At 42.4% G+C, this 142770-nt stretch overlaps 7 protein-coding genes and 1 long non-coding RNA gene across 10 annotated transcripts; 5 read left to right on the top strand and 3 right to left on the bottom strand.

Annotated features, from left to right (window-relative positions):
* Positions 1-34748: 34748 nt before the first annotated feature.
* On the bottom strand, positions 34749-43304 carry hic1 (hypermethylated in cancer 1). The gene is made up of 2 exons (XM_041941135.1): positions 43239-43304; positions 34749-38660 (listed from the first exon to the last, which is right to left on the bottom strand). The coding sequence occupies exons 1-2, from the start codon at positions 43288-43290 to the stop codon at positions 36433-36435; spliced, it is 2280 nt and encodes a 759-aa protein (XP_041797069.1). The 5' UTR covers positions 43291-43304; the 3' UTR covers positions 34749-36432.
* Positions 43305-56406: 13102 nt separating this feature from the next.
* Positions 56407-66462, bottom strand: tsr1 (TSR1 ribosome maturation factor). The gene is made up of 15 exons (XM_041941134.1): positions 66336-66462; positions 64974-65077; positions 64660-64888; positions 63927-64061; positions 63327-63778; positions 62556-62700; positions 62013-62194; positions 59184-59398; positions 58877-59036; positions 58685-58795; positions 58449-58581; positions 57270-57386; positions 56944-57084; positions 56766-56840; positions 56407-56677 (listed from the first exon to the last, which is right to left on the bottom strand). Exons 1-15 carry the CDS (start codon positions 66460-66462, stop codon positions 56499-56501), a joined length of 2505 nt encoding a protein of 834 aa, XP_041797068.1. The 3' UTR covers positions 56407-56498.
* Positions 66463-69408: 2946 nt separating this feature from the next.
* On the top strand, positions 69409-82999 carry taok1a (TAO kinase 1a). 2 transcript variants are annotated; one of them, XM_041940211.1, is made up of 20 exons: positions 69409-69678; positions 72647-72896; positions 73012-73083; positions 73194-73295; positions 73410-73455; positions 73576-73672; positions 73781-73894; positions 74001-74092; positions 74323-74416; positions 74545-74626; positions 74736-74903; positions 75061-75261; positions 75588-75716; positions 76058-76294; positions 76393-76521; positions 76662-76865; positions 77051-77290; positions 77664-77876; positions 78030-78212; positions 79009-82999. In XM_041940211.1, exons 2-20 carry the CDS (start codon positions 72765-72767, stop codon positions 79534-79536), a joined length of 3063 nt encoding a protein of 1020 aa, XP_041796145.1. In that variant the 5' UTR covers positions 69409-69678; positions 72647-72764; the 3' UTR covers positions 79537-82999. The 2 variants fall into 2 exon arrangements, with proteins under 2 accessions (XP_041796145.1, XP_041796144.1); XM_041940210.1 differs by having other exon boundaries at positions 69409-69870.
* A 225-nt stretch (positions 83000-83224) lies between these two features.
* Positions 83225-86925, top strand: LOC121608903. Its single transcript, XR_006006979.1, has 4 exons — positions 83225-83302; positions 84672-84808; positions 85404-85448; positions 85546-86925. It is a non-coding gene; the product is annotated as an uncharacterized LOC121608903 (long non-coding RNA).
* Positions 86926-87038: 113 nt separating this feature from the next.
* On the top strand, positions 87039-92409 carry paf1 (PAF1 homolog, Paf1/RNA polymerase II complex component). 2 transcript variants are annotated; one of them, XM_041940323.1, is made up of 14 exons: positions 87039-87276; positions 88293-88322; positions 88464-88556; positions 88653-88774; positions 88867-88933; positions 89020-89121; positions 89220-89325; positions 89664-89732; positions 89969-90072; positions 90166-90282; positions 90406-90534; positions 90748-90853; positions 91278-91362; positions 91513-92409. In XM_041940323.1, exons 1-14 carry the CDS (start codon positions 87230-87232, stop codon positions 91938-91940), a joined length of 1605 nt encoding a protein of 534 aa, XP_041796257.1. In that variant the 5' UTR covers positions 87039-87229; the 3' UTR covers positions 91941-92409. The 2 variants fall into 2 exon arrangements, with proteins under 2 accessions (XP_041796257.1, XP_041796256.1); XM_041940322.1 differs by having other exon boundaries at positions 88290-88322; positions 91513-92408.
* Positions 92410-92538: 129 nt separating this feature from the next.
* Positions 92539-94806, bottom strand: gmfg (glia maturation factor, gamma). Its single transcript, XM_041940325.1, has 7 exons — positions 94656-94806; positions 94143-94239; positions 94013-94062; positions 93876-93925; positions 93698-93780; positions 93441-93514; positions 92539-92715 (listed from the first exon to the last, which is right to left on the bottom strand). Exons 1-7 carry the CDS (start codon positions 94656-94658, stop codon positions 92644-92646), a joined length of 429 nt encoding a protein of 142 aa, XP_041796259.1. The 5' UTR covers positions 94659-94806; the 3' UTR covers positions 92539-92643.
* A 1418-nt stretch (positions 94807-96224) lies between these two features.
* Positions 96225-109621, top strand: LOC121609521 (protein Smaug homolog 2). The gene is made up of 13 exons (XM_041941172.1): positions 96225-96537; positions 98196-98717; positions 98877-99347; positions 99541-99783; positions 99923-100032; positions 100351-100437; positions 100786-101077; positions 101368-101453; positions 101709-101824; positions 102101-102299; positions 102789-102915; positions 105770-105853; positions 106665-109621. The coding sequence occupies exons 2-13, from the start codon at positions 98522-98524 to the stop codon at positions 106691-106693; spliced, it is 2040 nt and encodes a 679-aa protein (XP_041797106.1). The 5' UTR covers positions 96225-96537; positions 98196-98521; the 3' UTR covers positions 106694-109621.
* Positions 109622-109778: 157 nt separating this feature from the next.
* On the top strand, positions 109779-113678 carry socs9 (suppressor of cytokine signaling 9). The gene is made up of 2 exons (XM_041940524.1): positions 109779-109912; positions 111601-113678. The coding sequence occupies exon 2, from the start codon at positions 111766-111768 to the stop codon at positions 113191-113193; it is 1428 nt and encodes a 475-aa protein (XP_041796458.1). The 5' UTR covers positions 109779-109912; positions 111601-111765; the 3' UTR covers positions 113194-113678.
* The last annotated feature ends 29092 nt before the right edge of the window (positions 113679-142770 follow it).

Here is a 142770-nt window from a genome sequence, read left to right as displayed (position 1 = left end):
GTTGATCATTTCATCAGTTCCTCACTCTTTTTATCTCTTACAGTCCAGTGAGTGGTTAGTGATGCTGTGCTTATAAAATTTTCTAAAATGAATGTTTGATTTATCTGAGCTCAGTTTCATAATCTTTGGTCTCATATCCTGAAAGGTTCGCAGAAATACCCGAATCCTACAGTAACAAGTCCACAGTCACGTGGGAGGCTCTGATATTCAGACTAAACAAAACAGACTGATGACTGTTAGGTAGACAAAACTGAAAATCTGACCTGATGATTGTGCGAGAGAAAAAGTCAGGGGCTCACCAGTGTCATTAGGAGCCATCATCTGGGGACCATGATCTGTCTGTGTCAAATTTTGTGCCACCCATTTGGTAGCTGAGATGCTGAGATACTGGAAAGTAGGAAAATGTCACAGGTGGTGCTAGATGATCACCACAGTCATCAGTAGTCATCCTCCGCAGTTATCTGTGCTGAATGTCATGGCAAATCATGCAATCGCTGTTGAGACATTTTACTAAATAACTAAAACATCAACCTGTGAATTAGAGGAAAAACCAGGGAATCACTGATCACATCAGCAGGCTTCATTCTCTGAGGACCATGAACGTCTTTCATGTTAATCCATCCAGTAGTTTTTGAGATGTTTCAATCTGGATGAAAAGTGGTTTTACCGACTGACCGACAGACCCTCCGTCCATCAAACCACGCCGTTAACATGGCTTATGGTAATGTTGATCTCCACATTGTTTAGCAGCTACAGGCTCATCAGCAAAGAAAAGATACCCTCTGAAACACAAGTTGTGGATGTCCTGCCAGGCTACAGTTGGGTCACAGAGGGACTCCTGCAGCCCTCGTCTGGCCTCTCTGTGGCTACAGGTGCTTCACATTAAGGCTCGTAAAACTCAGCGAGAGGGAAAAATTACTGCCACAATTTGTTAGAGAGGGAGGGGGAGGCACTGGGGGTGGGAGGGTGGTGGAACAGCGCTGTATATGGATACAGTATTGACATACGTGACTGTGTTGTGTCTGCTGAACGCTTCAGCATTCCACCCCTGTGCCAGGAAAGGCCATATTGTTTTTGAGTTGAACTCAAGTGTCATTTTCTGAGGAATGATTTAGTGGCGTGTTTGTGCGTGCGTGCGCGTTGCACTCCAGCTGGCACACTCCTCAGCTGATGGTGTGTATGCCATACGTGCTGGGAGGAAGGCTACAGGGTCACAGGGCCACGGGGTCGCTGGGAGTGCACTGCGGAGAGAGGAAACAGGCCTAATCTCAGAAAGGCTGGCAGCTTCCTGTTCGGAGCGGAGGGTACAGAGAGGACACTGTCTTAGCTCTGGATACCCGGTTAGTGAGTTTACTATGTAATTCAATCAGGATTAGTCCACTCACTCACGCCCTCTAATAATAGTGAAAGGGAGGAGGGCAGACTGAGCTTTTAAATCTTTATCTCCTCAAACTGATTTTACATTCAGACGTGGCTCTTTTTTGGCTTCGCCACATGTTGTTATAACTGTGTGTTATAGCTGGGAATAAATTCACTTTCATTACGACACTTCAAAATGCTTTAACACGGTTTTACTGTGTAAGAAATGCACTGCAGCACAGAAAAGATGAAACTGCCAACACCGACCGAACGTTCAATCTTCCCGCTTTCAGGAAAAAGTTTTGAGACAGCCGATTTAAACAAACTTTAAAAAATGATGCATGTTTTTATATAGATCGAACTTACCCATCACAGCTGTGTGTGTGAGAAGACGCTGTTATTACAGTAAACTAGGAACCCTTGTGGTGAGCACGGCTCAGAAAGTACTTCCAGGAATAGAAAGTGAAAGAACAGAAAAGGCAAATGAGCTGCTGATTATTCAGATCAGACTGAGTCCCTCAAAAAACACTGAAGAGGATGAAGAAACAATTAAGATACACAGATTATTGTAATATGTTATCTGGAATCTGGCATCCTTTATATTTCTAAAGGTTTAATATTATTACCGAACCGAAATCAAGAAAAGAAAATGTTTTCTATCTGTGAACAGGCCACTAGCACAATCACAACAACAATCACCTGACCTGTGTGTTCATTTTGTGTGTGTTTGTGGACACACAGGATACGAGGATAAGGGGTCAGGGTTGGGTTGGAGGGGCGGAGGTCAGGGTCAGAGGTGTAGTCCGCTTCTTATCTGCATCAGGACGTGGAGAAAGAGAGAGTCTGCAGCTCTGACTAAACTGGGAGGAGGAAGATTCGACAAGTGAGGGGCAGGAGTCCTGACGATCAGACTGTCACAGGAAGTGGTAGCATGTAAAGTTCGGGCCAGAGAGCATGTTTAAATCTCAGCCTGGAGGTATGTGGGGTTATGTCCTTGGTCGCTCTGGGTAATCCAGTGCTGGATAATGGTTGGGGTACGCAGTGTCATTTAGAGAGGTGAGGGCCAGACAAAACTAGATGGGCTGCAGCACTTTGGACGAGTGTCAAAGACTGAGTGCAACAATGGGTTGCATTCACATGGGACAATTCTGCAAAGCCCTGGATTATGTTCAGTGATGACATCGTTAAATGTTTTTTCATTCATTGTTTTTGAATATCAATGCATGCTGGCAGCATGGTTCGGCATGAAAAACACATTTTATGTCATCATAGTTTTTTTCAAATTAACCTGATGGCACGCAGTTAGTTTTTGTAGGTAGAAAAACGTTCCCAGTGTAAAATGGTGCAGTCTATGAGATGCTTTAAATCCGTTCAGCTCAAGGTCTCCAGGTCTCCAGATCTGATTGGTGGTAGGAGGTCAGGTCATTGCATTGACACCAAACCAGCAGTATACAGATAGTATCAGTGCTTGTTTCAGTGGATCAATACCAAAAACATGGATCCATCACAAATCAAACAACATTCTGAATGCAATTTATACTACTTTGTACTTTTACTCCACCACATTTCAGACGGAAATTATGCACTTTTTATTCCACAACATTTATTCGGCAGCAAAAGTTACTTTTTTTTTTTCTTTTACCTACAAAATATCACTTATAGAATATGATGCATTGCTATTATTTAAAGTTCCTGCACACCACCCCAAGAAAAAATATCTAAATGCAGGACTTTTATTTGTAACATTTTGAACATATTTGCATTGTATTGTATTGTTTTACTTAAATAATCTGAATATGTTTTCCAGCAGTGTGTGCATGCAGCCTCAGTAGTTTATAGAATTTACACAATAAATATTTGCTGTTTACCATTAAAACTGCATGTCATTAATAGAGAACGGTGAAAAGAAATGTTTTTAGGATGCATTCATCACACGGCTGTCCCCTACATCATATTACTGGAGCTACCTTTAAAGATGAGAGGTAGTGGTGATGCCAGCATAACTACAGGTGAAACAGAATTTAGAGGTATTTCCCATCCATAGTAACAGCCTCCTGTGAGGCCGTGAGTTTCACTTGTTGGTTTTACTTCAGCTTTCGGTAGTTTTTGTTGAATTTTCCCAAGGTTTCTTTACATCACTTCGCTTGCATTATGACGTTAATAAAAATCCTCCTTTTCCGTGCAGACTCCAGGCGTCATCTGTTGCGTTGCTCATTGAGATATCTAGATCCAAACTACCACCACCCCCCTGTCGGTGTCGGTGTAAATCCAGTCAATCCAATGACTCAAATACCTGAAATATTGAGGTCGAAAAACCTCAATCATCTTATGATATGTATGTCATCATACCACCCAACCCACTGAGCACGTCGACTCTGCGGGCATGATTGGTATCAGTAAGGAAGCCACTCAGAGCGGACGTGTCGCAGCTTTTGATCTGCTGCACCTCTGCCATTCCTCTATCAGCACTGCTATGTCATGTGATGAGTAGAGTCTTATCTTGCTAACCATAATTGCCGTTTATCAGATCACACAGTCATAACCCTATGACAATCATTTTTCCTCTCACCGTCAAATTCATATGTGGTTTGCATTTATCTGCAGTTAATCACCCAGTTGCAAAGAAAATAAAGTGGCAGTTTCCAGGAGCTTTCGTAGTTGATTTGCTACTCAGAATTTCAGTTCCAGCGCCAAAGGATATCATTCAGCGCTGAAGTGTGTTATTACTGACCCATGTTTTACAAAAGCCACTTCTGTTTTTAAGCAGTGTCTGCAAGAAACAGTAAGTGTCTGCGTTTCCTCCAAGCTCACCACTAAAAACAGATCCGAGTTCTGAGGCGAACCGGCAGTCAGATTTTGGAGAAATCTGTAGTGCATGTACCCAGTGCATGGTAGAGAACTCCTAATGTCTAATAACACATCCTTACTTCTCTTTTTATTGGCCTGTGCAGCTGGTTTTGAGCTTTAGTGGTATAACGTACAGTTCAAGTTCTCTGCAGATGATTACTGGGCTGCATAAAAGCTTGTTGAACGAGGAAATGGGTACCAAATTACCATTATGCGATCTGGGTGGATTACCGTAGCACTCAGTTCATATAAAACAGAGCTAATCTAACACGAGAGCCTCGCAGTCATTGTTTGGGTTCACCTCGATGGCTGACAACATCAAACGCTCAGCAGTGACAGAATGGCTCAGGCCCAAGTAGAGACAAAAAATAAACTCCAGCATGAATAAGCCCAGAGGCAAACAACCGAGGGGAAAATTATCTCTTTACAAATGAGTAACAAGTTTCACAAACTGGCGGGTGTGCGAGCGCTGTCACTTACAGTGATTGAAGTTGCAGTGCACTACAGCGGGGCAGCACTTTGGGTCACGTAATTACAGCATTACCACATAATGAGAGTCATTTGTACTAATCACAGAGGCCACGCTGACTCTGAGAGGAGCCTGTGTAGAACCAGGAGGTCCCACTGGGAAAAGGTGGAGAACAGAGACCTGCAGGTGCACCATTAAAGCAGCAGATTTAAAAAAAAAAAAAAAAAAAATCGCTTTACTCCAGCACACCTATGTCAAAAGTGTCTCAATGTCCTGTCTTTCCTCTCTGCTGCTCTTGCTTTAGCCGATTCATTCCTCTGTTTCTCACTAGCTGTTTGAACTTCTCTGGCCTGCTGAATCTCTCAGACTCTACATTAATTACTAACATCTGATGAGGAGCTGGGTATTTCGCTGGGTCGTCCTTATCAAGAATCAAAAATCCTTTATTGTCATTGAGCATGTCAATGAAATTTGCATTGCAACCCCTGTGTGGTAATAAGAAAGACAAGAAAGATAATAAAATAAAGTAAAGATAAGGGTATAAAATAAAGATGCTGTAAAAATATGCGTAAATGCAATAAAAAAGAAAATATACAAAAAAGAAAATATACTAAAACAATAAAATATACTAAAACAATAAAACAATAAAATATACCAACAGCAGCTGAAAATATACTAAAATGTGTATACTGAGATTCAGCTGCCAATTAGATAAGCGTGTGTGTGCCTAAATGTTAAGTACACAGAAGGTGCAGGTGGAGGTGTAGGTGTAAAAGTGCAGTGTGCAGTGGTTCACAGTTCTCACAGTCTCTCACTCCAGTGGGGGGCTGCTGGGGGTAATAGCTCTGACAGCTCTGGGGAAGAAGCTGTCCCTCAGTGTGTTGGTGGGGGTGCGGATGTTCCTGTACCGCTTTCCTGATAGAAGCGGTACAAACAGTCTGTGGCCCGGATGGCTGGGGTCTGTGGTGATGGATCTTGCCCTCTTCCTGACCCGGCCTGCATATATAGAGTCTAAGTCAGGAAGGGGGCAGCCCACGATGCCCTGTGCAGTTTTAACCACCCGTGCCAGTTGTTTCCTCTCCTGTGCCGTGCAGCTGCCATACCACTATTTCACACTAAGGCAGAGGATGCTTTCAATTGTGGCCCTGTAGAAATTGACGAGCAACCGAGAGGAGAGTCCAGTCTGTTTCAGTTTCCTGAGGAAGAAGAGCCTTTGTTGTGCCTTCTTCACCAGGCGGGAGGTGTTCATGGACCAGGAAAGATCAGATGTGATGTGGAGGCCCAGGAACATGATGTTGTCCACACGCTCCACCACTTCTCCGTCCATAAGGAGGGGGGCGTGATCCGTCTTTCTGGACCTCCTGAAGTCCACAATGACCTCCTTGGTTTTCCCTGTGTTCAGCACCAGGTTGTTGGCTGAACACCACTGGGTTAGCTGGTGTATCTCCTCTCTGTAGTGGGTCTCTGAGATGAGACCCAGTACTGTAGTGTCGTCTGCAAACTTCACGACTGTGTTAGTGGGGTGTATGGCAGCACAGTCATAAATAAACAGGGTAAAGAGGGCCGGGCTGAGCACACAACCCTGTGGCGTGCCCATGCTGAGGACCAGAGGGGATGATGTTGTGTTCCCTATTCTCACCACCTGAGGCCTGTTGGTGAGAAAGTCTCTGATCCAGTGGCACAGGCACGCAGGCAGACCCACTGCGTGTAGCTTCAGCGCCAGCTTGTCTGGGATGATGGTGTTGAAAGCTGAGCTAAAGTCTACAAATAGCATCCTGACGTAGGTGTTGGGCTGCTGCAGGTGGGACAGGGCTGTGTGCAGGGTGATGGAGACAGCATCCTCTGTGGACCGATTCCCTCTGTAGGCGAACTGAAGGCTGTCTAGGTCCGAGGGGATGAAGCCTCTGATGTACCTGAGAATAATCCGCTCAAAGCACTTCATGATTACCGGGGTCAGAGCAACAGGCTGGTTCATCATTCAGGCAGGTGATGGATGTCTTCTCAGGTACCGGGATGATGGTGGAGGACTTGAGGCACTCAGGAACCATGGGGGGGACAGCAGGGACAGATTGAAGACGTCCAGGAACACTCCTGCTAGCTGGTTAGTGCATGTCCTCAAAATCTCAAAGTCTTGCCTGACACCTTATCCGGTCCTGTAGCTCTTTCAGCAGAGAACGCACTGTGCTGTTCAGCCATGGTTTCTGGTTGGAAAACACTGCGATTAGTGCAGAACTGAACAGGACAGATGATGTATATTCCTCTAGGTCTGCCTCTTCTCTGAACACAGTCCAGTCTGTAAGCTCAAAGCAGTCCTGAAGTGATAAGAGGCCTCCTCAGTCCATATCTGTACTGTCCTGGTGGTCGGCTTTGTTCTGCAGGCCAGAGGCTTGTAGGCAGGAATGAGTTTCACTGAGATGTGGTCTGATATGCCCAGGTGTGGAGCTGCTGCAGCCTTGTAAGCAGCAGGGATGTTGCAGTAAACCTGATCCAAAATGTTACTGTCTCTGGTGGGAAACTTTATGTATTTGTGAAATTTGGGAAACACCGCCTTCAGTTCAACATGATTAAAGTCCCCCGCCACAATCACAGCGTGTGTCGTTCATCTGCCCGCTGATTAGGCAGTACAGCTCCTCTAATGCTAACTTAGCATTAGCCTGCGTTTGGATGTAGGCAGCCACATTAACAACGGACGAGAGTTCTCTAACCAGCTTGAACGCTTTTGGTTCTTATGGAAATGCCTCAACAGCTATTGGTTTGATTGCCATGATATTTGGTCCAGATCTGCATGGTGATAAGAGGATAAATCCTAATGATTTGGTCATCCTCCAACTATTTCTTTAGCGCCACCAGCAGGTCAAAGCTTTCCCTTCACCCGACGTACCTCCACATCTACTGGATGGCATAAATTTCTTTAAGGACATTCATGGTTTCTAGACGATGAATCCTATATGATTACCATTTATATGCACATTCATGTCCCCCTCAGGATGAATTACAGTAAATTTGGTGATCCCACCATCATCTGCTCAAAATCTTGCTTTATGATCAAATATTAGCAGAGCTAATGACATTTCCACCAACCACAGTGGCTAAGTAGTGTAAGTTCCTCATTCGTCTCTGAACTAATCATTAGCTAATCACTAGCTAATCACAAGCTACGCTGTAAGACTTGATAAAGAGTTACTCATTAATTGATGGATAACTAGCAAAATGTTGTGTAAAGTGTTAACACTAGCACTAAACTACGGAAATGTCCACGGTAAACATCAAACCTGCTAAACATTAGCATGTATGCAAAGTCACTAGTGTGGCTGTAGACTGATACAGGCTCATGGCAACACCTGCACTATGTGACTGGCTATATTGACATTTAAAATGAGTGATTACAGAGTATGTTCGTGGTGCAACTTTGCAGGCTTGTGATGATTTTCCCATCCACACAAAAGTGCAAGGCCGGCATTTTTAAATCTTTCCACTCTCGAAAACGTTCACAAATCTTGTTGAGTGTGAAAACAGAAAAGAGAGAAAAAGATGTTTTTTTCAGATTTTGCTAGCTTACATTGGACATATTCTCATTCTGCATCCTCACACTCCTCACCCTTACGCACTTCTCTCATCCATTTCTCATGCACTCATCCCATCTCTTCCCTCCTTCGGCCCGAGGCCTGATCCAGAAGAGTAGTTCGGAGCTGGTGGGCAGCAGCAGAGCTTAAGTGTTTCCTGTAGGGCCTGTGGACAGGAGGAACCGCCGCTGGCCCTCAGCCTTCAGGGGTGGAAAGTATGTGTCGTAGGCTGCGCTCCCACCTCCCACCTCCCAGCCTGGGAACGGAAGCTGGGAGCCGCCAGGGAAAACAAGCAGACAATCAGGTAGGGCCTGAGCCGGGAGGGAGAAAGGGAGGATAGGAGAGGGGCGGAGCTGCGAGATTCGTCAGGTCCTCATAGACTCAACTGAAGCTCTAGGAAAAGCATACAGATGTAGTGGGGTTTGGGATGGAGGTTTTGTTTATGTGTTTGTGTGAGCATTTCCTCATCCATCAAAGAAAGTGAAAGGATGTGTGTGTTTTCAGAAGAGCCGGCGCACAGAGTGTGTGTGTGTGTGTGTGTGTGTGTGTGTGTGTGTGTGTGTGTGTGCGTGTGTGTGTGTGTGTCTGCATGCGCATGAAACATAATCCGATATTAAAGTTCACAGGGTGTTTGTACAGTGTGTGTGGGTTAGTGTGGGTGTGTGAGAAAGTCGAGTACTATGCGTGTGTGTGTGTGTGTGAGTGAGTCTGTGGGTGCGTGTGTCCATGCATGCGTTTGTGTGTTGTGTGTTTGGTTAAGGACAGTGGCCAGCAGGGGACAGGGTGGGTTCAGGGCAGGGGAGAGGGGATGCCTAAAGGGAGGAAGACTGTGGTGTTCAGTTTCCACAAGGGGGGTCCTGTCGGCCTGCACGTAACACAGTGCGTGTGCGTGTGTGTGGGTGTGGGTGGGTGGGGGGCATGGAGCTCTCTCTCTCTCTCTCTCTGAGTTGTGTTTCACTGGAAATAAGCAGAGAATGGTATTTTTGAAAGGCTTTCGAGGGGAATTAGAGGCAGGAATTGACGAGGCTGAAAATGTTCTATTGTGTCTGTGCACATTAAAGTTCTGGTCAATCATTTACAGCATATTAAAAATGCCAGAAGAAATGATTCAGTCAACAAATCCAGTCATGACTTTGACCTGCATTCACTTTTGGTTTTACATCACATGGTGATTGTTTTTTTGTTTATTTTTTTTAATAAGCATTCATCATAACAGTCATTTAGTCTGACGCTGAATTTTAAAATATAATTTAATCTGTGACCAAGAGAAAAGACTTTTTTATGAATAAAAAGACCTTTAAACCAGTGGACAGTGAGCAGCCTTTATTCAAAGTAATATTTTATGATGTGTCTGATTGATTTTGTATGTGGAAGTGTTGTCTGTTGCACTTCACTGAGTGATTTAATGTCCTGCTAATGTCTCCATATCAAAGCTGTTCAATAAAGTTTTTTTTACTGGGGCTCAATTTTCCTTCTTGACCTTGGAAACAATGGTTGACGAAGCAGCTTTCGATCATCTCACAGTCTTCCTCAGCAGATGGAGCTTGTCCAGCTGGTGTCTCGTAGATGATGAAATTGAAATTTTTACGAGCAGTTGAAGGACTTAATTTCCATCTCAGTTAGGACTGGAAGGTCGTTCTTGACCTCGGGGAAAAAAAAGCGTTTCTTTTCTTTTCTCCTCTTTCGATTAATTGTGACAGAACTTCTGATGGTTTAAGGCTGAACTTTGACGTCTGTCAGGTAAGAAATTAGTTAATTAGCAAGGAAATGACGCATAGGCCATTTAGCGATCCTGCCAACTTTAATTTATTTGATCCGATCTTTACAAATCGAAATCAAGATTTTGGCGTTATAGTCCCAGTTTCGTACTCAGCTTCACCTTCAAGGACACTCCAAAGTTCTTTCAAGGGCATGCACAGACCTTTTTTTTAAAGGGTGTGTTGCATAAGTAAGTGTCTACAGGTCAAACACTGCCACTCCACACTAATGAGTTTAAAAAACATGTCAGCTCTAGTAACCTTCCACTCTGAGTGCAGACGCTAGGCAGAATACACACTATGGACATGATATCAGGTCACAACAAACACTCCAGCTGTGCAGAATGTGGCAGATGCAGTCCTCCCTTTCTTTTTCTCTGTAACAGAAACTCGCTGCCATTACATTAGTGTGAGGTGGCCCAAAGAGGTTGAGCACGCTTGGGGGCCCTTTATGGCCATAAATCTGTCACCTACTTCCTCCCAGCAGTGATGCTGCTCATAATAAAGCTCTTGTTATCTGGACAGAAATCTGCATTTTTAACTAAAGGCTTGTAAGTGAATCAGTGGTTTATGAGCCAAAACGGAGCGATACGTGGCGATAACTGATACGGGCAGACACAGCTTCACTGTCCCACCTCGGCTCACTTGTTCTACACCTGTTATTGGGAGCGATGATAATCAAGTGAGAAAGTCATGACTGGTTTCGATTATTTGTTCTCTTTGAGCTGTTTTCAGAGCAGAAGTTGGCGAGGTCACTGGATCCGGTGCAACGCTTCGAGTCATGTTACACTGTTTGCTAGCTGCTCTCCTTTTCTTCTTTCGTATAAACTGTGCGGGAACAGATGAATTACATGAAACAATAAACCAATTATACGCTGTTACGGGATCACACAGTTGGTTATGTTGTATTTATTAGCATTTCATTGACTTGTTCTGCCTATATTACATAATTGAGATGATTTACGTTTGCGGCACAACAGACTTGCATGGTTGCCTCTCTGTCTGTGTTTGGTACGTGCTCCATTGACTGTCCCGGGTCACAGTGGGACGCCAGTGATTGAAGCCGAGTTGAGAGAGGGGAGAGATGGAGGGGACGGGGGGGTGTGGACGTGACATCCCCAGCTGGACTGTGACATCACTCCAGCGGGGACAGGAAGTAAGGGAGCTGGGAGTTGGGTAGGGTACAGTAGGTGACATCAGGGCTCTGTCTGGGTCTCTTGGTCTTCCAGCTGGGTAAACTAGACAGAGAGAGACCCCCCGATCCCACCCACTCATCCGGAGACCCTCCATCTCCAGCCTTTGTCTCCAGCCCACCACCCTTTCTTCAACCCTCTACGTTTATGTGCACAGACACTACCTGCCCTCTCTGACTCACATACTTGTAATGCCATGTGTTTCCTCGTGCAGTCTCCCCCTTATCTAACACTCTCTTTTATGTGTGTGTATTTATGTTTGTGTGCGTGTCTGCGCCTCATCCGCTCAATCTGGCCACGCATCTCTGTTGATCAAACAGCCCCCCGCTGGCTCACTCACAGACACACACATAAGCACATGCATTTCTTTCTAAGGACAGCGCTGACCCCCAAAGTGAGGTAAGCACCTGGTATGGGTCTTATAGCCACCAGGAGCCCCCCAAACAAACTGGTTTGGGTTTATCTTTGGTTGCTACAGCAAAATCTAAGTTTATGACAAATAATGGATTTTGGAGACAGTGTTCCAAATCAAATAGATTTCGCTAAGAAAGATGCCAATCAGATGCAGATTTAGAGTAGTTTAATGCATATAATGGATGGAGCAGAGCCCAGATGATGAAGTATGGGATGTGTAAGGGTCTGGAGGGAGAAAGGGTAAGGGTAAAAAGGGTGAGACATGAAAGGATGAAGGGTGAGATCCTGGTCATGGACGGATGGCTGGAGGAGCACAATGATGGACCAGTGTCAGCAGTGGGGGAGCCGTCTCTCAAGGTGGTAACAACATGTTTTCGGGGGTGCTATGTTAAAACAAGTCATGTTAAAATGACAACAAATGAATTAGGTTTGTGCTATAGGAGACAACAACAGTGATAGATGCATTGTTCAATTCTCCTTGAAGTCCCAGGGAGGCTTGGTCCAGCTCTATCTGAGCAGATGTGACACAAAAAATAGCAATTCATTGGCAGCACAGTTAAAGTTTCAAAGCAACAAAAAATATGCAAAAAAAACCTTTTCATTCATATTCATATACAAAAGAACAACAGTGTAAAAAAGGGCATGACACTCGAAATAAAAACCACAAGAAAGAGGGTGACACGATGGTTATGGTTTGTGTTTTGCCCGATTTTATCCTAAATGTCTGTTTGCATTAGAAGGGTTCAGTAGTTGACCAAAGAAATCTTTTTATGTCGAAACCTCAAGCTGAGCTGAATGCACTGAATCATCACTGTCACTGACTGAATGTGCAGTTCTTTGCAGTGGAGCTGTGATGTGCAGTGTGTTGCGTCCTGGTTAAAAGCTACCAAACAGGCCATGAAAGCCAAAGAAACAGTCATGATGTAAAACAATGGCTGCTGTCTATAATCAGTTCTTAGTTCTGAAATGAACAAAACAATTCAAATCAGCAGAACTGACTATTAAAGTGAAAAGTCTTTCTGTCGCAGCGATATGAACACTGATGTGATTGCTTAGTGGTGCTTACACTGGTGTGTGTGTGTGTGTGTGTCAATCAGTGAAATGAATTGAAAAAAACAATATCAACAAACCTCTTTTTCTCATTTTGGAACAGAATCAGCTTGATGTCATTTTTATTCAAACACTTTCATAGAACTCAAAAAGCACACGCGCATGCACACACACACACACACACACACACACTGCTGTTCTGTAAGTTCATTTACGACTACAGAGCGAGAGGGTGAGTGTGAGTGAGCGGGCTGCCAGTCACACTGAGTGGTTGGCCGTTGGTCTGCACATCTCCGCTTTGAATGTGAAACACATGTTAATGTGTGGGTGGGAGTCAAGAGAATAGAGGAGAGGGTATCCATGTCTCAATATGAAAACGCCCTGTCTGTCCATCTGTAGGAACATTTAATAAGACTTGCACACCAGCAGACATTTTTTCCACCCTCGCTCTCTCCATCTCCGCAGCCTCTTGCTCTCATTACCTTTGATCTCCGAGCGCTGATTCTTTTCTATGCAAATTAGGTTCGCTTGAAACTGAGAAAAAAAAAAACAGCGCGTTTCAGTGCAGTTGTGAATGTTTGTGCCTGTGTAGTGTTTTGCTTTTCACCGTACTTTCTGTGTTTGTTTAGGTGCGTAAATGTTTGCGCAATGAGCTCCACTATCTGTCATATGGTGTAAGATCTCTCCAGTGTGCGTACTACGTATGTTCCACCACATGTGTTTGTTTGAGAGACGTGTTTTTCTGGGCTTGAATGTGCAGGAGGGGGCTGAGTGCGTGGCAGCCCCTGGCCTGCCCCCCTCAGTGCTCTGGTGTGTGTCTCAGGGCTCTAAAGTGGGTTTATGATGTCTGGCAGAGTGTAGAGAGTGCAGATGGCAGGAGCGAGAAAGAAAAGGAGGGAGGGAGGGAGGGAGGGAGAGGTGTGTGGTTGCATTAATATGGTCTGCAATTCTCGTTAGCACTAATCAGGGGCTTCCTGTACCAGGAGGAGCATGAGTTCACCTTCCCAAGTACCCCAGCACCACACACACATGCGCACACACAGACACATGCATGCACGCTTTCAGAAAACATAACACACAGCAGTGGAGGCTCACATGCACACACACCTGCGCACTCACCTTCAATCCCGCTGGCTCTCTCCCATCCCTCTCTTCCTACATACTGTAGGTCTATCTCCATGTCTCTGGTTCTGCCCCCACACACTGACCATGCATCCCTCTCTGTTTGTTTGGCTCCTCGTGCTATGAAACTGGCCATAAAATAAGCTGGAAGGAACTGCTAACAACTGAAAGTGGAGCTTTTTCCACTTTCGCGGGGTAACTTACCATATGCTCAGAGTCACGTGAGACCACGGCGAAGAGCTCGCGTTCCCTCAGAAGGGCCGTCGTCCCAACATGAACTCTGAGGGGTCGTGAACTTCAGCTGGATTGCAGAGGAACTGGCACTCAGGGTGGAGATCAACAAAGACGGGCTAGTTGGCATAAAGGTATCGCAGATCACATCCTGGAATGTGGAACACAATGACGCACGCCTGAACGGTAAATCATTTGCTGACATTGGCATATTGCAGAAAAAAAGCACCTAAGCCTGACAGGAACCAAGTCATCTGCATCTGCAGAGTGTGTAATACCATCTGTGACCGTTTAGCAGCTCAGAGCCTGTGTGGCCATGATGGCATGTGGAATCTTTGGGCAATATGTTGACCACAGAAACAATAGAAACAAGATTCCACAATGAAAATGTCATAAGTACCCTCGCCCCTTTTCCTCTGCCTCCTCCCACCCCTTCCTCTCCTTTCTCCCGAGTTTAAAAGAGCCCCGGGGTAAGATAAATTAATGTATTTAAGATGTGGAAATCAGATATTGAAATCTTTGCCCTCGCCATCCTCCCCCCTCTTCCCCTGCTTCTCCGTGAACCCCCAGCCTCCCTTACCCCCCTCCTCTCTGCACTGCTGCTCTCTTTAATAGAGTTTAATAGTGCACAGGGAGACAGTGTGATAGATAGACTGAGAGAAACTGAAGAGATTTGGTTCAAACTCTCTTTTTTTCTTTTAACAGTGTGCATTTTGTGTCAAATCTTTTTTTTTCTTTTACTGTGCCCTGGGCTTTGCAATTGATAGCCTCCTCAAAACTCAACCACCACCACCCTCCTCCTTCTCCTCTTCTTCCCTCCACACCTTCCCACCCCACTGAACCCTGGCCAGCCACAGCTGCCTGACCAGATGTGAAAGAGAAAGAAAGGGAGGAGAAGGAGAGATGGAGGACAGGGAGAGGCCACCTCCTGCGGGGAAAGAGGACTGAAACAGAGCGAGCGGAGCAGGAGGGGATGGAGAAAAGGAGGGAGAGGGAAAGTGCTGGACAGAAAAGAGGAGATATAGAGAATGGGAAAGATGGAATAACATAGCTGTGACCAAGCAGCATATAACATAAATTATTCTTCTTTAGACAGTACCTGGCCTTGTCATTAAAGACCACCTACCCAGACCACACCAAGCCCCAGTGTGGTCATCAAATACACCCAAATCCATTATTTCTGAGGCTTTAACACCTTCAATCATTACTGAAGTCCAAAATAATAACAAGAAAAAGTGACCAGAACAAAACGATCAACAACATTTCGTTGCTCAGGTCAGTGGAGTGCGCATGTATCCAGGCTTCTCCACAGGCAGATCTGATTTATGTAGCAGCTCAGCGCTCTAAGCCCCGAGTCCGCACTCACACCGTACTCCTGGGGGCTGTCTGATTAGAGATGGGGGAGAGAAACCATGCGCTCACACACCCCGCCATTTGGTTCTCATTACACACATGTACGTGCACACACCCAGAACACACTCACACCCTCGCACATGCACACGCACACTCACACACACAGAGGTGCAGATGCGGACTTGTGCAATCTCAAGCATGTAGTGCCATTCCTAATTTACCTGTGCATTGCGAAATTTGGCATCGGCTGTTATAGCATCGGATAAATGGAGGAACAGTAAAATGAAGAAGTGGTAAGGCGAAAAAAATAGAGCAATACTATTTCGAAAGAATGCAACGCACGACTAAAACAATATTTATGATGCATATTTGACTCGATTCCTGATATAAAAGCATAAACAGAGTTCTCCTCCACCTCTGAAGTCTAAAGTTCAAATCCACTTTGAACTTTGAAATCACTCTTTTCTTCATCGCCTTCTTTTCTTTTTCTTTTGCAGCGCTGAGCTCGGTCCAATAAAAGAAACAAAATATGGTAGGCTGAACCGGATTCTCTTCCCCGTTCGTTTGCTTTTGCTGCCTCAGATGGGCAGAAGGTTTGGAAGGCGCCATCGAGCCAGTGGTGTCAACCCGAAACCCGATTTTGTGCATTTAAAAAAAAAAAAAAAAAAAAAAAACCCTGGTACGAGCCGGTACCCCATGCTGTTTAACACAAGTGTTAATATGAGAGGACTGTAAACACTCGGCTGTAATCACAGACCGCGGCATGTGGTCGCTTTGACCGCAATGAGCTGTGGAGATGCATGTGTTAAAGGTAGAAATGAGAGAGCCTGAGGGGCGGAAAGGCTAATTTACAACACAGAATGTTGATTTTAACTGCTGACCAATGTATGGGCGTGTGTGATCCACTAAAGTCTCTGTTGTATTTTGGATCATGCGCCATTTGCAGCATGTCTTTAAAACCTTGTTAAAAATCAGTTCGCCGAGCACCCCTACCGTTATACACACACCGTCTCTCTGCAGGATGACCTGTGGATGCACTCTGCGGATAACCGTGATGTGTCCCTCTCGGAGCTCTCACCTTGCTGCCACAGTCTCAGACGGCACCCAGCTCTGCACTCTTCCGGTCCTCGCTCCCACTCCGACACCTCACCCCGAGTGACATCAGAGTCCAGCAATGGGCGGAAACGCATTACACACATAGCTTCGCCGAGCTGTGCCCCTCACCAGGTCAGGGACGTGACGCCAGAGCCCTGATGGGTAAACCAGATGCACACATAGACAAAAACACACATACATACCAGACTCATGCACATACAATACAAGACAATACATCACAGCTACAGTCTTGCTGAACATGGAGGAAGAAGAGGGAGGACAGATTTTAATCAAATCAATCAAATAAAGAGAATATATGAGAACAGACTCTTTAAAGATGCATCTTCTTCCATATAACATGCACATTATGTATGTTATAGAATTCAGGGTAGTGTACGATCATCTTTAGTGTGATTGCAGACATATTTATAATATTTTTGTATATATGCTGTATTTATTCATTAATTTATTTATTTTATCTTTGGTCATATCTCTTTTTTCAGTCTATCTGTGTAGTTGTGAACATTTTAAAATAAATATTTAACTTGCTTAATTGAGTGTATGTATTGTTAGTACTATCATTAATAGTAATATCAATTTATATGGGGGAGGGGGGATTGGGAGGGAGGAGAGGTGAAGCTGGGAGGGCTGATTGGTGACAAACATTAATTATAATATATAATATTTATCTTGCAGTCATAATGTTTTATTAATATTTTCAATGAAGTACTGTGAAATATTTAAAGTTTTCAAGAAGCAGGTCTTGAGATTTTAGTTTATTAATAGCTTTTTCACTGCCAGCACTGATGAAACACACATCCTCAGGGATTCTGTCAGTACATCTTGCATTGATACGAGAACATCCACGTCTGTTGCTGCTGCTGGTGCCTCCACGACAAAGAATGTGTGTCGTTTATCTAAAGAAACACCTGTTCGGGCGGCCGCCGTCTGCTCGTGGTCCCTGGCGATCAGACTCAAGTGTGAAAAGAACAATGAGGCGGGACGAAGTGGATGAGAGGATTCTGCGGGGGACGTGCTGGAGACAGATCGCGCTCTCTCTCCGAGGGGGTGTCGCTGTCTGACAGGAAGTGTTGGTCCCCGCTGGACGTGTGTGTGTGTCTGTCTGTCTGTGTGGTCAGCACGCACCGGCAGGTCAGGGCTATACAGCCAGCAGGAAATGACCCAAAACATGCACATGAAGATTTAACCCCATGTGTGTCCCTTTCTCATCTGAGGTTCCTCTCTAAACGATAGCTATCATCACTTCTACTGTCAGCCGCAATTTACGTTTAGCGTGCTTGTATGTATAAAATGATCAAATATAAGCACTGAAGCACCTTGAAGCATGAGGAAGGAAAAAGTAGTGTACAGTGGTTTTGTCGGTCTGCGGCTAAATTACGGATTCAGTGAAAGAAAATGATTCAAATCGACGCTAATCGAGTCGTAGCTGCATAATGACGTAACTCTTGGAAATGGATGAAGTAACTAACTGTATACGTGAGCATCCAAATACATGTAAGAATATTTGGAATACTTGAGCGGAGGTGCTCTAAATTTAGCTTCCCCTTGACTTTCCCTCGCCCCCTCCCAGCACTTCTGCCTTCCAATCTGAAACAATGGACCCCCTATGTCACACCCCCACCCCCCCACCCAACACACACACACACGCACACGCACACACGCACACATGCACACACACTCCCCTTGTGCCATTATTGGATGTGCTACCTCTCCCTATTTAGGTGTGTGCATGTGTGTGTGTGCTTGGAGTCCATCTGGCCTCTGGAGTCCCATAAGGAAGAGCAGAATGTTTAGCGGCTCCTGTGCTCACTTTGCAATGTCCCTTCCGTGGCGATAGGGACACTCTGCCTCGGTGGACAGGAAGTGACTCTTGGGGGTGCAGGAATTCTCAGACGGCGGGCCCTGGCTGACGTTATGGGGGCAAAAATATGACACTAGAACCGAGCGTACGGCATTTCTGGACAGGATATCACCGCCTGTCAGCAGACACGTTTACATCAATCTTGTCCAACTGACCTATTAACTCATCGGGTTACATAAGCAGCACTCTGAATGTCCAATGGCACAACTTGTCGCCTTTTGCGTACCTATCTGCGTCTTCATCCTGCTGCCACTCTGTATGGCAGCTTGTCTACAAGTAGCACACAAACAGGAGTTGATGGGGTGATCTAAGGTTCATCCTGTTTTGGTCTGCGGCTGCAACCTTGAAACATGTCATTTTCCTGGAGTGTCTCAGTAAAAACAGATGGTTGTTATCATCAGGGTTTGTGAGGAAGCCTCGCTGGCAGCTCATTAGTTCATCCTCACTTTCCTGCCTTCTCCGCGTCTCGCGACCGATCTCGCAACCAGTTAACATGCATACAACGTTTCTCCTTTAAAGGACTCGTTTTGAATTGTGCTAATTTGAGGTCTTGCAGAGAGTTAGATGAGAAGATTGATACCACTCTCATTGACAAGTGTACTTCCAGCAGCCAGTTAGCTTAGCTTAACACAAACATTGTTAACAGGGCTGACAGCTAGCCTAGATCTGTCCAAAGGTAACATAATCTATGTACAAGCACCTCTAAAGCTTACCAATTAACACAACATATGTTGAGTCAGTACAAAAATCAAGTGTAAAAGTTAAAATTCCCTGTTTTCCAGTCCAACCCGGAGTCTCCGTTGCTTGCCTGGCGTCAGCTCCTGGCCAGCATGTACTGCACATCAGCCCCTCCCCCCAAAAAAAAAAAAAGAAATTGTTGAGCTTCACGTGTGTTGGTAGACAGATTTTGTCAGCTTTGGACAGAGCCAGGCTGTTTCCCCATGTTTCCTGTCTTTATGCTAAGCTAAGCTAAGCAGCTGTTGGCACCAGTGTGATTTTTACTGTGCAGACATGAGGATGGTATCAATCCCCTAACTAACTCTTGACAAAGCGAATCTGTGTATTTCCTGAAATGTTGAACAGTTGCTTTAGGTTCCAGCAAACAGTATCACAAATGCTATTTTGGCTTGTTCCATCTGTTTGATGATGTTTAAACAGAGTGAAATATTCAAACCCAATACTCCATGTTTCTCATGGCTGCACCATCCCATCAAATGTGAACATTTTAGATGTGTACTTGTGCATCATTATATATACATTCTTCCAAAATCCCCCAATATATTTGGTATCTTTGGAAACTTTGGGAGTTCTGTATGTTTGCACCACATGAGTTTGTACAAACTGTCTCCACAGCAAGCCGCTGAATATGAAGTTTTTTTGTAAGAAGGATGCCCTCCTCTGTAACCATCCTCTTCTGTCCCTCTTTCCCACTCATTTTATACTCTCCAGTCACTTCCTCTTTCTCCATGTTCTGCACTCGCTGTACAAATGCGTGTATGTGTGTCTAACGCATGTGTGTCGGTGTCCATCTCGCCGTGGCAGCATTCCAGAAGAACCGAGCCAGCGAGGGGTCTCTGTCTCACATCCCTCTTCAATCAAACACAAACACACACGTCCGGCCAGCCTGGCCCACGCTATCTTTCCCTGCCTCCTAGTGCCAGATGCACACACCCTGCACTCTCCCTCTTCTGCTCTCTCCTCCTCCTCTTCCAGCATTCCTCCTCTGCCTCCTCACTCTCCTCTGCTTGCTCCCCCCGCTCCCCAGCCTCCCCCGCTCCTCCCCTCCGGTTCAGCACCCCTGTGCATCACATTGTCTCCCAGCTCTTCATCTTTCTCCACTTCCTGTGTCCTGCTCCTTGTGCCCCCTACACCCCCTCCTCCTTCCTACCCCGCTTCTCTGGGCTTCTCTCTCTCCTCGCGACGTGACTTTTAGCACAGGCGGTGGGGCCGCTGCCAGTAAACTGGGGCAGAACTGGCCGAAGATGCGCACTCGCTCGCCGTGGTGTCTATGTATAAACTCGACTGTGACATGCACTAGCAGACACCTCGAGACAGACAGAGATGCGGTTCACACCGATTCAGATTTGGTGTCTTCGCTTCTGCAATTAAAGAGAAATTAGTTAACATTGTAAGGAATATTCACTTTCTTACTGAGATACCAAAACCACTCGGGGTGGACACAACTAGCCTGGGTCTGTCTGGAGATCACAAAATCCACCTAACAGCATCTTTAAGTTATTTAATTAAACACGTTACATTCTGTTTGTTTAGCTGAAGTATAAAAATGAGGTGCTGGAAGGTGGATGGACTCTTTTACCTGTAAACAGAGCCAGGCTAGCTGTTTCCCCCTGTTTCCAGTCTTCATGAGAAGCTAAGCTAACCAATCGCTGGCTTTAACTTCATATTTGAAGTACAGACATGAGAGTGGCACAGATCTTCTCATCTTACTCTCAGAACAAGCAGATAAGTGCACTCAGTAGAGTGCAGATCTCTACCAGGCTTACGTTCAAGATGGCTGCAAAGATAACAAGAAAAGGCATTTATTCATCTCAGATTGTGCCTAACTTTAGTGGATGACACATATCAGGTGTGGAATTAATCTGCAGATGCATCCGCTCAAGATGAGACCAGACTTTTCCGTGGTTGTCAGTTTTTGAGCAATGACAAAATCCAAAATGTGACCTGCAACAGACCAGGCAGCCTTGTTTTTAGCCCAGCTGATTGCCTAAATGGCTTTTTCCGACATGAATGAAGCAGTTGCTGATCAGACAGCCAATGAAATAGGTTTTTCAAAAAAATTATGAATCACTGGAGCAGTGAGACACCCTTGAGCATGCAGTCATAAATTTGTTTCATAGATTTGTGTGCCAGATTAGCTGCAGACAGATGCACACATGACTAATATGCCTGGCAGAGATAATGGGTGAAGAGACATAGTAAATGCAGACACGTCTATACTATAGAAGATACTGAGGAGTCACTGAATGGCTCGATGCAAATGAAAATTATGTGAATCATGTGCTGTGGCTTTTAGATCTCAACCCAACTGAACACCTATGGGAGATTTTTTAAGCAATATATTAGCCACCACTCTCAACTACTATCATTAAAACATCAAACAAGGGAATATTATTTGGGGAAATGGTGTTTAATTGCTCCTGTAGTGCTCCAGATACTCTATAAATATAGAAATCTATGCAAGCAATGAAGCTCATGGTGACTCAACACCTTACTTAGACAATTTAAACTGGTTTTTCCTTTCATTTGTCAACTATTTTTAAGCTTAAAGGTTTTTAGTTTCCTTTATTTTGTGTTATTATGAGTCTAATTTGCTTTATATCCATTATGCGACAATGCACGCACCAACTTGCACCAACTCCAGTTGCATTTAGTTTTACTAAATGACCGAAGTTTCTCCACTTCATACCACTAACAATATTTATAGCTGATAGGGGCATTGTGCTCATGACTGAGCTGAGAGATTTTTTTTTTTTTTAATGCGATCGTGGGAATGAAAGAAGAACCAGATTTGCCTTAAGAGAGCAAACGAGAGAAATAAAGAAGGAGGAGGGGAGACAAGCTGCAGCTGGTACAGGAAGTGAGGACGATGCCATTGGAGGGCATGACAGCAATCAGCAGAGTGTTCTCACAGGAGACACCGCAGCTCAGTCCACACACACACATATGCAAACGTGGCACAGTGAAGCCTGGTTGTCCGGACATGTTGTTGTGCTCCTTAAGTGTGCATGTGTGTGTGTGTGTGTGTGTGTGTTTTCGCAAGTGTTATCAGGAGGTTGAAGATGGAGACAGAAGACGTCAGACCATCCCTCTCTGTGTGTTTACGCTCAGTCTAAACAGCAGACCAGCCACTGAGGCTAATGGGGTCCTAATCTACAGCTGGATGACACACACATGTCGTCTTCTGAGCTTCCCAAACAGACCAGTAACCTCTCCGTGCCACATGTGCATTTACAAAACACCCTCACTCTTCCTATAATGTACACTACTTTCTGCTGTTTTCTATTTTATTTACATTACATTCATTTTTCCAAAGCAACTTTTTTCACCCAGCATGGGAACCAACATGGGGTTCAGTGTCTTGCTCAAGGATATTACTGACATGCCGACAGGAGAAGCAAGGATTAAACCAGCGGAGCTTACCGCTTCCTCCTATGTCTTGCTTGTTTTGAGTGTTAAGTAAAAAATAAGACATTTGGGAGGTTTCATGTTTACACATAAATGAACAGATTCACACAGGCAGACAGAGAGATGCACATACAGAAACCACACCCTTGCTTTCTTCTCACCTTTTTAGAGTTTGAGTATCTGCACCCATCTACTGTGCACACACACACACACATATACACAAAGTGAAAGTGATGAAGTGCTTGGTAATTTATTAGCCTTGTCAAACTGAACAGAATATTAATGGGCTGCTTTTAAGTGTGTAACTCCATGCTGGGGTGGTAATGGACACCCTGTTCTTTACAGCTCAGTGACTTTTTCTGCTGCTGTGACACACACACACACACACACACACATTTGTGCCCAGGCTCAGCCTTTGCCTGAGAGCGCGTCGAAACACAAAAGCGTCAAAGCATCAGATCCGGCTGTCTCACCCTCACACTTTGTGTCATACACAGAACACATCTCACTGCCAAAGCTTTCACATGAAGTCACTCTCATTAAATTAAAGGTCACACAACGTCTATAGGCCTGACACACAGCGCCTATGTGTCTCCTTGGGTAACACACACTTTGTGGATCACCTTCTGAACTGCAGTTGTTTTCATGCCAGCTCATTAGTTTTTGAAACATTTTCCCCTCTAGGCCTGAAGCATAAAGGCCGCCTCTACCTTTCCACTAATAGATAAAGATCTCATTATTACCTCTAATGTTTGGGCTGCCTGTATTCATATGTGTGTGTGTGTGTCACCCAGCCAGGCTGGCCGTCAGCCCCTCTCCCCCAAGGCCAGGCAGCTCTGTCCAGGCTTGTCTGGCCGCTGCACTCGTCTGTGCTGAATGTGCAAAACGTATGATGTAAAGTCCCTGTTTGGTTTACCGTGTGTGCTTCTCCCAGTCGCCTCCAGCCACGGCGAATGGCAAATTCATGAACCTCTTATATCACTTTCTGTTATCACCATGTGGGCTGGTATGAAACACCATTTCCAGGAAAGTCTAACTCATACTTGTGGTCAGCTTGTAGGTGTTTTGGGGATCCCGATGCACAGAAGGCTGGGCTGTTTTTGCACTTTTATGCATGGTTCTTCGATATTTTATTTGCATGCGTCTTGCCTGCTGAAGTACAGTATGTGCAGCGACTCAAAGAGTATTTGCATTGTTTGAGCTGAGAGAAACAGGATGGGTGGATTTGTCAGGGCAGGTGCCTACATGTTAGTCAATCTGCAGGAAGGATATTACACTGGCATAGACACACAAACACACACATTGCCCACAATATACACCCTATTTGTCACCCGGGCCCCTTCAGCAGCTGAAGCAATACTTCCGCCTCGTACTTCTCTTGACCCTGCTCTGCTTCTTGCGCTGTCTTCGGAAATTTGAGTTCATCTTTGTGACACAGTCAAACCGCTCAGCACCGTCCTAATTCTCCTGATCACCCATAACAACACATTAAGTCAGCATGTTTAAGCTCCACTTCTGCTCAACTGTTTACTATCATATAAAAAATTGTATAAACCAATAATATATATGATTTAGCTACTCTTTTACAGTTCTGGCTGCCAGTAAAAAGGTGGGGCGACGCTCCCTGCAGTCAGAAGCCCTGACACATTGCATTCATATGAACTTTTATCAGGTATTACAAAGTTCAAGTTTCTACTTTAGCTCAAGTGTTAACACATGAATGATGACATTTGTGCTGTAATTTCCCTTAATTTCACAAGAGTCTTTTGAGTCATTTGCTTTAAAGACATCATTATCTGTGATGATGCAAAAGCGTTGTTTTACAGCGACAAAAATAGAGACGATCCACAAAATCTGCAAACAGCAGCATCTCTCTGAACGTTAGCTAACATTAGCCACCATAAGCTAATGGTTAGACCGGAACATGTGAGGCCGTAGCAGCAAAACTCCTCAGTAATAGAGCCCAAATTTAACTCTGCAGGTTGTTTTGGTTTCCGTCTTGCAAGTAGGGCATCGGCCTCCAAATAAATGTTTATGTTGCTCCCCATCTGCTGGATGTGAAATTGGGCAACTGCTTCCCAGTATATTCAATATAATTTTATACGGTGATAATGTTAATATTGTGTTTTCGGTTTGTTACACTGTCCATAAGTGACCAAAAAAATCAAATTATCAGCTTTAAACTCTTAATAAAAGGAAGGCTATTATTATGCTTTTGAATATGCTGCCAAGTGTATTGCACCTTAGTGCATCTCTTGAAAAGAAAACCTGTAAAACACTTTATTCTGAGTAAAGACCTCGTAAAATCTCATTGTTCTGAAGAAATCCACGGGCAAGTTTTGAGGCTGTTTTTGTCTTCACACCCGCCTCCATCTACAACAGCAGGTGAACTACATGGTATCAGGGCAAAGTAATAACTCTGACACATTACTTAACTATATGCATACTTGGCCGCACAGCTCAGCTGCATTATATCTTCACGTTTTTCAGCTTGTCAAAAAGCAGAACTAGCCATAACACCAGAGTATCACCAGGGAGCAAGGTTGGGAAACGAATTCACAGAAAGGAGGAGAGGGAGAGAGTACCATATGTGGGTGAGAAACATGTTCTCATACAGGCTGTTTTTCTTTTGTTTCAGCTGCACAGCCCCACCTTAAATGAGGACAGGGAGCAAGGGAGCGCACTGGACAGAGGAGGAGAAGGGAGAGGTAAATGGGAATTCATTGAAGAATTGGGCATAATGTGCTCTGGGCAGTCCCCGACCCAGCTGTTTTCCATTCAGTGGGAGTCCAAGCAGTGAAATGTAGCAGGGGTGGGATAGACAGGCAGAGGAGAGGAGGAGGAGGAGGAGAAGAAGGAGGGAGGCTGTAAAACATGGCGTGAGACACAACATGCAGAGGTCATGATGATGGCCGTTTAAGTGGACTGGTGTGTCTGTCTCCCTTTTCTTTCTCTCTCTGTTTTCCTCTTTTTCTAAAGCGCTGTGGACTCATGCATCACACTTATCACGCCAAAACACACTCCCTTTAAAGGAATGAGAGTTGTTTTCAGATGCACGTACGCTTCTATTGATGACATACATCTTTTTACACCTGTTAAATAGTTCACATTGTCTATGATACACATCACTTCCTCTTCGAGGCTCTCAGTATGTGGTTCCTCCTGATCCGACAGTCTATGGCGCATTCTCATCCCAACCTGGATACAATTATACAAAAGGAACATTATCTATCAAAAAATACAGCCATTTGTGTGGGAGCAACACGGCCATGTTCATCTGAGACGCAAAGTAAAAGACTGTGGACACATTCAATAGGTTGAGTACTGGTCAATAATAACTATTGTGTTAATCGTGGAAGTAATCAACCTGCAAACAGCATGCCGAGCTAACCAGAAGCAGATCAAGCCGCACTCTTGAAAGCATTAAGCAGAAAGCAGAAAGGATTATTTGTTTTGCTAATCTGCCTGCTGCATACTGCGGTCGCTGAAAGAGCCCATACAGTCAGTGTCTCACTGTCCTGTCATAAGTCAAGAGCATAATGCAAGTGCAAATTACTTCTATGTCTACAATTAGAACTGAATTACTGTATACATGCCATGGCTAAAGGTCAAATACTCAAAAGTTACTTCTGTTTTTCCTACTTTTTTTAGGTCGAGTTAAAAAGAATTCAAAATGTGCCACTTTTCAACAATAACTCTGTAAAAATCCAGTTGTACTTTCACTTGACAGAGGGAAAAAACAGCTATCACAGTAGCAGGAAACTAAGAAGCCTCATCCTGTCTCATCTTGCTTCTCCAGTCGCTGCTGAATTAACCCAGCTGCACATTGATATAAAATTGTAACTGAAGCTTCTTTTCAAATGTTAAAGGTTGCAACCTTTTGACAGTTTTCAAGCAACTTAGTGTAACATGATTGACGGCTTCTTTTTTACAGCGACGACGTAACACTGAAAGCGGCATCACGAGTCTCCAGGGATCCTCTCTGTGCTTTCTGGAAGTGCAGAGAAGTCGCAGAAGTCTAAAAATAGGAACAAACCTGAAATATGCCATGATTGCTCTTTAATGGAACTGCCACACTTGCCATTTTAGTCATAGTTTCGCACACAAACACAGATATGAACACACACTTCCTGATCTGCTGAGGCAGAGGCACTGGGGTGTGCCTGTGTGTGCAGACATCAGAGTCCCTCAGAGTTTAAAATGACTCTGCTGTCAACACCTTTGCCCTTCTCATGTCCCATCTACTCTACATCTGACGCACCAGGTTACACAAACATCCAGTCTGCTGGAGCACCGCTGATTATCCACCTCATCATGTTTTTACCCAGCTATTCCCATTTAGCGTGGAAAAGGTGTGGAGCCTCTCCCAGCATGCATTGCTCACTGCTCCATCGCTGGGTGAACACAGACAGACACATCACCCAAGCTCGCATTCATGCCTGTGGACATTTTCACCTGACCTGTGTGGGGAAACCTACACGAACACAAGCAGAATATGTGAACTCCACACAGAAAAGTCGACACCAGAGAGGGCAGTAAGGGCTCTGCACGATGATCTGTATGACCCGCCCTGTGTTTGACATTACCAGGCTGAATCAGGGCACCCACTGCCCGACACCGGACACCTCAGACCTTTGCCATTTAATATGTGATGCCTCCGAGTGGCAGAGAGGCAAGGGAGCAGGCCTGCTGCCAGGAGGTCTCATGCTCTCAGTAAGAGCAGTGGGCACTTTTCTGAAAACCGCCCCTGAATTGGAGATTTTAAAGGGAAATTCACATCCACTACATCCTGGATCTTGTTTTCTTTTTTTGGCCACCATCTCTATCAGTTATGATCAAATTGTACTTGGAGCACACTGCAGCTAACCTGACGCGCCAAAGGGTTTGTTACACAGAACCATCTGGGAAGTCGCCCTTGGAAGCTGTTGGGAAAAGGAAAAGCACCTTCAAAAAGCGCTTGGCAGGTGATTACATGAACCGACTGTCCATCACCGTCAATCACTGGCTAAACTCAACCAATCAGATCAGCAGACCATATGATGTTGTAGTTGGACTCTCGCCCAAGCCAAACGGGAGAAGAGTGAAAATATCTTTTCTATGCAGAAAAGCCTTCAGTGTCGTTCTTTGCTCCCCTTTTCATGAAGAAATACTAATAATACTATAGCTAAAATGCTATAGCAGCATCTACACCTCTTTAGGAGCCGCCATGGTTGTTTTTGAGCAGCCTCTTCTCGTCCTACCTAAACCGAGCCGTCACTGCCAATCGTTCCTCATACGATGCTGATTGGTTGGAAATGACTGTGGTTTACAGAATAGTTCACAGATTCATGTTCTGGTTCAGCTTTTACCTCATGTGCTTACTGGGCAGAGCATTTTTCATGTGCAGGGATCATTACCAAACTTTTGTTTTTTGTGTTGTGTTTTGTGTTCAGACCAGCACGTTGATGCATCTGGCAAAAAAGGTCCTCCGGCAAAAAGGTCGAACCGGACACAACTTCTGCTGCATTAGCCAATCAAACGCATGCACGCAAATATTCCTGGTAGTCGACTTTGGCTGTCTGATAAGCCTTTAAACCTGTGAGTCTGTTACTCAAACTGCACTTCCTGGATCGTATTTCATGTCACACCACCAACGCAGCCCCTTGTTCTCAATCTCAACGCCCACTTACCCCGAAATTAAGAGGTTTAGATAATCTGGCTAAAGTTTTGGCGCGTTTACAGCCTGACTGAGCATCTTGTGCTTCTTGCCACGTAGGACTTCACTGCAGTGGCGTCACCATGTTCCAAGATCTCAGCATTAACTTCAGTGAGTACAGTGTTCTCATGATGAAATGATCATTACAAGCTCATTCCCGACCTTGGAAATACTTACTAGCTTGAAAGCTCTGGAAAAAGTTAGTAAGTGGACGTTGAGTTAAGATTTTCTTTGTTAATAATAGATACAGTATGAAGGCCACAACTATGAAGCCAACATGTAATAAACTGGAATTTTTCCTGTAACCGTGCCTGCGTTCCAGGTTCAGGAAGGAGAATGAGCTGAGACATGTGATGAATGTCATGCTGTTCCTTTTGTTTTCACCTACTGTTCAAACGGCACAAAGCGGATGATGCCTTTCATTACACCTGGAGAACACGATCTGTCAGGAAGCACCTCGACTTCATGAATGCTGATGATTTACAGCACCTGAGAGAAGAAATGCTAATTTGTTTAATGTCAAGAGGCGATATGCGGCAAGTTGCTTGCTTGATTCATATCAAACATCTGGAAGGCACTATGATTTCTTACGTGCTGGTGATAATAAGGTGATTTTCACACAGTGGAAAAGGACGTGTGTGTATGTGTGAGAGAGTGTGTGTGAGTGAGTGAGTGAGTGTGTGTGCCTGCCTGGCTGGTTATGCTCCTGCTGACAGAGTAATGGATCTGTTCATTGTTGCATGTGGACTTTGTGTGATGTATGAGATTCATTTGAAATTCTCTGTCTTAAATGAGGCACTCACATGTCTCCATATGGGAGAATATAGACTTGAAGGCGAATGTATTAGAGGAAAATGAACAGAAGTTGCTCATTTTTGTGGTCATCGTTGCTGTGAAATGGTCTCGATCGTGGTCTTTTCTCTCATGTGCTTCTTTTAATGTTAAACCCACATCATGCACAATATATGTGTCAGATTTGGAAGATTTTGAAAGGGGGTAAATCTAGTGTAAAAAAAAAAAAGAAAGAAAATATCAATTAAATCATATCCAAAAAACAGATTTTTAATTACTATTATGTGTAATTATTTGTATTAGAATTATATGGGCAAAATAAAACTGAAAACATTAAATAATTTGACACATTTCCTTGTAAATCCATTATGCAATTCACTTTATTGCCAAGTTGATTTTGAGTATAGTAACAAACAAAAAAAACATGACACAATTCACATTGGCTTTTAAAAAAATAAAAGCCTTATCAACACGATTTTATCAAGACACCATAATTAAATGAAATTATTATAAAAACCCACAATTGAAATTTACACAAAAATTAACTATAAAACATTTGGACATGCAATAAATACATTCATTTCACTAAAGCAAAGTAAGATCAATATTGACAATGAAATGCAAAAATACTGTTTGGTTTATTGTATTGCTTTTTATTGTTTTTATGGTACGAACCACAAAACGAAACACTGGACATTATTGACGTTTGGTGCACGTCTGCTTCATGCCTGCTGAAATAAGATCCTGTCTTCCACTGAAAAAACTCATTTCCATTGTAAATTTGCGATGTATGTATTCGCTCATGTTTTTTTTTTCCATCTATCCGCTGCGACTACTGTCTGCGTGGCAGTCTCTGTTACTGCTGAACCTTCTTATCCATGAACCACAACCAGTCGGGTACAACCACCTCCAAACGTCACAGTGGTCTTAATTACATCGTAATCCATCATTTCTACACATAACCTCTTTCCAAAACCAGAATAGATGTTTTGTGCGTGTGTGTTTTTGTGTACATGCTGTGTGTGTGTGTGTGTGTGTGTGTGTGTGTGTGTGTGTGTGTGTGTGTGTAAGGACCCTGAGGCTCTGTAACATTTTTGGCACAGGTTTTAGTGTGTGTTGGGTGGAAGCCGTCAGTGGAATCACCTTTTCTTTAAAAATGGCTTTTTCTACAAGAAGCGACACTCCAAACAGAGCAGGGCAGCCTAATTAAATCTGACCTAATCTGGAGCAGCAGTCTGCCATCCAGCTGTGTGTGTGTGTGTGTGTGTGTGTGAGAGAGAGAGAGAGAGAGAGAGAGAGACAGGGAGATATATACAATCAAATCTTCTCCCCAAGCGACTTTCACTCGTCCAAATTCCTGCTTGTTTTGTCCTTGCTCTTTGTTTGCCTTTGAATTTAAATCTCTGGAGCAGAAGTTGTACACTGTAAACGAAATGATTCAAGCCAAAGTCCTCTTAGTCTGTCTTGTGTGTGTTCAAGGTAGAGACAGGAACAGAGACCCAAGCCAAACAGATGGAGGACGACACGAGCAGCCAGAACCCCCTTCGCCATTCAACTACAAAGAGCCTACTGTGGGTCGTCCGCTGATTGGGTGATAATTGTTAGGTCTGGAAAAAGGATGACATCTCAGAGGGCACGCTGACATGAATGTTAACATTAAAAATCCTTGACAATGACCCGCAGCGATCAACAATGAAAAGGCAAAAAAAAATTCCATTTCCTCACAAGAAAATGTCCTACACGGGGGAAATGAAACAGAGCAAGCTCACGGAGCGAGGTGGGGGGAAAAGAGGTGAACACACACACAAAGCAACCATCTTTTCTTTGTTATTTACTCGAAGTTATGACTATCAAGCACAAGCCATTTTTCTCTCCGTTTCTGCTTCTTCTCCTCTCGGCTCTTCCCTCTTACTTGTTCTCTCCATCTCAGTGCATGACTTGGCTGGTGCAGCCGAGGTCCGGCTCAATTGTGCAATTTCATACATGTTTACTTTACTGGCATCTTTCTGAGCATATTTTCCCCCCGAACATTTCCCCTCACATTATTCTGCATTTCCTCTACAACGATATGCTGTCTTTAATCTCCCTTTGTAAGCCGTTTCTTGGCCCGAGGATCAGAATACAATAACGATGTCAGACTTTTTTATTTGGCCCGTCATCTGCTGTATTTTAACACATGCCACAAAGTTCATTTTGGAAATTGATCAGGGCTTAAAGAAAAAGAAAGTAGCTCTTCACATAAACATTTAGACAACTGTCTTCTTCAGCATGAAAAACAGCTGGAAGTAAGTGGATCATGGGAGGAGGAGGAGGGAGGCAGCGGGCGCTGTGGGTCAGCGGTTTGTGTTGAGTGTAAGAGGAGAGAAGGGACAGAGAGAGGTGAGGAGGGAAGCTGCGCTTTGAGGTAACAAGGGCGGCGAACAAGTGTGGCCAAGCGCCGCACTGGAGGGAGGAAGAGGAGGAGAGCGAAGGAAGCAAAGTGCCAGAGGAAAGGCAATTGTGGGACTTCTAGGGGATCGTATGAGTAATAAAAAATCACAATACAATGATTTTTCCAGAAAAGTGCAGTCCGGGGAAATAAATCTAAAGCAGCTGCTTGTAATAAAGACTCTTGAAAGTGTCAAATCTCTCCCTTGTACTTCACTCTGCTACACTGTGGGAAAGGCGCTCAGACATGTAGATGGACAGGTGCACTACGTGGACACATCGGAAACACCTACACGCTCACGCACACACACATACATACAAGTTATTGCAGAATCGTCGACGTTTTACTGAAGGCACATCTGTATCGGCTGACTTAAGAGTCAGTTTTTTGGTTTCAACACCAAAATAAGGCTTGATTATTGATATTATTTGGCTCTAGCTTACATTTAAATGAGTCCTCATAAAAAGAAATATGTACACAGGACAATAGTGGCATGTCTGCACTGTGCTCTCATGATTTACCACATAGATAATGGCTTACACAACAAGGCAAAGTCAAAGTTGGTCAGAAGCTTAGCTCGACGAAGCAACCCGTGGAAACTACAAAGATTGCCGCTGAGTTTTGTTTTGAGCATCTGCGATGTCTGCTAAGTGCTTCAGTCCTCTTGGCACACAGCGTGAAATACAATAAATGTCAAACAGCGGTATGATTGCAGATCAGGACTATTCAGCCTGTCAGAGTCACATAGGTGACCCCGGCCTGCCGTCGCTGCTAGAAAGCTTAAAGGCATACTTTGCATTTTTTTACATTAAACCCTAAATCCCTTTTTGGTCTACACAGGGCCACTGGAAGTCATCCAGATCGTTTTTTACTTCTATATTGTTAGTGTTATAAAAGTTACGGGCCTGGGATGCTTGCCATAACAACATTAGATTGGAATGAAATGGCCAAAAAAATAAAATTGCATTAAAAGATCAACACACATCTCATAGCTGGTGGTTTGTCTCACTGCACTCATTTACATTTGCATTTATTTATTTTCATTATATCAATTAATCTGACTAATAAATTGGTTTAAATGCCTAATTTTATTACTTTCAAAACATCTTCATCCAGACCACTTTGGTGGCAGTGAGAGGTTTTTCTGGGTTGGTGTGTCATATAAATAACATTAACAAAGGCATATGGCATAAAACCCCATGGGGTGAGTGGCTACACCAGTTAATTGAAACAAGGCTCTTGTAATTTTACTAATTGAATCAACCACAGAGCAAAAGAAATACTGCCAGTTTTTTTAATTATGATTTGCATTACAGTTTCCAGGCCCCTCACACTGATCAGCCCTGCCCAAATTTTCAAAAATGTTAAAAATATAGACATATGGAGAAAATATTTGAATGAACTCCTCTGACCCAAAGGATGCCAAGATTTTTTTTTATCCACAACATCCTCAAATTGTAACAAAAATGTCTGAATGGCTTCCTCGCCGCGCAGCCCTTGAAAGCCGTATCACGGTGATACTGAGCAGAGGTTTATTCCCAAAGAGCAAAAAGGGGAAGGAAAAGAGAAGATACAGTCTACTTGTTTTCTGAATGGAGAGTTTTAGATGTACGAACAGGCTTTCATACTGAGACAATGGCTCGCGTCCACCCTGCTGCGTTCTCCCTGCTCCTCTCCCTCCCCATTCTCCGTCTCTCTATCTGCCTCTGAGCAGAAACACACGGCACATCCTGCTCAACACGACACACAAGCCAAAAGTTCACTTCCTGCTCCTCAGCTTTTCTCCTTCACACCAGCCCTATTCCCAGGACATGCATTAACAGCCCACCATGCGCTCAAATAGCATGGGGACATACAAACAGACAAGTGAACGCTTCCCGCTTCTATAGATGCACAGTCTTCCCCCCGTTTATTGCACACTTTCATGCAATTAAGCTAATTTCAAACAGTGCCCATCCGGCAGAAATGTTCAGGCATTATCTCTGCTCTTCCCTCCTGCGCAGATTTGGAGTGACAGTGGAAACACTTTGTGTTATTTCAATGGTGTAAGGCAGGGAAAAGGAGGAGACAGATTTTCATTTAAACTAGTGAACGAGAGCGTGCGAGGGCACTGAAATTCCCACGACTGACATCCGCTTGTTCCTACATTTTTAACACGCGTGCACACGTGTGTGGACCAAGGTCTTACTGTTAATAATGTTTTATTTAAGACATTTGTGTCAGAGCTAAAACATAAAGAGTCCCAAAACTTGAAACATCATCCAAAACAAGCCGGCTTCCTGCGTGTTCGTGTGCATGTACGGCCTCATCTGTCTGACTCATCTTCAAGTTCACCGACCCCTGGAGAAAAGGGGTCAAACAATATGAGGCTGCTTTTCACGTGCCCAGGAAAAGCCACTGCTCGTCTGTTTGGGGAAGTACTGATAATGCATCGTGTCTTGTGGAGACATTTCAAAACGCTGCACTTGTCACCTAGACTTTACTGTCCATGTGGTTGAAACCATAGATCAATGCCACAGTGCTCGCTGAAGTGTGGTTCAGAAATTCACAAACAGCCAGTTAAGATACTACCAAAATGACTTTGCCTTATGTTATAACAATGGAATTCATCAGACTGACACAAGCCTCTTCGAGGACAACACCATAAAAAAATGTATACCGCCTAGTAACAATAAAAACAAACAAAAAGTTAATATCACATGTTATCTTTCCACCGTAAGACTGCAACAAGAATGATATAAACACAGAAATAACCACAGGTTTAACACAGGGCCACTGCCCTGCCAGTAAGAAAATAGAAAAAGTAAGTGTGAGCGTGTGTGTGTGTGTAAGTGTGGGTGTCTGTGTTTGACATTGTTATTCGAAGGTTTAGTAAAGCGTAGCGTCCCCATGCTGGGTTCAGTCCTGAGGTAAGCACCAGTTTCACGTGCGCTGCTTTCAGTTAAAATCAAAATAAAGAAAAGTAAGTGACAGAAAACAACATGTTTGATATGATCATATGCTACAGAGAAGAAGCCCTTAAATTACTGTTACATTAAAAAAAAAAAAAGAAAACAATCCCAAAAGTCAGGCACATGTCTCTGTTTTTTTTTGTTTGTTTGTTTGTTTTTTGTTTTTTTTTTTTTAAGCCTTTAAGATTCACTACGTCTATCACAGTGTATTTATGGCTTTAGTCTTCACATTCACCCACTGAGGTTGGCATTGGCACTATAGTGGTCAGACATTTCTAATCTGAATCAAGGACCAGTAAAAGTGGAAAAAGAAAAAAAAAAAGAAAAGGCCAGCATGTTTTTTGGAATAAACACTGAAAGACAAAAATGTGCCGTCTACCCGCAACCTTTAAGTGCTCTTTTGTTTTCAAGCTGGAGGAACTGCTGGTCAGCCAGCACAGAAATATGTCATTCTTTGTTTCCGCATTTGATACCAGCGGGGAAGGGAGGCGAAGCCCGGGAGACATTTGCTGGGCTCGGATATGATGTTAATAAGTGGATCACAGGGGTAAGATGGCAGGCATGAAATGGGACATCATGCCGGCGAGCAGTGCGAATTGTCCAGGAGAAAGTGAGATTTCACAGGGATTACTGAGGCACAGCAGCTGGGGTGTGCTGTTCACCCGCTGGCTTCCAGGGAAGACCCACAAACCCCTTCTTATGTTCATATTGCGGACAGATTAGCAACTCGCTATTTGTGTGTGTGTGTGTGTGTGTGTGTGGAGAGGGGATGTATATGCATGTGGTGTGTGTTTAAGGCAAAGGGCTGAGTGCAGCACTCACTTTGGCCTGTCAACAGTAGCAGGGCTCCCAGACAACTGACTACAGGGGAGGGAGGTCAAATGAGAGGTCGGACAGTGGAGCGGCAACTCGGCATCTGACTACCGCCGCAAGGAAATTAATCATCAGGCTGCTGTGAACGGAGTAATAACTCCTGACAGTAAATGACAGATTTCTGTGTCTGACCTGGTCCGTGCCTCTCTGCTCGGCCGCATCCACAATTGTAAATATTACACAATGTCAGAGGCAACACCCATGCTTCGTCTACGCCGTGAGATGAAGCTGCACTCACCATGAGCAGGGATTAGTGTGTCATCAGTTGGGTATGTGCAATCATGTCCCGGTTATGAGATCACAGGGCTGTGCTTGCTGCATCTCAATAACAACTGAAAGCTAAGGGATGTTAGTCAAAATGCAAAGGAAGCTTTAGCTCAAGAAGGGTTACACGCTGAGTGTAAGGCTGATTAAGCTACCATTACTGTCACATAGTATGAGCCTTTATCCGCACAAATATGCGGGGGAGTGGAGTACTTCAAAAAAAATGTGGAGAAAATAAAGCAGAGGAGACTTTACCAAACGCTGCTTGCTTATAGTTCAGTCATTTCCTTGCGACTTGGGAAGCACGAAGATGATTTGGAGACGCTGGAGAGTGAGATACATAAATTGTCCAGTACCCCAAAAACAAAAAAAGAAAAAAGAAAAAAAAATATCCTCCCATTACTTTAAAGTCCAGAAGAGTTGGCTTATTCATTTGGTAAAAGTTCCGCTCAGGTCTGGACCGAAACCCTGAAACTTGTCCTTATGTGCTTTTTCATTTTTTTGTACACAACCTTTTGTACACAGGTTTAGGGTCAGATTGCAACGTTTCCTTGCAACAGTTTCTCTTTGGATTTCATCATAATACAAAAATAAATAAGACAATTTCATTTTGGTTTTCAATTTGTCACTTTGGCTCAATGGCTGTAATTTTTTTCAATGTTTGTTTGCATACACTGTACATAAATACTGTACTTCTTTGAGTGAGTGTCCCTTGGTCACGGAATAGCACAGAGCTCCTCTATGAAGGAGGACTTTTCAGATACATTAGATGCATAGAAAGGCACTTACAGTCTACACATTTTGGTGTGCATCAACAGACCAATTCCTTTTGGTCTGAGTCTGAGGTGCAGAGGAAATATTGAGTTGAGGTGAATGGCTTTTGAATACTGCAAGTTGTGTGTGCACACAGACCTTTTGGTGATTGCCATTTGCACAGGTCATGTGGTCTTAGCTGGGTGAGTAGCGGTCAATGGTGCGGGCGTCAGAGAGGACCTGTGGGGGAGGGGGGAGAGTTTGGCCCAGGACATCCATCTTGTCGTGGGAGAGGCCCAGGTGCTCGGAGGCCAGTTTGGACAGCGGGTAGAGGCTTTCCATCGCCTTTGCATCAGCTACCATTTGCTGCTGGGCTTGGATGAGAAGCTCATTGGCCTTCTCCTGCTTTAGCCCCAGATGCTCTGCTGCATATTTACTCAGAGGATAGATGCCCTCAGCAAAGTCCAGCTTCAGCTTCCCGTCTGTGGTCAGCCCCCCTGCGGTCCCTCCACTGCTGTGCATCTTCATGTGGCTGATGAGGTTGCGCTGCTGGGCGAACTTTCCTCCGCACACCTGACATTCGTAGGGCTTCTCCCCTGAGTGGATGCGCATGTGCTCGGTGAGGCGGTACTGCCGGGTGAAGCGCATGCCACAGGAATCGCAGGCAAAAGGTTTAAGGCCCAGGTGGCTGCGCATGTGGCGCGTCATGGTGCCGCGCTGCGTGAACTTCTTGCCACAGATGCTGCAGGGGTAAGGCCGGGTCAGCCAGTGGGTCTTCTCATGCTGGCGCAAAGTGGCTGGATCCTTGTAGGACTTGTCGCAGCTGGAACAGCGGTAGGGTCGGATCATCTCCCCGATGCCCCCTGAACTCAGCCCCTGGCTGGACTTGGTCTCCAGGTGCGACAGACTGTTCAAACTGTTGCTGCTGTTCAGGCTCCCATAACCGTTTGTATTACTGCTCATGTTTTTGGTGCTGCTGTTATTGCTGTTTCCCATCTCCCCGCCAGAGTTTCCGTACAGCTCCTCTTCTGTGTGTGTCTCCACATGTGCGTTGAGCTGCTCTGAGCTCGGGAAGCCTTTGTCACAGGGGATGCAGACATACAGATTGTCCCCGAAGCTCTCTGGCTCATAAGGCATGTGGAATCTCCCCATCGATCCAGGAGGGGATGGGCGGCCTTCGCTACTGCCTGTCTCCTCCGTGCCTGACCCGCTCTTGTCATCTGCTCCTTCGCTCTCCTCCCCGGCCTTGTGGTGGTTATGATGCTGGTCGCCATTTTCCCCGCCTTCCTCCTCGTCCTCATCTTCATCCTCATCTTCAGCTGTGTAGGACAGTGGCTCATGTTTGACCCAGCGGTAGATGTTGCCCATTTCTCTGCCTGCCTCTCCACCTTCCGTGGGGGTGTCAGGGCTCGGGGGGCACGGGTAGCGGTCTGTGCCCTGGGAGCCTGAGCGATGCAGGTGGGGGAGGTGCGGGCCAAGAGGCTGGTTGAGATGGGGGAAAGGAGGAGGAGTGAGGGAGCTTGTCTGGTCGGTCGACTCCATTTTTTCGGAGGGGAAGGCCCTTCCATTCGTCCCCTGCATGGGACTGGTGCGACCACTCAGGGTCCCGTCTCGCTCCTCATCATTGTGAGTGTTTGCCAGATGGGAGTGGGAGGGTGTGTGCTGAGATTGGGAGTTGGGGCTTTTCTTGGAGAGATCAAGGCCATAGTTGGGGGAGCAGTTCCTCTCAGCGTGAGCTGAGCGGCCAAGCTGGGCAGGCAGAGCTGGCTGAAGGGGTGGGAACACCTGAGAGCCCTGGGTGGAGGTGGGGGCATACAGCTCCCCAGGGTGAAGGGCTAGCCGATGGGGAACTAGCTCATCTCGTGGTGATGCCTGGGTTGCGTGGCTGTTCAAAATTCCTCCAAGAGGGCAGGACTGAATGACAGGAGTAGAAACCCTATACCTGCCACCACTCCCTAAACCCATACTGTTGGGCCCCATCTTTGGGTAGGGCAGAAATGCAGGACCTGGACGGGGAGGGTATTTGCCATTTCTTTTCAGCTTCTTTTTGCACAAAGCCACTAAGTCAAGCAGCTGAAGGTAGCTCGCTGCTGCCAAGACGGCCCCTAGATTGGGTTCAGTGGGAGAAGTGGGGTCCCCCTCACTAAGGCGGCCTGTGTAGATGTAGTCCAGAATGACCCTGAAGACCCCTGGACTCACCATCTCGTGGTCGAGGTTGATGAGATTGTCATGGACCACCAAAGATTTCAAGTAGAGGCTGCTGGCAGCCAGAATGTTCTTGTGAGCTCTGAAGAGGGCGTTCTGCACCACAATGATAACATCACACAGGAAGCCCTTGGTTCGCTGGCTGTTGAGCTGCAGGAGGAGATCCCTAGCATGACTTGGAACTTCCATGGCACCCAGCATCGTCTTCAGTCCGCCACCTGAAACAACAGATATCTGTAAAACGTCATGCGGCAGTCAGCATTTTGATGCACAAAAGCAAAATGAATCTGCAATTTTATGCACAAGAATGATTATTTTATAAAAGTAATCTAAGAAAAGTTAGGATTTACACATCAGAGTCACAATATATTTGAGAAACCAAAAGGTTTGACAGCCATAAGTTAAGCATCTTTAAAGAAAATTGCAATATGGAAACAAAATTAGCCTTTACATACAGACACTGAGGATTAATATATATATTAATTAATAACAGATTTTCTTTTGAAACACAGCACAACTTTAAATGCATTATCATGCGCACTCATAATTACAGTTTTATTATTTAATTTTGTAGCCTTTTTTGGCAATTAATTTGTAATTCTTCCCTTAATATTCACATAATCATGTTTAATTCATAGATCCTTGATAGGACATGTAGCGAGTGCAGAACCTATGCATGGGAAGTGCACATGAAGGCCACTCAGTCATACTGAACTTTTGCGAAAGGTGAACGGTTGCAGTGGTTTTCTCATTATCAGAAATTCAAGAATACGCATTCACTTCCTCTGCAACGAGCAAAAAGACAGAAAGAATAATCCGCAGATATACATTTTGTAACTGCTGGCTTGCTGATAAAGTATTCCCGAAGTGGTGTGCAGAGTTTTAAACAAAGGGAGGGACGAATACTTCACAAGTATGATGAACTGCAGGTATAAAACTGGGGGCGGGGGGGGGCACATCCAAAAAAAGATCTTTCGGCTCCCCTTTCTGCCCAGTCATATAAGGAACACTGCACGGGATGTAAATCAGCATAACATGGTTCAATACTTCAGGTTGAGATGAGCTCCGGGGATCTAATGCACACACACGTCCGCACACACACATTCACACACACTCAAATATCAACACTAATTGTTCCATTAAGCCTAAAATAAACTACATCGGCTGCACGCATGAACCACCATGTATTGTTCAACCAGTGGCATCTGAGGATAGTTTACTTACAAGATTAAGCGTCTCAAGCTGTCCCTAAGGGCTTAGCCTCACTGATGGGAAACAAGCAACTAAATAAATATCATGTCATCCGTCTGATCATGCTCTTCCTGACACCAGCTCATTCACTTCTTGTTTATTTCATTCAGTGTACACGCTCAACACGGGAATGGGGAAGCATGAATCTAAATTAAAAAAACACCTTGACGAATGAGTTACTGAGGAATTCTGGGGAGTCCAGAACAATAATGGGTCTATTTTCTCCTCTTACAATGCACGGCTGCTAAAACTGTAAAACCCAAGGTCACTCCTTCGTCGAATTTTAGCGGTGTGCTTTTGTGAATGCATGTTCAGTATCAGGCCTATTGGCATCAGAAGGGAATGTCATCAGTGATTAAATGGAAAACAAAAACTCAGAAGAAGTATGAGGTGCAGCTAGTGATCACGCGGAAAATAGCCATCAATATGAAAGACAAACTAAATAATTTCCATAAACAGTATTCATTTGGGATTTTTATTTCAAAAGCTGCTGTCCTCATATCCACACATATGACTTCTATTTCTAATTCTTACTTATTATCTGGTCATAAATATCTAAAAAAAACAATGCATAAAGAGGCAGGTATGGCAGGTTTAGGTGGGTTTACGCTCCATCAAGTCCCCAGTTGTCACCTGAAGTGTTTCCACTTCTGGTTTCTGTCTGGCTTTGATTACTCAACGGTCATATTTTTCTATAAATTTCAACGTCTGTCACATCAAACGTGTTTAGAAATGAGTGTGATATGAGGAATAGTCCAAGTACTTTCCACAACTTTCTGAACCTTTGCAGAGTCTTGTTGCATCAAGGGGCGTTAAGATTACTGTTAGTGGTTACTTGGCCGAGCATGGGGACACGCTGTGTACTCACACACACACATCAGTAATGACTGTTGTCTATATGCGGTCTACAGCGCTGTATATACAAAATCAAGCCTTCTATATATACTGTTTTAGAGCATATAGGACGTTTACGTATATGCTTGCAAATTTTAAAAAAATCTTCTGTGATACAAAAAAAAAGTGTCATGCACAAAGCAGCGTTTCTGTGCACCTGCAACAAGCTGTGCATACGACACACTGTTTTTGCTGTTTTGTCTTGTGGTAACAACAGTGGGTTTCCCATGAACACAAAAAGGATCTCTTTTCTCTCGCTGTGACCTGAATGAGACTTTTCAGAGGCAGCAACTTGCCTTTTAAAATATCTGAGCTCACTCTCTGATCTAGCCCGCTGACAAAAAGCGAACAGTAAAACATGTTTTATAAAACTCTTGATCTGGAGGACACGTGTAAGCTCACTGCATGCTGGTAGGAAGCCATATGATTGCAAAGATATTTAGCCTGAGAACACATCTCAAAGCAAGCCGGCTGCATTTATTGCTCTTGTATACACATTCAAAGCTCTTGCTACAGTTTGTTTTGCTGGTTTGCCATGTTAAACAGGTGAAGTTAAATCATCTTTCCAGGTTGCACAGGCAGCACAGTCGCCTGAGAAAAGGTTACTCGAGTCCCTCTGTGATGTGCATGGCTGTTTTCATCTGATAGGCTTCTTTTTAATGACCCGTCAACACGCTGAGCTAATGATGGTGATGCAGTTAATGACACTGAGTTATTTGCATTAGATTAATATTCGCTGTCCCTGTGTTTTGTCTGTTTTGTCACTTTTGTGGTTTGGGGTGACGCGGGAGACTAAACTTTCTACCTCTACATGCAGCCTCAGTCACATAAACACTCCAGACATCTGCTTAAAACCCTGTGTTGACATTTTATTTTCTTTCATTTCAATTTGCTGCCCATGCTCACGTCGCCTTGTTTATTTTAGAACCCATTTGACCATGTTCACATGTAGTCCATGTTCAATTTATGAGGAAACACTGCAGCACAAAGTCACCTTAAATCTGCAAGAAGATACTTTACTGTAGTTTTAGATTCTTTTAATCCAACTAATAATTTTTTTTTGTCATTTTTGTGACTGGCAAGAGGCAAATACAGGCTGGAGAAGCTTCACATGCATTAAATAACAGAGTGAGTCTCACATCTCAGTTAGAAAAACTGCAGCCTGCAGCGCCGATCGAGTAGTAGCAGCCATAAGGGAATAAGTCGAGTTTTAGTCAGGACAAGAAACACCATGGAGAGTGAAGAAGTCAGTTTCCTGTGTGACTGCTGTATTTGTGCATAGACTTTTATAAATGCTGTCGAGTGTGTGAAAGTAACACAGCCTCTGGACCTCCATGAAAACAGAGGTTTTTAAACAGGAGATCACGCGTAATCGTATTAACCTGACTGTAATGATCAAGATCAGCAACAGGGTTCACTTCTGGATTCCAATAGTTTAAGATCGTGCAGGTTTTGCAGCTGATAAAAACTGCATTTGCATCACTTATTTCTAATTTCTTCTCCAGAGCTCTGACCGAGAGAGGGTGCATTTATGAGAGAATTAAGCCGAATTTGATGCGTGCAGGTTTGGCACGCCGGCGTCGCGGTTCATCCTCCGAAGGGCTCGTTTTGATGTTAATATGCGAGCGCTTCACGTCGCGTTGTGCAAGCCAAGCATGAAGCTGTCTGCTGGCTGTGTGTCGCCGAGAGCTCCGGTCCTCTCCCCGCGCCTCTGAGCTGTTTTACTCTGGTTCAGTAAACCGAATCACGAGTGAATCCATCCTCAGAAACCTTCCCCCCATCAGCGCCAAGAAAAAAGCCCTAAATCACCTCCAGAAACAGGCCGTTTTCAGCCCGTCGTACGTTAAGGTGTATCAGACAGCTGTTTCTTCTTCAAACCTGTCAGCAGCACTGAGAAGCATCTCTTTCTAACATGGGTATAAAATCTCTGGAAGCAGGCATGCATGCACTAAAAATCCCCCCAAATATCCCTGCAGTATTCTCCAGCGTGTGTGTGTTCGCCTGGACTCAGTCCTGACATTATTACACAGTGACAGGCCCATTTAAAAACACCCAGTAGATGCATTATTAACATTCTCAACAGGACGACTGAGGAAGCTGAGCCCGATGCTCCCTGAAGCTTCACATCAAATCTGAGTTCAGAAAACACGTGAAAAAAAATAACTCGGAGCGCAAAAAACTGTAAACTTAATTTAAAAAACATGTTCAAAAATCTGATTTTAAATACTAAAATAGGCAAGTTTCTCCTAATTTTTACTCGAAACTTTTTAGACCATTTTGCAGATTTTCTAAAGCATGACATGTCATCTGAATTCACCGTTACACCAGACTGATCCTGAAGAATTGTACGCATCGACCTGATCTATGTATAATTAATTATTAGAAATAAAATTAATGTTTTTTTAACCGACTCGAATTAAACACAGTAAAAATACATTTAAAAAAAACGACTGAGTGGAGCCTTTCTTGTCGATATCAAAATGATCCAGGGGTAGAAACGAGGTAAAAACTAATTCTACTAAGATTTCAGCGCCTGAATAAAATGCACATTTCCTCTGTGGCAGCATACAGCGCGCAGCTGAGTGAAGGAAAGCCTAAATGTCACCCTTCCCCCTGTTCTTGTCCGGGTGCCTGAGCGCATCAGCTCTTACCTGCATGCCCGATGTCTTCTGCCATCCGATCTAAGTCTCCCTTAATGATCATCTCAGCAGTCTCTAGGAGTCATATCTGACGTTTCAGCTTTGAACTGCCAGCCTCCAAAAAACCATGCCAGTTTTCCGAGCGCGTCTGCCAGCTCTTTTTTTATGATTATTAATTGATATGAATTTCTTGTCGCTCCTTAGGTCCGTCCTCCCACCTACTTCCCTCCCTCTCCCTCCTTTCTGAGTGTGTCTCTCTGCCCCTCCTCTCCCCTCTTTCTCATCCCCTCCTATAAAAAATACGTGCTTAGACCAGCATCAGTTTCCTCCTATTTTTTTTTTCTAGTAATTTCCTTAGCTATTTTTGAGTCGGGGCAATAACGCGCACCGGGATGATAATGGAGCCTCTATGCGCCTTAAGTGTTTTAGCGCCCCGTGTGATGTCAGTCTATAATAAAACTAAAAGGTAAAATCGAGGGCAGGAACTTCAAATGACCCCGACCTGAACTTCTCAACACATCGCCTTAAAGAGACAGGCAGCTATTGTATACATACGCATATGTGCGTATTTATGACCGGGCAGCCCACTTAAACCTTAGAGAGCAGCTTAATGTTGGAAATAACCGCTTACAGCAAGAGTTGTTAGAGCTTTTCATTCCTTCCATGAATTATCCCCCCTGAACGCCACCATCTTTAATTGGAATTTGTCCCTGAAGCCAAAATTAAATCCAATTCCTGTTTTTTTTCTTCTTTTGTGTAATTTGGGGAAATGCATTCACAGCTGTTGGTATTCTGTAATTGTGCACTTTTTTAAAGTAAGTAAAAGCCAATAAACCAGTGAAATGAAGGTGTCTTTCACCCTGCAGACCTCCCCCTGAGAAGAGCTGGAGCCTTGATGCCCCCCCCTGGCTTCACTTAAAGAGCACAATTAGCTAAGTGGAAACTGAAAGGAGCTTTGGCACACACACACACACACATCACAGCCTCTCTCTCTCTCTCTCTCTCTCTCTCTCTCTCTCAGGTAAAACACCTGCTGTGTGACTTTTGAATAAACACCATCACCTGTAAGTGGACATTAAAGTGGACAGCTTTACTGGGTGTGTATTAATAATACACAGAGACACCAAGGCCTGTTTTGGTGGTTACATAATGTACCTGCGTATGTATAAATTTGTTTCTGATGTCACAATATTCTCGTTATAATAATAATGAAAAAATGCAGCTGTATGTTTACAGCCTGCTGTGGACACCGTTTTGTCTTTTTCCTCGCCAGTTTTTCTTTAAATATTTCCCATTTTCTGCAGTAGATCTGAGCACTCAACCTATTCACTATCAAAATAATTTACTAAAACGTTTTATTTAATGTGGCTTTTATCAATTGCGCGTCTATTTCTTACTTTACGCCAACATTTACTTCTAAAAATCCTCCGCTCAAGACTTCCAGTGTCCTGGCTGATTTAATTACGTGAATGTGAAGATTAAAAATGGAAAATATTTTTTTTCAAGTCTATTGTAGCCGCAGTTGCTGTTTGTCAGATGAGCTTTAGGCCGGACGTGCCCGTGTGATCCAGATGCTCAGGCTTTGTCTGTGCTGAAGGCTCCGATAGAAAAAAGACGCATTAAAACCCGGATCAGCTCATTTTTGCGCTCCACTAAATGCTACTCATCATGGCACAGTGTATGACCACAGGTCTGCATGGATGCCATCCGTGCCTCTCTGCCGTATCACAGGCTTACCTCGGACTCATGTCTGGTGCTCTGGCCGTATGTCTGCTCTCCTTTTCGGCATTCCCTCATTAGGACCTCCGCCGTTTTCCCCGAGTCCCGCTCTCTCTCACAACGCCTCTTCCGCGTATATTTGCAGCCCTCTCGCTGCCGGTTTTCCCCTTCTTTCACCCTCCTCCATACACTGAAATTTCTCACGTGTTAACAAGACTATCTGACACTTCAGACTGTGTCGGGGTCCGCTCGGACCAAACCTGCCGGCGGAGACTTTACGCGCACAGCGACACCCAATGGCGCACTCCGCGTCCCATTGGACTGAATCAGGGAGGACGCGCGGAGCGCTGATGCTGGGGGGGAATTAAAAAGTAGCAGAGCTATGGCCTCTAATGTGAGTAGTGTATGGAAAACACACAGTGACCTGTGACACAGTCATATTGATTAGGTGTTAATGTTTAAATAACCTTGGAAATGGTGGGCAACCTTTTAAACTGAGCTCAGGTGAGTTAGCGTTGGTGATGTCCTTTATGTTCACAATAAAATGTCCAGTGTGGAAAGGAATATTCTGATAATAAACTTGAGTAGAAGTGGAAGCACACTATAAAAATACCGTTTGCCAAGAAACAAAGTGTACTTTAAGTACTTTAGGTACTTTTACCCCTGCCAGTGTTCTAATATCATATTATTGGGTCATTATTATTGATGCATTTACAGCAGAGTGACAGCTGGGCTAATGTTAACTACTTTATATACTGCAAGATAGTACAACAATGCATCATATTGAATAGGCCCATTGTATGTTGTGTGTGTAAAGTCGTCATTTCAGAGTAACTTTAGCTGTCAGATAAAGGCAGTGGAGTACAACGTACAATATTTCCCTTTAGAAATGTTGTGGAGGAGAAGTTCAAAGTAGCAGAAAATGTTCAGGTACCTCATGAATGTGGCCCAAGTACAGTATTTGAATACAAGTACTTAATTAGAGTACTTTCAGCTACTGAAAAAGGTGTAACAGTGTTGTAGCCTGACTAAAATGACTGTAAATCAGCTGTACTAGAGAACCTGGTTTGCAAAAGAAAAGACGCCCTTTGGTATCATGTACGTATGCCAGGTTTTTCTCTCTTTTTTGGCTCAAATCATCTCTGACGGCTGGATTGTTTCAATTCATATGATAGAAGCAGTTGAGAAAACATCTCCAGAAAAATGCAGAGTCGTTAAATTGCAGCTAATTGGCTTCGGTGTCTCTAAAAAAAAGCACATTTAGATTCTTTTTGCTCACTGCAGTTAGCAGGAGTCATTCACTTTCAATAAACATTGATTCTAAGGCATATTTCATCCACTTTATTTGGTTGTGTTATGTCAGAGAGGAGTGTCTGTTATTATTCCTTCATCCTGAGGTGTTTGAAAGACCGCAGATTGAACTTGATGAAAGTAATTATTTTACCATCACTGTGGTTGTTAATAGACAGCCAATGTGATCCTTTGAAACGCACACGCACACACACACACACACAAACACGCACACACAAACACGCACACACACAAAGACCTGCTTCTGTTTGTTTTGATCGCAATAGCAGCTGACAATCTGCTCCCTCCTTAAATCATCCAAGTCAAAGGTGCTGGTGTGTCATTGAAGTGATCCGAGGCACCCTGAGAGCCTGGTGGCGTGGAGGAAGGTATTGTCTCTCACTTCCATGTTCCCTCGATGAACTGTTGATAACCTCAGTGACAGAAGTAGGCAGAGCTGTGCAGGAGAATAGATGTGTTGTATCAAGGATGTGACAGTGTGTTTCGATTCATGGATCAAAATAGTTTTTCCACCTAGGAAAGCACATCATGATATCATACATCGCCTGTCAGGTAGATTGCATCTTTAACAAAGCTTGCTTTCTTTCTGTTTTAATTTACACACCTTTAAAAACACTATAACTAAGAACGGTGGTGGTATTTAAACATAAACCTGCATTTTTGTGCTACTTATTTATCTGATTATGAGCTTCATCTATCTTATTGTACTGCACAATTTCTTTATAGAGATAATCAAGGATATTTGAATGTGACGAAATATTTCCTGTGGATAATTGCTTTCAAGATGATGCATATGCAGACTTTAGGTTTGCCTTGAAATTTTCTGTTAGAAAATGCATTTTATAAGGACTCTGAAGGTGATACCTCATTAGAACAATAATCCAACAAATCAGTGAAATCTATAAGGTTTTTGGTGTTATTAGAAATAACTATGCACCTACAATAGTAGTGCAATAACAAGTAGGGCTTCATAGAGGTCAAAGGTGAAAGCATCATAACCAATAAATAAACTTGATGCCAGTGGGATTTACAGTGAGACTTATTGATATGTTGTAAAACCAGCACACAGCCGGAACAGAAAGGGGTTAAAAACAAATAACAAGTATGATACTATAGCTACTAACGTTGCTTAATTTCTGATTCTTTGGGTCCAGCTGTTGTCTTCCCAGACAGACTTTATCTCACTAATCAATCAGCCTCCGGAGGCCGGCGCTGGACATTCAACTTCAGCCTGTCAAAATACAGTTTAACATACCGCAATCTGGAGCGCAGCAAACCTGAAACGCTGAACTTTTAATGAACTGAAAAAGCCTCCAAATTGCTGGTTGTAAGCAATGATTCAATTAAAGCTGCAAAGCTGAGCCCCCAAACAGAGCCCAGGGAGCCCATCCCAAAGACCGTACATGCCTGCTTCCCCAAAGGCCAACACTCAGCGAGGAACCAGAGCCGGAGATAAGGCAGGCTGGACAGCTAAATCCCTTAACAGTCTGCTGTCACCCTCTAAATCACACACCTTTCCCACCATTTCTCCAAGTGTGAGCATGGCAGGTTTTACATGTGACATATATCTTGCAGAAGCTTTGTGGGTTGGATATGGAAACACAATGAGGGGGTGAATACCCTGAATGACTGGAGCCAACTTTTTCAGACATCTGTGAGCAGATATGTTACAGGGTCACCGTGTCTCTAAGGCCCAAACCACCTCGTTTCAATTTAGGTTTTCAGAGAAAACACCTTATTATTGCTCCATGTCTGCCTGCCAGCACAGGGATAGAGCAAGACTGGACAATAGACAGGACAGTCTGGAACAAACCATTTGAGGGTAATGTCCCGCACTTTTCTCAACTCCTCACACAAGGCCTTTTGCTCTCCCTCTCTTCTTTCTTTCATTCTCATCAATCATCCCTCTCTCCTTCCTTCCTTCCTTTCTTTCTTTCTTTCCAGTGGACATGGCCACACATATCTCCAGATGCTTGCTGTGACCGCCCCACCATACCAGACACACCCCCCTCCAGCTCCAGATTCCCCTCACCACCAAAAATTGAACGGTAGGCTCAACATTTACACACAGGCCTCTCTTAATTCATCCTAATGAGCAGTTTTGCGACAGCTTTAGAGCATAGGCGTGCAAGGCATGTCATTTGAATGAGCAGAGCTGTTGTGTGCGTTTGGTCGCTATTCTAGTTTGCCCATCTGCTGGTGATGGACAATTATCGTGCCATGATTAGAGCCAGATCAGAAATACTGGATCTTTTTTCCACAAAGGGAAATATGTATGAATGCAAAATAGTTCTTGGTTTTCAGAACACTCATACCGTACCATGTTTTATTTCCCAAACATTTCTGGCTGTCTTGACTTTAATCAGGATGCCAATTTAGAAGATAAATATGATGACTTTTTTTTAAATTTAAAAATGCATTCTTGCAAGTTTTACATTTTGTGAAACATGGCCATTCACTTTCTCAGAGTTTGATGAGAAGATCAGAACTGCCTCTTTCTCATGTCTGTATGGTAAATATGAAACTACAGCCAGAAAACAGCTAGCTCAGATTAGCATAAACACTGGAAACAGCATATTTACCACTACTAAATATCATATTTACCACTCAGACATAAGAGTGATGTTGATCTTCTCATCAAACTCTCAGCAAGAAATCAAATAAGCTATTCCAACAATAGGTACAACAGGTTGAGTATCCTCATATAACACTGATGAAGGCAGGAGTGGATGCTGTAAACATTCTGGATTTAGCCTAAAGCTAGGGTGGTCCAGGGGAGATATTTTTCCCATTTACAGTTGCTATATGCACGGTTTTTCAAGCCATTTGAGATAATAGATCACGTAAAAATCTGTAGATCAGCATCAATATCTATATTTATAGTCATGAAATCTAAATTTTGGCCATTTATACTCATATTTAAGGAATGTGTACCAATTTATCTTTATATTGAGGCATTTTACTGTGTGTATCACTTCAAATTGTGTGTAATGTCCCAATTAGCACTGAAATCCTTGATTTGGAATTTCATTGGCTATTCGAAGCATCAGTCATCTACAAAATTGTGATTGGTTCAATCGTCACACGGAAGAAGAAAAGTAGAACCTTCTGGTCAACTCAGGCTGTTATTGGTTTATCTGGTTGGTAGGCACATCATGATTAGTCAAGTGAGGTGTCATTTGAGACCTGAGACTCCACAGAGTAACTGAAGCCAAGATAGCGCCTCTCGGAAACGTTTCCAGGAGCTGTAATGGGGCAAAGACAGAAGACAAGCAGAAGAAAAGCACATCGCCTGTTTATTTGAAAGAACAAAACATCTTTCGGTAGATTATTATCATGTTTTGGACTCAGTATTTTCACGGCAGTGGGTCGTCTGAATCTTTGTCAATGTTACCAGACTGTTTTTGTCTGAGTGTTACAGAGAGACGTAATCAGTGATTTGTTGCAATGTTGCATGACTTTTAAAAATGGTTGCTTGTCTTCTGCTGGCACTTAATGTGCCTCCTGCTGTGATTGTATCTTGAAATGGCTTGCATTGATCGATTCACTTAGCTTTCTAACTGTGTAATGTGAGTATAAGTGTAACATTTGTGTCAATAGACGGGAAGAAAGATAAACTAAAATAAATTCTCTGACAGTCCGCGGGCAGGTTACCCAGCAGTCCATGTTAGCGGTTCACGAGCTGGTGCTGATGATCCTGAACCACCTCGTGTGGCTGGCGGCTGAGGTGGGCTCTTCATGACAAATGTTGCTAACTGTTCATAATTTTGTCATGTAATTGGCTGTCAACCTCGCTCACTGACTGTGACACGACTAAATGAAACACGCCACGCACAAGACCCCTCACGACACGACATCGGTGGCGACATTTCCCCCAGTAATAGACCTTCGCTCCATTGATTTCACTGTTAAGTCAGAGAGCCTGAGGGGAAAGTGCTCAAAGTTGAAGGTATATTAAAAACGTAAAAGATTCTGGGCTTTTGGGAAAACATTCAGGGCCTAAGAAGCCGCCGCCCTGCTCCACTGGTGGATGAAGGCGATCACCGAAAACTATTAGGGAATACAGCATCGAATTTTGAAGCTGTGCAACTTGTATAATTTAGATTATATTGAAAGCAGAATCATGTCATATTTAAGACTGAACTGAAACAAAAAGTTTGGCTCTTTTTTTTGGCTGGGGAACTGGAGTCGTGTTTCTGGCCAATGGATGAATCTAAGCCCAATATTCACTCTCCTTTTCGCTGTAGTTTGAGCTCCATCATCTCCCGAGGGAGCTTTTAGCAGGAGACATCCAACTTTGTTCAAAAGATAGTCAACAAGTTTGCCTGCCAAGTGTTTGTTGGTGAGCACATTAGTACACAGTTGGTTGTAGAGCTTTTTGTGTCTGAAAACAGCTGCTCGCTATGTCGAAAAATGGTGCTGTTGAGAGCAGGAAGACTGAACCAAACTGGTAGAGTTGCAGGTGGGAAAACCAAAACAATGAGCTGAAAGATGCTAAAAGCTGAGGAGCCGCAGAGAGCTGATCGCAGCTCAGATACCTGTAACAACATGGAATGAGACGACAAAATGACTCTTTTCGTCATTTTATTAGCGTTGAATCAGTGAGGGTCAAACAATGCGCGCCTCAACCTTATTTACCAGCATGGCCTCGTTAGCTTCGTCCTGCCTATTCTTGCACTGCGCCGTGGTTATATGAGTCTGCTTGAATGTGTGTATCTCTGCAAATATGTGTTTGTGTGCAGACCAGTCCAGTGGGCGTCTGTGCAGCACATGGCTGTCCGATGCATGGTCTCTGCTCCCTGGTCTCTCCTCATTAGCCTCACACAGCGCAGCCGTTCCCCTCTCGCCCCCTCACCCCCCCTCCCTCTCCACCTTCCACTCGCAGCGCACACAAGGGGAAGAGCGAACCTTTTGTTTTCTGTGTCCGACCTGCGCCCCGTTCCAGCCCTCCTCCTTTTCTCTCTTTCTCCTCTCCGCTGACTAAATCTCTTTTCCGGCTTGATACTGCTGAAAACCATATGGTGTGTGACATCATCAGGGCAGGAAGCAGGGAGAGGGGAATGGTAGAGCAGGGGAGAGATTGGCTTGCCAGGTCTCTGTGCAGTGATGTCAGCAGAGAAGCACTCTGGGAGGCCCGTTGGGGGGGTGAAAGCAGAGCAGGTTGGAAATTGTATCTTTTCTTTTTTTTTTTCCAGATTTCACTCCCACCTGGATAATCAGGGGCTGACGGGCTGCAAGCAGAGAGGCAGCGTATACCTTGAAGGGAACCTTGATGTGATTTGTTAACATGTCAGGTCATGAACTGCTTTCCGAGTTTACGTTTGCGCGCAGGTGCTGTGCAACGCCATTCTCCAAAAATGTCAGAAGAGTCTCAGTCGGAGGGATTTCAGATTGTTCCTGTGATGCTAAAAACTTCTGCAGATCATCTAACTGCCTCTTCCTCTTAGTTGCTGGCAGTCTCAATCTGCTCACCAGGCTTTATGTCTGTCAACCTCCCTCCCCCTTTTGTTCTCTGGGTGAACTCTCCAGCTTTGTTGTGAGATCCTGGTCTCCATACCATCACTGCCGACCCATCCAGCTCTCTATCAGCACACACAGACGCACAAAAACACTCGACAAGCTACTCACACAGTCAGCATCTCTCTTCTTCATGCACGAAGACACATGCATTGAAATATCCTCCCCCTGCGACGAGTGGCAGAGCTGGGGAGGGTGCCAGGCAAGGAGGGAAGGTTAGAGGAGAGGAGAGGAGAGGAGAGGAGAGGAGAGGAGAGGAGAGGAGAGGGAGAAGGAGAGGCTGTTGCAGCTGTGGTTTTGGAGTCTGTCTCTGCACCCCCTTGCTGCCCCCTCTCTCCATCTCCTTTCTGGCTCCTCCAGGGACACACGCCTTGGCCAGGCCCCAGGAACCAGGGAGTCAAGACCAGGCTAAGGGGGAGAAAAAGGGGAACAAGAGAGGGAAGGAAGGATATCACAAAAGAAAGAGAAAAACATTGAGCATTGTCAGGCAGCACCTACATAAACAGGAGAATGCATGAGACGTTCCTCAAAGGTTTTCATGGGCAAAACGGCATCACATTTCCGAAAACACTTGAGCCTGTTAAAGTTTGTTTTACTATCTGATACTGGTGCCGTCATCTGGTTTTATGTTGCAAGAAAATCAGTACATGGTTTCTCAGAGTTGAAGTACCTTAACAGCATTTTTCAGATGATGGCATTTTACTGAAGCATTTCTATTTCGCATGAATTAATATTATTAGCCTTAGCATTGTACTGTACTTTTTCTATGCAAGGCATCGCATGGAACCAGCATGTAACTCATGTAACATGTAGCAGGCTGCAGATTCTCCACAGAGAAGCTGTTTAGCCAGTCAGTACGTCAGTATAGGCCAGGTCTTACAGGTCTTTGTTCGAGGATTCATTTTGAACACTTGTACCGTATTCTGCTAAAATAAAAGCATTCACACACCAGACATGAGCCAGAGTGCTAACTGTCTGTATAAATTGTTGCTTTTCCAAAGCCAAGTTCACATTTAAAAAAACAGAAAAACAGACAGAAAATTATGTCAACCCCAATTTTTGTCAGACAAGTCAGTTCTGCTCAGGATCCTCCTCCATTGCTCGCCAAAGGTGGACCATCCTGTGACAGAGGGCAGAGTATGAGCCCTGTGGGTCTCGTAAAACACTCATTGCCTGCAGGTGGCGCAAGAGTCAAAAATACAGAAGCTATGACTTCCTTTGCCTGAAAGTGGTGCATTTGGGGCACTTCTACATCTGCAGGTCTGAATTGTTGGCAGCTCTGCATTGTTTGATTTTTTAAAAATGCGTGTAGACACCAGAAAATCAGAGCGACTTTGAAAGATATTCTGGTTGTCTGTTGACAGATGTGTAAAAATATTTAGATTTTATGACATGTCTCTTTCAGAAAGCCACATGCTTTTTGATTTGCGCACTTAAACAGTATCTCTTCGTGTTGCTGCTCTTTTCTTTTGCCATCAGCAGTCTGTCAGAAGCTTATGCATGATTACTTTTTTAAATACGTAAATTGTGCAAAAGTTTTGCTGTATTAAGAATTTTACTTTAAGTAAAGACTAATTTGCAGTAAAATGTGCTTAAGCATCAAAAACAAAGAGGTGTATGTAAAATTGTGGGTCTTGATGTAAAGATGCTGGCCAGCATCACTGGTACTGGTACAGAATGTGACTGTGAGCAGAAGGTTGAGCACAGAGGGTGTGAGCAACGCTCTCAACTCTCTCAACAATCAAACACTCACTGCCCTGCGAGCAGCTGATTGCAAATTGCTGCACTCAGTATTTTCACCCTCCAGCATCAGAACACTGTAAGTGTACAGAGCATCAAATGGGAAAGAAAGTGATTTCCTCAGAAGGCCGATGAAAAGAAACTGTTTGCATTTCCCGTACTTTTCATCTCTACGTTTGCCGGCTCTATTCCACAATCTGCTGTTACTTCCTGAGGAGGATGAAGAATGATGAGGATGGAAAGAGAAGCAGCACAATTTATAGGCCAGTGGGTGGATGAGCCTAAGAGAAGGCTATAGATGAACACTTGGTCTCCACGTGGCTGCCTTGCCTTTCTTTTGTAATCTTGTCAAAAGCGCTTGTAATAAATTCAGCTTTAATGCGTACAGAGGTGTGATTTTTCATGTCTGGGGGAGCCGTCTGCAGGGGGCTCATCCTTATAAAATTTGAGATAAGCTTATCAGCTCTCCACTCCATCCTTTTATGCATTAACCTACAGCTTTATTGGTCGTCTGCCTCAGCATATGCAGGATGTTTGGGTGCGCCTGTGCATGCTTGAACCCAGAGTGTGATCTGCTCACCCCCACTGCCCTGCAGTCCTGGTTAAGTGTGTGTTTGAGGCATATTCTCTCTCTCCTCTCCCCCACCACTCTCAGTGTTTTATGGGCTGTGTGCTGCGGTGCAGTGACCTCCCTCTCACCCCGGTGCCACCCAGCCGGTGCAGGATTCAGGCGCGCATGGCCCCTGCCAAAACCCCATAGCGCCACATCTGCAATCCATAAACGCCAGCCACTCTCGCTCTCCTACTCCCTCACCCACACCGCCTCAGACTCTCACACTCCTCCATTTCACTCTCTCTCTCTCTCACCCACCAACTTTTTAGTTTAATTTCCAAATTCTATGCATCCCCCTTTTTGCATTCCTCTGACGGCTTCCTCCCACCACTTCTGGTTTTATTCATGCCGAACATCAACTGGCTCTTCCCTTATCTCTCACTCCCTCGCTGCCCCTTTTCTCTCCTTCCGTTTCTTTATCCACATCCAACGGAAAAATCTCTCACCCATTATATCTTCAGTGGGAGCCAACTAAGTGTGGTGGCAGTGAACTGGGAACCGCAAGACATTCCTGATCCAAACAGCACTAAGTCACCAGCGTTCACGTCTTCTGACAGTGGCCTGTGCCAAACACACACTTCACTTATGGGCTGGATTCAGCCTCACCACGTCGCAGTTGGTCCCCAAGCAGCTAAATGTTTATCTGTTTCAAATTGATAGTGTCAGGGAAAAATGCAGCATGCGCATCTAAACTCAGTACCATTTTTGTACATGTGTTGCTTTAAGAGCATTCTCCATCCAGGGGGTATTGAATTCCCCCTCCCGTCGCCATGAACTGTTGGCCAGCAGAACACACAACACCCCTCCCCTCAACCCTAACAAGATGTGTTCAACACATCACTGTAACTGTGCCCTTGCCTTAATACATGTAAAAGAAAAACCCAACAAAGTAGGAAATAAATTGAGTGTTGCCACAAATCTGTCCAGAGCTCCCAGCTTGCCCCCCATGGGCAATAGAGACATTTGTCTTTCTCGATTGTATTATCTTTTTTCTTCAACTTTTTCCACTGTAATCAAATAAAAATGCAGGCAGTGAACTTTTGCTCCCCTTCGTTTCTTGGATCGTGTTCTCCTCTCCATCCCAGAGTCTTCACCTTCTGGTTTCCCAGACATATTGGCATGCCTCTGTGGTGCAGTCCCAACACAGCCCGAGCATGAATCATGTTGCTGCGAGCATGCAAGAGCTCAGTTTTATGATAAATATTGCAATTCATAAGTCAGTGTTTTCCTAAGCTAAGAGAGCACTGGGTCAGGAAAGGACGCAAAGCTGTGGAGAATTTCAGCTTCAGTTTGAGAGCGCCAGAGAGGTTGTGATCTGAGTGTGTGTGTGTGTGTGAGTGTGTTGACGAGAGTAAAGGAGGCTTCAGGTCAGGGCAAGACCACCATGGAGAGACAGCAGTGTGTGTGTGTGTGTGTGGACGGGAGTATACTGCTGGTAGTAAGCAAAGGTCTATAAATACCTCCACTCTTCAATGCTCATACAATTTTAGGCACACAGCTTTTAAATTATTTATGAACAACACTGCACAGAAAGCGTACCAAGAGTGTATTTGGAGAATAATTATTTTTAAAGCTGCTGTCTTGCCCCCACGCTGATAAAATGTTGGTGCTATGCAGCATGAAATAGCTTAAACAGGTAAAAGGTCTTGCATTTTGTGCTTTTTGTTGGTTGAATTCATTGCAAGACTGGTGATTAATTAGGGCTTGGTAGCCTTTCTTTTTTACAGTGATCTTAGGCATGTTTGTGATAAATGATTATATAAATAAATTAACTTGACAGCTGCTATTTGTCGGACTCTCAAAGGCCACAAGTCATTGAGAATTTGTGCTTAGAAGTACAACTTGGGAGTTCTTTTTGCCTGATTAAGGTTCCTCAAATATTCTAAACATTATCTTTATAATGCTTTTGTCCCATTTGGTACATTTTAATGTGGCTGCAGGCTTCGAGCCACATCTGCATGACTTGCCAGTGTAATGTGCTTGGTACATGACTAATGTTAAAACTATTATTGACTTGCCAGTTGCTGTGGTAATGGCCCTCATTATCTATTTAGTCATAAAGTATTCAACACATACACAGCTATTTGTACAACCGCTGTCACTCAAATGTTTTTGAGCTTTTTGAAAGTTGAGAGTTGCTCAACAAAAGCAGTGAGGAAGCTTTATGAATACTTATTCGTCGCTGCCATCTAGTGGCCGGAACAGACTCTGCAGCGAGTTGGAGGCTTCATAGCAAAAGGGAACAAGATGAACAGCGTTTAAACAGAGGATACTTGGGATCAAAATAGTTTTATTTAATGCACATCACACTTTTTCAAAATGTCATGTGATCACACTGATGTAAAGTATGTCTGCTAATACGTGTCCCTCCACTATTCCATGTCCAGGTCATCCATCTCCACAGTGCCCTCTCTCTTGACCCATGGTAAAGGCAGGGGCACGTAGGGGTCGAATGTCCAGCGAGGATAGACTCTCTTGTACAAATTCATCAGGACAGTGTCTTGAGAGCGCAGCTGATTATCAAATACACACTTCATGTGGCCATGTGTTCCTGAAAAAAAATAAAACATGGCAGCCAGAATTCATGGGAGATAACGGCTTTAAGAAGCTGAAGAAGTTTTGTCTGTCACTTTTCTCACCTAAAGCCTCCTTGATGTGGCCTCTCCGACCCCATTTTGTCCGCAGCTCCACTGGCTTGAACCACATGATATCATCTGGCACAGAAACAAACAGTAAACCATGAAGCTTAAAGACTCCAAATTCAAACATGTACTATTCTGTAGACATGGTAAGAAAGGCATGAGACCAGCCTCTCACCTCTGTTAAAGAACATGTAACGAACAACTGCAGAGCGCCGGTTAATTTTGAACGGGTGTCCGCTCAGTACAATCCTCTTCAGCATAACACGCTGAGGGTCACAACTGAGCAGACTGCCTGTAGCCACAAGGTCCTGGATGCCTAGAAAGACACAGAAACAAGAACGCAAGCACAAATACCAGTGCACGATGAGCTTAAGTCCATAATCAAATAAAACAATTAAACAGACAAGAGGAAGGACGGTCAAAAGTTTAAAATCAAGGCAGCCAGACCAATAATGAAATCTACTTTTTTTTTTTAAGTATAGACGGGACTTTTCATCTCACCATCATTCCTTTGTTTAAAGAGCAGGACTCCTGCAGGGGGGAAGGTGATGGGAGCGTACACCGACACCACGGTGGGGGCATCTGGCCTGAGGAAGCGCTCCATCTTGTGCTTGTCAGCTGGAGAAGAGCAGAGCCCAGTTCACTCTCTAATCCAGCAGCTCAATCTGTTTCAGACCACTTGCTTCTACAATCATTCTGCTAATACATTGTTTTGTATACAAGTAACAGCAAATCCTACAGGGCCCCTAAAGTCCCTGGGCTATCACATGTCACCAATCAACCTGTTTACCTGTGGAATGATCCAAACAGGTGTTTTTGGAGCATTCCACAACTTTCCCAGTCTTTTGTTGCTCCTGTCACAACTCGTTTGAAATGTGTTGCTGCATCAGATTCAGAAGAAGCAGATATTTATCTATCTATGAAGTTGTTGAGGTCACACATTAAATATATTGTCTTTGTGCTGCTTTCAATTGAGTGAACGTCAAAAAGGATTAGCAAATGATCACATTTTGTTTTATGTTTTACACAGCGCCCAGACTTTCGTGGAATCGGGGTTGTACTACAATCATCCCATAATGACGGTGTGTCTGTCTAAATCATTAATTCATATGTTATGGGTTATTATCTTGCACAAGATAACTAAAAATGTCACCTTACAGGACTTAAGGAGTCTCTAGAGCACTGTCACATGACCGGAAAACTGAGCAAAACAGTGAACCTGGCGTCTAAGTGACTGAACGCTGCTTTGGAAAAGAGCATCACTAAATAAAGTGACAAATGTTACAATTAAATGTTGAAGCGTTTTTGCACAATGGGCGGTGCTTGGTGAAGAAGTGAATACTTGTGGCTACCCATCAGTTGTTGCTAGTTTTGTTCAAGGCAACGAGGATTTCAAGTTCTCCAAATTGGATCTTAATGTGAAAGCACTGTGTAAATTTACTTTGTCTCTGTCAGCAAATCCAATTGATTTTGCTGCAAACATTTTGCTGCTGGTGTGACTGAGCCCGCAGTATGAAGCAGTTGGTCATTGTTGGCCATCTCTCTGCAGACTGGGTCCTTTACAGATCGCAGTTCTTGTAGTGCATGTATTAGCGCTACTTTTAAAATGATTGTTTCATTTTGAAGAGATTATGGTTGAATTAGCGGTATGATTAGGGGAATGTTTGCTGGATTAACTACCTGATGTGTGCTGAGAGAAGATGGGAGAGGCACGGAACCTTCGAAATCCACAGTGAAACACCAGCTCCTCTTTAGATTTGATTGGCTCTGTGTTGCTGGGGTGTCTCCTCACCAGGAGGTGCATCACTGACATCTGTGCACAGATTATTAAAAAAAAATGATGCAGCCAGAAAAGTCAATAGTACTGTACTGTACTGTCAGAAAACACTTTCAGATGTCAAAGCCGTGGATCATACCTTCTGTTCATGGGGCAAGAGAGACACCAGCATGAGAGGTCTGCCTGACTGCACACTCTCCATCACAGAAAAAGGCACATCGATGATGTGCAGCGTAACATACCAGCCCACCTGAAACAGATCGGCGGCAGAGTCAGTGAAGCCACAAATCTAACATCCATCTACAAATAAAGACGCTCACGCTCTTTTTACCATGGCTCCGTCTTCCTCGGCGGCAGCCTCAGCCAGGATGCGGCGGCGGGTGCGTTCAAAGCTCTGGAACTGGAAGATGCGCGAGTAGTTGAGAGGTAAGTTCTCCATGGGGTCCCAGGGCGAGGAGCGGAAGCTTTTTAGGCCTCTATAGCGCTGGAACCTGAACACAGTGGACAGCAACGGGATCAAATGTGGTGATGATCAAACTGTATGAAGAGAATGATCTCAAAAGTTCTTTTCCTACCAAACTAAATTTACATTGCTTGAATATTTACTCCTCATCCTGCATTGAAGAAGCAGAACTGACCTGATTCTAGCTGCCGTGTCGAGGGGTGTGTCCACCTCGTCAGGGAACATTTCATTGGCTCGAGCCTCACGGTAGCGTTTTAGGCCTTCTTCTTCTGCGGCTTCATCCATGTGCTCATCATAGCGCTGATCTGCTCCGGCTCGCTCTGTGGAGCACACCTCTTCCTCCTCCTCATCCTCCTCTTCTTCCTCTGAGGCACAGCCTGAACCTGGCTCCTGAGCAGACAGGATAAAGTACAATTTGCACCAATATATAGCAGCACTGAGGCCTGTTGATATTAAAGACCTGAACAGAGAATGCCACTGACTAAACACACCTGGATACTTGTGTCAGGTTTTAAGATGAGGCATCACGATGGCCTATACAACCTCCCCAACTGGACCACCTTTTCCTCCCACATTTCCTGTCTGCCTCTTGACTATATGCAACCACCTAAAATGCCCCAAATGTTAAGATAGATAAAATAGCATGGTCACAATTTCAAGCCACAACAGGAATGAAACAACTTAACCAAACAAAAGGAAATCTATTAATTTTCTGAGGGTCAGTTTACCCAAAACACAAGAAATCTGTGTTTTCTCAGTATTTAGCTGTAGTGTATCTACTCCTGCAGAGTTGGATTTGTCCAAGCTTTGTTATATCCACCTCTGAGATTTATGCCACTCTTTACACAAAGGAAGTTAATTCAACTTCATGTGCCTCCAACCCTCTATCCCCTCATACTTGGGGTGGGTGGGAGACAGACATCTCAGTGCTACACTCGAAATATCTCAAATGCAGAAGAACAGGGGTCCGCTCTTCTCTTGCTGTTCTGTATAAGCAATACTACCCTATCACAGAGCAATTTTTATACATATGCACAACTTTTTTTTAGTTCACCAAGGCAGCTTTTTGCCTCCCCAGTTTCTAGATTACAGCCTTAATACTCTACAAACAATGACCTGATGCGCATGTTGGGAACAAGTGCAGTTAAAGAGATTCTTAATATAGAAGTTGTGACTGTTCAATAGTCAAACATAAACAAAACTAACCCAGTCACGATAACAGCAGCGTTTTGAAACGACTTGGACTGTGTGCAGTTTTGTAAGTATGTGTGAATGTGAGAAGGAGTTACTAACTATTGGAATTCCTGGTTCGCACTGATTTAAATGTTGTGCCTTTCTCAGTGTGTTCACAAACAAGCGTCTCCAGTGTTTCCTGACATTTGCTCTTAATATTTCTAGAAATGTGACTTCTACGGGCAGTATATTTGTATGAGGAAACGAATCATCAAAGATGACATGCTATACAGTGCTCCCTTAACTGGCAAATTACAGGCAAAGCCTGCATGAAGGGAAAACAACCAGCATGGGGCTGATTCACAACCTTTCCAACATCCCTGCTGCAGTAATAATAATCATTATCATTTGAAGTACCCTTTTCCCCATTGTTACCCTCTCCTAAATGCGTATTCCTGTGCGCTAACCTTTACATCAAACACATGCTAATAACAATTACAGATCATAATGAACCCATTACATAAGGAGAGTTTCCCTGACTTCTTTTCAAGCAGAGCTGGAAATAAATAAATGGTCGACCCCTCCCTTCGTCCAGACAGGAAGTTCTGTTCACAAGACAGGAAGACAGGAGGCTTCTCTCGGGACTCCTGCTCCAAACACTATTGTTGCGGTGAGCAGCCTGGCACTACAGGCCAGAGACAGACACTGAGAAAACAAACAGTGCCTCTCAGTTACGAGGTGCACTGACCGTGGGTCACGTATGCACCGTTTCAGCCCCGGAAACCACCGACGCTCGCACATCAGAGCTTCTGCACACCGTACACCGTCTGACTGCAGCCACGCTGTTGCCATGACAACAAGAAGGCACTGAACAAACTAAACCTCAAGTATGGCTTTTCAACTGGCACTTTTTGCTGTGATAGGTCAAACCTCGCCGTTGTGAGCTGAGTAGCCCCCAGGATGGACGACCACCGGAGTCAGGTCAAAGTGTGCAGGACCACCTCCAAGCGGGTTGCGTTGGTGCCCAAAAGGGCTTTGTCATCATTCGGCGACGCTTCAGCAACATGTTTAAATAACCTCCACTGCTATTGCCAGACATACCAGATACCTCATCAGTTTCAATCATCCCGTCAATAAGCAGTTAATGCTGTGCAAAATCATAACAGCCTGAAAATCCATGATAAGTAGCTGGCTACCAAGAACTGTTGCACAATGCAATAGCAGCAGCACTGAAGAGGAGGCTGCTTTTATCATCATCAGCTCAAGACAAGCACGTCATCAGTTAAAGACACACCTGCAGGTTGTAATGGAGATGCAAATCCCTGCTGCGCTGGGCGGACGCGCTGTGTCAAACCAAGTTAGCACATGAGTATGAAAAAGGAGTACTCAGGCTGAACTCGGGCAAGTCTGAAACTATTAATTGATATATCAATTAATAAGGACTGAAATGAATTAATATCAGTTTTAATAACTGTGTAATATTTTAAGCAATTATCAAATTATAATGCAAAGCTTCTACAAAATGAGGGTTTCAACATTTTCTCTCATATCACTATAAATTAAATCCATGTCAGTTTTTGTTCTTAGCTCAATTTTGAGCTCAGTTTATGATCACTAGTGTTTTTAGTGTTCAATCACCAGTTATTTGGTCTGGTCTCAATACCACCATTCAGCTGCTGCTCTCAAGCAAGAAGACTGATATTTTAATAAACAACAGAGATGCACACTTTGCCAAAAAAAATAATCGATAATCGCTTCCCTCTGTCATGTGTGTGCCTGTTGGTGCCGTCTGTCAAGACTTCAAACACCCCAAATTACTTTCACTATGTACCTGAGAGTTATTCTCCTCATCCTCTCCGTCCATGGCCTCGTCCAACATGTCATCATCATCGTCATCAGTGCTTTCTTCATCCGTCTCTCCATCCTCCTCCTCGTTTTCATCAACAATCCATGTGGCCTGGTAGTCGGATGTTCCTTTAGGGACCTTCATCACACGTTTGTTCTTCCTGGCCTCTAAACAGCAGAGAGAGACATCAAAGAACAACTTAGAGCCCTGTCTTATTGTGGCAGGTTTAATTGCAGTCTGCTTTGAGCTGTAATCAAGGGAAATGCGGCAAATGCCAACAACATCCTGGCAAATTGGCATCATTGTACAAAGTTTCCTCGATTTCCAGTCAGTGCCAAGGTGACGTCTCTCACAGAAATAATTTGGTGCTAATTCCAAAAACAGGATTGCTGCAAAAAACAAAACTGACAGACTATACTCAACTGTTTAACTAATCAAGTGTGGGGACTCAACCCCTACAACAATATCTTATCCTCATCTTGCCACCTGTGTCATCTCAAAATGCTAATGTGTATCGACTCTGTGCACCTTCAGCTTCCAGCAGCTCTGATTCTGTTGGCCACGTCTGCTCTCCGTCCATGGGGTCCACCTCAGCCTCTGCCTGCAGACTCTCCCTGCAGGACGGGTCTGCTTTCATGAGCACCCGCACTGGAGCCTCATCTTCGACTGCATCCTGCGGGAAACCCAGACGCTGGGGTGAATGGCAAACTCAGCCCACTAACTGCAACTCACACAGCGTGACATTTACATTGCTTATCACAGTGACAGTGGAGGCTTTTACATTCTTGAGTTGTTCCCACCACCCTTTCATTCATTAAACTACAATATGAAAATATAATACTTAAATTTGCTTGCTTGGGTAATTAATTATAATCAAAACCCACTTGCAGAAGCTAACATGACATTTACTGTGATGTTTCGGGTCTCTTCAAGTGAGAAAAACCAATATCTACAACACTGATGTACATATTTGTCACAAGTAATGACAAGAATACAGGATTTGTGGCAAATGGGCTGAAAATTGCAACAAATATGTTGGTATGGTCCTTTAATCCACATACTTAGTACATTATTGTGCAGCCTAGTTTTAATTCGAGCTTTTGAAGAAGCTGAAGCTGAACAGCAGAGAGTAATTTACAGTACTTTCATGTTCGTCATGTTAGTTTATGAAGACTTTATAAGCAATAAATGTAAATAATCACATGCAAGGAAACCTGTTATTTCAGAGAACAGAAACCTTTTGCATTTTGAATTTTAAGAAATTTGATAAATAAAACATAAGGAATGACTTTGTCGTACCATCATGTCGACATCTCCTCCCTTGCCAGGCTTTGCTGGTCTGGCTGTTAAATTGACGGGCAGGGGGTCTGATGGAGCATCAATCTGACTGAGCTGAAAGTCTCCATGACCACTGATGTGCACCAGTCTGTCAACCCGGAGAGGACGGCCACGGACATACCCAGACACACAGAGGGTGCCCAGGCCAGTGGGTCCACCACCGGTCCCCTCAGCAGGTCTGTTGGGCGTAAAAGTGACATTCTGAGCCAAAAGATGGGAACGTCTTGCGCGGAAACCGAGCTTCCTCTGTCTCTGAGTGCCCAGGTGTCTGAGAAGAAGAGTGGCATCCTGCTCCGAATCCAGAGGGAAGAGACGGGTATCAGGAAAACGGATCTCAGTGATCTTTGACAGAGCTCTCCTGGACTCGACCCTCTTCTTCACAGGAAGATCAGACACACCCTGACAGACCAGCGCTGCATGGGGTGAATTCAGGGACAGAAAAACAAAGTGCTCTGAAAACGTACACCAGATTTTTATATACAAAATCTACTGCAATGGCAGTCTATCACAGTGCCAATGGAGGAGTTTAAAAGCTCTAGCAGTGTGCAGGTTTATACCCACCATGGCTGGGGAGGCCCTGGGCAAAGAGGCAGGAGAGACAGTAGTCTCCATAGCTGTCCCAGCCTTCATTAGAGTCCAGCACGAATACAAGGCTATCTGCAATCTTCGCTACATCCAGCAGGGCGTGCATGTCAGCTGTCCAAAGAAACCATCAGAGACGCTTCAGAATGGGACACATCAAAAGGCATAGAGCACAGTGCAAGCTATCAGGAGATTTTACATTACATCCTTTAAATGAATCCACGCCAACATACCCAATCTTTGCATTAAGTGTAAAACATGTGTTTCACTCTCTCTAGGACTACCTTATTGTCCAAGATTCGGCACTAACTTTATGTTTGTTCTTTCTTAGGTTACCAGTGTATAGTTGCCTGCATTACCTGGTGTATATATCTTAGAATCAGACTAACATAAGTAACTTCATGAACAAAATTATTATCTTTTGTTGGCTACACTTTCACTTTGCCTGGCTCTTCAAAAAAACCTTTCAGAGGGAAACATACTGCCATTGAAAAGATCTGGGGCTCTTTTTTTTTTCCTTGTATAATTCCATTGTGTATGTCAGCCCTTATTTTCTTTGACATGGTGTAAAACAGGTGGCTGGCTGCACAGAGTGCAACTAATGGATGCATTCATTAGTCACAACACTGAGGTCTGCAACACAATTCCTGCAAGAATTAACTGCATCTAACTTTAATTTCACTTCCGTTGAGTATCAGTCAATGTCACTTACCCGTGCTGTGGCTTAGAAGGGTGAACCTTTGTTTAAAACGAGGCAAAATCAGCCCAAAACTGTCAGTGATGCCACTGACGCACCGCTCCTGATGTACGACGCCCCCAGCACCCTCCCTACGTAGAAGTGTGGTAACAGCGTCAGGGTCGACGCCAGCATGGAGGGACACCACAGCAACCAAATGAGGGGGGCCGTCCCTGCTGCCTAGACGTCGCTTTTCTGTCAGTACCTGAAAAGACAACAGACATGGAAGCTCAGCTGCACCAATCGGGAATTCAAAGAAGACTATTCTTCATGTGAAATGAAAAATGTACCATGTCTTTCTTATTCCTGCGTAGCTGGTTGGCTTTGTGCCTTCTGTCCATCTTCTTTTGCTCCTTCCTCTGTTTTTTGGTTAGGGTCGTCACTGACACTCTCCCTGAGAGACAGTTCAACACAAAGATGTATTACTATGTATTATGCATTATATGTATTTGCACTATATAAAACACAGATTGCAAAAGAATGTCTCAATTCTTCACCGTATAATGACGCGCAGACCTGCAATTGACAGATTTTGTGCTATGCTTTTCTTCACATCATTATCGCATGAAGCCAAATCATAAAGTTCCATTTGCATTCCGAGTTTAGTTTATAACTGTGTTGTAAGACAACCTTGCAAACAAAGTATAATCTGGCTGCTTAGAAAAGATTTGTTAATACAATATATTCTGCAATCCCATATCACACACTGCCCTGCTGCAAAACATTAATGCATGCAAGCAAACACCAGTGTTGGTTTGCATATATTCTGCTTCTATCAGTCACTGCAAACCCATTATATTACAATGTACCAGTTTTTATGATTTCACATTTGAGCTGATGCTGGGTGTGAACGAGGTAAAACATGCAATGTAACTACAAGTTGTCAATAAAGCTATAAAAGATATATGAACAGTGTGCAAACAAGATATTCACATGGCTTCCGGTAGGCTAGCCATGATTGAGGTCAACAACACAGTATTTTTGCTGCTTTAAACACACATTAGGAGGACAATATAGCAAAAACACCTGTCTGACATGCTCAGTTCACTGGGATCCTCTGTACATAACAGCTATACTCTGATATAACGTTGATGTTTCTATTTTGAGCATGAAACTCAAAAACCTCTATGTGAACAACTATAAAATATTCTTTTGAGCCATACCATCACAACAGCTTCTCAAATGAAAATGTATTATGTTGTTTTATGAAAGTGTCACATAAAATTAAACGGCAGTGCTAATGTACTGGGTGGCATTGAATTTATAGTGTATGTATTTAATCATAAGATGATAAGAAATATATTAAGTTAAGCTGTGAGGTATGAAAACCTCCACAAAATATTTTGACAACATTATCTAACAATGAACTCACTCAGTTTAGCAGTATGACAAGGGATCAGCTGTCCGGTGCTTTAAACTCTCATAGGTGAACGGGAACCGGAGAAATTTAGTTATCAACGCCAAGCGAGCCTTTCTTACGAGGACATGTATAAAAAAGACTTGATAACCATGCTTCACGTTTTCTTCTGACCTGATGCCACCCCTGAATTCATAAGAAAACTCAACACGTGTTTGCAGAGCACAACCACAAGCTATCACAACACAGCTAACACCAGTTGTGGAGGGACACTTCATGTCTGAACACGGCTTACCTTTGTTTTCTCTCTCAATTTCACCTTTCGTCCGGTGCTTGCCATGTTTGTGGCCTTTATTTTTCTGTTTGTATACGCCGGGTCTGTGGCCCTGCTGCTTTTCCCCATTCGCAGCCATTTTCACCATGTGGGAAAGTCAGAAGATTTACTTCCGCACTAGCGCCGGCGTCATGACGGAGGCGTGTCGTCAGACTTTCCGGGGAGTTTTTCCTCTTCAAAATAAAAGCCTGGTTATAAACTTTTTTCAGATTGATTTTCCACAGTAATTAGCGATGTTTAATATTGGATTATATTACTGGATCTAGTGCATACAATTTAAGACAATGATATATATCCTATATATCTGCTTTAGATTAGATTACAATATCCAATAGAGAGTATTAGGTTGCTAAAGTTTTTGTTTCTCCTCTCAATAAAATGCAAACAATTACCGATAAACATTACACATGCAACAAATAATATTGTATGATGCATGAGCTTTGTATGTTTATACCCACAGTTGCAGTTAAATGATTAATCCATCCACTCTTTAATCATCCCCTGATATTTAAACCTACTCTCATCATTTAAAAATGATTCATCCTCTTTCCAATTATCCAGTGCCAGAGTTCACAAGAGTAGGTGGAAAAGATGGAGGCAAGAGAAGAAAATTAAGGAGCCCCCGATGTAATGACCTTGGCCAACACTGGTGCTTGCACCTCCTGCAGTTGTTCATTCAGAGAACAGGTTCCTGCCATACCAGCATCCTTACATTGCTGGGTCCTTTCAGTTTTACCTTCATGCAGTATAAGTAAGCCTGAGAGCATAACATGATCAACAACACCACTGCCGTGACAGCACGACCTGTCTACCTGGTACACCTGTCAACTACCACCTGTAACTACATTATACCATCAATTAATTCATGGCTTTCACCACTTTAGAGAAAAAATAAAAGAATAAATCTAATTCACTCATTTTAAAGTTACTGTAAGTGGCATTTATCTGAACATCTGCAATGCTATGTTTCAACCATTTTATTTAAGTGCCAACATCAACATCATTATCGCCATCAATTTGAATTTTCCATTGAAATGAACATGGTTGTGCTTACTGGTATGTTCCTTTTAGCACTCACTTTCTGAATTATGCTTTTTTTAAATAGTTGTTTCCTCCCAAAAGCTGCTAGAAAGAAATTTCTGCACTGGATGAAAATGAGGGAAAACTCATTTCATTTCAGTTTCTTTTCATACCTTGTCAAGTATGTGCATATATACATTTTTTATTTATAGATTTATGTAATTAGAAGAGCACTCTATGTTTTGCAGTTAAAGCCTTATAGGGCCAACCTTTTCTGCTTTCTGCCTGTTAGGCAGTTTGATCACAGCTATTACAGACTCAAAACAGCCAAATGTATTGCTGTCACCTGTAAGGGCTCTTCTCTTCATGGAACAGCTCCAAGATGAGCAACACACATGCAGCAGCAGTCACATGTGGAACCCTCTGAAGAAGAAGCACGCCAAAGTCACGCAGCCCCCTCCAACCGCATTCAAGCTGATCCAAAAGCCCTCTAGGAGCCAGCTTGAGTCGAACTTTGCCGTTTGTTGGCTTTGCAACAGGCAAGTTATTGTACAGGCTGAGTTACCATGCAGATATTCTTGTAGAGAAAGAGAGAGAGAGAGGGAGAGAGGGAGAGAGAGAGAGAGAGAGAGAGAGGAGAGAGATAGAGAGAAAGAGAGAGAGAGAGAGAGAGAGAGAGAGATGAACTTGAAGGAGAGGCTACAGGGGTTTCCTCTGTACACTGTTACATCATGCACATGCCCAGAGAATGCATTAATAAACAATAGCTGACTATCATGCACTGCCTGAAGCAAAAAATTGCATACTGTTGGTCTGCTGATGAAGGATTCTTAAAATATGATGTAAGCACCATCTATATGCACCGAACTCTCCCCTGGAAATTGTTATTAAATTAATGGAAATTCTATTAAATCTATGTTGCTAATTACCATAAACTATTTAATTTCATTATTTCCCCACCTTAACATCAGTTATGCCTAGTTGTTTGAGATTCTTGCCATGCATTTGGTTCAAATCCTCAAGCACAGTGGAGGGCCTTGAGATGCACTCTTTGGTCTTTCAATAACAAGCCTGCTGCAGAGGATCCCCAGTGCAAGGCACATAGTTTCAGTGAAGCTGCTCAGTAGCCAACACTAGACTAAATGTATTTTTACTGGTGTAGTCCCTGTTGTAGAGCATTAAAGTATAATGTGAGTGTGTGCATGTGTTTTGAATTGTATTGTTACAGGTCAGGGCAGGATGACTGCACTACTTACAGATGCACAATTGTGGCAAACAACGTACATGACTACTTTCATTTGGCTTATTAAAATAGCTTAAGCAGCAATGTTTATGGAAGAGATCAGTTGAAACTGCAAATGTATGCATTCCCCAAATTCTCATTTCTTTCCATTCTTTTCTGTGTGTTTTTGCATGGTGATCCATCAACACTACTACTCGCCAGCCGGAGAATAATTTATTATGTTTTTGATTACCTCTTCTCAGGTGCCACCATCAATCACTTCCCACTTGTTAATGATAAATAAATAGCCAATAAAATGACAATGACATACTTGGCAGACTATCATGAAATTTAAAGTTCATGCTCTCTATATGCCAGAAGAGAAACTTTTACGATTTTGGACACCCTGTGGACTTTACTCTTGTGCCACCTTTTATAGACTCATGACCGTAAGCCTATAAATACTTTACAATTTTCGATCAGCTACCACACCCTAACAATCATAAGCAATTGCACTTTTCAGAGAAGCATTTTCCATTGAGAGGTAATGCATTTTTAGATTTTTATTTTATACCTATCCCATGGTGTAGTCATTTAAGTGAAAAACATTACAACATATGAGGAGATACGGAACCACAAATGAATAATGTTTTGTAAGAGTTGAATTACTCTCCTATATATTATAGGCTGAGTGTTTTTTAATTATGTCTCCGCCTCTGGATGTTTTTGGGTCAGAGAGAGTTTACTGCAACCACACCAGGCAGGGCGGAACTGCTGTTTGCAGTATGTCGAAGGAAGACGGACAGTCAGGCGGAGTTACTGCTTAACTAAACAGCTAAATTGTTAATATGCCTGTGTGCTAGGTTAAGTCCCAAGGTTTTCTAACGACGTCGGGGATATTATCGCGGCTCGTTTCGGAGTGTTTTGGAGGTGTTTGAACTTCCCTCACATTCTCCCCAACGTATTTTCACGAAGGGAGGCGGCGGTGGAGCGCTCGGCAGCCATCTTTGGACCTGCCTGGGAGTGGGATTCGACTGTTCTGGCACCCTAGTTACTTCGAGGGTGGGGATTTTAACCTATAATAATTCACAAATCTGTACGTTATAATCGACTGACAGCGTTAGGAACCACAAGGATTTAGCGTACGAATTTACCGCACCGGGGATGAAACAGGAAGAATACTTTTATAATCCCAAACTGTTTTGAAATACACGACATTCTCTACAGTGCTGAAACCTGGCCTGTCAGGAGAGGGTGAGTTTCAGCTAAGTGGGTAAGCTAACTTAGCAAACATCACATAGGTTAGCTTGCTAATTTAGCAAATTCTGGCAAATGACTCGTAAAGTTGTTTTAATTCCACATCACTCATGTAGTTGCTGAAGTGTTTACGCAATAAAAAGGTCGCGAATAATGCTCGGATGGTTTGATCATATGACACGTAACTTAATGTTAGCTTAGCTCACGTTAAGTTTGGTGTGTAGCTAACATTGCAGTCAACGTTGGCTACTTGGGAGCTCCTGAAACCTCTGAATTTGTTTGCGCACGCTTGAGAGCGGTGTTGGGTCTTTACATTTCATACTTTGTCAATTCGACTTGCTTGTGCGACAGCTGAAACAGCTATTGGAAAGTGACAACTTTCAGAAAATCCCACCAAGTGATCTCTGTAATTCCACTTGTGTTGCAACTCCAGCGAGGTATTACCTAGCCACAGGTGAGTTAGGATGTAACGTAGCAGGTAATGCTGGGCTACTATTTCATCCAAGACAAGATATCTTTACGTTTGTTGTAATGAAATCCATGGTCAGTTAATACCAGAGTAATAGCAATGCTGTCTTTACAAGTGTCTGCCTATCCCCACAGTCAGACTCTATTAGGCCCGATTGCTATCTTACCAATTATTGTACTGTAATGTAGGCCTGTAAATAAACATGCATTGTTTAGCTGATGATAGTTTTTGGCTTTTGCTCTTTGACATGTGTGGTAAAGATAAAGGAAACACTAGTGGTTGATATTATAACGCTATTGTGTGTTTGTTGTGCCATGGAATGGCGTGCCAAAAGGACAAGATTTAACTGGCCGACATTACTGATACTTCTGCATTGTGTACCAATTTCTAAAAACTGATGGCAGTTTGTAAAGATAAATTATCTGAATGATATGAAAGCTTTAAACACTCTCTTTCGCTATGTCTGCAATTGCAGTGCATGTCTGAAAGCATGCCATTGCTGTTAAGTCAAGACAGACAGATAATCACTAGTCAAAGTGCTCACCAGGGCCCCTTCTTACCTCCCTATAGCTGTGTGAACAGGAAATGCAGCGCAGTGAGGACATACATTGGGAATTCCAGCCCTCCAGCTTTGTTGTCCTGTCCTGCTGCATTCTTGTGCATGCGTGTGTGTGTGTGTGTGTGCTAGTCAGAGCAATGATGTTTTATGAAGGTATCAGTTATCATCAGTCACTTTTGCACTCACGTGTCCACAGTTGAAAATGCCCATCATGAGATATGACAACAAGGCTCATTCATGTGCAACAATGTAGTAAAGGACAATGACAATAAAGAGGCACAGTCCCACATGGTAATGAGGCTTTATTTCAGGGCCGTGGCTGCATCTGTGTGGAATAGTGAGTTGTTCAGTGTTGTTGTGAGACAAAAGATGTCTGCTTGAACTGGGGGCTGTTTCTCCCAGGCTGGGAAAGAAGTCTTGTGACTCTAGCGTCAGCTCTGCATCTGTTTGCAGCTAATCATCTGAGCCGCATGGACTCAGTAAACTTTGCTCAGTGATCTTTTACAGTCTACATCTGTATTACAGGAGTGCATTTGTATAACAAAATATTTAAAAGCAGCAAATAGTTAAAAGTTTAAGCCTGAAAGTTTAGTTATGGACCTATGCAATGTTCTGTTCATCAGGATGAGTTCAGCTAAAATGAAAATAACAGACAAATTACAAAAACCTACTTTTTCCCCTCATATTTCTAGTGGTATCTATTCATGCCAATAGTTTTGGTTTTACAGTGTGAGGTTAATGCACACACCCTGCTGTGGATATTTTCAGTATTCCTTTACATTCACAAGAGCACAATTCACAGTAAGTGTTTCAAGTAAGTTGTTGGATTGATTGATTGGAGTACGCAAGACATTTTTGGAAAGGCAAAACATTTTCGTTTTTAATTTTGCAATTATGTCTGCATTGTTTTCCTGTGGATATCTCAAAACTGGGGCAAATAAGAATGAGCAGCATGGCAAAAGCCTCTGTAGATGACTGGGAAGAGGTATTTTTATTTTTATTTTTTGTTTTTTGGATTTTGGTGAACAGACCCTTTAATTATTTGTAGGAAGGTTATATGAACGATGTTTGAGAACATGTGTTTACATGTGTTTACATGTAGTACTTACAGGTTTAACAAGTAGTCCCATCATTGGAATGTTTTGTTTCAGTTCAGGCATCTTTCTCACAGTGAAGCAGTGTGTTGGTACCTTGGTTGCTTTGTTCGAGCTGGAGATTGTCGGCAGCGAGACCGTTCTCTGTATCCTCAGCACATCTGTGTGTCTGCATACCAGTCACTGAAGGTGTGAGGGGAGGTTGTCAGGACACAGCCCACTGATTTCCTCACTGTAGGTGCTGTTACTATGGAAACACAAGACCTATCGCTTGCTGCCTCAGGATTTCTGACCGGGTGGCCATTCTCCACATTTGCACCTGGTATCATGGTTCAGTTCATGTTTTGTGTAGCCTTCCCTTGCTTAGGTTAATAGGCTCATGTGTAGCACATATGAACAGCTGTGATTTTTACACAGATGTTTCACTTACCTATTGTGATTATTATTAGTAGGTAGAGAAGATGTGAAACTTACCCCAAACATCCAAATGAACTTCTTAAACCACTCTTGGAGCACATTGTGCTTCTCTGTTGTACATTCAGTATTAATAATGAAGGCCCGTAATTTTTACTGGAGGTACATGTATCATTAGGTTATACCACTGTGCGGCTGTCGTGTTTGTTTCAGTGTACTTTTTTTTTTTGCTTTTAGCTCTGAACACATATGAGACCACTGACCTGCAGATGAGCCATAGGTGGGGGCTTCCAAGTCGCTGTCGCAGACCCAGATAGTTCCTGGCGGCAGCGGCATTGCCCCCCCACTCCCCATTATGCCCAACAGCAGTCGGGCGGGGAGCCTGAAGGACCCCGAAATTGCCGATCTCTTCTTCAAGGAGGATCCAGAAAAGCTCTTTGCAGATCTGCGTGAGATCGGACATGGCAGCTTTGGTGCTGTGTATTTTGTGAGTTTTACTGTTGCCCATGTAGCCAAAGCCACTAAAAGAAAACTTAAATTATTGGTAAAGCTGTGAAATGAAGATGACAATCACACCAATTTATAATGTTTTTAACATTCAGGCACGTGATGTGCGGACAAATGAGGTGGTGGCCATCAAGAAGATGTCTTACAGTGGAAAACAGTCCACAGAGGTATGCTGGCTTCCACTAACCTATATCATGCTAACAGGCAATTGTCACCACTTTAAGCATGATGTTGTTTCGTTTGTTGTTATAGTCCTCAATTATCACTGTTTTCACAGAAATGGCAAGACATAATCAAAGAGGTGAAATTCCTGCAGAGAATACAACACCCAAACAGCATAGAGTACAAAGGATGCTACCTGCGTGAGCACACTGCCTGGGTAAGACTGTACATGAGAGCCTCAGTGATGATGATTACGAACATGTATTAGCCACTGATTGATAAAGAGAAAAAAAAATCAAATTCACACAGAACACTGTCTATTTCATTGCAGCTGGTAATGGAGTATTGTCTAGGCTCTGCTTCAGATTTGTTAGAAGGTGAGTTGAAAACCTTTAAACTCATGCATGAAGCTGTATGACTACAAGCAGAGAAGGTAATCTTCTCAGTCCTTGTCATTTTTTCTTGATTTGCATCACTATTGAATGTATCCCCTCCAGTTCACAAGAAACCTCTGCAAGAAGTTGAAATAGCTGCAATCACCCATGGTGCTCTTCAAGGGTTGGCTTATCTTCACTCCCACAACATGATTCACCGGTGAGTATTTCAAGTGTTTGGGAGCATGCTGGGCACCAAGTGCTTGTGCTCTCAGGTGTTCTGTCTTCTGTGTGGTGCTGTAATCATTTCCTCTTATGTGTTTCACAGAGATATCAAGGCAGGAAACATCTTGCTGACAGAGCCAGGGCAAGTAAAACTAGCAGATTTTGGTTCTGCCTCCATTGCCTGTCCTGCCAACTCCTTTGTTGGGACTCCATATTGGTACGCTACAAAACACGAACAAAACACTCTCGTAGCACCTTTGCAGATTTTACGTTAAATTGCCTTTAACATATTTTTATCATGCTGAATGTGTTTGTTTTCTCAGGATGGCCCCAGAAGTAATTTTAGCTATGGATGAGGGTCAGTATGATGGAAAGGTGGACATTTGGTCTCTGGGAATAACCTGCATTGAATTAGGTATGGTCACTGTTCTCTATGGTGCAATTCACATCTAAGATTTAGACCTCTATGTTGTTGCATCCACACTCATCTCTTACACTTTTACGAACATATCATAGCCAGCATCTATTTTGCTCACTTAATCAGTCAGTAACGAAATAATGTTGCTCTTTCTTCCTCTCATAATTTCATTGTTCTACGCAACATCCTGACTCCATCCCTGATGTAACCTTGCACTTGTTCTACAGCTGAGAGGAAGCCTCCACTGTTCAATATGAATGCAATGAGTGCCTTATACCACATAGCACAGAACGAGAGCCCCATGCTGCAGTCGAGTGAATGGTGAGTTTACAATGAAATTTAGAAGAGCTGGTATCTTTGTTTCTTAAACAAGCATAATCCATTAAATAAGAAACTGCAATTATCCAATGTACAATATTCTTTTTCCACATTTCATCTCTCAATTTTAGGACGGATTATTTCCGAAACTTTGTAGATTCTTGCCTTCAGAAATTTCCCCAGGATAGGCCGAACTCTGAGGAGCTCTTAAAGGTAAGAATCAGAAAATGGCTATGACAGATGTATTTGATGCTTTACGGTTAATCCCTATAACCACAATAAAAGTCAGGATCTTCATGCTTTTTATGTGTTCTTCCTCCAGCATGCATTTGTCCAGCGTGAGCGACCAGAATCCGTTCTAATAGACCTGATAAATAGGACTAAGGATGCAGTGCGGGAGCTGGACAATCTGCAGTATCGTAAAATGAAGAAGATCTTGTTTCAGGAAGCCCACAATGGCCCCACAACTGAGGCACAAGATGAAGAGGAGGTCTGTCCTGTGACTGTTTAGCTTGCTTCTGTCTCTTTCTCCATTTTTTTCATCTCCAGATTAGGGAGGTTGTATTTTATAGTATTGTATTGTGTGATCTAATGTTATTAGAGGGCATTGTTGTGACTTTACTGTCTGTGTTGTGTGTTATATTTAGGAGCCAGAACACAATGTTGGTCGGACGGGTACAGTGAACAGCGTGGGGAGCAACCAGTCCATACCCAGCATGTCAATCAGTGCCAGTTCCCAAAGCAGCTCTGTCAACAGTCTAACAGATGCAGGCGATGACAAGAGTGAGGTGGACATGGAGGGAGACCACACAGTCATGTCCAACAGCTCTGTGATACACCTCAAACCGGTAAGAATACCAGGTTCCTGTGTGACCTGTAGCCAGGTCTTGTTAAATGGTGTTCACTGTTTCAAATTGATTCTAATAATTCATTATTATGACATGATTCCCAAATAGTCTGGACACTGTGTAAAACATATATAAAACAGAATGTGCTAACTTTCCAATCCTTTTTGATATATACTCAATTAAAAACAGTACAAATGCAATATATTTAATGTGTTATATTATATTAATGTGTAATATTCATTCATTTGAAGTACAACATTAGATATAACTTTGCAGTATCAAGTTCTGCTGTTTACATATTCTGTGCATTTTTGCTTACCTTTCAGGAGGAACAGTCATATAATGAAGAGTCAGAACCTCACACCCGGCCAACTGAGCCACAGTCCCCGCCAACACACACTCCACGGCCCAAACGGAACCGCGAGCACTTTGCTACTATACGCACAGCCTCAGTGGTAATTACACAAAATAACTGCTTGTATACTTACTGGACTTTTTCCTCATCAGTGTCTTGGTCAAAGGCAACATCGTTTGATATTAATATTGTCCTTATGTTTACTGAATACTTTTACTTTAAGGCTAGAAAGCAGTAATAGTGTGTATAATTAAAAGTAGGACAAGCTTGAAACATTTATGATTGCACTTGGATATGTACAATAATTCTGTTTTCCTCATGTTGTCTTCACCTCACTTGTATTTAATACATACAGTAGCCTCACATATATTTAATTTTCACAAAGACTTGTTCTTTCAACCCTCAACATTACAAAGAGAATCTGCGTCTTGTGTTTGCCAGCTCACTCGCCAGATTAAGGAGCATGAGCAGGATTCTGAGTTAAGGGAGCAGATACTGGGCTACAAGCGCATGAGGCGGCAGCACCAGAAACAGCTGATGGCCCTGGAAAACAAGCTGAAGGCTGAGATGGATGAGCACAGACTGCGCCTGGACAAAGAGCTGGAGAACCAGAGGAATAGCTTTGCCCAGGAGATGGAGAAACTGATCAAGAAGCACCAGGCGTCCATGGAGAAAGATGTATGCTTTCAACTCTAGATTCAAGTTCATACAGGATTTACGAAACACTGGCTATTAGTTTTTTTCTTGAACAAACTGTTTGTGCATTCCTCCATCAGGCAAAAACATTTAGCAATGATGAAAAGAAGTTCCAACAACATATTCAGAGTCAGCAGAAGAAAGAGCTCAACAGCTTCCTAGAATCCCAGAAACGGGAGTACAAACTTCGCAAGGAACAACTCAAAGAGGTAGGGGCATCCAGGCCTGCATGTCCTATACATTAGTCTCCAATACTGTGCTTTTCAGTTTACTTTCTGTCAACAAATGGACATCAATCAGTAATATGATGTCTGTTCTACTAGTGACCTGCAATCTCTCTTCCGTTTAGGAGTTGAATGAAAACCAGTCAACACCCAAGAAAGAAAAGCAGGAGTGGTTGTCCAAGCAGAAGGAAAACTTCCAACACTACCAAGCAGAGGAAGAGGCCAACTTACAGCGCAGACAGCGGCAGTATCTGGAGCTGGAATGCCGCAGGTTCAAACGGAGGATCTTGATTGCTCGCCACAATATTGAACAGGACTTGGTGCGAGAGGTAAACACTGTACTCTCCTACATTGTACTGCTGCGTCTCAAATGTTGCAGATATTGATTCAATATAGAGTAGCCTTTATTGTCTCCCGTGGGAAATTAACTAATTAGCAAACTAAAATTGAGTTATCTCTGATGTCTGACAATCTCATCTCCCTGTTGTTTGTCTCTGCATGTGCACATAATTAGGAGCTGAACAAGCGTCAGACCCAGAAGGACTTGGAACATGCCATGCTTCTGCGGCACCATGAGTCCATGCAAGAGCTGGAGTTCCGCCAGCTCAATACCATCCAAAAAACGCGGGCTGAGCTGATCCGCCTGCAGCACCAGACAGAGCTCACCAATCAGCAGGAGTACAACAAGAGGAGGGAGAGGGAACTTCGACGTAAACACGTTATGGAGGTTCGCCAGCAACCCAAGAGCCTCAAGGTGAGAACGCAGCTTGTGAGCATGCATGCACCTTGAAAATTCAGTAGGTACTCTCATTTCAATGATAATAAAAGGTTGGTCTTGGTGCTCGTAGGCTCTGCCTAATGTGCAAATCACTATTTGTCAGGCAGACCTATTCTTTACCTTGAATGAGCTTAGATGTGCTGAAACATTGATCCTTTGGTTCGGCAAACATTTTAAAATAGAAGTGAGAATAGAAGCTGAACTGTGTTTCATTTCATGCGATGAATGGTTTTCAAATTCTACTTATTTCGTCTGAGCCCAAAAATATTTTGGTTGTGCACACTTAAATATAGTAAATAATGCTTGTTTTTGAATATAAAGATATCCCTAATTGTATGATTTCCTCTAGTCCAAAGAGCTACAGATCAAGAAGCAGTTCCAGGACACATGTAAGATCCAGACCAGGCAGTACAAAGCACTGAGGAACCATCTGTTGGAGACCACACCAAAGTCAGAGCACAAGGCTGTCCTTAAACGGCTGAAGCAGGAGCAGCACCGCAAACTTGCCATCTTGGCAGAGCAGTATGACCACTCCATCAATGAGATGCTTTCCACTCAGGCGGTGAGTCTGGCAATGCCAGGAATGTAGAATTCTAAAGTTGTGAAGTTAGACCATGAAGGCACCGCCTTTATAGGATGTGCCCAAATCAGTTATGGCTGTGTATTTATTTTATTTTTGGATGGGTCCTGATTGTGATCTTCTCTCTGTCCTTAGCTACGTCTGGATGAGACTCAGGAGGCCCAGTGCCAAGGCCTACGAATGCAGCTACAGCAGGAGCTGGAGCTTCTCAACGCCTACCAGAGCAAGATCAAGATGCAGACAGATGCCCAGCATGACCGCGAGAGGAAGGACCTGGAGCAGAGGGTGTCACTCCGAAGGGCCCTGCTGGAACAGAAGGTTTTACTCTTTTCATTATTCTCATGGGGGGGATTTACATTGGTCTGACATCATTATTAGTAAGATTTGGTTTTAGAGGTACTTTCAATTTAAAAGCTCAGCACACTCATACAGGTTGTCAGTTATTCTGGTTTATTAGACCTGCTTCGGTTTGCTGGGATTTACGTGGGTTTAGCTGACTCCATGTAGCAATAAACAGGATTTACTGTGGGTGTACTTTGTCCAGCACTAACAGGTGCAGCAAAATTAACTGGGGAGGTTAAGGAAGTAAAAATAAGTGAAAACACCTGTAGATATGTACCATGGGTGTGCTGTGCCTTTAAGAACAGCTGAACGGAGATTTTTTATAGCAGTTTGCATTTTGACTTGTCATAGTAGGAACAGCACAGGTGTAAATAACATGAACAATTTGCTGTTCAAGTGTCCCACTAAGCCATGACAGTGTGACAGTGAGCCCACATGAATAATACCAGGACCCTGAAACTGAAGCAGCCAAATGGAATTCAGCCATCACTTATTTGATTATTTACACCTGTGCTTTTCCTTAACAGAGTGAACAGACGTACAGTGGATGTGAGTTTAAGGAGTTATATCTGTGGTCCATTTAGGAAACAATTTGTGAATAGTACCACTGTCTGATATTAGGTCTAGTCCATACAAAGGCAGAAAAATCCAGTTTTGTACCTTTGTTATGGGTTGGATGGATGCAGTAGAAGAGGCAGCAGTTAAGTCTATCTGCTAACTGTGAAGCACATATATGAACATTGTTATTTACTTATTTTTCTTTTTTATGTAGATTGAGGAGGAGATGATGTCTTTGCAGAATGAGCGCTTGGAGCGAATCCGGAGCTTGCTTGAACGCCAAGCCAGAGAAGTCGAAGCTTTTGACTCGGAAAGTATGCGTCTGGGCTTCAGCAACATGGTGCTATCAAACATCTCCCCAGAGGCCCTCAGCCACAGCTTTCCCGGGGCTTCAGGAAGCTGGAGTCACCATCAGCAACACCCATCTGCGAGCGCTCAAGGGCCACACTGGGGCAGTGGCAATCTGGGCGCAGGGTCGAGTCACCAAGGCGGCCATCACCACTATCACTCCAGTCCGGGAGGGGCACCTATGCAGCATGGCTGGGGGCAGGGCATGCAGGGAGGTGGGGGTCCATCACCATGGGGCCATCCATCAGCAGTCTCCCGCAGCAGTGGAGGTGTACAGAACAGCCCCCAAGCAATGGGGAGGACACCCTCAGGAGGGCGCAGTGAGCAGGGCATGAGCAGGAGTACCAGTGTCACCTCTCAGATATCTAACGGGTCACACCTCTCCTACACATAGATCCCCTGTCAGCCCCGGAGTCAGAGGTTGAGTGTGGTGGAGATGTAGAATCCAACAAACACAGCAGGACAGAGTATTGGCTGCTCTGTCTCTCTCTGCGACACTTGGCCTCCGATTCCCCCGTGTACAGATGTGGATGTGTGATGAAATAAATGTTGCTCAGGTCAAAAGGGCTGGAAGAGATGCAGCCCGTCCTCACGGCAGTTTATCGGCACACATACAGATCCTTAAATTTATGTTACATAAGCAGTTTGAGTGTCAACACATAATACTCCCATTTGTTTTTATTTACAGCTCTCCTTCGGAATTAAAAAAAAAAAATGTTTCGTGCTATTCACAGCCATTGCTCTCATTTTGCACATGAAACACTGTTAAAAAGCCTTTGACGTGGGTTAACTATGTCCTTAGAAATGTGGTATCAAACAATCACGGTCAACCGATTTTCTTATTCAGCACTCCCCCTTCTTCATTCTGCCGATTCATGTTCAGGTAGACACTGGTCGATTCTTTGACGGTGGTTGAAAATGCAGCAGACCTGACTCGAGATGCTTGGCTGTTGTGATACGAGCCTGCTGTAATGGTCATTATGTTAAATTAGATGCTTCTTTATTCAGTAGTTTTTCTTCACCTGAGTTCCAGGTCATCAGCCAAAATGAGACATTACAAATTCAGAGCCAAATAAACTGATATTAACAGGCTTATGCTACAACACTACTATAGTGCCTTTTAACCTTTGATTACAGAAATCAGTCTCAGATGTTTATAGTTTTACATTTTACACTTCACTATCACTTTAAAATTGGTGCCAGTGTATGTTTTGTTCAGTCTATTTTAACACCTGTGATTTTAGTTCCAGAGGTCCCACATACTTTTCTCAGATTATTACATTCACTGTGTATGCAGTAAAGTTGGTTTTAGTCTTATAAATGGTGAGATATAGTATAAAATTACTTGTGTATATTAGTGACTATATCTTTAGGGCTTTAGAATGGTGGTCGCACATGTTGCAGAGAATGTCATTGTACACATTCACAGGAGGAATTGTGAAGGGGAAAAACTAATTTGCCTTCAAAAACAATCCCAGTATTGATCTGTTCATTTTTATTAGTGCCTTTTTAAAACTGCTGCCTTTTCCAAAGCACTTTATACAGCTAAATATGTGTAAGATTAATATTTGACTTCTTTTCGCAAAGCACCTGGTGGATGAGTGTTTTGTCGGTACATATGTCGTTGAGTTGAGGAGTCAAGCTAGCCTGTGCTGTGATTTTTAGGAGCAAGTTCCCAAGTACATACAAGGCCAAATGTATATCAACACACAGTATGTGACTGAACGCATTTCCCCACTTGCTGCAGCTTTTACTGTTGGGGAAACTGTGGCTGTTGTTGGTTATTTCCTCTGTGTGTATGTGCTGAATTTTGATTGAATAGAAGATGTGAGGATGCTGCAGTCTTTTTACATATGGTCCAGCTACAGTTTCCATAAAACAAACTGAACTGAGTTAGCGGAAAAGAGTCCATTGTGTGCAGGCAGATAGCTTTAGGTAATTGTCATGACCATGACAGCAGGCTTGGCACTACAAGGAAAACTACACTTTTAAAATTTTGGGGCCCAGTTAAGTAATAACACTAAAAATTTAAAAGGGGCGAGGTTAGAAATGTTTCACCATCTCATCAGAACCCAAGAACAAGGGTGACTGAATCAAGCACATGCTCGCATGATGTCATTGCTGCATATACATGTAAATGTAAATTGAGTCAATGCACACTCTGTGAAATACAGCCAAATACAAACATAAATGTGGCAAAAAGCACTTAGGTATTCCTTTGATAGCTCTTGCAGCTCCTCTAATAGTATCTGTTTCTGTTCGATCCCTTCTTTCTGATTTGTGGTTGAAATATCATCGGAGAAGTCGGTGCCCTTCTAGTGTTTTATTAGCCTCTGTTCAAGTTAGGCTTTCCATTTCCATACACAGAATTTAAAACACTTTGTTGAAAAGGCCTTTAGAGATGATGATCCAGAGATAGCTAGGATATAAACTCCCCTGAATCACAAAGCTGGAGTTAAGTGTTCATACGTGTATATTTTATTAAAGAAAACATTTAAAGACTAAACTCACATTTTAAGAAAATAATTTTAAAACTAACTTTATTTAACTGACGGACCACACTGATAGCAAACTGTTCACTCTCAAAGTGAAAGTGGTGTTGCGTCGTCTGGACATAGCTCATTGGAAGACGTTCTTGGTTTTGTGTACACAGACAGAATTCCTCATATGCATGTATTTGCTGTCATCTCCTTTGAATGCCATTTATTCGAGTTCGTTCTCCTCCGCTGCACCTTTTGTCCCCGTTCCACTTTGATTCAGAGCCACCTTCTCAGATGCTGGCCCTTTCTGAATGTCAAATTGTGATATGTTTATATCACACTTGAGGACACAAAAAAATGCTGGGGTCTTTTTCTTAAACAGGTGGGATTTTAATTTTCTACATGTATATAATCCTACCTAGAAAGTATGCATTATATGACTTTACATATGGTTTGGTCCCAGAACTCATTCATTTTTTTTAACTCCAAGTACTAGTTGCAGCAACTGTAACACAGCAGGTTTATTCGGAATTTGTTTTCTGGTTTAATTGATATTTGGTAAAGAAAAGGGGAATGTATTTATCATGATCGGAATCTTACCTTAAGTCAAAAGCCAAGGCCAAGAGTTTGAATGTTAGGCCAATCAAACCTCACATACATGCCAACCTTAAGTTTGTATGCACAATTTTTGTTCACTTTTATGTCAGTGTTGTGTGTGAGGGAGTCTGGATATTGTTTTCAATCATTGTCAGTCGTAAGACCTTTCCACCACCTGGATTTTATTTTATATTTTAAGTTTTTTTTTTTTTAAGCTTAAACTTTGATGTCAAATTTTGTCCTACTGACTGAAAGCATGTGGGATACTGAGTGAGAATCGGCAACAGAAAATGGTGATCCTTTCTATGGTCAAACACTGTGCCATACCTGAGTTGCCAAGACCAGATACCACTGCATTGTCTCATCTCCATGGTTTTTCATTGGACTGAGGGCATGAAATGTATGAAACAAAAAAGCAAGTTGGTTCTGGTCTAGTGGCCAAAGTAAAAAGGCTTGAAAAGATGATGTGGTGACAGGCAAATTATGAAAAGAGATAGCATTTCTTTGAAGATGTCAGTATTCTTCTTTGGCACATTACCACTACAACTCATAACCTGTATTAAACTGTATAGATGGTGGAACATGTTATTGAATGTCAGAGAGATTATGAAGATACTACATAAGAGATGGTAAAGTACTAAAAGTGGATTTAAATTGTGTAAAAAGATTCATGAAACAGAATAAAAATAGGATCAAATTTACTATTTTGTTTGTATTATATTTACCATTGTGTTGGCAGAGGGATATTGAACAGAAATCAGCTGTAATAAAGTAATTTTAGTATAACTTGTCCTGTGTTTTTTATTTATTCATTAATTTTTGTAAGTGTACAACTTTAGATTGCTATAGTATGGCACTTTTAAGAGCACTTTGCCATACACGATATGATATGGATGCTGCTTTAAGATTGTAGAAAAGGCCTGTGAAGGGCCTCTGAGAATCCTTCTGAATCCGTCAGCCAGCGTTGTAATTGGTCCCAGAACCGGAAGTAAATGCAAAGTGATATGTGACGAGCATTGTAAACAGAAGTGAATGTTTAGCTAGCCTGGAAAGGGAATGCCGTCTCAACAGCTTTTGAATTGAGTGAGTACACAGTCTTATAACACTAATCAATAATAATTTTCTACCTTTGTGCTGGCCCCGTTAACAATAGGGATGTGTGACAAATGTCATTTTAGCTGTTACAAAGTTAACTAGCTTTTCCCGTTTGTTTGCGACTCTAGTGCAACTTCATCGTTCTACATATGAAATATTTGCATTGACGAAGTACTAACGTTAAGACGTAATCATGAGCTAGCTAATGTTAAAGTCAAATGTAATGATTATCTTAATTAGCTACACAAACACTGCGAAACGACTAGCTCTTAGTTAACGTTAGCTGGCTGGTTGGCACAGTTTGTAGCTCCACTTTAGCTGCTAAGCTAGCAAGCTAGCCATCGTTATTATGTCTGTTAGACTAAATAGGTTCCCTGCAACAACAACTGTGTATCAATGACTGTAACGATAAACAAATTTAAGTAGCATTAACGTCGCTATGTGTGATATTACGCTAGATAAACTAGTCATGTATTGTAGAAGCCATAGTGGGCGACAGTTAACATTCGCTGAAATGCTTTGGATACCGATTTGCTAACTTGTATCAGCCAAGTAAAAAGTGGAAAAAATGTGAGTTAAGGCATTGTGTAGGCAATATCAAAGTTTTCAGTGTAGTTTTTAATCTAATCTTCAATTCAAGATTTTAGTTATAGTTTGGTAGTGATGCTCAGCGGACAGCCAACTGATCAAATATCTGTTGTAAATATCACGTTTTACATACTGTGTATATGCTACTAACATACTACACTTTCCTTTCTAGATTTACATTGTTGTGTCCGACTCCGGAACTTTATGTACTTAAGTACAGCATAATAATATAGCAGTATTTAATATGACGTACTGTACATGTATTCACATGTTAGTCAGTAATGCAGTCATGAATGATGATGATGATGAATGAAATGTATACTGTGCAAGCGAGTAATGTAAGAAAAAAAAAAGTAATCATTGCATGGTGACTTGCAATTTGTTGATTGGCAGTAAAACTAGATTTTAATCACAGTATGTCCTTTTTTATGTATATGCGTCTATAAAATGTTTTCTAATGCACAGGTAAGTAAAATGTCATGCAAAGGAAAGTAGTGAGGTTTAGCACACGGTCAGCACCAAGGTTATTGCAAACAGCAATATTTTGGTCAAAGACCCATGTCCCAACTCAGCATGAAACAACGTGATTTACATGATTTCCCAAAATAGTTTAATGCAACCATCTTATCGGCCAACCCTTATTTAAGGAAGATGAATAATACAGAAAAAGTCAGAGGACAGGTGAATACTTGCTATAGCCACAGCATACAAAGGATATTAATTCCACAAGGCATCACTTCTTTCTGCTGTATGTTTTGTGTTTTCACAGAGCATCAGGATGTTGTGTGAAGTCCTGCTGTCATCATTATGGTTCCTGTTCGTTATCTTCTGGGTCGAGACAATAAGTATTTGGCTGTTTCTGTCCATGTTCTACCAGGACCGAGCGTTTTACCACTGGGGAGATGGGTAAGAGATGTGTTTCCGTGGTCAAATTTTCTATGCGCATCGTATATTCATAATAGGTTGTTCATCATCACACAAAAAAGAAAAACATACTCACCCTAAAATTACACATATAGTCATTCTCAAATGTATTTTTTACCATTACTTACTTTCAAAATTTGGAAATTATGTATTGTTTTTGCAGCTTCTTACTCTGTTCTAGTTTTGTAATTATATTATATATACCTCCACCTTTCATAACCAGCTTTAGGCTCAGTGAAGCCAAGTACACCAAATAGAGCCAAATTAAGTTGAACTTTCTTTTTTGGTGGAGGCCCCAATTTTGTTTTCCACACCAACACTTCTTTGTCAACTAACTTGGATGTAGATGGGGAGAAGAGAAGATGGCATCACATTCATTCACAGTTAAAACATGGACTCTATTTTCTTGATAGGACCCAAACTTCGACCTTAAGAGTCCTCAAGCCCCTCTTGATCCGATGAATGGAAAACCACATAAGACCTAAATGGCAATGTCCATTATGGAATTGGTGTCTTGGTTCATGTGATAGTGAGCTTTTTTTTTTTTTTTAATGGAACCATTCTCTTCATGTTGCAGAGTATTTGCAGATGATCCTGGACAGATGATATACATGTTGAGCAGGTAAGAACTTATCCTGATTAATTGAGTATATAACGGTTTGAAATTATGAGCTGTGTGTATGTGGGTGCAAAGTTTAATCTCTTGTCTCTCTCCACAGAGTGGATACCCGTATGCAGACAGAGATGCAGACCTGAGATGGGAAAAGATCAAGAACGCCACTGAAAGGACTCTCAGTCGAGGGCTGCTGCAGTTATGTGACTGAAGAACGTATGATGAAAAGCAGTAGCTGTTTTTCTTTTGCACTGACTGCCTCACACACTGTTGTGCACAGTCCTTGTTAACATAGGTAAATGTAGGCCACTAAGAGGTGGTGGAGAGTCGCAGCATGGGTGAAGCTGTAACAGAGATGTAGAGGGAGGTCCTCAATGATTCATTTGTGTCACACCCACGAATATAACATTTATAGCTTCACTTAAAGATTTTGGGGAAGCAGAATGAATGTAGCAGAAAGCCAGCTTGGTTCATGAAATGGGGTGTATCATTATTTTATTTCTTTGAACTCCATTTTCGAAGCTTGCACTGAGATGGTGTTTTGGTCATGCTGCAGTTCTATGCGACCACAGTTGTTGCTGTCAGCAGCGATATTTGTGTTTTAAATATATTGCAGTTCTAACTAAAACGTATGAATGTCATTAACATTGTTTTTATTTTTTGATGTATGTTTGATGCCACAACTGTTAACAAGGAGCTAATTTTGAATCTTGGAGGTGGTGTATCCATGTACTTGGGTTCAGATATAACTGAACACAATAGATAACCTGCAACTTCCACCTGACCTGGCTGTGTTGCATTCCTGCTGCAAGGCAGCAACGGGACCCGATCACAGCCATTCCAGACAATGCTTGTGATTCCACTAGAAGCGGCTCTACGCTCTACTCCATGGAGAATACACACTTCTCTATTTTTGACAGAAGCTTCGTCAAGCTGCACAGAGCAGATCAAGTCAAACAGGAAGTCAGACACAGGAACAGTATAGAGAATCTGCTCCGTTTTCAAAATACAACACCTTGTCCAGACTCCTAATTGTTTATCAACGGACACCATTCAATTATCTAGACGACTTATGACTTGAAATCTGAGCAAATCAGGCAGGCAAAACACTGAAAAAGTGTTTCCACTGAGGTGAAATGAAATCTCTGGGGAAGAGCTTATCATTTGATCATGGAGTTTATATTTTTCACACTAACAACCGTCACCTTCAGTAGAGAAACTGGCTACAGGCACATTATTTGAGCTTGAAGGTTCATTATTAAGGTTAATTACTATTTGCTTCATGAGAAATTTCCAGAGTTTTCAGCCACATCTTGTGGGCTTTACCAGCACATGTAATTGCTCAGTTGTCATGTATCATCAGACACTATTGTTTCCCCTCTGTTAATTAAAGGGTTTACTTTTAGACAAAAGCCGCACATGGTGTTGGTCTCTTTTTACAACTGAGACAAAGAATGTCAGTGATGTTTTGTCTGAAAATGCTGAATAAATTGAGGTATTTTTTAAGTGCAAGTTTTCGCTGATTACAGACACCTTACACGCCAGGGCTGTAGGGGTCGCTCACATCATTCGAAGTCCTACGCACTGTCAATCATGAAACGCTACCGGGTCATTAAATTATCTTGTCGGGGTAAATAAAAATGCAGTACACATTTTGATTGAAGTCAGGCTTAATATTTCTATGTAGTTTTAATTGGTGCAAGAGGTTTGTTTGCCATCAGGCTTATTTGTGTTTATTATCTGTGCAAACAAAGAACTTTGCTTTGGGTTGTAAGCAGTTTGTCATAAACATGGCTCCAACGATTCAGACACAAGCTCAGCGGGAAGACGGCCATAGGTAAGTTAAAATGCTTTTTCAACTTTATTAATCCAGCTGGTTGTCTTCATTGACAATTAATGTTAACTCCTATGCTTTCGAGTTAATGTGTAAAGAGGTACGAGTCGTCAACATTAGTTTATGAGGTTGCTCACATGTCATGTGGGCAAAATGCAACGTTAGCCAACAACGATAGTTAGCTAGCTAAGCTTAACGTTAGATAAACTTCAGATAACCTTGCTGCTAAGGTGTCTTGATATTGACTTTATTATTTAGCGTTAAAACAAATGACTGAGATAAGTAAATTGGGTCTTTCCAGTCAGTCGCAGTAGCTTAAACATTTGGTAACGTTGCGCTAAACGTAGTGTAAGCTAGCCAAGTTTAACCAGACCATATGCTAACAATAACGTACCTGTGATACAATTATGGCAGAAGAGTAGTGTTGGATTGCATTACATTATATACCTGGCATAGCTTTAGGTATTACCAGCGAGTTCTTACAAATAAAACATGTAAAACTCTTTGTGGCAGTATCTTTCTACTAAAACACTGAGATAATGACAATTATTTAGAGATTTAATTTGCGGTTTTCAGAGTTGAATTCAGTCAGTAAATGCAGAGCACATCTACATATAGGGATGTATGGATGCAATACTGACATCGGATATCGGTCTATATCGATTCAAATTCAATCCAACTGATTTGGTATCGATGACAATGGGGCCGATGTATTCAATTTTAGGGCTGCAACTAGAGAGTATCTCCATTGCCGATTAATCTGCGGTGGTGGTGGTGGTTCAGTGCATCCGTATTTATAAACTAGAAATAAGTTATTTCTTCAGAGATTTCCTCTATGAAAATTGTAAACAGCATATCTACCCATCCAAGCATAATTTAAAAGAAAGTTAAACAGAGCAGTGAATAAAGCAGTAGTACGTTATTCATAATCTGTCACTGAAGCATTTATGTTACACTATTGCATGAGTTTATGAGCAATGTTGACAAATCTAACAACTGTCTGTTTTCTCTTCAAGTAGGCCGTCCTCACACAGAACTGTTCCAGAGAGGTAAGTACACTTAGCGCTATTAACTATTTACTGTTCTGTGCAGGAATCTGGAGTGTGCTTCTTAAAAAGCAGTAGTAGGGTATTTAAAAGTGTCTGGTAACCCAAACTGTGTATGTCCTGTACTTTTTTTGCCCGTGACAGGTCAGGTGTAGTCTGTCGAGTGAAGTATTGCAACAGCCTGCCTGACATCCCCTTTGACCCCAAATTCATCACATATCCATTTGATCAGCACAGGTAAACAACCAACACCTCCATCCATGAAGCACATGCTGATGAACATGGGCAGAGCTTGACATTTATTTATTAATTTTTTTTTTTTTTTGGTGGCAGGTTTGTACAATATAAAGCCACTTCTCTCGAGAAGCAGCACAAGCATGAGCTCCTGACTGAGCCAGACCTCGGGGTCACCATTGATCTCATCAACCCAGACACCTACCGCATAGACCCCAGTAGTAAGTCTCCAGTTGTGCCATCCTATTTTTGTATAGACTGCTTTCCTTTATCAAATTCCTGTTTAGACTGAACCAATCTTTTAAATTTTCAGTCCTGTTGGACCCAGCTGATGAAAAACTGCTGGAAGAGGACATCCAGGCTCCATCCAGTTCAAAGAGGTAGGGCTGCTAAACAAGCAGCTTCATGTTGGAGATTCATGTGGCAAGTTTTTTTGTTTAAACAATTTCCTCCTCCTCCCTATAAGGTCACAGCAGCATGCAAAAGTGGTCCCGTGGATGAGAAAGACAGAATATATTTCCACAGAGTTTAACAGATATGGCGTTTCCAATGAGAAAGTGGAAGTCAAGTAAGTTGGCCAGAGTAAATGTGTTTACTCACTACCTAAGAGTAGAAGATGTATGAATTTTTTTTTGTGTGTGTGATCAAAATATGTTTTGTGTTTAGGATTGGTGTATCTGTCAAACAGCAATTTACAGAAGAAGAAATCTACAAGGACAGAGACAGCCAGATTTCTGCTATTGAGAAGACATTTGAGGATGCACAGAAGTCGGTCAGTGAGCATGTGACTCGTCTGCCCAAATCTTTGTTGTTAAACATCCTTTATATTTCAGGCAACTTGAGAGTGAAATGGCATGGTAGTTTGAACACACTGTAGTTATGTAGAAGACTCCATGGGAGTGCAGTTTTGGGCATTATGGGGGTATTGGGATCAATAAAACAAAATCTTTTCAGCTATTGCTGTGAAGCTGCTCAGTCCACTAGGAGACAAATGATCGGCTGCTAATCAGCACATTAACCCAAAATGCAAACGTGTTCTTGCTGGTTGTTTGTAGTTAGGTAATTGAAAAATGAGTGATGGTTTGTAAATATGATGTTGTTTCTGTCCAGATTACGCAGCACTACAGTAAACCCAGAGTTACTCCTGTGGAGGTGCTACCTGTGTTCCCCGACTTCAAGGTGAGCTATAATTTCAGTCTTCACTCAATGTCTAATGACTTTTCGGGTCTCTGTGGATGCTTTAAAATGACATGCCACAGACCCTGTAGCTGGAGAAGTGCAGGGAAGGGAAAAGATTGCAATTGCAAATTTACAGGCAAAATTAAAAACAAATCTCTTGTTGCTTTGCCATTTTTAAGTTACTTTCACTAACAAATGATTTAGATAATCATATTTTGGATCTGTTCTTTCCCCAGATGTGGATCAACCCATGCGCTCAGGTCATCTTTGACTCTGATCCTGCACCTAAAGACATATCAGGACCAGCGGGAGTGGAAATGATGTCTCAGGCCATGATCAGGTATCTTCAAAGTATCTGTTGTGCGATGTGTTTTTCAACAGTAGCATTTTTGCATAAATACTAATTTATACATTTCGGGTCTCTTCAATACAGAGGTATGATGGATGAGGAAGGAAATCAGTTTGTGGCCTACTTCCTGCCCAATGAGGAAACACTTCGCAAACGCAAGAGAGACTGCGATGAGGGGATGGATTATATGCCTGAGGATCTGTAAGTAAAATGTTACATCAAGAAAATTGTGGATCTTTTTTGCTGCAGTTAAGAATCATCTTGTTATTTTGCTTTGCTCTGTCTGACAGGAAGTAATAATACATTTTATTTTCTGTGTCTCAGGTATGATTACAAGATTGCCAGAGAGTACAACTGGAATGTCAAGAACAAAGCCAGCAAGGGTTATGAGGAGAACTACTTCTTCATCTTCAGAGATGGAGATGGTGTTTACTACAACGAGCTTGAGACGAGGTAAGCGATTGATCAGAGGAGAGACTTGTAACTCAAAGGAAGGAAAAGGAGACATGGTTTTTACAAGATTATTATAAATAGTGTGTTTTATGTCATGTGTCAGTTGTTATGCTTTTGAAAGGTTGGTGTAATTCGTACCTCATCACGATATATGGGGCCTTCATGGGAAAGTGCTAGTCCTTGTCCTCTGACAACCTTTCTTCTGTCCGGCAGGGTGCGTCTGAGCAAGAGGAGAGCCAAGGCTGGAGCACAGTCGACCACAAACGCTGTGCTGGTGTGTAAGCACAGAGACATGAACGAGAAGGAGCTCGAAGCCCAGGTTAGATTACTTGTTACGTTTATCTTTTTCTTGATGTTATACACAACACCTTTTTTTTTTGTTTTTTTTTTTTTACAAATTTCCTTTAGGTATTTGCACATTTTTGAACCACTTATTGGACAGTTGGAAGGAGAATTTTGGATGAAGATTAGTGACTGAATCATTATTTTCCTATGTAACCAGAAGAGATTTTTATCAATGCCTTATGTTTATTAAAATACACACAAGTTTAGGAATTCATTAAAGATGTAATCGATAAAATTCAGTTGGTTCTTTCACTGTATGTGCTGCGCTGCTTTCTTGCATGGCTCAATGAATCCAAGCTAACGACAGCAGCTGTTGTAGCATTATTTTTATCATCTTATAGTTTGGATTCTTAGTGGTAGTACAATGCTGACTGATTTCCTTTCATTGTGGTTCTCAGGAAGCGCGTAAGGCTCAGCTGGAGAACCATGAGCCAGAAGATGAAGAGGAAGACATGGACATGGATAAGGACATACAGGACTCTGGTCTGTTTTCTTTTATTCACATCTCTTTACCAATTTGGCTACTTGCTGCGCTGTCGTAATAGCGTGTCGGCTAAATCATTTACTATTTGGCAGGTTTGCTTTTTAATCAGTTTCTATTTCTGTCTGTGATGTTTGAATTGTTTTCTCCAGGTGATGATAAAGAGAAGGGCAGCGGCAGTGAGGCAGAGAACTCTGGTAGCGAATCTGAGCGGGAAGATGACGACCGCGAACAAAGGGGAGAAGACGACGATGAGGATGAGGAAAGAGGGAAGCGGAGGAGGAAGGCAAGCGGCAGCGGAAGTGAGAGCGGCGAGGAGAGGACCAGAGAAATGCGAGATGAGGAAGAGATCTTCGGCAGCGACGACGACAGCGACGACAACGAGCCCAAGAACTCAGGCAGGAGCAGCGGGGAGGACGGCAGTGGGAGCGAGGATGAAGGAGGGCACAGAGGAGGCAGCAGGAGTCGCAGTGCCTCTCCAGCACACAGCGACCGCAGCAGTGAGCACTCAGAGAGAGCTCAGAGTGGAAGTGGAAGTGAGAGGGGCTCAGATTCCAGTGATGCCAGTGACAGTGAATAAGATGTGTGGTCCATACTGCAAGGTGATGGCCATCTATCCTATCTGTATGTTCAGCTACCCTTTCAGTGACCCCGATCTTAGCTCAGTCTGGGGCTGTAGTGTCTTGATGATTGCAAGTCTCAAAAGAAATTTTGTGTGAGAGATGCTGGATTTGGACCGGGGACATCTCTCTTCTGTTCAGTTTTTATTTTTTGGATATTTAACTTGTACACCAGTAGCTATTTGTATACCATACGTCTGTTCTTGTCTGTCAGATATTCAGCACAGGATCATGTAAAAATGTCTTTATTCTCTCAGCTTTCGACATGTCATTGTGTTACGGCTTCAAACGATAATTAAATGCAGGTAACATTTTGTAAGAAACTGAGTGGTCAACGGTTGTTTTGTTTTTTTTTTTTTCCCTATTTAAGGGATTTAGTTAACTTTTAAGTAATCCCATACATGTAACATCTTATTTTTAGAAGGTGGAATGTCTGTGCTCTATTTGAAAATAATTAAATGATTTGTTTCGTTGATGCTCAGTTCAGACTATTGTTGGAAATAATAGGGGTTTGCTCATGTCTAAAATGACTGATTTCAATACAGAACTGACACTTGATTTCATACAGTAAATCATTTAATAGCAGTAGAAAGCAAAACTGAAAATTCAAATCAAACAGCGTGTATTACAAAGAAAAAGAGTGACAGTATTCATGATACACATTCAGTGAAAAAGTCCCAGCTGGCCCTTCAGCCATTCTTCTGTCAAATCATCAGCGTTTCTTGTTTCAAAGACCTAACAGAGTGCAGCAGAGAATGTCGCATTCAAAATATGAATAACATGAAAATTTAAAGAAGCTCTGAGATATTAATTCATCTACACTCAAACTACTTGTTAATAAATTGTGGGGTCGAAGAATCAAAACAACAAGTGACATCTAAAAGTGCAACTCTGATTTCAAAATGCAAAGAAGCTGTGTAAAGCAAAACAATGTGATTTTTTCTAATCATTTTTGCCCCAATTGCAAACAGTAAGAAAACAACATAGTTGATATTTTACCTGTGCAACTTCACTGATGTTTGTACATAAATGCTTATTCTGAATTGGATTTCAGCGACATGTTTCAAACAAGTTAGGACAGGAGCAACATTCCACAGGTAAGCATGATTCTATAAATAATATTACTACATGGGCTCAGGAACACGTAGTAAAACTATTGTCTGTAAACACAGTTAATTTGCAAATGATTGCATTCCATTGTTATTTATGTTTTACATGGCGTCCCAACTTTTTTGGAATATGCTGCTTAGGTCTAAAAGTTGCCAATCATCTTGAAAATTATAATTAAGGTCTAGATTCAATGATGGTCCAATTTTTAATGCCTGAAAGTTGCATCTGTATGTATCTGGCACAGTTACCATTTAAGGCCCATCTCTAAACAAATAAATATAAATGTTTATTATTCTTCAATAAAGCACTGGCATTCCATTAAATATGGGTCATAATTTTGAGATCATTACCTTTGTAAGCTCTGCGTCTTGGACCAGTTTAGTCTTGCTGCCTGCATACATCATCATTTGCTCCGGCTTACATCCTGTTAACATGAAATTAACATTTTTCCAAGGGATTCTGAAATTTCACCAATCGAACATACTTCTGCGACCTCGTTCCTGCAGCACATTTCAATAACATGAGCAGATTTCCGTTAATGTGGTCGTTAAGTCAGAACAACAGTCTGAGGAGGAAGAAAGGTTTTGATTGAAGATTCTCTACTTACCCATTGGACTGGAGAATATGAAACACAGAGGGTAAGACACCCTCCCATCAGCATGGGCATATTTGTAACTGTAGACAATGAACGTGCATCACTGTCAAGGAAGACATTGTTTTTTAACCATAACAGAGGTTTTGCAAATATACTTGAGTTTGCTAAATTCACTAGACAGTCAGGATATCTGGGTTGTCTCTCTGGAAGTTCTTCTCTCAGTTCATCCAGTGAGATGTCCTAAAAGACAAAGCTGAGTCTAAGTGACTTTGAACAAAACAAAACAAAACAAAAAAGCAATTACATAAAGTACTTAATTGTTCTTGCCTCGTATTCCGCCTCCAGGATAATCAGATGTTTCTCCATGTCTATTTTCACTATGAAATAGAAATCATTGTTTAGGCTTGTCAAGATATGCAAGTAACTCTACTATCCATCATTAGTGTGTGATACTTACTCAGTATGGCAGCATTGTTGGTCTCTTTTCGAAATCTAAACTTTTTCAGTTTAGCTTTCAGACTTTCATCCGTTTCACACACAACCAGGGAGCTTGACTGCAAAAATGGCGTAAAGAAAATCACTTAAATTGTGTCATTGTTAGAAATTGTATAGTATTTCCTGATGCTCCTGATAAAGTTAAGTGGAGAAATAGAAAGAAAGAGAGAGGGTGAGAGACATCGGCTCGATCTGCTCTGATGCTGAGGTCTCTTTCCACCCTGCATGGTTGAATTAAACATCCAAAACACAATTCTGACATATTGAGGGCAGGAAACGTTGTTTGCTGCAACACGCAAGAAAGTAGTTTCCTGTGTGAGTGATCGCGGGGGATGGTCGACTTGTGTCGCAATGGCAAAGTAAAAGAAACATAGACACATATTGACACAAATGCGTGTGAGTGACAGTTCATCAAATCCAGTCAGTTTCAACAGAAAAGCAACATCTTTCGAGCGATTGCATCAGTTTCACCTACCATTCTCAAAGGATCTTTTCCTGTCTTCCTGTCTTCTGGGTGACACTGCCTTGCTGAAACAGGTTTGGCTATGAGCTACTCTCAGACTGTCAAGATCTTGCTTCAGATGGCAAGCTACAGCATGCGTTAGTTCTGCTTCCTGTTTTCAGCAACGCAACATGAATCCAGTGTGCAAACACACCATCTTTGAATGTACTTGTAATGTATGATGGGAAAAATACACATATAGAACTGTTCGCTTTAGTTTGAAAGAAGAGACTTTAACTTTAATAGATCCAAACTGTTTAAAGTTAAAAAAGATCAGGTTTATATTTTGTTGAATATTGTCAGTGTTTTACTTCTTATCACCATACAGCGATGGACATAAAATACAAAGATCACAAAACGGCCATCAAATCCTTTAGAATAACACTGAACTTAAAAATAAGAGTAAATAAATATACGCAATAAAATGTAGACTACTTAGGCATCAAAACTAAAATGTATCCATCCAGAGAGGGTTGTAAAGTGGATCAGGTTATGATCGTGGCAGGTATATACTGTGTGATGCGTTTTGGGTCACTTCCCTGTCTGCTTCAAACTGAACTGTCATGCAGAAAAGAAGTCTGGAGCTGGGGGGACAGGTTTGTTCTCCTCGTGCATAACATTACATTGGGAGCAGTTGTTATACTGCTCTCTACTGGTGGGAAGTTTAGGCATGTTGCAGCTCTGACCCCACCCCGATCAGTGATGTTACAACAGGTCATTTGCCATTTTCCTTTGTGTGTGCGCTGTGATGTGTTTTGCCATTGAGAGCAAATCAGTGCTGCGAAAACCGATTGTGACCAGAAGAGACGATGCTTTCAACACACTCAGACCAATGCAACAGCAGTTTTCTGTTCTGCTGTCTGGTGTCTATGAAGCCTCAACAACATCTTCTGTATGGAGGATCTTTATTTTTAATCCTGAAATTCTCTCATAATTCTCATATAATTTCAAACTATGTCTAAGATATGTTTGAAATTACGTTGTTGTTTACTCTGGTGTTGTGAAACATTCAACAAATTACGAAATGATCAGTAAATAAACTGACATAAATGTTAATAATCTGTTGAGCATGTAAATCATTTTCTGTGTGGGGTGGCTGTTGCTCATGTGGTTAGCAATTAATTGTAGAGTTGGTGGTCCAATCCCCTTGGCCTTGAGTAAGACAATGAACCTAGACATTTAACTCGTCTAGCTTCTCAAAAGTAAAGATTTGCTGCCCTATATATTTTGAAATTATAATTTCCAATACATTATTATTATTATTATTATTATTATTATTATCACTAACAATAAACCAAGCTACTCACCACAGAAAACCTAAATATCATAACATATGTAAATGTATGACAATTGCCTTCTGATTATCGTGGTTTTCATTTATTCCATGTCAACATGTGCATGTTGCCTTCTTTTACTACATATTGAAGACATGTTTACTTCTTAGGGTGGGAGCCTTTTTATTTACCAGACTGTGGGCGGAACGAAACGCTACGTACCGTCCAGACGTATGACGTAAACGTACGTCTTACGTTAACTCAAAATCGAAGTAGATTTCTCCAGGCGTACACTCTTTATTTTCAGCATTGCAATAAACATTTTGTACATACATTCTTTAACATGGTATGTTTGAAACTACGGGAGCTTGCCGCTGTAAAGGAATATCCTTAAGGAATACCTCGTACGGGACCTAAATCTACGCTTCTTTCAGCTAAGCTAACGTTATTGCATCTATTAGCAAAACTTGCTAGCTAAGAAGCTAGCGCTAGCATTTCTGTTAGCTACCCCTACTCTACCGTCGAGCTAGCTATGTATTAGCACTTTAGCCTAGCTCGCTATCCAGTGACAACTGACAAAGGTAAACAACAACCCTTTTGAGTCCGTTTATTGTAAATCGCAACTCGCATAACTTTATCTAGTCAAGTAGCTACAACCTGCTGTCGTTTAAAACTGCGTTTAACCTCCCTGTTTGCACCGCTAAGATCGTAGTAACATTACGAAACGGAGGAAAGGGGCAGCGACAGCGTCAACGAAAAACAATACAATTTCTGAATCACTCATTATTAACTAGGCCGACGAAGCTAGTGATGGGGGAAACGAAGCTTTCTGAAGCACCGAATCTCTATGAAGCAATTGTGTTGAAAATGGTTCACTGTTTCAAAGCATTTGATATAGTCAAAAATGGCGACATCTGCTGGCCAAGCCGTTGATCTTGTATTTGTATGGATGGATTAAATCTGAGACCGTGACGAGACAGACATGATACAAGTGGCCCTACTGCTGTCATTATTTTTATTTTGTTCAGCAAAGCTTGTATTGTAAGAATCGGACACTTCAAATGGAGTGAACAGCTAAATAGTGGCAGGTTGACAGGAACATCCCATAGTCGAAACCAGCACGACACCTCTGTGATGAGGCCTCGTTTGGTGTGGTCCCGTGATTTTTGGCGTGTTGAGGCGATGTATCGAAACGTATCGCTGCGATACTTCTGCTTCGAACGGTCTATTTTGTGTCCAGTGGTCTGCGTCGAGTTTAACATCACTGAACCAAGCTAACTGTGGCTAACCGCTATCTAATGCTTAGACTGATTCAACTTAATAAACCTCGCAGGGATAATCACAGCATCAGCCTGCTGACCAGAGCATATACCTTGGGTTGGTCTTTAATCAAAATTATAGCGAACACTGTTACAGGTGGTACCGGTTGCAGTGGCTGGTTGGCCGTTGGTAGTTTTGGCATGTAACGTTACTGTTGCTGTTGCCTGATGATGTTTGCGTTTTACTTTTCTTCAGAAATTAATGTGTCACAAATTAGCTTTTGTAAATACAGGGCACTGGTGACAGCCCTTATTCCTTGGACAGAAGCCTATTTCCGTAGTATACGTTAAGTTACTGACCTGGACTCTTATCTTGAGGATAATGGCCTTGGCACTCCTTTTGTGAATGACTTACACTTTTATCGTTATGATATGGCTATTTCAGTTTATTAGTGAAAGCTTACCTCTAACAACGCCGTCACAGTCAAAGTCAGTTGGAGTTTTCCAGGAGTTTATTTGCAAGATTTGTTTGGATATTTCTCATATCTCATGTTGCTTTGATTGTTTCATAGACCATTATGAAACTATGCAAAAGTTCTAAAACTCTGATTTGACGTCATGTTTCTTATCACTACCATTGTTTGCATGAAAGGTTTAAGCACTGTGTTTGTCCTGCGTGTGTCATAAACGCTTCTTTATATATTATGCTATGTATCTTCACTGTCAATTTTCCCCTCACTGAAGCTGAAGAGCCACTTGCATCGTGAAAATCATGACTCTTGTTTTGTGGCTTTGGGGCAGAAAAATGTATGTGCCCTAATATAAACAAGAATGTCAAATATCACAGGATGGACATATTCCATTACCAAGTATGGAGGCTGAATAGATGGACTCAGTCTGTCAAAGCTTGTATGGTTGTTTATATAGAAAAGTGTAGTTGGTGACTGAGATTTTTCCCTGTTTATGTCTTGATTTACTAGGGCACGGATGATGTGATCCTGAACATGCCAGAGTGAAAAAACGCCTTTCCTGTTTGTGTCATTACCAACTACAATTGACGCAGAATTTCAGCCTCACTTCATAAGACATCTTCCTAATACTCCACACGGTGACCCTGTCTGCAGTTCCTTGTGCACCTGAACCATGTGAGGGCCCCTCGGTCCAGTCTGAGGGGATCCCAAGACTGTTGCAAATACGACCCCGCTGTGCGGGGTTAGACTGATCCTGTCTGTGTCTAAGAAGCAGTCTTTTCAGTGCCCCCTTCCCCATCCGCACATTCCTGTTCTCCTTATCAAGGAGACACGCCATGATGTTCCGAGACCAGGTAGGTATCCTCACAGATTGGTTCAAGGGCTGGAATGAGTGTGAACAGACGGTGGCACTGTTGTCCCTCCTGAAGAGGGTGTCCCGCACCCAGGCTCGCTTCTTACACATCTGCCTTGAACACTGGCTGGCAGACTGCACAGAGATCCACATCCTAGAAGCTGAGGCCAACAATGCAGGTAGCTGAGAGTTTTTTGAGTTTTTATTATATATTATCCATCATCTTTGATTATCGAACACGATTAGTTCTATCTCTTCCCAAAATTGGAGGCATATGTTAAACCAGTAGTGAAAGATGAATCCCTGGTGAAATTGTCCTTTTTTCCCTTTGTCATTAGCAATTGTCAGCCAGTGGCATCAGGAGCCAAAAGAGAAGGTTGTGTCCTTGCTGCTGTCCCATCTGCCTCTGCTGCAGCCACGCAACAGCGAGGCCAAATGTGAGTACATGAAGCTGCTTCAGAAGGTGTTGAGTCACACTATTGAAAGTAGCCTGTTTGTGGAAGAAAGCAGACAGCTGCTGTCCTACGCCCTCATCCACCCTGCCACCACACTGGATGACCGCACCGCTCTGGCCATGTGGCTAAACCACCTAGAGGAGCACCTATCTAGTGGCTATGCACCCCGGGCCCCATCTAGCCCCTACCACCCACGCCAGGGCTCAGATGAATGGCCCAGCTCTGCTGAGGCTCTGGACCCTGGCCACGCATGGCACGACAAGTCCCCTTCATCCACCACATCTCCGGCAGGCCAGAATGGACACATGCCATTCCCAGGCGGGATGTCTTCTCCCATTAACAGCAATAACACAGGTAATGGTTGTCATTTAAAGAAATTTTTTGGTAGGGGTATATGGAACATTTGCAGACATATCCACCACATTATGCAAACAGTATGCAATTTGTTTTAAGTCTCAGAGTGTTGTTAACATTTATTTAATTTCTTTTATAGGAATTACAAAAAATATCCGTTGTGCCTCATATATTAATTGTTTTCCCTTGCCAGGTTTGGGTGGCCAGATGCAGCCCAGCCCTTTGAAGAAGTCCATGTCGGTTATTCCTTCCAGTCCCCAGGCTTGTGGCTCTGAGTGGATTAGCCAGGATGATGCAGGGGGCCGGCAGAACTTCATTTCAACGGACCATGCACCCCTTTCCCCCCAGAGCAGCGTAGCCTCCTCTGGCAGTGAGCAGACAGAAGACCAGGGCTCTAGTCGCAACACGTTCCAGGAGGATGGCAGTGGCATGAAAGGTCAGAGTTCGTTACCCAACTAAGTCAAGGTTGCTCTCGGCATTTGGCTCTGGTAAAAGCCGCACGCAGCCAACAGCTGTGGTGATATAAGCTAAAATGTAACGTTACTTTTTTGTGTCTTGGTGTTTATGTGTTTTAGATGTTCCCGCATGGTTGAAGAGTCTCCGCCTTCATAAATATGCATCACTTTTCTCCCAGATGACCTATGAAGAGATGATGATTCTCACAGAGCAGCACCTGGAGTCACAGGTTTTTAAGCCTCCCTTTTACACACACTCTGCCAGGCTTTGATTATTCCACCCTCCTTATCAATTGTGAACATTACTGTCCTCAGACCTGATGATACATCAACTCTCAATGAGGCATGAAATTAAGCAATGCACCCCACAGTTAATATCGAGGCAGTCACACATACAAATGGAGCGATTTTGCCTCTGCCCCTTGGCTTTAATGAAACAAATGGTGATTAGGTTTGTTATTTAGTAACTGTATAAATTGCCCAGTGTTCCCACAACAAATGACTCGCCTACTCCTCATGACTTGTTACTTTCATTCTCTTCTTTGTAGAACGTCACCAAAGGAGCACGGCATAAGATCGCCTTGAGTATCCAGAAACTGAGAGAGAGGCAGAGTGTGCTCAAGTCTTTAGAAAAGGTAATTCAAATGGAATGATGCCGTTCTGGGCATGATTTTTTAAAAAAGGCGGCAACAGTGTTTTTTGCATTCATCCTCAAAAATGCACTCCAGTATGAACTCGTTGATGATCATGTGACACTTTATTTCCTTCGAGAAATTCCTGTTCTGCATTTTGGCACAGAAACAGACACAGGGAGGACCGACGGGGATTTTGTGTCTTCTTCTTAGATATTTTAATAGGGCAAATGTTTGCTGTCCCAAAGGCTTAAATCCAGATCTGGAGCTCACAACGTCACGCTTAAACCTAAAGCATACCTCTGAGTAGCTTATACTGCATATGACACCGATGTTGTCATCTCATGGCAGGATATTTTGGAAGGAGGAAACCTGCGTAACGCCCTCCAAGAGCTGCAACAGATCATCATCACACCCATCAAGGCTTACAGCCCACCCAGTGCAGCGCAGACTGCCCTGGACACAGCCTCCGCCCCGGACACAGCCAACCCCCCTTCAGAAGCCACAAAAACAGGAGTAGACAAAGAGCCGGCCTCAGAGGGCTTCCAGTCCCACAACCCACCTCCCTGTGATGGGGACTCCCCAGCCACACCTATCTCAGACGGCGACATTGCTGGACAGTTCACCCGTGTTATGGGTAAAGGTGAGAGTAAGATGTTCTTTCTAGATTGAAATTGATTACACACAGATTGTAGACTGCATTGGTAGTTATGTTATTTGTCCTTATAGGAAGTGCTCTTAAAATATTGCTCACACATACATAAGACACAATCAGCAGAACATCAAAATACCATAGCTATAAAGGCATTCCGTGTCCATGCCAGCATTCAACATAAAACAAAGATACTTAATACATATCCACAAATACCCCTCAGATCCAAATTTCCTTTATGGGCATGACCATGTAAACGCTGGCTTTTTTCTTTGTTTCAGTGTGCACCCAGCTGCTGGTGTCAAGGCCAGATGAAGAGAATATCAGCTGTTACCTTCAGCTTATTGAGAAGTGTCTGACACATGAGGTGAGAACCTTAAGATTCAGTTTTTTCATTTGCTGAACCCATTTGTGCGCAGTACAAAAATTAATGCCATGTAAGTGTTGAAAATTGAAAATACAATATAGAACCTTATAATCATCTATTTTGTTTCTCTCAAAATAAGCAGTAAAACTTGCCTTTTCCTTAAAAAAAAAATCACAAAGCATCTGCTGAAACCTTGTTAATGCTCTTTGAAAATCTGGTGCCTTTTTTCTCCTGCTGTCTCTTTCTATGTGTCAGGCTTTCTCAGAAACTCACAAGAAAAGGCTGGTCTCCTGGAAGCAGCAGGTCCTCAAACTGCTCCGCCTGTTCCCTCGGAAAGCTATGCTGGACATGCCTGTGTACCGACAGAAAGGGTGAGACTGTGCGCGCCTTCTTTTACCTTTGATCTCCCTCTTTAGCAGGGAAGATGTCACACCCGCTGAATGTTACATTCTGCCTGCACTCAACCCTGCTGTCGAACTTTTACTTTGATTCTCTTTCACTTCGCCTTTCTCTTGCACTCGCACTTCCTCGTTCAAATGATAACTACCACTTCATAGGAAGTCGCTTCAGCAGTTGAACATGCAGTTTCCTGAACCTGGATTGATTTCTGACATGTGTTTGTTTTGTTTGTGTTTCTTTTTTTCCAGCTGGACCTATGGGTCCAACTCCCTCCCCACAGCAGGCTCTGTGAGTGGAGGTGTAGCGCGGCGGGGCCAAAGGCAGTTCCAGATGACCCCTCGTGGACTCCAGACTGGGCGCATGGGTCTTCTGAGTCCCAGCGGGATCGGGGGAGCATCTCCACGCCACACACTCACTAGTCCTGCGCTGGCAGGCCAGGGTAGACAAGTGAGTATCCCTGTCATTGGATGAGCATTTTAACACCAGTTTATGACATGCGTAGCTTTCTTTTTGATCATTTGAGTTGAAGGAAAATTGTTTTTGCTAAAATATGACTACACAGCTTAAAGTATTTATTTAGGATAGTTTAGCCTAACTTCATATTTTTAGTCTCAAGAATTTTCTTCAGTTACTCCAATTACTATGTCTGAAATATTGACCCGCTTTATGACATGCCCAAGGAGTCATCATACATTTTAGTAAACATTTCTTCTGAGAGTAAAACAAGTGAAAAAAACAGATGTTGACAGGAGTTTAATCAGTGCACACAAGACAGTACAAGGGGTTAGTTAGGGGCATCATATTTTGATATGAATTGATCATTATCATAGCTTGAAGAGTTTCTGTTTAATGACTTAGCTGAGAGATAAGCAAACCATGTCATCCTTCCAGGATGAGTGGCATTTGCATAATGAGAATTTGTGTTTTCCTCTACAGAACCTGTGGTTTGCCAACCCCGGGGGCAGTAACAGCATGCCAAGTCAGAGTCGCAGCTCTGTGCAGCGAACCCACTCGCTCCCTGTCCACACTTCCCCACAAACCATGCTCATGTTCCAGCAGCAAGGTATTGCACGAGGTCAAGCCTCTTTTATTCTTCATTAACGAGGCTGTATGCACTCACTTACAGTCTATCTCCTTATTTACCTTTTCGTTCGCTTTATTTTTTGCCAAACTCTAACTACTCCTGCCAGTCTTGCCTCACTTAATCGCCTGCTTACATTTTACCACACCACCATTAACTACACATTACTTATCCAGAGCTCCTATCATTTTAAAGTAAAGTGGCTCATTTTTAAGGTAAACTGAAAATGGTTAAATGAATAGAGATTACTCCATTTATAGAAAAATGGCAAATTTGACTTTTTGTTAAAAAAAAAAGTGGCCATTTGGTCAGATGCCAAAACCGAGAGCTGCTCTCCCTCTGTGCCAAGGACAAAATAATAAGACAGCTTAGCGGCATGTTGCAGTAAACAATCTGTCACCTCTTGCAATATACATAACCTTTTGGTTGCCTTGTTGCGAGTACCAGATGTCACACAGTAGCACTGCAAATTCATCTGTAATGGTCCTGTCATTTTTCAAAAGAGTCATCATGGGATGTTTCCATAAGTGAGCATTCTGTGTGAAAGCCAAATTTTCATAATATAAACAGATGAATGGCCCCACTGATGTTTCAGTTTCCATGTCTGTATTATATCAAAAACCAAACGCATGAATAACGCACTACCTCTTGTTTGAAAGTGTGTGAACAATATGATTGAATTGTTTTACTGATCTTGTTCGGTTGATGCTATATATGCTGTTCAAATCATCCTTGCAGTGACAGTGACAGCTAATGGTGGGGGAAAACAATGGCATAATGCAGCCACAGGACTGTCTCTGATAGGATTATATTTTGTTTATTGCACCTATCACTGCAAACAGTGTTTCAGTTACTAGAACTGACAAACCTAGCACCCACGCGGAACACCACCAACACCATGTCAGCTAGGTGTTTGGTTTTTTGTTTTAAAGATTTTTTTTTTTTTTTTTGCCATTTTTGACTTTATTGGACAGGGCAGTATATAAACAAGGGTGAGCAAAAGGGGGGTGTGACATGCAACGTGCATGTGACACCCCTTGCCTTTTGTATTAACTTAAATAATACCCACAATACTTTGCTGTCTCTCTTAACTTTTGATGTACACTTAGTGTCTTACATGAACGGGTTTTTAAAATAGAATTACAACAAATATTTCATAGTTATATGGATTTTAGTAAATCTATCATAGACCTCCACTACAAATTCTTTTGTAAAATGTAACTGCCGAGTTTAGGATTACAGAACTATGTTACATTTTCCAGGATTTCTGGAACAGATCATTGTCAACCAAGCAACTGTTTGACTGTCTGCTTGCATGTACAGAGAGCACATAAAAGTAGAGCAGAAAACAGGCAGACACTGGAACGAGTTCACTTAAATGATTTCCAGTAATTTCTCTTTTTTATTAAAAGGTGTGTTTGTCAATAAAGAGACAAAACAAAAAAATTACAACAGAGTATAACCGTATATTCTTCTGGGCACTCCACGTGATCCAACTAAAGCTGTCTATCTCGTTACTGCACAGTAGCTGAGAATAAAGATCAGTCAAGCATCAAACTTCACACCCAAATGGTCATTGCATACTTTCAAGCTCACTCACACTCTGTCCTTCCTCAGGCCAGTGTTGTTATATATTGTGTCTGCATCCACTTGAGATAGACGATGATGATGTGAGTGTGATCACATTCTGGTTAGTAAGTGAAATGTATGCTGAACACAAAATACACACTTAACTTTAGCCATGCAATGAGGGAAGAGGATTGTAGAGGTGATGTGGTACCTCACCTCATGCATCAGATAGCATCACATCACAAATTAGCACTCGGCCTTGAGTTTGACTGCATCTGACACATTTATTTTAAGGAAATGTGTGAACAGCGCAGCAAGTTTTTGATGTGATGAAAACAGTTGGGTTCTGCACAAATGTTACCAAAAGCCTAGTCATTTAATGTAAAAAAAAATATTAAAATGATTTTAATAGCATAAGCCCCCATGAGTTCTCCACACTCCACACAGGAATATTTATCTGTTGTGTTTTTTCTCATTCTGACGGTGATTTTTACGGCTGATGATGACATTTTTTTTAGGCATTTTGATGCTATACATCAAATTTCCATTACAACAAGCAGCACAAGTGAAAATGAAACCATTTCAAACTAATTGCACCTTCACCCATAAAATTCAAAATGAAGGTTAACATACCCTAAAGTTCTATTATTATCATTGCCTGGATTGGAAAACTGGGTGCCAGCTTGATTGGTCAAACTCTATTTGACATTAACGACAGGCAGTCAGGATAATAGCTTAACATCCACCAATGTTTCCACTTACAGTTAATTGGTTCAAATAATATGGTTACTGTGTACTCTGAACTACCTGTCCAAACTATGTACAGTGTTGCTTGTAGTTTTTGCAGTGTGTCGGCACCATTGGCTCCAGTTGGATTTGAGGCAGATTAAACATGTTGAATCTTGTTGTGTTTGTTTGGCTACAAACAGAACTACTCTGTGCATTTAATGTAAATCACCTGGTCCTTAGAGTATTATCTGGGCAAAGAGTTATCGCTTTAACATAATGACAGTTTTTCTTTAGCACATATAAACTGTGTATTTCCACTTATATATATCATACTCAGGTCCTGATAATGGCAGCTGTTCATTTCAAAGTAAAATTGGCACACTAATTCTCTTTGGACATCATCTATTTAGAGATCAATACACATGCTTTATGCTTTTTGTAAGTTTAGAGTGTGATAAAAAAACTTAATGGCAATCCTGAAGATAATATCAACCTTAATCTTCCTGTGAACTGAGACTGTTTTTACTCATTCCAACAGAATGCCAAGTTCCAGGCGCTGACCTGGAGATCAACCCCACGCTGGAGTCACTGTGCCTCAGTATGACAGAGCATGCCTTAGGGGGTAAGTGTCCTCAGCAACCCAGTACTAAATAGGCCACTGGCTGGCAAACCTGACACAACTACCAACCAGACAACAACACCTTATTTTATATTAAAACTATGCAATGAGAGAGAGAGAAAGAGAGAGGATTGTATGAACAGTCTGTATACATTGGGAAAAGCAATAAGTACTAATTTGTTCACACACAACTTCCTCTTGCAGGGAGAGAAAGACAGAAACACCTCTGTGCATCAAATGTTGTACTTGTATGACAAAGTTTGCATCATCATATCAAACAAGTATAAGGCTTAGAAGCTCTGTATTATTTACTGTGTTCCTAATATTCTGTGATGTAAGACGGTATCTCCTCTGCATGAACTGTTTTGTGACTTAGATGGAATTACAACTATTTTCCTTCCTTTCTGAGAGACAAAAGGTTACTGATGTCAGTGTGTATGGTCTAAAAGTGTTCTCTAGACTTACGTTTACATACACAGCCATGGCAAAGTAATGGTGAGGATATCATATATACTTTCATGAACTTGTGGAAGGACCTGCAACTTATCCAGAAATATATATGATAAATTAAAGATATGCTACATTTGATGGCTGGCATACCATAAAAATGCACAAAAGGCCTGTCATCAATGTCAGAAACCATGGACACATTTTTAAAAGGCACCAGTAACTTTTGCTGACCCTAGGAAAGGTGGAAAGTGAGTAGAACTCTTCAATAGTGAACTACGCCTGTTAAGAATGAAATGTGACTGGTGCAATGTATATTATGATAGCAAATGTCTTGAAACACATTTATTTCCAATCTCCTCCTCAGATGGAACAGACCGGACATCAACAATATGAAAAGAAGAAAGGAAAAATACACTTCAGTCGAGGCCTGTTAAGTTCCTCATCACCCAGCACAAAGATATACGTATGCTTAAGAAAACCAGGCAAAGCAGTCACTACAAAATGACAAAAAAACTGTGTATATGTTCTCTAATATTTTTGTACTTTATTATATACAACTAAGTTTATTAAAAATGGAATACAGATGATTATTATATTGCAGGACAGAGGGAAAAAAAAAGCAAACTGCTCCATGTCACCTGCAGGACTGTGACATGATGTGCAGAGGCTCAGTTTGCTGTGGGCTGAGAGAAAAACAGTGGATTGGTGCTGTCTTAAAGGGGTTCTTCCCTGTGAGTTACTCTTCTTTTCCTCCTGCCTTGGAGCAAGGCTTCCTTCCGGAACACACTGACAGCCACAGCCCCTGCACCACACAGTGTGTCGATTCAGAAAATTCCCAGCCAGAAGTAAGGCACTTTCGTTCAATTATCTCTGATATTAGCCACTAAACTGTAATTGGCCCTAGAATTAATTTACTGAGATTCCACTTGTAGACAGGTGTTGATATTCACATATAAATACATTTCCTAGCCAACCTTGTTCTATTACAGTGCTAGGGGGGCTTAAGTTGGTTGAAACTTAGACAGCTTTCCTGGATTCTTTTTATCCTCCACAGAATGTTTTTTTTTTTTTTTTTTTTTTTTACTTTTTGGCGAAGGCTGGAAAGGGAGGAGCAAAAGGATTGAGGAAAAGCTTGTAATTCAACCATAGGCACACCTTTTGTCTTGGTTCTTTTTCCCCAAACACTTTTAAGCAGAGTAGAAGTGACTGTCCTCCTCTAAACGTCTACAAAGCCAAAGAGAAGGGTTGTGCGATTGTTAGTTTGAGAAGGATATTTGTAGTGAAATGCAACAGAATGGTATAATGTTTTTTTTTTTTTTTAAAAAGAACAGCAGTTTGAAGAATTTATGCCAGCTGCAATTTGTCTCTGTTATTTTATGCCCTACTACATAAATGATGATGAATCTCATTTTGTGCCGAGGAATCCCCAGAGGGGTGAATAAGGGCTGGTGAGGTTTGTACTCTGCGAGAGCTGATCTGATATTGAATTGATAAAAGTGAGGAGGGTAGAGTGTTTTCAATTTACACTCTAATGCTGGGTGAGAAAACTAAATGAAACCCATCTCAACCCTCTGGCCCCCTTATGATTGGCTTTGGAAAATGAAGCGTGATCTCGTAATAAATTCTTCAGATCGCAGCGCCTCACCCTCGCAGTGCCCTCTTCCTCAAACGGCCAACGTGATGATTTGATGAATCATACTTTTCAAGGTGCTTGACGATGTCCATACTTTCTGTTTGTGTCTCAGTGTGTTTCAGCCTCAGAACCCTAACATTATCATGTGGTATCAGTGTTGAATCAAAAACTGTCTTATACGGCCTCTGTCTTTGAATGTGGCAGAGCGGAGGTGCATGTATGTGTAATATGGTCTTAACTTTAGATCACTTTTGGTTGCATCATAAGGCAGGGATAACCATTCACCTTTTATTTCAGCAGAGCCATAGGAGGTCTGTCTAGTAAAGATGGTTATTTACAGATATCTTTTCCAATTGTATTTTTTACTCCCCCCTTGATATTGATAACTTATGCTTATTTTCTATAATCGCATGTTTTGCCACACTAATACAGCACTGTTGTAGATAGAGGACATGATGGCTGATGGTGCCCAGAGTCACCAACAGCTAGAGAGCAGAAATCTTGCAACTAATGTTGTATGTTTATATCGCCTAAATGTCACTGTTTACATCTCTCTGGGATAACGCCCAATTCATGTTGTGTGATGTCATGAATACTCCATTGTCTCACTGTGTAACACATTAAAGAACTGACGCCTTCTCGCACATGAGCTGGCTGGGTAGAGCCTGAAAACAAAAGCCTTCTACCCCCTAATCCATTGACTCCCTATGAGTAGATTTTTCAAGTGGTAACTGTATGAGGCATGTAAACGCCTGCTTTTCTAGTCATGCAGTGACGAGAGAGAATAGCTTTTCTGGCCTTGTGATTGAATTGTAAGCTGTCATGTCCTGATAAACTGTTCATGTGGTGCCTGAAATGCACAGCTCCAGCATCCTCAATATGTTGATTTAATGGTCGTGAGTAGTATTCTAGTCATGGATTTCTTCAGAGCAGGCTCTTGGATTGATCTGACTTACTAAAAACATCACACTCATGCCCGCAACGGACTTCTGTGAGTTCACAATGCTGACAACTTTAAGGCTCGGCTATCTCATTTTTAACTATTCACTGTAATGTATATCAAATGTGTTATGTTACAAATGGCTCAGATTTTCCTTTTCATAGCCTCTGTAGCTTTGGACAGCCAACGTGTGACTGCAATTAGACACTGAGGTACAATGCAGCAGATTTCTGCAAGCGTCTGTGCATAGTGGGGATGCAGCAGGGGATGACAATGCTTATCTGAGCCACCAGTGATGTGATTACGAGTAAACTGAACACTAATAACAGGCCAAGGAATATGTTTACTCCATGTTTACGTTCCAGTGGTGCATGAAATGAGTTGGGAAATGCACTTCAAAAGTTCAGCCTTGTGTGTTTTCACATACCGAGCATTCACTAGGAGGTACAGAGCCTGTGTCGTAAGGAGACTTCTACCAAGTGGTCCTGAGATCATTAATGTCCCAGCCAGGCTTAAGTTTTGAATTAATGCAGCCAGCTGTAGGCTACATGGCGAATATATGTCTTGTACAATTTATATTTAATTCTGATGACTCCCCAGACATTTTCTAATATTTTCTGAACCTTTTGCATCCCATGCTTACTCTCTACTTTTTTACTGCCACTCATATGTGTGAATGGTCTGAAGTGCAGCATCCATCGGATCATTGACAGTCCAAATAAAGAGGTTCAGTTCTTTTGCAACTTCACTTGTGGTTTGTGTTTGTTTACTTTGATATGCACATTACACGCTTTTTAGCAGGTGAAAACAGTCCGCTTTTTTTTATTGCTCTCATTTGTCATGTTACAGACGTCATTATATGTTCCGACGTTGCCGAAGAAATTAGCTACTCCAATTACTTTTTACTTCCGGGTTGCACGGTTTCAGCAGTTCATTTGTCAAGCTAATATGAGCTAGCCGCCTTTTTGTTACCGACATTAGTTTATCCAAGAAGAAACAGAAGCTCTTTCGTCGGAAAACTTTTTAAACAATTGCTTAGGTATGATCACATTTCGTGTTATGGTTGAGAAAGCTAGATATAAGTTGCCATACATACAACTTGTCTTTTCCTCCAACAGTAAAGAGTACCCAAGTTAGCATATAGCTAGCTGCCCTGCTAACCTAGCCTATCTACTTAACAGCTGCTTGCTAACGATTTTAGCTTGCTAGCTAACGTTAACGTTATCGCCTCATATGTTACCTTGTAAAGGGATGGCCGAGTCGTCGATTTGCCTGAATAATTTGTCTACTTGCAAGTACGTAAGGCTAGCTAACGTTAACTTAATTTTTAGTGGGAAAAAGTTAGGACATTTCTTTTTGAAACCGACCATCCACTTTCTCTCGATAATAGTTGACGTGATTTGAGAGAGGACAGAGTCCCATCCTTAAGACGTAGCGTTCATGATCTTCTTCGGGATTGAAAGAGGCTTTTGGCTGACACAACAGCTGGGTTGAAACAAAGAAAACTTCAGCCGACTAGCGCTGTAGTCTTGTGAACTTTTAAGTTTTTTTTCCTCGCAGCCAGAACCGCAAGCTAACTAACTGGTTTGTGGTTCGTCCTTACGAGTTTGTCACCGGTTTACGGCAACTTCAGTAATACATTTGAGGATTTTACGTAACTTTAATAAAGTTAGAATATGCTTCAAACCGTAGGAAATCAGATCAAAGTGCGTCATAGCTGATAGTTTAGGAAGAGTATTTTTTGGTAAACATGATTTCTGTTGACCTGTGACCGTTTACCAGTTATGTGTGTAGAAAACAGGTTTTACTTTGTTATAAGAATGGATTCTGGTATCAACTGTGCTGAAAGATTAGATTAAACTTCCGCTTTGGCAATGATTAGTCAAACTGGAAGTTAGGCCTGTACTGGATGTGTTGTTTGCTTCCTTCACTTCCCCAATATGCCTTGAATTCAAAGTACACTCGTGCATGAACTCATCTTATAGACACTCAAAATACCTAAACATTAGAAACACCTCTCCATATAACACGATACAATTCATCAACACCACAAACGGCCTCCAAAATTAGCAAATTATTATTAAGTCGAATCAACTCAAGCTGAATTGATCTGTCATATCAGCCAGTTTTAAAGTAAAAAAGGACAACTTGAACAGGGTCCAGCTTTTCAATTGTGAATCATTCCTGTCTTTTTTTCTAATCTACAATGTTAAACTGGATATATTTAGGTTTTGGATGGCAACTTGAGCTTAGGGAAATTCTGATGTGCATTGTCCCTTATGTTCTGGATCTAAAGATCAGTGTGTTAATTGAGAAGATAATCTGCAGTTGCAGCTCTAAAATGAACACCCCTCTAAACAAAAACTTAGTTTTATGACTTTCATTCAGGTAGGATTTTGTGCAGAGCTGTTGTGTTAGTTTGCATCAGTTTTACAATTGAGTGTATATCACCACTTTCAGCGAACTGGCCGCCCACCCAGAGCCTGGTTCTGCTTGAGGTTTCTGCCTGCTAAAAGTTTTTCCTTGCCACTCTCACCAAGTGCTTGCTCATGAGGAAACCGTTGGGTCTCTGTAGATAAAGAGTTTGGTCTGTACCTGCTCTATATGGAAAGTGTAATGAGACAACTTTGGTTGTGATTTGGCGATATATGAATAAAACTGAATTGAATTAATATATCAGTATGTTTTATTTCAAGAACTTATTTACAGTCTTAATTTGTTTTGCAGGTTCTTTTAACTCTTGGTGGCTACGATGCACGGACAACGATGATGACATCTCAAACGAGGGATGTGGATGGGAAACTTCCAACCAAAAGCTAACTGCAATTACAAGTCATCCCTCCGCGCTCTCTGGAGTGCCGCAACCATTTCTGTTTCACTAGCTAGTTCATCATGTCATTACCAAAGGAGTCTGGGAACCGAGGGAAAGATCGAGAGAGGGGGGCTCGTCCCAAGGTGAGACAGAGCCGGTCAGAGGAGAGAAGAGATGCAGGCAGCGGACGGAAAGGTGGAAAGGTGAAGAAAAAAGGCCTCGCCTCTCATGAACCAGCAGCTGAGAGGCCTGTCAGTGATGGCTTTGAGTATGGTGAGCTGTTGAGTGACCTCGAGACCAGGGACCAGTCTTCCTCCTCTCCACTGAGGGAGAGTTGGAGATGGCAGGGTTTGGAAGCCGCTGCCTCATTACTAGGACAAGAACGGGCGACAGCCAGGCCTGGGCTGGGAACAGTTAGCTCTGCTACAGAGTTGTCTGCGCCCAGCGAAGGTGAGGGCCGAGGGTCAAGCAGCAGTCGCACTCTCCGGCAAAAAATCCAAGATGCAATGGGGCAGTGTTTCCCAATAAAGACACACACTGCGGCAGCACCAGCACCAACTCCACAGGCCCTTTCATCATCAGTCGCCTGTGCCTCCTCAAGGCGAAAGATCCATCTCAGCGAGTTGATGTTGGATGACTGCCCTTTCCCTGTAGGATCAGAGCTGGCTCAGAAGTGGTATCTCATTAAGCAACACACGGCGCCCATTACCCAGCCACCCATGCTTGATTCTGCAGTGGTATGCAGTGCCCCTACTTCAGCCATGGCCCCTGTAGTGGAGGATGTAGATGACAGGTTGCGAGAGCGCAGGCGCATCAGCATTGAACAGGGTGTTGAGCCACCACCCAATGCAGAGATCCACACGTTTGAGGTGACGGCACAAATTAACCCTCTCTACAAGCATGGCCCTAAGCTGGCTCATGGTATGAATGAGTTAGCCGGGTCTGACAGAGCCTCTGTTCATCAGCAACAGCAGCTTCTTCTCCAAAGACAGCAGCAGCAGCACCAGCTCCTACTACAGAGCTGTTTGGACACTTTGGATGAGGTGGTGGCCTCTGCCTCGGCCTCGGCCTCTGCTTCTGCCTCTGTCCACACCTCTGATACTCTTTCCGATCCTCTGGTTGACCCAGAGGTCACAGCGACCAGCATGCCCTCCAGGGCCATACTTCCTCAGACTGAGCATCACAAATCTCACGATGGCTACCGCATTCACACTCAGATTGATTACATTCACTGTTTAGTTCCAGACCTGCTGCAGATCACCAACCTCCCGTGTTACTGGGGAGTCATGGACCGCTATGAGGCAGAGACACTGCTGGAGGGAAAGCCCGAAGGCACCTTTCTCCTACGTGACTCTGCCCAGGAAGACTACCTCTTCTCTGTTAGCTTCCGCCGCTACGGCCGCTCACTACATGCGCGCATTGAACAGTGGAACCACAATTTTAGCTTTGACGTGCACGACCCCAGTGTCTTCCATGCTCCCACTGTTACGGGATTGCTGGAGCACTAGAAGGACCCCAACTCCTGCATGTTCTTCGAGCCTCTGCTATCCAACCCTATCCACCGCACACAGCCCTTCACCCTGCAACACATCTGCAGAGCAGCCATAAGCAGCTGCACTACCTATGATGGCATTAACATGCTTCCCATTCCAAATGCTTTGAAAAAGCACCTGAAAGAATACCACTATAAGCAGAGAGTACGTGTACGAAGAATGGACACTTGGTGGGAATGAAGAACAAAACTTTATTGACTAAAAGAAACTACTAAAAGCATATTTATCACTTATCTCTTACTAGAACTGAACTGAACAATAAGTCTTGTTGTTCACTCTATCTGGCTGTATTAACCTACACTGCACTATACTTATTTATTTTATTCCTGCTGTACATGTCTTAACAATTGTGCTAAACTACACTGATGAGACAATATGTAATCTCACCGATCTTGTACACTCAAAGTTCTTTATGCTCAAATTAAACAAACTTATTTCGATCTGTGGTGTACAGGGAACTAATCTCACACATCATCTGTGTTTTCAAGTGAGACTAAATCAGTTTAATTGTCTGATGATAGGGGTAAGTGTCCTAGTGTGAATCGAGATGATTATAATGGAGTTGTTCATCAGTGACGTGCTGAGAAGGTGGAACACATGCTGAGAAGGTTTCCTTTTTGCGACAGAGGTGTGGAAGTGCAGCACTGTTTTCGTCTTCCATCGTCTTTGGTTTCTCCTGTGACATTATTATGCATGCAGCCAGTGTCAACACACTTCATTAGTTTTGAAGGAAAGGATCAAATGTGGCCTTCGTGAACTTGACAGCAGCTGTATTATCAGAGTGCAAATAATGAAGCCCAGATATTAATGGACCTTATTTTGCTCAATATCTGCCTGTTGTGCTGTCCACTTCTAAATTTAGTCTTCCTGAGTCTAGAGGTTTGGTCTTTCTTTCAATCTTACTTGGTAGTTAATTTTGGTGTGAAGACCCACATCCTTAAAGAAAGAAAAAAGGATCTTATTGATATACAGTACTTCGGGTTGTGCAAAGAGGATGGGTGTCTACACACCAATCATCCATTCCAGCAGTTCAATGACAAAATTAGCATATTGAATTAGCACTGATGAATCTTAATCAACAAAAAGAACTATGAGAGTTTTTTTTTTGTTTTTTTTTCTGGAGCCTGACATTAAGTCAGTTACAGACAAAAATATACAAGTGCGGAAAAGCTCTGCAAAGAGGAATCAGTCCAAAGCAAAAAACCTAAACCACTGAGCTGAGTCAAAGCTCCAAATACAGAACAGTATGTGCAGACAGATACATGTGAAGACTCGCATTTCACTGTCTCACCAATAGATGGCAAATTCTTGGGTTGTATCTGTTATGTTGAGGTACAGGGATAAAAATATGCATTCTGTTTTATATTAAAAGACCAAAATGTAGAATTAGACAGAATAATGAATAAAGTTACTGCGACACGGCTGCTAAAATACTGTAATGTCTTAAATGGCAGACAAGAAACATCTGCATGTTTGAATGTTCAAATAAAATGAATGACTGCCACATAATTCAAAAGCAACACAAAGACAGTGAGAAGCATTCAGTGCTAGACAGATTTTCGTTCACCTGATTATCAAGTACTTATTCAAAGATTAATTGCAAAATGTGCCTATGCGTGGAGTCATTTACTGCTGTGTGTGAACAGCATTTTGTATTGAAATACACAAGAGGGACCACACTGCTAATTGTTGTACGCACTAAGTAATAATCACAAAAGACAGCCATACCAGTGTTAATGGGAAAGCATGGCGAATGGATCCCAGAATATCCTCTGAACCTCTGCCATGCTGTTTTCTCCTTGAGATGGGCGATTCGATATGCAGGATGCAAATCATCCATGACAGGCACTCATCCACTAATGAAGCTGCTATAATTTGAATAGCAGTTCCAAGGTGGCATCAAAGTCTGCATTCAAAGTCAGGACCTTTGACCTTTTACCTCTGTGTACTTCATTAAGTCACTATGGAAACTAAACTATAAAATAAGATTTACCGTGTTGGAAGACGTGACCTGCCATGCATACTGAAAGTGTTGGCTACACTGTGGACCCTCTGCTCAGGCAATTTCAGCCGCTTGACAGCTCAAGGCTTTTGTCTTGTATTTCCCAGCACTGCAACGCTCTGCAATCTGGTATCCCTGGTAGACAAGATCCAATAATAATGTGCTTTTTGTGTCTGAACCACATGTCTAGCAGGAGCAATTGTTTCCCATAATTTCCTAAAAATGATGATAATAATCATCTGTAATTCATAGGAAGGTATAATTTGGTACTAATTATTTGTATAGCTGGTACACTTAATTCTGGTGTAACATAGAGAGTCTTAGAGCACAGCAGATCAGCTGAAAATGCAAAAACATGCCTGTAAACATGACAACTATTTACAGGCAAGTATACAACTCAACATATGAGCCCAATTACACAATTCCAAAAAAGCTGGGATGCTGTGGAATGCAGAAATAAAACAGGATGTGATTTGCTAATCCTTTTTGACATATACTTAATTGAAAACAGTACAAAGACAATATATTTAATGTTTGACCACATCAACTTCATTCAATTTTGTAAATATCTGCTTATTCTGAATTTGATGCAGCAACATGTTTCAAGCAAGTTGTGACAGGAGCAACAAAAGACTTGTGGAACGCTCCAAAAACACCTGTTTGGATCATTCCACAGGTAAACAGGTTGGGTGGTAACAGGTGATAGTATCATGATTGGGTTTGAAAGGAGCATCCTGGAAAGGCTCAGTCGTTCACAAGCGAGGATGGAGCGAGGTTCAACACTTTGTGAACACATCATTGTATAAAGGATGTTACTACATGAGCTCAGGAACACTTTGTAAAACTGTTACAAACTAAACACAGTTTGTTTGCTAATGATTTACATTTTTACACAGCGTCCCAACTTTTTCGTAATTGGAGTTGTAAATTAATAATGAATTTTTAGTTGTGTTTGAATAGAGCAGTTTCTTCCCGTAAATTCCACTACCAATCATCAGCTGCTTATAAACTCAACACAACTGCTTAAACTCATATTTTAGTTACTACACCTTCCCTGCAGCACTAAATTACATACCTCTCTCCAGGAGAAGACCTCACTAGGAATTTAGACACTTGTAAAATTAACTGTCACCAATTCAATCTACAATTATATAGCCAATTAATGCACATGTGAGCTATGTGTTTATTTTAATAAAACAGCCCAGGCAGATTCTTGTCTTGTATTGCAGTGTTTCCGTCAGTGCAAAATGCTGTGTAACATCAGGCACAGCAGGTGGCTGTAAAGAGCTTCAGTGTGCTTCACACTGGCTGCTCTCAGGCCTGTGTGTTCTCTGTGTGTGGTGTGTCGAGATGGTGGAATTGAGTGCGGCTGCTGCAGCTGGCTGCACCGTGGCGCTCATCATGCAGGTATTACAGATCCTGGGGGAAAAAGAGGACTCTTCTTTGCCTGGATCATTGGGCCCAGAGGGACTGCAAGCTCAAGCAAAGGAGAAAGCTGATTGGCTACACATACTTAGTGTGTTTGTGCCTGTTTGGACCTCTTTTTTCCCTTCCCTCCATTGAGGGAAGAGATTTTCCTCTGAGCCTAATCTCTACAGTTGAGCATCATGGGGGTGGAGAATAAGCTTGGAATGTTTATAACACCTGGGGACAATTACTTTCCCAAATAATCTGCCGGTCATTATCTAACAAATGCCCTAAAGGGCTCGCCTTGGCACAAATTGTCTTATTTGAGGCTGAAAAGGTGCACAACGACTGACTCTTCGGTCTACGCTTCAGGCTGCGGTATGTAGACCCATATAGACTGTGAACTCAACAACCATGAGATGCAGTATGTATCTGTATCTAGGCCATTAATTCAGGGGAGGGCGTATCAAACTGATTTCAAATCCTTGCAAGATGCATACAGGCAGACATGATTCTTCTTATCCGCCCAGAGAGGAGGAATACATTTCTGTGACAGAGGAAACACGGCAGCTGAGAGTTATTTTTGGTCAGTAAACGTATCCGGCTGCATTTCAACCTTGAACATGAATCGGAACATTCTTGCCTATTTCGAGTCACACCTTTTCAAGCAGGGCACTTCTTGTCAGAACCGAGTAAGTAATTCCTGAGTTATTAAAGTTTCAGTTCTTAAAAGTCTCACAATCCCCCCCCCCCAGGAGGTACATTGTCACACAGTGACACGCTTCCGTTTGATGTTTGTTTCCCTGGAAGCAAGCCTTTGACAGCACAATATTTCCTTTCCCTCCTATTTAAAATCCAAATGCACCCCTGTTCTCTCCGACATGCAGGAACTCATACGAGGCCCTTGCCACAGAAAAGCATCAGTATTCTAATTTGGAGCCGCTCGTGTTCTTCCCAAGCAATCTCTTGCTGCCTCTGTTTTTCACTCTCCTCTGCACTGACAGGTTGCTGATGGAATAATGGGGTGCTGGGCATGCTACAACTAAGCCAACAGATTGATGTGCATGCAGTGTAAATGACACACAACAACCATATCCTGTACTTTAAGCCACCAAGTCATCAAGCAACAGCCTGGAAATAATGCATGGGCATGCCGTGGACAGATGATTATGTTTGGTTGTATATGAAGCCTTGCATATTAACGTATCTCATATCCTGCAATTTGACATCAAAATGTTGTAATGCGTGTCATAATGTGGTTGCACAAATGGGATTGTAATGGAACTACAGATAGCACAGATATAATCATAGATAACCATTGTTTGTTTTGAAAGGAATTATTATTTATAATAAGCCTCTACGATGACTGCTGAAACGGCCCATGCATCATCGATAAAAGGTAGGGGAAAATATATAATTGCATAAATGATAAATTCAATTGCATAACTCCTGCTCTCTGTGACTAATTGTGCTGTTGTACAACAGTTGCATTGACCAGTGTGTTGCAATGAAAAAGTACAAATGAGAAAGGAGCGTGCAGGCCTTGCCAGCTAGTTACTGTAAGAGTCATTCCTCACAATGGGCGCCTTTTAGACCCAGTGACATTTTCAGGCATTCATTTTCCATCCTTTTAACATTCTGTTACACAGTGGACACATTTAATTTGCAGGGAAACATGATGGTGGAGCACAACATCTAAATCATCCGGACTCTGAGCAAATCACACAAACCACGCCTTACGTCAGCATCATGCAGAAGTGCCTTTACTCTGCCATGGTATGCTGTAAAACAGCATTTGTTTGGTAACATGCCTTTTCTACTTCATTAAGGTATTTTAGCTAACTGTAAGCCTTTTTTCACAGCAGACATTTTGACTTGTCATAGCAGGAAAAGCACAGGTGTGACTAATACCACTGACGATGGCTCTGTTCTTTTCAAGTGTCCCAACAAACCGAACCAACCGCCACGGTCTGACAGTGATCCAGCATGCATAACAGGACAGGAACTCCGTAGGCACAGATGTCTGGACCAGCTATGCGACGGAGGACAAAAGAGATTTTCCCCTGGTTTGAGTAGCATTTGCTGAAAGTTTGTTCATCCCTGAGGTGTGATGGACTGGATTGTCAGATAAATGCCACACTTTTATAGCCGTGCACCGCGGAGAACACAAGAAGACAACGCTAATGCCTCCCAAAGCTGCACAGCACATAATGGACAATTTATATAATGAGACGCTGAGGAAGGTGTCCTATATGATGAGATGAATAGATGCCCACTCAGATCCTCCTGACCCCCTCTGGCAGTATGTGTGAAGGATTCAGAGGACAAAGTAAGTAATTCTTTTGAAATTATATATTGCATTGCTCTGCTGCTCTGAGCATTGGCTTGGCAGTATGCTGGCTTTATTCTCTTGTTTATTGAGAGTACTGTGTGTGTGTGTGTGTGTGTGTGTGTGGCATTAGCAGCCATTTGGTTTGTTGATCAGCATTAGAGTTGTGGTTATTGATTGTTGAACGTGGTCACATTTTGGATTGTGTTCCGCTGTGTGGGTTCGGGATTGTTGTTTGGAATGAATCTGGGTTGTTGACAGCAAATCTGCCTGATACTTGAGTACACTTGTGTGCCTTTGCCTTTGTGATTACCTTTTGTTTACTAGACTGCTACAATATATGATCAGAAAATGTGTCAAATCAAGCTCTCTTAGCATCTTCAAAGCTGCACTGCCATCCAAATATGCACAAAATGCTCTGTTACATACACTAAGACACACTTCTCATTTGTAAAATAACAGTAGTGGCAGATATGGTGACATGCAGCACACATGACTGCCTCAAAAACACATCCTTAATGTCCAACCTGTGAGGCACCTCAATATGAGTGGTGCATGAGTGACACATGTTGGGAAATGAGCTTGACCAGCTGCAGGGCAGAGGGGAGGGCCTAATAATGCACCTCCTGCCTCAAAGCGAAACATTCTGCAATCATATTGCAGCCTAATGGCTGACAGGTCTAGCGTGTCACTTTGTTTTTCTTTCGGTGATTGATGTTTTTGCGTATTGCACATGTCACTCAATGGCGTGGATAGTTTCTTACACCTCTGTGCTCCCCTTGATGTATTTCTGAGGCTTATTCAGGCAAACCTGGGGGAAAAAAATGCATCCCAGCTTGATGAGGAAATTGATTTAAGAGACAAATTTGCTGTCAGCTACCCTCAATTTCATTAAAGTGAAAAAAGACGCACAGGCAGAGTATGGCTCAGTAAGAGTTTGAAGATGGACACCAGACCCAGACACTTAGATCTTCTTCTTCTACACTGAAACAGCTACATTTACAAACCACAATATGGACATGATCTGTTTCATTGCATTTGTGGAGTTGCATGTGGTGCATAAACCATAGTAGAATGAGAAATCACTTGTCTGGGTAGTTACAGCATGGATGTTGTGCTGCTATGATGGCAGGATGTCATGATTCTTTTATTTTAAAGACCAAATGAGCAGGAATCCCACCCCACTCTGAAATACTAATCCACCTTGCTGAGAGGCAGAGGTGATTCTGGAGTTTTTGATCTATATAAGCCTTTTTCTCTGAAGATGGTTTTGACAGGAAAAATACAGGTGTGAATAATAAAAGTAATGACTGCTGATTTTTCATGGAGCTGCTTTGATTCTGGGGTCCTGCTATTGCGCATGCTGTCACACAATTGGCTTACTGGAAAACTTGAATATAACAGAACGGAGCCATTGTTATTAATAACACCTGTGCTTTACCTATAAGGACAGGTCAAAATGTCTGCTGTGCAGAAAGCCTGTTGTCAAATAGGTCTGGCCATTACTGTCAACTGAAGTGACAACACATCAGCATTCAAAGGCTCTGGATACCCACAGAGATGTTTGCAACTACCCTGGCTGAGTAGCCCTCTATTCAGGTGGACGCTGGGTGGGAATTATGTCATGCTACCTCACTCTATAGCCTAATAATAACTTTAATTGTATAAATTGGTCCCTCCCTCCATCTCCCTCAAGAATGAGGGAGATGTCAAGCAATCACAGCGTGAGCACGCCCACACGGTCCTGGGGTGTGAGGGGGCGGGAGCAAGGAGATGTATAGGTTTCAGGGAGATATATCGGCAGAAATGGAATATCATACTTACAATTATATTTTCACTAGTGTGTAATCACCTTGTGTGGGGTCCACCATGTTACACCCCCATCCACTACCATTTTTGCGTATCTAGCTGCCACCATAGGGGAAGGTGAGGCGTGGAGTGTTCATTTGGTTGCAGTCTGCAACCTCGCCCCTAGGTGCCGCTAAATACTGAACCCTGGTCTTGTAAAAATAATCATTTTTATCTGTGATGACACTGAAAAGTGCTCAGATTTTACCAGCAAGTACAGTAGTAGATAGCAGAATACCTCTGAAAACTAGAAACTATAAAACTGCGGTACAGCAGGTGAAAAATTAGCTTGCATTTTATAGCTCTGTTGGTCTGCATTGCATCACACTTTCACAGGTGCAAAGTGAAAGCTGTGAATGTAAATATGTCACTGATTGAGCACCAAAACACCAACCAGCTGTAGAACAAATCAACTAAGGACTTGAGTAATAGACTCAACCAGGTGAATTGAGGAAATGGAAATAGAGCCCAGACAAAACAAATGACGTTATGGTAATGGTTGTGTGTGTGTGTGTGGCCACATGAAGACTGCAGCATAATATTTCAGGACAGAAACTGAGGAATACAATAAAAAAAAGTTCAATGGCCACTCATATAAAAAAAGGATAATGAACTGTGACAACAGACTGCTTCAGAGGAAGCTCTGTGGGAGACAGGTTCAGCAACGTTTTTTGTAAATGTTGGAATTACAAATAGATCAATAATATGGGATCTTAGAGCACATGCAGGCTTGTAGGGGTGCAGCGTATTATCTGCTATATGTATGCCTCAGCAAGGCAATGCTCTGATTTATATTTCAGGTGTATCTGCATTGTGTGCAGTATTTAATCGGAAGCTGGTGTAGAGTCCGCAGGATTCGGTTAATTTAATCAATTTCATCGTTTCTAGTCAGCCTGTCAGCCATGTTTTAACCAAATTGCACACTTGATTCGCAGACAGCAGCGAATATGGCAATAAAATCTAAATGAAGTTTTGGAGTTGTTGAATTTTCAGATGCTTCTTGAGGTCACAGTGGAAGTTGATTTTTTTTTTTTTTTTCCCTGGCTACATTTACCGTGTGAAGTGAAGGGTCAGGTCATCGTCCAGGAGGACACTGGGACAGAATATGGACAGAAATGCACCCATTTAGTTTCACTGTTTACTAGCCAGAAAACAGCCTGTTATTCTATCCTACATTAAATACCAACATGGGTACCAAATACCATCTGGATACCAAAGTAGATCACATAAATCTGTAAGTGTGAAGCACATAAGTGAAGGCAGGAGAGTTGTGACACCTCAGCATCTTTCCTCCTTATCTTTTCTTATGTCTTCATAGTGTGGCCTCACTAAAAATTCACAGGTTTCAGAGCAGGGTTTTAAGTACGCTTTAGAATAACAAAAGAGGCAGTTTGTTTGTAGCTAGAGCACATGTTTTACAGATGTTTTACTGCCCCTTCATTGGATTTATCGGTATCCTGGGCCTCTAAAGCAAAAAAAAAGGGTTCAACACAGACTTGAACAGTGCTGCATAATGGTTTGTGTATACGAAGCTTCTTAATTAGAGGGAATGTTGGGGCTATTTTTGGCCCTGAGGTAACATCATAAAGGTGAACTTTTGGTAGCTACTATACTGAGCATATGCAGAAGAATACAATATTAAATGATGTGGTTATTACTGAAATGTAGAAAAAGCTAAATTGAAAAAACAAATGGGGGCAAAAAGCTGAACTGGGCCAATTCAGTTTTTTGTTGAGGAAGCTTAATTTTAGCACGAATAAAATACTCCCAGAAGTCATAAATAGAATAACATGTGCAGCATAATAAGGAAATGGCACTAGATCTTTGCTTTTTAATGCCAGTTTTCTATTTTAGATCGTGCTCTGCTTTGCACAGAATTGGAAAATAGCTAATGCCTTATTTGTGGGCGGCCGTGGCTGCAATGCAGCAATTTGTGATTCCTTGGCATAATAAAATTTTAGAAACTGCACATTAGGCAATGCCAAGAGGGGTGGAGACACGATTGCACAGTGGCTCTGCAGAGTAGGTGTGGCAAAGCAAAGAAGATCACATTATGGCTTGGCGTGATGACACGTATCTGGCACGCTGTGTGTCCCATCCAGCTGCCAAGCTCTTGCTCCTGTGGTCTGGCAGGACCAGTGGCAACAAATGTTCTTGGCAAAAAGGATGTACTATTGTGTTTTACCTATTAGGTGAACAAGGAAGAGAATTGTGCAATTATGTAGGCCATTATGGATATGAGTAGGTGTGGTGTAGCATGGCTATCGCAGCTCTGCTTTTCAGCTCCACGGTGAAAAGCAGCGATCTATCAAAGTGCTCAATATTGCCAGTGTGAACATTTTCTATAGATTATTTCCCTCAGCTCCATGCTCCTGTGTATGCACAAGTTTGTTTGTTTCTTTTTCAGATACGTAGAAAATATCAGCTCCATCTCAAGACACCAGCTTCCACATTAGTATTCAAACACTATCATCTGGATCATGAGCAAGCTACAAGCTACCATATAGCATTTAAACGCTCCACCTCGACCCCGCACGATGCCTTAAAGGATAACACCTGAATGCTCCAAATTCTAGCGCGTGGGGTTCACATCAGCTGTTTGCAGAAGGTGTTTTGTTGCATTTGATTTGATCTTTTTTGTAGCAGTGATGATGTTGAGCCCCACAGTGCACCTGTGCTGTAGCCTGTAGTGTTTGCCATTCTGTGTCTGAATACATCCATAACATTTTTTGTATTAATAACTCATCCCCTGCTGCCTGGTATGCCAGACTAAGAGGTTTCTCTCTTCAAAGACGGCTGAGAAATCGTCCCTAGAAACGTCTCGCGGTAATAGTGTCCCAGTCTGCTGCTTCACAGCTTATGTTTAGTAAACATAAGTATTTGAGTGTAAATATTAACTGCTGAATAAACTACTTCCTACTGGCTCAGATATTCGCCAGAAGTCTTGTTCAGTCATAGCTTAAATTGACCTGACACAGTGTAGCTGAAGGGTTGCCAGTGACTGACTGCCTCATGTCAAATCAATGAGGGAACAATGACAGTCCATGTCCATTCAGTCCAATGTCTAATGACATGTCCCTGTGAGATGTACAAGTAAAACAGAGGACTAGGTTTATTTTATGAACAGGGATTGTTTTGTTCCATTACATGTTATAGTAATACTATAATAATAATAATAATGTTGAATTACTTTTCTAATAAAAGCAACACCACTGTGTCGAAGGATTTTTCTGTCGGCAATCAGCTGTACCCAAAGGTAGAACAACATGTTTAGCAGTATTTATTTTGGGGTCAGAGAAGTAAGAAACATAACAAATATATTAAAATGAGTAATTATAAACTTGAGTCATGAAAGTGAGTTTATCCAAAAACACAGTTGTGATGGAAAGAAAATGGAGCAAAGACTGAAGACGGTGTTGCCTGCTCAGTGGCTTCCCAAGAGAAAATGTGCCCACTGTCTACTTATTAAAATCCATACTGAAAGATTTCAAACACAAGCCGCTCTGAGAAATCCTCCACCGGCTAAGAGGAGTGGAGATCCGTTCGCTTGTTCTAGCAAACCGTAACGAGACACACTGCTGCACACTGTGTGCTGGGCATCCTGCCCCCGAGCCAGGAAATAAAGCAAAGTCAGCGTATTGTGTGCCTCGCAAGGATCTACAAACAACTGCCAACAAATGATGTGCTGGACCTGTTTTTCTCATGTTTGACATGGAAAGCAAAAGAGCATTTCTGTGAGGACAGATATGATGGTTTGTGGCATTCTAGGGCTTAAAATTAGGCGATAGAGTGAGTTCTCACCAGCAATCTTTGATTGAAGGACAAAAATACAGATTCACAAAAACATGAAAGTACCTCTCCTGACAAATGTCTGCTTTGTAGGCGCGCTGTTGATGCCAGTTGTTCAGTGCTGAAATTGTGGGACAAACAGGTCATACATACTAAAAAAGTATGCTGAGCCATTACTAATGTTATAAGAATGACAACAAAGACCTTGGCTTGTGCGTCAGGCAAGAAGATGCAGTTGTGCAGTGTATTGATGTGTGTGTCGATGGGGATAAATGAGATGCAGACATGCCTGACAGAGAATAAGAAAGAAGAGTTTTCCTTTAATGTAATGCATTACGGTGGAACACACTTCGTTGCATTGAAAACAGAAAACACTTGTTTGAAGATCATTTATTTTATGTGATATTTTCATGCATTTATCAAACGGCGGCGTGACATCAGACACATGTTTTTTATTAATACTGTGATATTGATTTCAGCTGCATTACTCTGTTCCACTTCCGCCTTCTTCAGTCTTTCAGTTTATTAAACTTTTGTGTGTGTGCGTGTGTGTGAGTGAGAGTGTGTTTTTTGTTCACTTTGGTATATCAAAGCTGAAAGGCAGTTGTTGGCTGAATTAAACAAGTCGTGTGGAATTATGTAGGATACTGCAGCCTTAGTTTATCCTTTGATCTGGATTCATGAGATAAGAGTGACAGGATACGTGGCTGTCTATTGCAAAAAGCGCAGCAGCAGACCTTCCGGCACGATTCACCTAATTTGGACAGAGAGTGAGGATGTTTGGTGAAAGCATCCAAGGAGGGTTGAACCAAGGGTAACTGGACTTTGTAGGTTTCGCCTCTCATCCAAAGGGCTTCTCCAGTTCTAACTGACAGGTGGGGAGTCCCAGGTATTTAACCTCTGTGGGGTCATTACGAAGGTAATTGATACCACTTGGGTCACTAGTGCTCCTGACTGTGTTGCGGCAGTTGTTAGTTGTTGGAAGCACCCGAGGCCAAGCGTGAACGGCAGTCACTGAAGTTGTCCCATGAGGCCAGCTGTGAAATAAATGTCCTTGGAAGGGATGAAAGGACAGCGATGTGGGTGGGGGATAAGTGGTGTTGTCCTCCTCTGTCGAGGAATGTTTTCTCTAAATTTACATGAAACTGGTGCAGTATTGAGCGAGAGCGCTGCAGACTGCAGCAACAAAATGGGCTGCAATGTAATCTCGCTGTGTGTTTGCACACCGTCAATGTAGTATGTCCACTAAAAGTGCTTGTTTTGGCTTCAGTGGTAAGATTTGGTTAAAGATTAAGATTTTTTTTATAAACACTCTTTACAGAAACAGTAATTTTATCATTGTAAAATACACGTCAATCAAAGTTGACACACGCAAAATAAAACTCACCAGACTGTCTTGGTTCATCCTTACACTGTTCCAACAATCATCACCAACTCTGGTTTGCTTGAAATAAACAATTAATTCACTGAATCGGGAGAAGCAGCGTGGGGAAAAACAGCGAGTAGAGGCAGAATATTTCCACATCTAACTGGGGGAATTATTTTCACTGGACATCATGACTGCAGAGACTTAAGTATGCCTGATTTCAAGAGATTTTCGCAGAAAAAAACAATAATTACCAGATAACAGAAACCCTTCTCCCAGTCAGCCACGATGAAGTGAAGGTGGTCGTGTTGTAGCTTTTGTCTGTCCAGCAGTCGGTGGTCAGAGCTAGCCTGTCTGCCCTGCCTGGTTTGACTTTAAGCTCATCTTTCTTCTGTTTGGTCACAGAGGCTCTTGATAACATATTTTGGGCTTGAGGTAGAGAACTAGCTCTTTGAATCCTTCACCCTCTGCCACACTGATTGGCAGCATATGGGTCCCAATCAATTGCACACCAACTGTGTGATGGCCTAAGTGCGTCATACTGTGACGTCTTCACAGACAGTTTGTTGAAAGCATCATTGTTGTCCTGATTAGTTGCAATCCAGCGCTGAAATTCAAAGGAATTTGATCTTATCTTTGTTTTTTGCAGAGCATACAGTTAGCTTGTCTGCTGAGCTGCTGAGTTTAATACCAGGCGGCATTATGTTGTTTTTTTGTCTCAGCAGAAACCAAAATGGTGTGCTTACAGAGGCTGAAAGCTGCAAAGTGGGGGTGTACACTCAGTGGCCATTTTATTAGGTACACCTGTACAATCTAATAAAATCCAATATAACAGCCCTGCCTTAACGTCTATCCCTCCGAAGCTCATGATGCTCAATTTTGGCGACATTGTCGGAAATGTGCAAATTCAATCATATGTTTATTATTCAGGTCATAGTTAAAGGTGGTGTTGTGCTGGACTACATTATGCTCAGAGATATTTATAATTGTTTTTCTTTCTCATTTGCATACATGAGCGTATTAGAAACCCCTCTGAATATAATGCAGTCCAGGACAACACGGCCAGGACTGCTCAGGACTAGCTACCTTTTCACATAACTCTGAGTTACTTGATTCAGTGTCAGTGTAGATAACAGCTGACTCATCGACTGTCCCAGTGAGTTAACACTGGATGCTATGCGGTTTCTGTTTGAGTTTCAAACTACAGATAATTACAGGGGCAGACTGTTTTCAGATAAATGGTAACAGTTAATGGGATAGTGTCAGCGTGACTCAATATTTAGCGGCCTGAGGGCAGGCGTGGTGCTTATCTCTGACCTCTTTTGTGCGGAATTTGCATGTTGTAGTGTCCCAGCAACACCGTTATCTGCCGGACTTGATTAGAAGTGCTCCATCGGGGTTCAACATTAATCATAGCCCAATGGCATGTTGCTGCAAATAGTTAGTCTGTGGCCACCAAATGTCCCACGTAGATGGGCCCCTGCGGACACCAAATTTTGTCAAGCATCTTGAGAACGAGACTGTGCCTCTCATTGAGATTGCTTGACTAAATGAAGGTTCAAGAGAAATCCCCATGCGAGCCTCGCCAACACAACATTACAGTTCCACAAACATCCTGAGTCATTTGTGCCTTTTAGTTTAACACCCTGCGAAAAACCGTGAACAGCTCTTGTTGCTGGCTCGCTGCTGATACGTGGGGACTACTGAAGAATGAGTTCAGCAAACCTACTCAAACTGCTAATGTGATCCTTGTGGAAGAACCAGAAACACAAGAGGCAGAGCATGAAAAAATGAAAGAACATGGAGGTATGTATTGTAGGTTTTCTACGGCTTTTTGTAACGTTTTTATTGCAGACGTGAGTGACTCATGCACAATGCTGGGAGGGAGCTGGAGAGAGTGAGTATGAGGCAGAGGTACTGAAACTCGGTATTAAACGGGCCCTCGGGATAAATTATTTTGGAGCGTATTGATAAGCTCGGACGTGACCGGTTCTTTTATCAGCACTTTTTAACGTTTTGGTGTAGGTCATTACCACTCGGCAGCACCTCTGCTCTCTCTGTCGGCGCTGAGCTCCTCCATCTACGCTCGTTGCTGCATGTGCAATGAAATATTCAAGAACAAAAAGCCAGGACGCTATCATGCACCTGTTCAACAAGCATGAACATGTGAACATGCAGAAAAGCAATCAATCTGCTCTGCCTTGCCAACGTAGTTGCTGGCTGCGACGACGCAGCCCCTCCCCCCTCTGCCAGCAGTGCCTGCAGGCAGTGATTCCCATCAGCAGAGGGAGGAGGACGGAGGACAGGAGGATCGACTGATACTGACTGATCTCTGTATTCTTCAGCCTGTATAAACTTCACTCAGTATTGCAATGTCAGGGATATCATTTATGTCACTGACATTTTAGATTTGTTTCCACTGAGAAATATCAGGGTATCATTATGTCTGAGTGATTATCTCTTATGTTTCAGCCACACGGTGGACTTACTGCGTCTTGCAACAGATATACTAGGTTTTAGTGAGGAGGTAACAATTAAGCCAGAAGGGAAAATGAATGTTAAATGACACTCCGGGCTTGATTGGAGTTTGTGCTCATTTCCTGCATATCTCACACCAGCTTACAGTTTCTGTGTTATTGTGTTATGAAAAATTTGGCACTTTATCACATTTTTTTTAATCTACTTTTTCACTATACATCTAAAAATGATGGTTTTCACAGTTTGTTGCCAAGCTTAGTTTTACACCGGTCTCCTGCTGCTGGTTTATCACTGACAGGAGGTACAGGTCCTAGCTTAAGTGGAAGAAATCAGCCTGAGGTGTAATAATGAATAAAAAAAGACCGAAACTGAAGAATGGGATAATATGTCAATTTTTAAAGGAATGATTAAGAGCACAAAAGCAAATTCCCCATGGTATAAACATCATTACATCTCTTTAAATAATTGTGTGTGTGTGTGTGGATGTGTATTACTCATGTTGTGGGGACATTCATTTCACAAATATCACATTTTGGGGAGCCGCAGTTCTTATGAGCACAAAAACACAAGTCCCTGTAACACAAATCATTAAATTGCAGGGTGAAGGTTAGTTTTAGAGTTACGGTTCAGCAAGTAGTAGCTACTGTATCACTACTGAAGTGTTGGAGACACGTGTGTGTGTGTGTGTGTGTGTGTGTGGTGTCGCAACACCCCAACTATCCTTAATGTGATGACAATTTACAGACTGATTACATCTGGTGAAAAACCTTGTGATGCATGAACCCGGCTCTCAGTTTATCTGATAAGATTAAATTTTAACCAGCAGCTTCATTTCTGTATCTGCGAGCTCTTGATTTGCATCTGCCTTTGAAATCCATCCTTTAATGACAATATTCTGCCGTTCAGGACAAGAAAATCCACGGAGCTGCACTGTTAAGCTGCTCTGCTGTGAGAATGCATTGTGTTATGGGTGAAATACATGAAGAAATGTGTTTTTCTCACATCTAGCCAAACACTGTGTTAGTCCATACAGTTGGCACTGGACAGCTGCTGTTGTGTCACAATGTATGAAATTGTCGGGGTAAATGAACGGAACAAGTAACCGGCAATTTCTGAATTAGACACCAACCCAACACCACACTCTGTTGTGACAAACCAGAAACATTATGTGTTGTTGGTCAGCAGTTTCCAATGATAATGATATGTAACTGTCATGCAGTAGAAAATTGTGTAGCCAGGAGACAATGACAGTCTCATTAAAATGGGGCTTTAATTAATGATCTTGTCTGTGTATTATTACAAGTGTCAGGATGTGCATGAGCGCAACCCCTGCATATTCCCACATTGTCAACATGACAATACTCCCTAATGGCTATCTTTGCTTATGATCTGGAAATGAAGACAGTGTTTAATTCATCAGGAGGAGTAGTTAAACTTGGAAGCTGTCGCAGAGTCCAATTGTCCCTGCAGAAATGCTGACAGAGTGCCTCAGGGTCTGGTCACTTTCTTTATAATAGACGGCGGAGAAGATTTGGTTTCTGCTGCAGTCACCAGGCAGCTGCAATCAGGAGTGCGGCTCTCTCACGCTCTTGGCCAGTAATTAGAAACAGGGAGGATGGAGGGAAGCGCTTGCATTTAACCTTCACATCCCCTTGTTTTATTAGAAGGGAGTTTCCTCATCCTATTTCAGTAATCCTACTGCGCAACCTATGTTTTGCTTATGCAGTTTCCCCATTGTTGTCCAGGTCCTCCTTATAAACATAAAAATATATTTGCTCTCATAGCTTATTTGTTATTTTTGGCGGTATGACATTGCTAATGTTTACAGGTTTGGACTTGAGCATTTGTGCCTTTTTAAAATAAGACTTATTCCACTTACACTTTGCTTATCGAAAGAATTTGTAGTTTGGGATAATGAGTTGCGAGGTGTTTGCTCCTTATCCACACCACAGCTAATTTTGTATGCCAACTGGGACGCTTGGCTTGCTGCCCTTGACGGCGTGCACCGAGGGAATCCCAAATTCCATTCGTAAAAGCACAGGAAGCTGTGACCTCTTTTCAAAGACTATGAATCATCCTGTTATCTCCATCTCTTCAGCGGCAGGGACTCTCATTCCAACGTATCACTGTCGAGTCAGGGCTTGGTAAATGAAGTGGGACGGCAGTAGTAATGACATTGCAATGGCATCCTCAGTCAGATATGCAAACAGTATTACACACTAAACCCAAGAGAAAGTTGATGCAGGAGGGAGCTGAAGTCATACAAAAGGTAGGACGATAGAAAGATCTGTTCAGTAACTCTCTCTTCGGCAGTGCAGTCCCAGGCGCGGGTAATGAAGCGCAGGCAGTCATTAGCATGCATGTGTCTATGTGTGTCTAGTCAAATTACCTCTTGGCCTTGCTGCTGAGACGCAAAACAACCAGCCCTTCAAGTCAGCTGATTAAATGCAGCAAATCCCTGCTTTCGCTGATTTTCTTTTAATTGGTGATGAAACCTCAAGGTTCCTTTTGGATTCCCATTCAATGTGCACTATTTTCAACCTCACCAGGGATCTTGTGTATGGAGAGACTCTGGGGCTTAAATGGAAATGGAAAAATGGCAAGACAGTTGCAACTAAAAAAAGGTAAACGGTTTTTAGGGCAGCAGTTCACTTACATTCATTTGAGTTAGCATATCCTCACTGCAGCCTCATGCAGGGATTTGACTGTTTCACTTTGATCGGTTTTATTCTTTCTGGCATGCACATTAGGTCTGTATCTGTCGCCCACATTCCTCTGGATGGAATATTATTTAGACCACCGCATGTCTCTGAATTAGCAAACAGTTACTGGCAAAATTAGTTATTTTAGGCATGGGTTGCAGCGTTTGTCCAAACATTCGTTTTTTCTTTCTTCTTTTTTTTTTTCATTATAACATTAATCCTGTTGTCCAATTATTCAGGTGAGTGAGTCCTCACAAACATTGGGGACATCTGATTGATAAAAGGAGGCATTTGTGCTCCTCATTCTAATCTGTTTGCAGGAACAGAATGAGTTTCAAAGGTCACTTCCCTTCCTCAGACAGACATAATGGATATGTGACGTCTGTCTCTGGTTTTGTGGCTATAGAACCAGAAAATATACAAGTATCACAAGTCATATCACCACCCCTTTAAGTAAGGCGCAGTAGCAATTTATGTTTGATAGTTTTAGTGTGGAATAGTTGCAGTGGGGATGTGGGAGATACCTAAATTTTAACTTTATTACCCAGAGAGAATGAATAGCGGTCACCTTTTTTTTTCACTGTCCTTACAAAAGCAGAGAATTACACATCAGCGTCACAGCAGAAAATTCATGGTTGGAAATGTGTCACCAGCAAGCCATTTGCAGTTGTAAATAATTGTGTTCATACATGCACTCAAGGGAAGGACACCGTAAATCACAGGCAGTGTTCACATGTGGCATAAAGCCAAATTGAATTCTTCAGCAAAAAATAGGTTTAAGCTGGCCCTCTGCCAAAACACTAAGTAAATCTTGCTTGTGCCAAATTACAATGTTATCTGAGCTGGATTTGATATGGCTTATGCTGTGTAAAGATGGCTAATAATGGCTGTTATAGATGAATTAGAAGGTTCTGGATTAAGAGGGTGCTGAGTAATGTACTGTAAAATCTACAATATCACTTGTGTGCTAGCCTCTCTCTTTTTTCCCCCCGCAGAACGGTTAGGTTAGATTTTCGACTGTTAATGACTGTGACATTTCTAAATGTCTTGTAAAATAGGGCACATTGCCTGTCTTTGAAAGGGGAGATGGGACACCTGGTGGTCCAGAGCTGGCCAGGGGCCCAAGAGATGGGGAAAAGGCTAACCTTTTAAAATGGAATGAGATTAGGTCATTCATCCTTGTCTCAGAATTTCCATTGTACCGTTTTGTGCAGAGAAGAGGTGAAATCACAGCAATGTGAGAGCCCCTCGCACAAAACCTAAACCCTTAAATTAGGATTCAAGTTGCCCATCTGCAAAATAGCACACATATAGACACATGCTGTGTGGCCGAATATTGGAAAGACTTGCATAATAATTTCCCATGGCATGGTGCCCTTTGCTAGCATGCCTTTGGTCCAGCCATCCACAGTGCAAGGTCAATCATTATCTCAGTTTGCATATTGATTCTGTGAAGTCACTGTATGGAGAAACATATCTATCTGGAAGGCATTTTGGACTTTCCTTCAAGTCAGATTACAGTTCTATACGGGATGTTGCATGCATGTCTTGCCCACTTTGCTAATCCCTTAGAATCAGTATTTGCAGTGATCAGTATTCTCTAGAAATGCATATCCGTAGTATTTAAGTTCATAACTACACTGTGCTCAAATAAACCCGCCAGTACAGAACTAGACTACAAATTTGTGATATTTTCATTTTTTGTAGTCCTGGCTTGCATTTAATCCCGGCACATGACTCTTGGCGACTGCTGGAATAATTATCATTGGACTAAATATCCGACAGGCACTATGAAGTCACCAATGAGCTAATTATAGTATATATAATGAACTTTCTTAATTCAGCATTTTTCTTCACAAGCTTTGCGGATGAAGAGAAAAATAGCAGATATAACAGCACAGATAACAAATAAAGATGCCAAATAAAAGGGATGAAATGAAAGAAAAGAAAGTAAGTTTTAAGAGAGGATTTTAAAGATGCTAATGTTGAAGCCTGTCTTATTTCAATAGGCTCTCAGAACAGCCAGCCACATAGGGAGTCAATAAACCTTTTATGTAATTCGGATCGAGGCCATATAAAGCTGCACCAGTTGGAGTTGGAGAAGGGAGCTCTTATACTGGCACAAAGTGTGTTAGAGTAGTCCAGGCATGAAAAAATAAAAGCATGGATAACTGCAAATCAGCGGGAGACGGAAATGATCTGATTTTGAAATTTTTGCATGCTGACAGAAGCAAGACGACGTTCTTAATATGAGCCTCAAACCAGGACTCTGTATCAAAGATTACTCCCAGATTTGTAGTAGCCGGCTTTATGTTTTTATCCAGTGAACCAAGCTTATAGTGAAGCAGGCTGGTGGAATGTGTTTGACCGCAGACCTCAGATTTCTTACCGTTCAGTTTTGAAAAGTTTTATATCACTGAGGCGAGAAAGGAAATTATTCAAACTGCTGGAGCTGCTTGATTTCAGAGGAACATAAAGCTGTGCGTCATCTGCATAACTGCAATGGAAGACTCCATTGTTCTGGATGATCTGGATAAGAGGAAGCATGGATCTGAAGGGCAAGGATGGACAAGTGAAAAGGTTCTACTGACACAGAACAAAGCAGTTCCCTTTTAGAGCGACCCAGGTTTATAGACGAGGATGGCGTGATCAATAGTGTCAAACTCAACGCTCCAATCTATAAGCCACGGGGACCATGCTATCAGGTCTATCAGCTGTTAAAAGTAGGTCACTGGGGACCCTCACGAGGCACTTCTCTGTGCTATGGCAAGCTCTGGAACCTGACTGAAATCTCTTTAAGATATTGTTATTCTGCAAAAAAGTGATGAATTCGAATGAAATGACTAACGAGGCAGACTAATCTGTGTGGGACTTAAAACATTTCCTCAACAATAATATCAGCATGCAACACAGATGCTTAATGATCCTTTTTAACAATCATTTTTCATGTAAGTGCACTTGTTGCTCATTAATGACATGTTGCTCATTATGGATATTCAGGTTGTAGCGTCTAGAGTTCTGAATCAGCTGCTGCTGCGGGAATGAATGGCCATTTTATTTCACATCATCATTACATATTAATGCTTTTCTGCTTCGGTGGAATCTTCTGAGAAGTAGTAATACAGAGTTTGATAACCATGGTGAGAAAGAACCAAATATATAAAATTATGTATAATTTCAATGATAAGCTCACTTAAAACTTAATTTTAACCCGGAATGTTGCCTTTATTTTCTGAGTTGCATTAAAAGGGTACGTTTTGTAAATACTCTACTCAAATAGTCCAAGCTGCAGTTTTAATGCGTTCAAGATGTAAATGCTAAAGAGAAAAACAGTGTTTGATTCCCAAACTTTGTACTTTTGGGAGAACCAAAACAGCTTCAGGGAGTCAGAGCCCTGGTGTACATCGGTGAGTCAGAGGCATCAGAGCCTCCAGTCTTAGACTTCATGTCGTTCCCATTTAATGTTTTCATTAAAGTGATTACACACAGAACCCTTTATAAAATTTGTGTCATTGTTGTAGCAAATTTAACTCGCTGCCCCCGGGCAATCAACTGGGTGATGCTAACCTTCGGTGTGACAAAGATAAATCTCCGGCTTGGGAGATTTTTTCATGAGGACACCACCATCCTGAACTACAATAAACTGATTTGTCGTGCTCCAGTTGTGCGCAAATAGTTAAACAATAATGCTGTTCTTCTCCGTGGTGCACATCCTCGACCTCCTTTCTCCACTGTCTGTGCACTTTCACTTCACAGCCTGCTGCTAATGCCCACGGCTGGAAGATCAAATGCTGTGTGCAGCTTTGGACCAGTCCAGTCAGCAAGGAAGTTCTGAGACACTGTGAAACTCTGTAATGTGATCTTTATAATCACCACTTTTCTCAGTTTCAGGGTGCTATAATCAAAGTAGTTCTGGCCTCAGTCTCCTCCTTGCCTTGTGTGATGTTGTGAGGGTGTGATTTTTACTTGGCAGAGGAATTTTTATTTATTTGTTTTTTTTTTTTTTGGACATACCGTGTTTGTGTGATTCTACCCTGAAATAAAGTTCAGCCAACATTTTTTTTTTTTTTTTTTACATTTAGTAATTGGGTTCTTCGTGCAAAATGGGTTTTTAATTAACAAGGGAACTAATGAAAGAGATTTGAGCTATTCACAGACTGACAGACACTAGCAATCAAATTTATTTTCTAATAGTTAAAGTTGGTGATTAACGGGCAACAGCTAGGCAGAATCAAAGAAGTGGAAAAGGGAAGTAAAGTGTACCTCTGGGAGCAACTTTTCTTCAAACACTCAAAGTTTTTTTTATAGTTAGAAAAGCCAGCAATCACCCATATCAAGCATCTTGTAAGGTAAGCAGCTTGCTGACTAACACGCTGTGCCACTTTGCTTTGATGTGAATCACTTGAAAACAGGAGGTAGACAGCTACCACATAATTTGACCTACAGGTAACACTTGGATGCCCTGATTCAATGTATTGTCTCTTTTTTGTTAGAGTCACAACAAAGTAATTACAGCATGATGGCCAATGAACAACAAAGCAGCGTTTGACTGGATGCTAATGGGCTGCGAGTGAATCCATGATGATGAATGGCCTTTAGCTCTTAAATAAACAAAAATATCTGAAGAAGCAGGTTTTTATTATTTGAATTATGTTGCGCCGTAATCACTTAAAATGTGTTTGTACTTTTTTTTTTTTTTTTTTGTCTCTGAACGTTTTGCAAAAACAACTATTATCAATTCTTCTACATAACTGCAGGAGGCTCATTACTGTGGATGTCAACACCACATTTTTTTTTTTAAACAAATGCATGAATTCATTTCACCGTAATTGCTGTCGCATTATTAGCAGTGTAGACATTAGCAAAAGAAATTATGAATGGCCTTTAACTATCCACGCAGCCTGAATCCCATGTGGTAAGTCAGCTGGCAGTGTGATTTAGTTCCATGTATAAATGCATGAGGAATTCGGATTTCATTGTGCATTTCAGTCTAAAATGTGTCAGATGCACTTAATTGAATAATTACCTCTATTATACACTGCACGCCAAAATTAAAGTAGGCAATAAAAAATGATTGTGCTAAGTCGGATGTCTGTAATCTATTTTAATAATTGCTTGGCTATGCTGATTCCTAGATATGTGGTTACAACCGATGCAACCTGACTGTGAAATAAACCTTGCCTGTCAAGTTTCCCATTACTACCCTCACCCTTTAAAACTTGCTATGGATACAGGACAAGGAAGAATGGTAGCTTTTGGTAGCAGCATCTGCAGGGCCTGATAAGCTTAGTCTAGGTGGTGTTAGTGAATCAAGACCCTTGACTATCTCCATAAGCCGTGTTGCAGTGGCCGGCTCCTAGATTTGTCTCTGGATAAGCTCTGGCCCACACATCATTTACAGCTTTCAGGAAGGGATAACCAAAAGGATAAAGAAAGAAAATCAGTTATGATCCACATTTTATGGGTCACCACACCTTGACAGTGAGATCACACACCTCCCCCTTCGTTCAGCTGCTTTGTATCCCACTTCAAAATGTGGCACGCAGTCGAAGGCTCTCGCCGCTGCAGCTGCAGCTTGCCCTCCGGCAGGTGTGAGGACGGTACAGTGGAAGATTTTCCGAGACCTCAGATGCTGGTTTGTTGACAACGTGACACAGGGTTGTGCATGGGGAGTCTGGCACAGACAGCTGTGGACTCAAACATGAATAAGCAACTGCTGCTTGTGGCGGAAGTTTTGATTGATGCTAAAATTGACCCATGACTTTATTATAGGTAGCATCTTTTCACAGTCGGTGCCATTAAAAAGCAAAAGTGAACTGATAAATCAAATTTAAATTCCATTCATACATTAGATTAAAAAACTGTGTTCAGTGCCAATGCTTTCTCCAGGAAGTGCTACGTTGTTGTTCCACGGAGTTGCAGGAGGGTGGTCGGGGTCAGTAGTGGGTGCATAAAGCAGATAAATTTGACAAAGGACACTGGGTTTGCATCCTGCCTCCTTAGGTTGAGGCTGCTGAAACACGTTTTTGAAGGAAAAAAGGAAAGATTGCTTGGTTAAGGTTTTAGTTAAAGGTTGTGGTTTGGTTAAATACAAGAAGTAAACATGTCCTGTGTTGTGTATCAGTTGAGCCCATGAAATATGTACCATTTTTAAATGGCCTCTAAAAAGCTGGAGTCACATCCAACAGCTAATGAAAACCAATTAAAACATTTCACCCTTTTGAATAGGTCGGCTGAAAATGCCCCTGCTGTGTGTGTGCTTTCACGCTTCCTACTGTTTCTTGCTCAGGGACCACAGTTGAAAACGAACAGGAAGCTGACACCAGCACGGGTAATGTTGATCAGCGTGTAATGTCCTCATGAAAATAGTCACAATAAGCCTCAAATTTAAACTGTGCATGCAACTTTAATTATAAGAAACCGTATTCATGATGAACCAGAGGCAAAGTGCTCATTGTGTGTGGGAAAAACAGCGCTGCCACTGAATTCTTATTTTACCGTGGCCTGCAGGATACACCTGACATTTGAAAAGGTTGAGCTGCAGATGACGCCTTAGAACAAGTTAAGAGAAAGACCTGAAAGTCAAATACAGGCTTTTCTCCAAACTTTCAACATGAAAAAGGGATAAATCTTCCTTCCATTTTTTTTTTTTCGTGTTGTTTCCATCATGCCACACAGCTTAAAGTAAGTTTTATCTTCTTTCTTCATTGAGACGTTTGTCGTGTGAGATGGAAAAGTTTGTGTCTAGAAAACAATAAGTCTGAGGCATCGGTGGAAATTGGAAAACAGCAGAGTCGCTCTGCTCCGTATTGCAGCTATATCAGGCATAACCACAGAGTTACCAGTTTACTGTTCACATTGCTGATACGAATTTCATTTTCTTTTATATAGGCACACAGTTTTTTTTTTTTTAGAAATCAAGGACTTTTTGATAGAGGTGCTCCATTTAGTGTCGGCAAAGAGTTGAATAACAATGCTATTACCTGCCATAAACGGCCACATTCACAGAGATCAAAAAGTGCATGCTTTGTGTTGTGTGCTCAGGGTGCAATTTCTCCAGCAGAGTGATGCTGAACAATGGCTGCGTGTGTGTGTGTGGGTGTGTGGTGGGTGTGTGCATGTGTGTGCTAATGGGAAGCTAAATCGCGGTGCCTTGTCTTCATCACTGCCCTGTGAATTACCTCGGTGCACGGTAGCTTTGGAGAGGCTTTTCCGCTGTCCAATAAGGCTCCTTGACTGCATGCTGTCTCGTGCAATCGCTCCTTTCCATAAGCTCTCCTACTGAATTTCAGGTAAACATTTGGCACATTTGTTTCTGTTTGTTTTCTTTCTTTTCGGAGGTGTTCTTTGCAGACCGGACCGCTTGAGCATCTGCTCTAAAGAGGAGCAGAGCCGACTGTAAGAGGTTTAACAGATGTTATTAGTGTTTCATCACAAAGGCATGAATGAATATTCATCTGCATATTTTTACAGTTATTAATAAATTACAGCAGCAGTCACCATAGGCATTACTTTCGGTAATAATCAGGCTAATGTTGGACATCCTTTTTCTGCATCTTTGGCCTTGTTTTGTTAACATGAATGTGGGTTTAATGATCCCTCTGTGAATGTTGTCATAGATGCCATTTCTATTGTTCCTTACAACATGCACATCGTGTGCCTCGCTACCTCCCTACCTAACATTTTTACTCATTTTCACCACACACAGTGCTAGCATCCCATCATCCCATCACTCAAAAAAGAGTATTAGTTGGCAGTACAAAGTATGTAAGAGTCATACTTCACATCAGTTGCTTGGAGGAGACATGCTCTTAACTACTCACTAAAGCTGTTTGCTGTCATATTCTGGTTTTATTATTATAGTACAGCTGGATTGATAGAACAATAATGAATAGACTGTCAGGGATAATGTGCAACAAATTGGCTCATATTCTATAAGGTATACCAGGTCGTGCACAATCCATTTCAGATAAATGTTACTCATAAATGAAGCGTGGAGACAGAAAAATCATTTGAAAATTTTTTTATTTTTCCCGTGTGTGATTTGTTATGCATTAGGTGGTGACCTGAACGGACATTCAAGACTAAATAACCTTGTTCGTAGTTACACCGTGGATGTCTGTATGAAGTGATGCAATTGTTCACACGGCTCAGCAACACCTGAAAATGATAACCATCGCTCAGCCTGTCTATTCCGGCTGTGGAGAGGGAAAGAACAAACCACACTGCGTTTTTCTCTAAATACCGATCGAGCGTGATCAGGAAGGATGGGAAGAACTCATTTTGCCACGCCTGATAAACATGTAAATACATGAAAACTTCTCAAGTGGCATCGTTAAACTTAAGATTTTCGGGACACATTTGTTCTGCGGGGATGGATTTTGACCCCTCTGATTCAGCGGGTGAAGCAGGAAGCCTCTGTAAGGAGGCAGATCTGATGAAACCAGAGATGGGAGCGAGGGGAGGGGTAGGACGAGGCTCTTTGATCTCCATCCACTTGAATGAGTGCTGGCGTAAATTGCCGCATCCACTATCAGCAGTGAAAATCAAATGAGATCTACAAAGCACGGGCCTAGTTCGGCTGATGTGCTCTGACTGTTGGCAGGGTCCAGTGAGATATAATTAACGTCGTTGTAGTGGGACAAGACAGATAAGACTGACAGATAGGATGCAGAAATGAGATAGCTGATTGTTTATGTCCCTCTCATACTTTTTATTTTCTCTTTTTCAACTCACACCCTGCATGCTGGCAATGGGAGGTGTGTGTATGTGTGTGTGAGTGTGAGCGTGTTTTACAGGAAGTTAGCGGCAGATAGCAAATAGCATGAACAAACAGGCGGTGTGCTGGGTAGGCCAGCAGTCTGGCAGCAGGTTTCGCTGCATCACTGTCAAACCATCACTATAAAACATCACCAAACACTTTAAGGATTTGGGGCTGACACACACTAGCCTGGAGCACACAGCCACAGATGTATTATTCTCACAGCAGTAATATTCCTGCGAGAGATCCACAACGTGGGCTGCCACGAAAACCCTTTTTTTGGTCAAAGACGCAGCTCAATCAATCTCAGCAATCGCCTCTCCCTGACGCTGAGACCACAGTCCCTCTGGCTGAAATTTGGTTTGGGATTTTCCGCCTACCCGCGTACATTCTGCACATCAATAAGACAATGTTGCAGGCTCCAAGTATTTATTCACTGCACAATTTATTATTGTGTGAGGCAGTAATGCTCTTTTCCAATGAAAAACATCTCTCTCGATATGCTGTCGAGCATTCAAGGAACCTCTTGAAGATTAAACCGGTGACGCTCGTTGTTCTTTGAGTTCTTTTGGGTGACACATGAATGCTGGAACCACAAAGCTGAATTTAAAAAATGCATTCGATGAAACTGCATAGAATCAGCGTCCTTACCTAGAAAATACCTTTTAAACCATCTTGTTTGTTTTCATTTGTTCCTGTCTGGTTGGACATAATAGAGCTTTTTAATTGCACTCCAAGCACCGCTGACCCGTTGGTTTTTAAAGATTCATCAGATTTTAAAGCACCGCTGCTAGGATGTATCACTGTGAGCGGGTCCTTGATGTGGCCGAACAACGTTTCAGCAACAAATGAACGACGTCTGTGTCCTGCCGGTCGTGGAAACAGTTTCACAGTGTCTGGTCCTGCATTGAAATTCCAGTCCTGTAAAAGACACAAACATGGAGTGGAAAGATAACAAGCTCACTCCTAATCTCCCTAAATGTGTTTGAGGCAGGTGTTTCCTGTAAAAAAAAAAAAAAAAAAAAAAGAGGACAGCGCAACAAGATCAAAGCACATTGCTTCATAAATTCTGTCATCTCATTCTGCACTTAGACTAAAATGACCTAAAAGCTGTTTGCCGACCAGAACTGTTTGAAAATACAAATACAGATGTGCTTGCTGTTTGAAACTGCGGTCAGTGTCGACACCAACAAGGCCATCGGTTTCATTTTAGCTTCGGGCTGATGGGACGGCTGCACTAGCCATTTACTACTAGATGCACTTAATGGATAATACAGTGTAGCATCTGGAAACATTTAGAGCTGCAAAAGCAAAAGTTGCTCTCAAGAACTCATCCTTGCCTTGAGAAAGGTCAGCGGATAAATAAATGTGATGTTAAAAGAAGTGGCTCTAAATTGTTTTCATCAGAAGATACAGGGCCACCATGGAAACAGAATTGAGTGCGTTGTTTTCAGTGGGTGACACCTTAATCTGCTGCAACCGCAGATCTTCTATTTTGGGAGGGATAGAGGGCTCGCTCTGCACAGGTTTCCTTCCTCGCTGTTCAGCATGAGACATCTGAGAGTGCCTGTCCTGTCTAGACTGGATATATAACATCTTTGATCAAAAAAGGGGGAAAAGACAGGATACCAATATTCCTCTGGCCCATTTAAATCCTGAATTAATCTCACCATGAATCAAGTCCAGTAGGGAGAAGATTTTTAGCTGTAATAGTAAACTGATGCTTTTTTTTTTTTTTTTTTTTTTTTTTTTTTGCCCGTTTGGGATTGGACTCAGTTGTGATGTTGTTAAAGCAAGAATCCAAAGCCTTTAACTCATATTTGTCTGTTCACATCATTTAACCCAAGAAAAGTGGGGCTGTGCAGCCCAGCGTCCAAAAAAGTTAATCTTCTGCGAAGTTTTTATCTCGGAAAGTAAATATCATACTACGGCTTTTATTCAAAACAGTCCAACATTGTCCCATGGACATTGCGCCTTTCAAACACTGCCTCTGTAATGAGAAATAGATTTGATTTCACGCGGCAAAAATTACTCTGGTGTCGAGAGGAAATTCATGTGCAACACGCTGCTTTTTCCCCAACAAACGAAATTAAATCAGTTCCTTTTTGCGTTCCACAATTGGCATCCCAAAAGCAAACATGATGTTGTTCTGTCTTGTGGAGGCAATGCATTGATGGCGATGGTTTTTAAAATTCAGGTCATATCCCTGCAGACGACATCTGAAATGGGTGACCATATGATCCTGTCTGCACTGATTACATGCAGCATTGTTAAGTGATTACTTTGCCTAATAAGTTGTGTAAAGAGAAGAGAGACATATCTGTAGCAGAGTCATCTCTATCCCTCCTGATGGAGACATCAACACAGCTGTCGGTTTTTACAGCTCTTGTTGCAGCTATCAGTGCTTATTTGCACGTTGTTTATGAAGCTGTAAACTGATTTGACAGGAGGCAAGAGGTGTGTATCTGTCTCTGTCTTTTTGCCTGTGTGTATGTATGCGCGCGCAGAGCAGTGTGCAGAATTATGTATGAGTGTTACAGTGACTGGTTGTGGGATCACAGGATTAAATACCCATTGTTAGTCACAGATTTGACACCAGGTTTTTGTCCAATTAGGTGTTCAGTTTTTGGAATGTCTGCAGTCTGTCCTGACTGTTTTAATTTAGCAAAGCATGCAGGCAGCAGCAGAGACGAAGTAGGTGAATAAAACATTTTTACTGCCAATTTCTTCAATAAAAGAATTTGACGATAAAGAATAACATGGTGAAAGGGTCTCAGATTAATAGTCCAGTGATGGCCAGGAGTTAATGATTGTCTGTATGCACGTTTAACCAGTTGTGTTGCATGCATA

This window comes from Chelmon rostratus, chromosome 7 (assembly GCF_017976325.1).
Source record: "Chelmon rostratus isolate fCheRos1 chromosome 7, fCheRos1.pri, whole genome shotgun sequence".
In the NCBI taxonomy this organism is placed as follows: domain Eukaryota; kingdom Metazoa; phylum Chordata; class Actinopteri; order Chaetodontiformes; family Chaetodontidae; genus Chelmon; species Chelmon rostratus.
This window is presented reverse-complemented; position numbering and strand designations above follow the sequence as displayed.

What these genes read in the sequence shown, in the direction of transcription:
- hic1 (XM_041941135.1), bottom strand. Translation starts at nt 43,290, where the DNA reads ATGATCATTAAGGGAGACTTAGATCGGATGGCAGAAGACATCGGGCAT. An exon ending in AGAAGACATCGGGCATGCAG is followed by an intron (nt 38,661 to 43,238) that starts GTAAGAGCTGAT and finishes CTGTTGTTTCAG; the next exon opens with GTGGCGGACTGAAGACGATG.
- tsr1 (XM_041941134.1), bottom strand. Translation starts at nt 66,462, where the DNA reads ATGGTGAAAATGGCTGCGAATGGGGAAAAGCAGCAGGGCCACAGACCC. An exon ending in ATGAGGAGAATAACTCTCAG is followed by an intron (nt 59,399 to 62,012) that starts GTACATAGTGAA and finishes CTGTCTGCTCAG; the next exon opens with GAGCCAGGTTCAGGCTGTGC. An exon ending in TTACATGTTCTTTAACAGAG is followed by an intron (nt 56,841 to 56,943) that starts GTGAGAGGCTGG and finishes TTTCTGTGCCAG; the next exon opens with ATGATATCATGTGGTTCAAG.
- taok1a (XM_041940211.1), top strand. Translation starts at nt 72,765, where the DNA reads ATGCCCAACAGCAGTCGGGCGGGGAGCCTGAAGGACCCCGAAATTGCC. An exon ending in AGGCACAAGATGAAGAGGAG is followed by an intron (nt 74,904 to 75,060) that starts GTCTGTCCTGTG and finishes TGTTATATTTAG; the next exon opens with GAGCCAGAACACAATGTTGG. An exon ending in AGCAACCCAAGAGCCTCAAG is followed by an intron (nt 77,291 to 77,663) that starts GTGAGAACGCAG and finishes GATTTCCTCTAG; the next exon opens with TCCAAAGAGCTACAGATCAA.
- paf1 (XM_041940322.1), top strand. Translation starts at nt 87,230, where the DNA reads ATGGCTCCAACGATTCAGACACAAGCTCAGCGGGAAGACGGCCATAG. An exon ending in CAGCGGGAAGACGGCCATAG is followed by an intron (nt 87,277 to 88,289) that starts GTAAGTTAAAAT and finishes TTTCTCTTCAAG; the next exon opens with TAGGCCGTCCTCACACAGAA. An exon ending in TAAGGACATACAGGACTCTG is followed by an intron (nt 91,363 to 91,512) that starts GTCTGTTTTCTT and finishes TGTTTTCTCCAG; the next exon opens with GTGATGATAAAGAGAAGGGC.
- gmfg (XM_041940325.1), bottom strand. An exon ending in CAACAATGCTGCCATACTGA is followed by an intron (nt 94,063 to 94,142) that starts GTAAGTATCACA and finishes TCTATTTCATAG; the next exon opens with TGAAAATAGACATGGAGAAA. An exon ending in CTTCCAGAGAGACAACCCAG is followed by an intron (nt 93,781 to 93,875) that starts ATATCCTGACTG and finishes ACAGTGATGCAC; the next exon opens with GTTCATTGTCTACAGTTACA.
- LOC121609521 (XM_041941172.1), top strand. Translation starts at nt 98,522, where the DNA reads ATGATGTTCCGAGACCAGGTAGGTATCCTCACAGATTGGTTCAAGGGC. An exon ending in GGATGGCAGTGGCATGAAAG is followed by an intron (nt 99,784 to 99,922) that starts GTCAGAGTTCGT and finishes TATGTGTTTTAG; the next exon opens with ATGTTCCCGCATGGTTGAAG. An exon ending in GACAGAGCATGCCTTAGGGG is followed by an intron (nt 105,854 to 106,664) that starts GTAAGTGTCCTC and finishes TCTCCTCCTCAG; the next exon opens with ATGGAACAGACCGGACATCA.
- socs9 (XM_041940524.1), top strand. Translation starts at nt 111,766, where the DNA reads ATGTCATTACCAAAGGAGTCTGGGAACCGAGGGAAAGATCGAGAGAGG.